Source organism: Schistocerca gregaria, chromosome 7 (assembly GCF_023897955.1).
Source record: "Schistocerca gregaria isolate iqSchGreg1 chromosome 7, iqSchGreg1.2, whole genome shotgun sequence".
Lineage (NCBI taxonomy): Eukaryota > Metazoa > Arthropoda > Insecta > Orthoptera > Acrididae > Schistocerca > Schistocerca gregaria.
In genome coordinates this window covers 470991104-471135282 of record NC_064926.1, presented here as the reverse complement: position 1 = coordinate 471135282, position 144179 = coordinate 470991104, and the positions used below count along the sequence as shown (strand labels likewise).

General features: G+C 40.1%; 3 protein-coding genes across 3 annotated transcripts; 1 reads left to right on the top strand and 2 right to left on the bottom strand.

Annotated features, from left to right (window-relative positions):
- Nucleotides 1-52396: 52396 nt before the first annotated feature.
- LOC126281898 (ribosome production factor 2 homolog) lies at nt 52397-103976 on the top strand. The gene is made up of 6 exons (XM_049981220.1): nt 52397-52509; nt 53211-53343; nt 80609-80768; nt 85492-85771; nt 86034-86178; nt 103663-103976. Exons 1-6 carry the CDS (start codon nt 52487-52489, stop codon nt 103879-103881), a joined length of 960 nt encoding a protein of 319 aa, XP_049837177.1. The 5' UTR covers nt 52397-52486; the 3' UTR covers nt 103882-103976.
- Nucleotides 103977-128482: 24506 nt separating this feature from the next.
- LOC126282436 (uncharacterized) lies at nt 128483-129343 on the bottom strand. Its single transcript, XM_049982094.1, has one exon. It carries the CDS (start codon nt 129341-129343, stop codon nt 128483-128485), a length of 861 nt encoding a protein of 286 aa, XP_049838051.1.
- Nucleotides 129344-129826: 483 nt separating this feature from the next.
- LOC126282435 (uncharacterized) lies at nt 129827-143910 on the bottom strand. The gene is made up of 4 exons (XM_049982093.1): nt 143849-143910; nt 130613-130743; nt 130340-130474; nt 129827-130254 (listed from the first exon to the last, which is right to left on the bottom strand). Exons 1-4 carry the CDS (start codon nt 143908-143910, stop codon nt 129827-129829), a joined length of 756 nt encoding a protein of 251 aa, XP_049838050.1.
- Nucleotides 143911-144179: the final 269 nt, after the last annotated feature.

Here is a 144179-nt window from a genome sequence, read left to right as displayed (position 1 = left end):
GATAGGACATGTTCTAAGGCATCAGAGGATCACAAATCGTAGAGGGAGACCAAGAGTAGCATGGAGAGCTGCATCAAACCAGTCTCATTACTGAAGACCACAACAACAACAACAACATAGTTAGACAGCAAGGGATAGAGAATCTGTGTATGTTTGTAGCTGGGGATATTCAGCCCAGCTTTATTTTGCACAATTCGCTACTAGTTTCAGTCAATGACCATTCTCAATCTTAGCTGTCATAAACACGTGAAAGTTATACCATTATTTGAACAAAAGTTATTTGCTCATTTAAGCCCACCACAGTACGTAAAAAAATTCTCGCAGTAATAACTGTGTACATATTTTTCGTCAAGAAGCAAGTCCACATCGATACTTCGTAACACGCTGACATCGGGCAGGTAAAGTTGGGGTGGCACATTACACTAGACTAAGGAAGGTGTGTCAGAAGAGGTAACAATTATGATACACAGAAGCACTAAGGAGTGATCTAGGTAGGTGACACAAGAAATTAAGAAGTTTTTGCTGTTGCATCATGGGCAATTTTTAGTGGAGAGTTCTCTCACGCTAACATGTAGAGAGTGTTGCACCCAAAGTCCAAGCGAGTGTTTGAGTTGTGGAACATGCTTGATATGAAGAGGTATATGCATTGAGATGTGAACATATTAACGTAGGAGGTCGCTCACTCTTTTAGGGACTTTAGCTGCACCACTCAGAACAGCGTGAGTGTCTAGAACAATTCATCCTTTCCTTGTTTTAGTCTCTTCTGTTATCTGTCATGTGTTAGCTTAGTAAAAGTAGTTTCAAGTTGTTCACTAGTTATAGTAATGCTGAGGCTAAGCTAGTAATTACAGTATGTAATGAAGATTGTAGCCAAATTAAAGGTGTACATAATGTGAGGGAATTACCCAGTGTAATGGGATTATTGTACGATGTAATGGATGAGTATAGGACGATATGAAGCAATTAGTCAAACCAGTACCAAAGAAACATGGTTCTGGGGCTGATCCCTTAAAGGTTAAGAATGTATTCAAAAGAGTGAGTGATGGTGACAGTCTAAAGTTGATGAGAAAAGGAGCCAAGGCTGAAGTATGAGGCGAAGTGAAGATATAATGAGTGCAAAACGAAGTTTTTCAATGTTTAATGAGAAGAAACTGATGAACAGACAGAATCTGGAGCTAGTGCATAGTTTTAATAAACGATAAGAAACAGAAATTGCACAGACTAAGGGATCAGCAGGTATTAGATTAAGTAAATGCATGCAAACCGTTCTGTTTTGGACTGAGAAGCCTTGAGCCTCAGATTAGGGTTATGTTGGTTTAGCTTATCCGCGGTCCTATTTTTTTATTCATTACAAAAACATACTCCGGCATTACCCCTATTTGATTTTGTATTTATAACCCAGTATTTACCTGACCAGTATTCCTGTTCCTCCTGCCACGGAACTTCCCTAATTCCTACCACATCCAACTTTAACCTATCCATTTCCCTTTCTAAATTTTCTAAGGTACCTGTCTGATTAAGGGATCTGACATTCCGCGCTCCGATCCGTAGAACGCCAGTTTTCTTTCTCCTGATGAAGACGTCCTCCTGAGTAGTCCCTGCCCGGAGATCCGAATGGGGGACTATTTTGCCTATGGAATATTTTACCCAAGAGGACGCCATCATCATTTAACCGTACAGTAAAGCTGCATGCCCTCGATAAAAATTACGGCTGTAGTTTCCCCCTGCTTTCAGCCGTTCACAGTACCAGCACAGCAAAGGCCGTTTTGGTTAATGTTACAAGGCCAGATCAGTCAACCAGTCAGACTGTTGCCCCTGCAACTACTAAAAAGGCTGCTGCTCACTTCAGGAACCTCACGTTTGTTTGGCCCTTCCGTTGTGGTTTCACCTACGGTACGGCTATCTGTATCGCTAAAAATCGCTAAGGTACGCAAGCCTTCCCACCAATGGCAAGGTTCATGGTTCATGTCGGGGCGGTGGGGAGGGAGGTATGGGGGCGGCAGAGTTATAGTATAAGAAATTGTACTGACGAGCAAACACTGATAATTTTTCAAATATTTAAACAGCACCAAAACACATATCTCAGTCACTTACTGACGCAAAAGACACTCATTCTGTAACAATGTCGTTACGATCACACTACGAGAATTACAATCACTTTTTATTTGAAACCCGCTGTGGTTTTCACAGTAGAGAAGAAGTTGTAAGTAGGCTGTTTAGGTTTTTTTATTGGTAACGCCGCCGCCACGTAGCGCTCTGTATAAAAATCACTGGCTGTGCCGTGTGCAGTCTGTGGCTGGTTTGCATTGTTGTCTGCCATTGTAGTGTTGGGCAGCGGCAGCTGGATGCTAACAGCGCGTAGCGTTGCGCAGTTGGAGGTGAGCCACCAGCAGTGGTGGACGTGGGGAGAGAGATGGCGGAGTTTTGTAATTTGTAAGACTGGATGTCATGAACTATCATATATATTTTGACTATTAAGGTAAATACATTGTCTGTTCTGTATTAAAATCTTTCATTTGCTAACTATACCTATCAGTAGTTAGTGCCTTCAGTAGTTTGAATCTTTTATTTAGCTGGCAGTAGTGGCGCTCGCTGTATTGCAGTAGCTTGAGTAACGAAGATTTTTGTGAGGTAAGTGATTTGTGAAACGTATAGGTTAATGTTAATCAGGGCCATTCTTTCGTAGGGATTTTTGGAAGTCAGATTGCGTTGCGATGAAAATATTGTGTGTCAGCTTAAGCACAGTCGTGTATAATTGTTCTAAGGGGACGTTTCAAAGTAACATCGTTGTATCCTTTCAGATATATTTCCTATAATGAAGTACAGCATTCCGTAAAATAAGAGGTTAACCGGTCTAATTGTAACATCTGGGAATACAACACGAATTTTACGAAATATCGACAATCCCACTAGTTCGTTAATTAACTCGACGCGCACGATATTTCGGATCATCTGCACTCATTCATTTCTCCCAAACAACGCTGTAGTGTCATCTAGAACCAGTAAGTGCGTAGGCAGAGATTTTAATTGGTTGACCCGGCGCGGAACGGAGCGTCGGCCTACCCGCTGCTTGCCGCTGCCGGCGACGCCGCGGCTTTTGTGGCGGCGGTAGTCCTGCAAGCTGGGGGCGGGGCGGCCGTAATCAGGTTCGTTAGCAGCGTTACTGAATTTATGTTTCCGGCTGCACGAGCAAATTTCGTTCCCACTTCGACAGTCCTCACCTTATCGAGTGTTCACGAAAGTAATTACAGCAAGAGGGGGGGGGGGGGGGAGGGGGACGGGTTGCGGTCAGACCGAAACTGCGACAGTACTCAGCCAAATAAGAATTTTTAAACAAATACGGATGGCTTTGACTAAAAAAGAACTAAAACGACAAACAGATAGTTCATTAATTCATTCGCTCATCGGATTCCATAAATACACTACTGGCCATTAAAATTGCTACACTAAGAAGAAATGCAGATGATAAACGGTTATTCATTGGACAAATATATTATACTAGAACTTACATGTGATTACGTTTTCACTCAATATGGCTGCATAGATCCTGAGAAGTCAGTACCAAGAACAACAACCTCTGGCCGTAATAACGGCCTTGATAAGCCTGGGCATTGAGTCAAACAGAGCTTGGATGGCGCGTACAGGTACAGCCCATGAAGTTTCAACATTATACCACAGTTCATAAAGAGTAGTGACTGGGGTATAGTGACGAGTCAGTTGCTCGGCCACCACTGACCAGACGTTTTCAATTGATGAGAGATCAGGAGAATGTGCTGGCCAGGGCAGCAGTCGAACATTTTCTGTTCCAGAAATGCCCGTACAGAACCTGCAACATGCGGTCGTGCATTATCCTGCTGAAATGTAGGGTTTCGCAGGGATCGAATGAAGGGTAGAGCCACGGGTCATAACACATCTGAAATGTAATGTCCACTGTTCAAAGTGCCGTCAATGCGAACAAGAGGTGACCGAGACGTGTAACCAGTGGCACCCCATACCATCATGGCAGGTGATACGCCAGTATAGCTATGAGGAATACACGCTTCCAATGTGCGTTCACCGCGATGTCGCCAAACACGGATGCGACCATCATGACGCCGTTAATAGAACTTGGATTCATCCGAAAAAATGACGTTTTGCAATTCGTGCCCCCAGGTTCGTCGTTGAGTACACTATCGCAGGCGCTCCTGTCAGTGATGCAGCGTCAATGGTAACCGCAGCCATGGTCTCCGAGCTGATAATCCATGGTGCTGCGAACGTCGTCGAACTGTTCGTGCAGATGGTTGTTGTCTTGCAAGCATCTAGATCTGATGACTTAGGGATCGAGACGTGGCTGCACGATCCGTTACAGCCATGCTGATAAGACGCCTGTCATCTCGACTGCTAGTGATACAAGGCTGTTGGGATCCAGCACGGCGTTCCGTATTACCCTCCTGAACCCGCCGATTGCACATTCTGCTAACAGTCATTGGATCTCGAGCAACGCGAGCAGTAGTGTCGCGATACGAATAAACCGCAATGGCGATAGGCTACAATTCGACATTTAGCAAAGTCGGAAACGTGATGGTACGCATTTCTCCTCCTTACACGAGACATAACAACAACGTTTCACCAGGTAAAGTCGGTCAACTCCTGTGTGCATATGAGAAACCGTTTGGAAACTTTCCTCGCATCAGCAAGTTGTAAGTGTCGCCACCGACGCCAACCTTGTGTGAATGCTCTGAAAAACTAATCATTTACATATCACAGCATGTTCTTCCTGTCGGTTACATTTCGCGTCTGTAGCACGTCATCTTCGTGGTGTAGCAGTTTTAATGGCCAGTAGGGTAACAACATAAAGAGAGCTTGTGGAATTGAAAACAGTTCCTGAACACAATATTTTGTCTTCGTCATTTTATGAACGATTCCTTATGATACCATCATCACACGTGTCTAAGGAAACAAAAAAGACTGAGTGCAGCACCAATAAGAACATTGCAGTTGTGTAGAACAGAACTGCTAAAAGCTTTAACATCGGTACATGAGCTGAGAAAGTAGCTAAAACATAAGATATCTGTCTCGTCAAAGAAGTAAATCACATTAAGGTCGTTTTGCACTACACAGGCAGAGTCGAAAAAACGTTCAACTGGGTTAAAATACGACTTACCCGTGATTTAGGGCACCCTCAACATCTAGTACATGTTTTTGCAACACAAGAGACCTCTATAAGTTAAACATTAAACAACTACTGGTCCTCAGTTGCTGCTTTCAGCTAACACCGCAAACGAAGCGTTTATGTTACTTTACACAGAACACTACAACTACTAAACACTCGTAGAGTCAAAATTCTGCATCTGACTTGAGTGTAATTCACATTCCCGACACGAAACAACTCGATCAATTGTATAAATAATGATTAATAGCCATCCTTTGAACTTAGTTTTGAATATTTAGACTTAACTGCCTGATGACCACCACCCATCTGTTGAAGCCCTTTTCACCACAACGTAGAACTCACTTCTGGGCAGTCTCTGTGGAAATCAGTTGTGTCACTAGTGTGGCTGAAGGCTTTATTTTACAGTCTCAGTTATCACTAATCAAAAGTACCAGTAGACAGTGCATTTATTGGAATTTTAAGTGCAAGAATGCCAAGACCCGGAATATACTCCTGAAAGATGGGTGGTTATCAGTTTTATGTAATATTGTTTCTGCTCGCTTTCTGTAGAATACAGATTAGCTTAGCTGGCTCTGAGCACTATGGGACTTAACATCTGAGGTCATCAGTCCCCTAGAACTCAGAACTACTTAAATCTAACCAACCTAGGTACATCACACACATCCATGCACGAGACAGAATTCGAACCTGCGATCGTAGCGGTCGCACGGTTCCAGACTGAAGCGCCTTCAACCGATTGGCCACAACGGCCGACTGTAGAATACACACTAATATGACCTTTTCTGCAGCACCACAGAACGTTATACCAAAGGACAGTGCTGAATGAAGGTCTGCAAAAGATGCTAGAAAATCCGTCCAAAGAAAAAGTTGTAATATGATTTTAAATGGGAAAAGTATGCAAGTTAAACTTTGTTTGTGCTAGGTACCGGCGGTGCCCGTTCGATAGAGCGGTAACTGGTACTCCGTCAGCTCCAGAGCAGCACTGCTCCATAGTGGTAGCAATTACCAAGAGCCAAAGCGGTAATGTCACTCCTGTAATTGTGGTTATTCGTCCTGTTAATATACACCGATAAACCGAATATGGCGTAGACTAAATTGAGACCACTCTATCAAAAGGGCACGTAAAAGTACACCTTAAAAATATTTTTTTTCTAAAAGGAAACAGTTGCCACTTTGCGTCTCATTAAAGACATGCTCAGCAATATTTGTTTGTGGTAACTGCACCTACAAAAACTAAATTGCAGATATACGTCGGACCGCCAGAGTAAACGCACCTGATGTCTCTCAGGTTGTACACGCCGTCTGCACAGGGTAAATCACGTACAACTTACTCAGCAAAGCCGGCCGCTGTGACCGAGCGGTTGTAGGCGCTTCAGTCCGGAACTGCGCTGCTGCTACAGTTGCAGGTTTGAATACCGCCTCGGGCATGGAAGTGTGTGATGTCCTTAGGTTAGTTAGGTTTAAGTAATTCTAAGTATAGGGGACTGATGAATTCAGATGTTAAGTCCCATACTGCTTAGAGCCATTTTAATCAATTTTTACTCAGCAAATATTGCGGAAATGGAAAGTTCTGTTGACATGCGGTTTTCACAAAACGGATTTCTATGCAGGATTTCATACTATTAGCCAAACTACAGACTCTAATAATACTCATAAATTGTATTCTTTTGCTTTATGCGATTTCAACAAACGTTTTCTCATATTATAGCACTGCACTGTAGCTACCTTCTCTGAAAGTTACGCACCTGTATCTGTAATTGTTTACTGATTTATGATGTCTTTTGTATCTGTTTCATTATGCAAATATTGGTCAGAACATCGTGTCCACCACAATTACACAGCAGAGGAATACAGCTTCAATACCTCATATTTTGTCAGACTTGTGTATTTATTTAATCAATAAATTACTATTCCTCCAGCAACTTTATTCAAATGTTGACTGCAAGTGTTATTAGAAACTGTACTAATTTAAAAACGGTCAGTCGCATGTGTTAGCGCACGCCATAGTTGAAAAGAGAACCGAAAGACACTTCTGTCAAGAAGGCATAAATAATTGCTTAAACGAAATTTGATAACAATTCCTTGTCATTTAACGTGAGAACACTTGTTCAAGAACACTAGATAATTTGTTTACAAACAAACCTTTATTTGCAATTATCGTCAATTGAAACAAAAGAAAAATTCGGAGTAGGTATTAAAATTCATGGAGACGAAGTAAAAACTTTGAGGTTCGCCGATGACATTGTAATTCTGTCAGAGACGGCAAAGGACTTGGAAGAGCAGTTGAACGGAATGGACAGTGTCTTGAAAGGAGGATATAAGATGAACATTAACAAAAGCAAAACGAGGATAATGGAATGTAGTCAAATTAAATCGGTTGATGCTAAGGGAATTAGATTAGGAAATGAGACACTTAAAGTAGTAAAGGAGTTTTGCTATTTAGGAAGTAAAATAACTGATGGTCGAAGTAGAGAGGATATAAAATGTAGACTGGCAATGGCAAGGAAAGCGTTTCTGAAGAAGAAATATAGATTTATGTATCAGGAAGTCGTTTCTGAAAGTATTTGTTTGGAGAGCAACTACACTCAGCAATAACCATCAGGTACCCTTGCAAATGGGGTTTTCTCGTTAGGAATATGAGTCTAATCCCTTTAGAATTGCAACAGTATTTCTAAAACCTTAAAATGTTTGTGATCCACGTCCCAAATCTATTGCATGATATGTAGTCCTCGTGGGAGTTCCGGGCGTGAGTTTTTGCAGCAATTGTGCTGTGGCCTTCTCCACCAGACATCACGGCGCCTAGAGTATCGGCAATCAAACTGACAGCCTGCAGCAGTGGGTTGCCCGCTTCGCAGGCACACCAAAGCACTACACAACCGACAGGCAATATTGATGAACGGCCACAACAACGACAACAACAACACAGCAAAGACAACAGGGGCCACTACCAGCCCACATAAACATCAAACCACATGATGGAAAATAGATCTGAGGTACTCATCCGCCGAAGTGCAATAAAGGCTGGCGCTCGGCCGCACATCGGCAGTTCATCAACCGCCAGCAGACATCATGCACATCCATGCCTGAGGCAGGATTCGAACCTGCGACCGTAGCGGTTAATCCAAGAAACGTCAGTGTTTTTCAAATGATGAGGTCGGGAAACTAGAGGTTTCTCAGACACTGGCGTGAAGCACTGCATATGGTATAATATTTTGGTGTCATATGGTATAATATTTTGGGGTAACTCTGCAAGTCAAACAAAAGTTTTCAGAGTCCAAAAGCGTGTAATACGTATTATTTGTGGAGTAAACTCACAGACATCTTGTAGAAACTTCTTCAAAGAACTGGATATACTAACTACTGCCTCTCAGTATATTTACTCCTTAATGAAATTTGTCCTAAATACCAGGAACAAAAATGATCTGCACAAGGACTTAATAGCACTTACTTTAGCTCATCTTCCATAATTTTCCAGCAAACATAAAAAATTTAGTTACAAATAAAGATCAGTTTAAAAGGAGCCTGAAAGACTTACTAGTGGCCAACTCCTTCTACTCCATTGACGAATTTTTTAATAGAAACAAATGATGTGTTGTATATATTTACACTATTAGTATTGTTATTTCAGCTATAAAAAAAAGGTGACATGTTCCACATCCACGAGGATCTGCTCAACATGGATCTATGGAACGAAAAACTAATCTAATCTAATCCCATACCTAAGCCCGCTAAGGACGAACACCTTCCTTGTAGCTGCCACCCCTTTTCTCTCACCAGCTGTGTTTGCAAGGTGATGGAACTTGTGATTAATGCCTGGCTAGTTTGGTGGCTCGAGTCTCGCAATTTACTAACCACTGCACAGTGTGGATTTAGAGTGCAGCGTTCTACAGTTGACCATCTCGTCATTTTGTCCACCCATGTTATGATTTTCTGCAGAAATCCCATACTGGCCGTGTTTTTCGATTTGGAGACAGCCTAAGACACGGTCAGTCCGAGAGCCATCGTGCACACAAAAGTATTATTGCGAAATTCCGTGCGAAGGTTCTGAAACTGAAGGCGACAGAGCGAGACGAAGTAGCGTCCATAGGAAGCGAATGAAGGCCAAGGTGAACACGGGCCGCCGCACGAATCCAAGGTGGTGGAAGGTTCACACCCACACAGAAAGTTGCAGGTCGCATGAAGTTAAGCTGCCGGAGTAAGAGCCGAAAGCGAACTTCAGGAGTAGCAGAAGCAGTGGGGGCTTTATGCGTCGGCGTCCGCTGACAGCCTAGCGCCTGTGGGGGCCTCGCGAAAAAGTTGTTGAAGCTGTTAAAATTGTAGCTACTTACTTGTCCGTTAATTTCCGTACGAATGTAGTAGTACTTATCCAGGTTCGTCTGACATTATTATGAGAGTTAAGCCACATTACAAGATGCATTTAATGTGTACACCTATGCGGCAGCGCCCTAACCATAAAAATTTGGGTCTGCCGACGCGACTGTTAGGCCAATGACATTACACGATTCGCGCGGGATATAAACTACTGGCCATTAAAATTGCTGCACCAAGAAGAAATGCAGATGATAAACGGGTATTCATTGGACAAATATATTATGCTAGAACTGACATGTGATTTCATTTTCACGCAATTTGGGTGCATAGATCCTAAGAAATCACTACCCACAACAACCACCTCTGGCCGTAATAATGGCCTTGATACGCCTGGGAATTAAGTCAAACAGAGCTTGGATGGCGTGTAGAGGTACAGCTGCCCATGCAGCTTCAACACGATACCACAGTTCATCAAGAGTAGTGACTGGCGTATTGTGACGAGCCAGGTGCTCTGCCGCCATTGACCAGACGTTGCAGTTGGTGAGAGATCTGGAGAATGTGCTGGCCTTGGCAGCAGTCGAACATTTTCTGTATCCAGAAAGGCCCGTACAGGACCTGCAACATGTTTCGTGCATTATGCTGCCGTAATGTAGGGTTTCGCAGGGATCGAATGAAAGGTAGAGCCACATTTGGAATGTAACGTCCACTGTTTAAAGTGGCGTCAATGGGAACAAGAGGTGACAGAGACGTAACCAATGCCACCCCATACCATTACGCCGAGTGATATGCCAGTATGGGGATGACGAATACACACTTCCAATGTACGTTCAGCGCGATGTCGCCAAAACGGATGCGACCATCATGATGCTGTAAACAGAACCTGGATTCATCCGAAAAAAATGACGTTTTGCCATTAGTGCACCCAGGTTCGTCGTTGAGTACTTGATCGCAGGCGCTCCTGTCTGTGATGCAGCGTCAAGGGTAACCGTAGCCATGGTCTCCAAGCTGATAGGGCATGCTGCTGCAAACGTCGTCGAACTGTTCGTGCAGATGGTTGTTGTCCTGCAAACGTCCCCATCTGTTGACTCAGGGATCCAGACGCGACTGCACGATCCGTTACACGGTCAACTGCTGTTTGTGTATGAGAAATTTGTTGGAAACTTTCCTGATGTCAGCACGTTGTAGGTGTCGCCATCGGCGCCAGCCTTGTGTGAATGTTCTGAAAAACTAATCATTTTCATATCACAGCCTCTTCTTCCTGTCGGTTAAATTTCGCCTCTGTAGCACGTCATCTTCGTGGTGTAGCAATTTTAATGGCGTGTATGAGAAAATATGTGGAAGAAGTATATCCAAATATTTACATAACAATCAGAATAAAGCCCACAGTTCTTGCCGTACAGGTTCGTCTGAGAGGAGTTTCTCAAAGTTGAAACTGATTAAGAGATACTTAAGAAGAACGATGTGCCAGGAAAGACTATCTGCCTTGTCAGTACTATCAATTGACGCGGAAATAGCGGCTGGTGTTAGATACGACGTGATCTTAAATGTGTGTTAAATGTAATTTTTGTCATTGCCATAATCCTTGTACATTATAATAATAAAATTTGTGTGTAATTATTATTCGTGTGTAATTCAGCTAATTTAATTTAACATTTTCTTTCTGACTCCAAAGAAAAAGGGGCCTCGCAAAGCTGATTCAGTTTTCGCCTAGCGCCACCACTGTCGAGAAGAGGGATGGGCCCCGTAATAGTGATCAAAGGAATCATCGAAGTAGGCATAGGATGGGTGACCGCGCTTAGTAGACAAACGGCATACATGTCTGCTGACGAGAAAGCCACAGCGCTACGACAGCGTTAAGTTCTGCAGCTTCTGGATATAGGCTCGCAACCGGGCTAATGTAAAAGACGCCAGTGGCCAAACGGATGCCACGATGGGTGATGGCATAGAGATGACGTAAGAGTGACAGACATGCAGATGCATAAACGAAACAACCATAGACTACTTTCGAACGGACAAACGACCGCTACAAACGGAGGAGGGTGATTCGATCTGCTGCCTAGGAACGATTACTGACGACATTTAGGACATTGAGGAACCATGTATAGCGGGCTTTCAGGTGAGACACATGGGAGAACCAAGAAAGTTTCCTATCGAACATGAGGCCCAGGAATTTCGTAGTTTCAACGAATGGAAGAGCAACAGGCCTAAGATTTAAAGATGGGGGAATAAACCAATTGTGCTGCCAGAGATTCATAGAAACGGTTTTGACAGTTAGAAAGAGGAAGCCATTGTCTGTGCTCCATGAATAAAAACGATCGAGACATAGTTGAAGACTCGCTCGAGGAGACAAGTCCGTGGAGATCTGCAATAGATGGCAAAATCATCAACGAAAAAGGAATCTGAGATGCCCAGCAGGAGACAGGCCATTATAGGGCTAATGGCGATAGCAAAGAGGAACATTGAGGCACACAGTTTTCTTGCATAAAGGTATCGACAACATAGAACCCACAGGTACGCTGAAGCTTGTCTTTCAAACATTCCTGAAGGAAACAGGGCAGGCGGCCACGGAATCTCCAGTTGTAGAGAGTACAGAGGATACCAGTCGTCCAGCAGGTGTCTTAGGATGTCTCCAAATCGAAAAACACGGCCAGTATGGGAGTTCTGCAGGAAATCATAACATAGGTGGACAAAATGACGAGATGGTCAACTGTAGAACGCTGCACTCTAAATCCACACTGTGCAGTGGTTAGTAAATTGCGAGACTCGAGCCACCAAACTAGCCAGGCATTAATCACATGTTCCATCACCTTGCAAACACAGCTGGTGAGAGAAAAGGGGCGGCAGCTACAAGGAAGGTGTTCGTCCTTAGTGGGCTTAGGTATGGGTATGCAGTGCTTCACGCCAGTGTCTGAGAAACGTGCCCTCTGCCCAAACGTGGCTGCATGTATTAAGCAGCAAGTGCTTGCCCACGAGAGAAAGGTGCTGCAACATCCGAATGTGAACAGCGCCTGGCCCTGTGGCGTAGGATTGGGATGAAGTGAGAGCATGATCTAGCTCCCTCACAGTAAAGGCTGGTTGGTTGGATTAAAAGAGGGGGAAAGGGACCAAACTATGAGGTCATCAGTACCTTGTTCCAAATAAAACAATGCCATAAGTGTGAGAATAAAACAAACGAGACAGACAACTCAAAATCGAATAGAAGGAAAAATCACAAGAACTATGAAGGACAACAAAAATGTAAATGGACAAAAGAGGGCAAGAAAACCACAGAAACGCACTACGGTGGAGGACACAAGGGGACAAAGGACATGTGCTAAAACTTAGAGAAAATAAGGAAACACACCCTCACGAATAAAACGTGAAACTTAATCAGCCAATGAGGGGTAGGTAGATAAAATTAGCGTCAACGAGTCCGGTAACCCAAGATTCCGTCGCTGGGCAGTCAAAGTGTGACAGTGCACCATAGTGGGACAGTGCTGGGCTACTGTCAACTGGGCTTCGCACCGACACTGAGGCGAGTTTTCATGGCGCAGGAGGTAACCGTGGGTCGCCCAAGCGTGGCCAATGCGGAGCCAGCAGAGGACAATTGATTTCCTGTTAGACACCTGCGTGGAAGACATCCACACATTCGTAGTCTCCTTAATGACACGCAGTTTGTTGTACATACTGTTATGCCATTCCAACTCCCAAAGCCGAAAAATCCTACGGCGTAAGTCAGAACGCAGGTCAGGTTCAGAGACAGTCTCCAGAAGCAGTTTCCGCATAACCTGTTTGGCCAGCTTGTCGGCAAGTTCATTGCCTGGCATGCCGACGTGTCCTGAGGTCCACAAAAACACCTCTGAACGATGGGACTGGTCCTGGACATAGATGGACTCCTGGATGGACACTACCAAAGGATGACAGGGGTAGCCCCTGCTCTAGGAGTCAGTATGCAGACGAAACAATTCCCCAGGGGAGGAAAGGATATACTTAAGTGCATGAGAGATGGCCACCAGCTCTGCAGTGAATACACTGCAACCATTGAGCAAGGAATGCTGTTCAAAATGTCCTTCGTGGACGTAGGTGATACCAACGTGACCATCAGCCATCGAGCCGTCTGTGTAAACCACTTCAGAGCCCTGGAACACGTCAAGAATCGAGAGGAAGCGACAGCAGAGAGTGGCAGGAGTAACTGAGTCCTTAGGGATATGCGAAAGGTCCAGACGAATCTGAGGCCTAGGTGTACACAATGGAGGTGTACGTGACGGACCTGGATGGGAGGTGGTAAAGGGAAGGACTCTAGTTCAGACAGAAGGGATCGCACACGAACTGCCATCGTTAGCTCTGACCTGGGCCGCCGATCCGGGAGATCAACAGCTGCAGGTGGAAAAAGGAGAAAGTAATTCAGATGCTCAGGAGAACTACAAATGTGTGCAAAGTAAATGGCGAACAGTTGTGCAAGTCGGATCTGAGAGGGAAGGACTCCAGCCTCCACCAGGACACCGGTCACTGGACTCGATCTGAAAGGTCCCGTCACTAGGCGAACACCACAGGGTTGCACTGGATCGAGTACACGGAACACTGAGGGTGCCCCAAACCCTGAACCAGCCTCCCATAGTCAAGGCAGGATTGAACAAGGACTTTGTAAAGCTGCAGCAGCGTAGAGCGACCTCCACCCCAGATGGTGTTGCTCAGGCAGTGGACGGCACTGAGGTGCTGCCAGCTCTTCCGCTTAAGCTCACGAAGGTGAGGTAGCCAAGTCAACTGAGCGTCAAAACCAGTCCTAAGAATCGATATGTCTCCATTACAGTGAGTGGAACGTCATTAAGGTAAAGTTCTGGTTCTGGATGAATGGTATGACGCCGATAGAAGTGCATGACACACGACTTAGCGGCCGCAAACTGCAAGCTGTGAGTGAGAGCCCAAGACTGCGCCTTGTAGATGACCTCTGTAGGCACCGCTCAGCAACACCAGTACTGGTGGATCAGTGCGCAATACAGAAGTCATCTGTATACAGAGGCGGTGAAATGGATGGCCTTACAGCTGCTGCTAGACCATTAATGGCTACTAAAAATAGTGATACACTCAATACAGAGCCTTGTGGGACCCCATTCTCCTGATATGGGGGGAGCTATGGGAGTCAGTTTTGATAAAAACACCATCCTCTGCCCAGTTACAGGCATTACTCGCTTGTGGCAAGTTGGGGGATGTTTCTGTTATCATCACACCCTGTAGGAGCTTAAATATGGTCTGGGGTATTATAAAACACAGGGACCTTCTTTTGCAGTCTGACGACGACACGCGCGCCAATTTAGAGCGGCGAGGTGTTCAGTTCGTCCGGCGTGTCCATCGGGGTCCGAGGGATAAGCACGTTGCTACGGGTGCCTTGCAGGGTGATACATTTCCCGAGACAGTCAAGGTGAGGGTCTACCACTGTGAAGTCAAGCCATATATCCCTCCCTCGAAGCAGTGCTTTAAATACTGGAAGTTCAGCCATATATCTTCCCATTGTACTTCCAGCCCCAGCTCTCATTAACTGCAGTAAAATTACGTTGAGAGCGTTACGAGAATGGTAGCAAATTCAGTAAACTTAACTGTTTGGTTGCTGATACACTAGGCGCCGTGATGTCTGGTGGAGAAAGCCACAGCACAACTGCTGCAAAAACTCACGCCCGGAACTCCCACGAGGACTACATATCATGCAATAGATTTGGGACGTGGACCACAAACATTTTAAGGTTTTAGAATTACAGTTGCAATTCTAAAGGGATTAGACTCATATTTCTAACGAGAAAACCCCATTTGCAAGGGTACCTGATGGTTATTGCTGAGTGTAGTTGCTCTTCCAAGCGGCATCCCATATGAGCAAACAAGTTGTGTTTTTATCTTTTATTACTTCTACTTTAGGTACTTGGACTATGCCCTTCTTTGTTCTCTGTTTGCAAAGAATAGCTCGTGGTAGTCTTGGGATCGAGCCACACACGTCTGCTTTCATGCCCCTCAGCTAATTCACAACAAATAATAACGTGTAGCTGTAATCCTGCAGTTAAATAGTCTATGCATTGACTAGAATTAATAAAGTATGCAAAAATAGAAATTAAAAGTTAAATGAATAACTTAATAACAAGGGTTCTATTCTAACTTCTGTATTTGGTGTAGCTGACAGAGAATTGTGTTAAATAATGTTTATTCAAGAAAGAACATCTTGCATAAATGGGAAGTGGTCCTATTAGATCCAGTTAAAATTAAGTCAGAAAATACTCTCATTAACTGCAGTACAATTACGTTGAGAGCGTTACGAGAGTGGTAGCAAATTCAGTAAACTTAACTGTAATCAAAGATACACGAAAACTATGTCCATTTCATAATCACAATTCGTCAAATATTCGCCAGCTCAAAACAGTTCATAGTTCAAGGAGCTGATTTACAAATTATCTAATGCGATGCAAAGAATAGTAAGTCATACATTGTCAGTCCTCAGCTCCGTAATACAAGCGGAAATATCTTATGTTTTAGCTACCTTCTCAGCTCATGTACCTATGTTAACGCTTTTAGCAGTTCTGTTCTATACAACTTCAATGTTCTTATTGGTTGCTGTACTCAGTCTTTTTTGTTTCCTTAGACACGTGTGATGATGGTATCATAAGAAATCGTTCATAAAATTACGAAGATAAAATATTGTGATCAGGAACTGTTTTCAATTTCACAAGCTCTCTTTATGTTGTTACCCTACTGGCCATTAAAACTGCTACACCACGAAGATGACGTGCTACAGACGCGAAATTTAAACGACAGGAAGAAGATGCTGCAATATGCAAATGATTAGCTTTTCAGAGCATTCACACAAGGTTGGCGCCGGTGGCGACACCTACAACCTGCTGACATGAGGAAAGTTTCCAACCGATTTCTCATATGCACACAGGAGTTGACCTACGTTATCTGGTGAAACGTTGTTGTGATGCCTCGTGAAGGAGGAGAAATGCGTACCATCACGTTTCCGACTTTGATAAAGGTAGGATTGTAGCTTATCGCGATTGCGGTTTATCGTATCGCGACGTTGCTGCTCGCGTTGGTCGAGATCGAATGACTGCTAGCAGAATATAAAATAGGTGGGTTTAGGAGAGTAACACGCATTCGCTTGAATACCACTCTTCGATTGTGCTGTTGCGGTACCAATCTAAGCGATAGGTGTTGCAGGTGTCAGCTAGCCAGCCCGCCCGTCGACGTGCAGCGGTCCCCGCCAGCAGCGAGCAGCGAGCAGTCAGCATCCAGCAGCGAGTAGCAAGCAGCCGCGCAGCCAGTAGCCAGCAGTGGTCCCCGGAAGCAGCGGTCCCCGCCAGTGCTGGTTCCCGCCAGCAGCGGTCCCCGCCTGCAGCCCGCGAGCGCCGGTCCCCGCCAGCGCCGGTCCTCGCCAGCCCTGGTCGCAGCCAGCAGCCAGCGGTGGTCCTAGCTGCCTCCAGCAGCAGACGCAGCAGCAGCAGCAGCAGCAGCGGAGGCGTCCCCACCGCCCCGCCAGCCGGGTCGCCCCGACCGCCGGAGACAGCAGAGTGGGGCTTCGGCCCCAGTCTCCTTCGTCCGTCGTCGTTCTTCGTCACCTTCTACTCTGTGTCTCTCGTCGCCCTGCCCGTCTCTTGTTTGTTTTCTTCTCTTGTCCTGTGTTTTTCCTCTCATCATAATGTCAAACCCCACCACCTCTTCTACAGCCACCACCACTGCCATCGTCTACACCTCCCTCTCAGCCGCTGCCACCACTATCACATGCTGTGCCGCCTCACTCCCCCCTCAGTCCATCCCCCCACTGCTCACTCTTCCATCTCCCTCCCTATTTGTCGCCCCATCCCCAGCTCCTCCCTCCCATGCCTCCTCTGATCCCTTCCCTCCCCTCCCTCCCCCTGTTCCTTCCGTTTCTGCAGCCCCCGCTAGGGTGGTTGCCCGGAGAGCTACAACTCACGCTTAACTCTCCCCTTCGCCCTCGTCCTCATCATCTTCCCCGTCGCCTTCTCCGTCACCCTCACCGTCTCCAGCGCCGACTCCAGCACCGGGACCTGTCACTCCCTGCCACATTCCAGCCGTTCCCATCCCCCACACCTACTCCGCCGCTGTCAAGCGCCCCAGTGGCACCCCTGCCTCCTCTACTCCCAAAAAGGCTCTGCCTCGTCCCCCTTCCCCAACTCATGATGCCATGGATGTCTCCCCGCCTGCCCCCCCTCCTTCTCCTCCTCCAGCCCCTCCTACCGCTACCTCCTCTCCCGTCCTGCCCCTCCTTTCTTGAAGCCCGGAACCTCACCCTCTTCCTTCACCAGAATTTTCCTGGTGTCCCCATCTCCCTCCTCACTCCTCGCCGTGATACGGTGCTCATCTCCTTCCCCAGCCCTACCCTCCACACGGACCTCCTTTCCCGCATCCCTGTCACCCGCTTTGGCCCTAATGCCTCCCTCACCCCTGCTCCTTCCCCGTCTCCCTCCCGCCAACCCCAACCACCTCGTCGCCCGCCGACCCTCACCGCCGTGATCACTCGGCTTAGTCCAGCGATCACGGAGGAGGAGGTGTTGGCGGAGCTCAAGGCGCATCCCCATCTGGAGGTGTGTGCGGTTCGCCGCATTCATAACTCCGCCGGCCCCACCCGCCTTATGCGGGTCTTTTCCGAGCACGCCCCCTCCATCGACCATCTCCTGAAGGAGAGTGCCCTTCTCTTTCACCGCCGCTACCCAATTGACCCTTCCCGTTCCCCTCCTCAATCCCTCCACCGCCAGAGATGCTTGCAGTATAATGCGCACCCTACATCTGAGTGCCACGAGACCCCCACCTGCCCGCACTGTAGGCAAGCCCACTTTCTCAGGCAGTGCCCGAATCTCCAGTCCCCCCTCCTGTAATACCTGTAACCTCCCTCACCCCACTTACTCCCAGAAATGTAAAGCCCAACCCCCTCCTAACACTCCTGAGCTCACCGTTCCTGTCCGCCCTTTGGATGCTCCCACCCCTCCCGGCAATTCCCTTCGTCCACCCCCTACTGCTGAGGACACAATCAGATTCCTCACCATCGTCCTTCAGAATGTTCATCCTTTTCAGCGCCCCCACACCCTCCAACAGGTATCCCTCGCCGCCCATTCTGTTTTCCACCTGAAAATGTACATCACCTACTCCAACAACCAGCCCCATTTCACCTTCTCCCGGCGTGACACCCTTGTCTAAATCCCTGTCATGGCGCGACAGCACCATATCCTTTTCAACAACATCTGCTCCCTTCCTGCCAACAAGAAAATCTTCCTGCACACCCTTGCCACCCACCGCATGGACGCCTTCCTCCTCAATGAAACCTTCCTCCAACCCCACCACACCGTCCACACTTCGCCATACCTCCTTCACCGTTCTGATAATCCCCTCGCGATTGCATGTGGCGGAGTTGCCATTGGTCACCACCGCCAGATCCCTGTTCGGCTCCAACCTCTCCTTCCTGACCCCACTGAACACCTGACCCTTAGTCTCTTCTTCCCCGGCCTTACCGTTACCTACGCCACCATCTATGTCCGCCCTAACGCCCCTATCCCCTTCGACTTCCTCTCCCACGTTGACCTTACCTTCTCCTCCTACGTGATCGCCCCCGACCTCAACATCCACAGTCGTTGCGCTGCCCAGTTACAGAGGGGGCATCGGTACCTCTCCTTCCTTCAAGGTGACCTCATCCCCATCCCCCAGCACACCCGTCCTGAATCCAACTCCACTCCTGATGTTGTCCTTTCCTCCACCAACCTCCTTGGCCACATAACGGTGGATGTCCTGGAACCTATTGGTAGCGACCATCTCCCTGTCCTCCTCACCGTTTCAGATGGTCGTCACCCCGGCCCAGATCCTTGTCATGACCCTCCCCCTAAGTACGTCCATGACTATTCCCGTGCCAACTGGAATGCCTACCAGGATACCCTCTCCACCCAGGTCGATAGCCACCCCTTCACCTACCGTCACCCTGACGATGTAACCCATGCCGCCACCTTTCTCCAGCAGACCTTGTCTGAGGCCGTGGAGGCCCACATCCCTACTGTCGCTATCCACCCCTACGGTCCTACCTTACCCCCGCAGGCCGTCCTCCTCGTCCGTGAATCCCGCCATATCTACCGTGCCTTCCTCCGCACGCGTGACCCAGACACACTACGACGCCACCGGCAAATCCAACGACACATTTGTAATTTGCTCGCGGCCAAGAAACGCCGGGACATGCAACAGACATGCACCCATTTAAATGCTACCCTACGTATCAACTCATCCAAGTTCTGGTCCATCTTCCGTCACCTTAGCAGAACTAAACCCTCCCCCTACTACCCTCTTCTCCATGATGATCACTCCTTCCCTGACACCCTTAGTAAGGCCAATCACTTTGCCTCCTACCTGTCTGATGTCTTTTCCATCCCCGATGATCCCCAGTTCCATTACTCCCTCTTCCCGGATGTCCGTGATCGAACTGACACCTCTGTCACTCCCCTCGCGCCTGGTACCAGTACTTGGACAACATTACGCACACGGAACTCAATGCCCCAATCACTACACAGGATCTCATTGCTACACTCTGCACAAAACCCAACACCACTACTGGTCACGATCGTGTCACCTATCGTCACCTTCGTGAAGCTCCTGCCTCTTTCCTCTCCACCTTGGCCAGGCTCTACAATGTAGTCCTGTCCATCGGTTACTACCCCGACCTGTGGAAAACCTCCCATATCCTGATGTTCCTTAAACCTGGCAAACCGCCGTCTGCCGTCTCTTCCTACCATCCCATCAGCCTTACCTCAGTCTTCAGCAAGGTCCTGGAATCTATCCTCACCCGCCGCATCCACCAGCATCTCCGCCAGCACCGCCTCCTTCCGGTTACCCAGTGTGGCTTTCAGCCATCCTTCTCTTCTGACGACCTTCTCCTTCACCTCACTCACCTCCTTTCTGACCAGCTTAATTCCCGTAGCTCTGCTACCTTCCTCCCCCTGGACCTCGAACGAGCTTATGACCGCGTATGGCATTCCGGTCTCCTCTTCAAGCTCCAAACCTTCGCCCTTCCCATTAACTACGTCCGTCTGATCGGCTCCTTTCTCTTCCACCGTCCTTCCTACGTCACCATCCATAACACGGATTCCTACACCTTTCTTCCCTCCGCCAGTATGCCCCAAGGCTCCATCCTCTCCCCCCTTCTCTACCTTTTGTATACGGCGGACATGCCGCCGCCGTCACCCCCCATCCACCTTCTCCAGTTTGCCGATGACACCGCCTTCCTTGCCCTTGCCCCCACCCTGCAGCGCTCCCAAATCCTTCTCCAATCCCATCTTGACCGGTTCACTGCTTGGTGCAACCAGTGTATGCTCAAGGTCAATCCCTCCAAAACCCAGGCGATCATTGTAGGCAAAACCACCCCTTCCTTCCACCTCCTTGATTTCTATCTCACCATCTATGGCCGTCCTATCGCCCTCACTCCCACCCTCAAGTACCTTGGCGTCACCCTCGACCGTCGCATCTCCTGGACCCCCCATCTCTGGACAATCCAAGCCAAGGCACACTCGTGACTTCGTCTCCTCAAGCTCCTTTCGGGCCATACGTGGGGTCTGGACCCCTCTACCATCCTCCACACCTATAAATCCCTCATCCGCCCTATCCTTTGCTATGCCCATCCAGCCTGGATCTCCGCCCCCCCCTACCTTTTATAAATCCCTTCAAATCCTTGAACGCCATGCTCTCCGCCTCGCCTATCGCGTCTCCCCTCCCCCATGCGGATCCTGTACGATCTCATTCCCTTCCCCACCTCCTCCTTTTCCTTGAAAGGTTACGGATCCTGTACACCTCCCGCAATCTCAACCCTCCCCACCCGTTTGTCTCGCCCGTCCTCTACCACCCCCGCCCGCTGCCACGCCTGTATTCCCACGTCCCATCCAGTCTCCATCTCTCCACCCTCCTTACCCTCTCCCAAGGTGGCTTCCGCCAGCTCCCCCTCCCTGATGATATCCTCCTCCCCTCCATTTACCCCTCCTATCAACTTTGATCCTCCCCACCCCCACTTCCTGTGTCGTCTCCTCTTGGCACCCTCCTTCCCTTCTCTTTCCTTTTCCCCCGTCCCCTTCCTCCACCCCTCTCCCCCCGGGCTCCCCCCTGTTTCCCTTCCCCCTATCTCCCCTGCCCATGGCATAGTTTCTACCCTCTCCTTCTCCCTCTCCCTCTGCCACCCCTCCCCCCTCCTCCTCTCTTGGCAGGTCCCCGAACTCGTACACGGTTAGTGAACATTCGCGCGCCAGAGATCGACGCCTTGTGTTTCTGTGTGTGCCGTCGTTTTGTGCTTAAGTGGTTCAGTGTAATTCATTTTGTGCACCTACGTTCACATGTGACAATTTTCGTCTGTGTCTGTGTCCAACTTACACGTCTCCCATATTTTTTTTTCTCACATTGTCATCATTTGTATCTTGTATGTTTCTCTGCGGCCGAAGAGCGGCGTTGTCTGCTCCTGCTGGCCTGCCTGTAAATAGGTTTGAAAATAACAATAAAGAAGGGAAAAAAGAGGGTAACACGGAACTCCGCGCAGGATCCCAACGGCCTCGCATCACTAACAGTCGAGATGACAGGCATCTTATCCGCATGGCTGTCACGGATCGTGCAGCCACGTCTCGATCCCTGAGTCAACAGATGGGGACGTTTGCAAGACAACAACCACGAACAGTTCGACGACGTTTGCAGCAGCATGGACCTTCAGCTCGGAGACCATGGCTGCACTTACCCTTACGCTGCACCACAGACAGGAGCGCCTGTGATACTGTACTCAACGACGAACCTGGGGGCACGAATTGCAAAACGTCATTTTTTCGGATGAATCCAAGTTCTATTAACAGCATCATGATGGTCGCATCCGTGTTTGGCAACATCGCGGTGAACACACATTGGAAGCGTGTATTCCTCATAGCCATAGTGGCGTATCACCTGCCGTGATGGTATGGGGTGCCACTGGTTACACGTCTCGGTCACCTCTTGTTCGCATTGACGGCACTTTGAACAGTGGACGTTACATTTCAGATGTGTTATGACCCGTGGCTCTACCCTTCATTCGATCCCTGTGAAACCCTAAATTTCAGCAGGATTATGCACGACCGCATGTTGCAGGTTCTGTACAGGCATTTCTGGAACAGAAAATGTTCGACTGCTGCCCTGGCCAGCACATTCTCCTGATCTCTCATCAACTGAAAACGTCTGGTCAGTGGTGGCCGAGCAACTGACTCGTCACTATACCCCAGTCACTACTCTTTATGAACTGTGGTATCATGTTGAAACTTCATGGGCTGAACCTGTACGCGTCATCCAAGCTCTGTTTGACTCAATGCCCAGGCTTATCAAGGCCGTTATTACGGTCAGAGGTGGTTATTCTGGGTACTTATTTCTCAGGATCTATGCACCGAAATTGCGTGAAAACATAATCACATGTCAGTTCCAGTATAATATATTTGTCCAATGAATAACCGTTTATCATCTGCATGTCTTCTTAGTGTAGCAATTTTAATGGCCAGTAGTGTATCTATGGAATCCGATGAGCGAATGAATTAATGAACTATCTGTTTGTCGTTTTAGTTCTTTTTTAGTCAAAGCCATCCGTATTTGTTTAAAAATTCTTATTTGGCTGAGTACTGTCGCAGTTTCGGTCTGACCGCAACCCGTCCCCCTCCCCCCCCCCCCCCCCTCTTGCTGTAATTACTTTCGTGAACACTCGATAAGGTGAGGACTGTCGAAGTGGGAACGAAATTTGCTCGTGCAGCCGGAAACATAAATTCAGTAACGCTGCTAACGAACCTGATTACGGCCGCCCCGCCCCCAGCTTGCAGGACTACCGCCGCCACAAAAGCCGCGGCGTCGCCGGCAGCGGCAAGCAGCGGGTAGGCCGACGCTCCGTTCCGCGCCGGGTCAACCAATTAAAATCTCTGCCTACGCACTTACTGGTTCTAGATGACACTACAGCGTTGTTTGGGAGAAATGAATGAGCGCAGATGATCCGAAATATCGTGCGCGTCGAGTTAATTAACGAACTAGTGGGATTGTCGATATTTCGTAAAATTCGTGTTGTATTCCCAGATGTTACAATTAGACTGGTTATCCTCGTATTTTACGGAATGCTGTACTTCATTATAGGAAATACATCTGAAAGGATACAACGATGTTACTTCTTCTCTACTGTGAAAACCACAGCGGGTTTCAAGTTAAAAGTGACTGTAATTCTCGCAGTGTGATCGTAACGACATTGTTACAGAATGAGTGTCTTTTGCGTCAGTAAGTGACTGAGATATGTGCTTTGGTGCTGTTTAAATATTTGAAAAATTATCAGTGTTAGCTTGTCAGTACAATTTCTTATACTAATACTCTGCCGCCCCCCCCCCCCCCCCTCACCACCACCACATGGACCATAGACCTTGCCGTTGGTGGGAAGGCTTGCGTACCTTAGCGATACAGATAGCCGTACCGTATGTGCAACCACAACGGAATGGCTAGACAAGCGTGAGGTTCCTGAAGAGGGGCAACAGCCTTTTTCGTAGTTGCAGGGGCAACAGTCTGGATGGTTGACTGATCTGGCCTTGTAACATTAACCAAAACGGCCTTCCGTGACAGGAGGAACAGGAATACTGATCAGGTAAATACTGGGTTATAAGTACAAAATCAAATAGGGGTAATGCCAGATTAAGTTTTTATAATGAATAAAAAAATAGGAACGCGGATAAGCTACTACGAACAGCATAGTGACGCATTATTGTAGCCAAGATCGACACGAAGCCCACGCCTACCACAATAGTACAAGTTTTTGTGTCAACTAGCTCCGCAGGTGATGAAGAGAATGAAGAAATGGATGATGCGATAGAAGTAATTATCCAGATAGTTAAGGGAGACGAAAATTTAATAGTGATGGGGGACTTCAATTCGATAAGGCAAAGGAAGAGAGGGAAAAGTAGTAGGTGAATATGGAGGGGGGGTAAGGAATGAAAGAGGAAGCCGCCTACTAGAATTTTGCGCAGAGTGTAACTTAATCATAACTAATAATTATGAAAGAAGGCTGAATACGTTGAAGAGACCTGGAGAGACTGGAAGGTTTAGGATAGATTATATAACCGTAAGACAGGGATTTAGGAACCAGGTACTAAATTGTAAGACATTTCCAGGGGCACATGTGGACTCTGGCCACAATCTATTGGTTATGAATTGCAGATTAAAACTGAATAAACTGCAAAAAGGTGTGAATTTAAGGAAATGGAACCTGGATAAACTGAAAGAACCGGAGGTTGTAGAGAGTTTCAGGGAGAGCATTATGGAAATATTGACAAGAACGGGGGAAAGAAATTAGCAGAAGAAGAATGGGTAGCTTTGAGAGATGAAATAGTGAAGGCAGCAGAGGATCAAGTAGATAAAAAGACGAGGGCTAGTGGAAATCCTTGGGTAACAGAAGATGTATTGAATTTAATTGGTGAAAGGCGAAAATATAAAAATGCAGTAAATGAAGCAGGCAAAAAGGAATACAAAAGTCTCAAAAATGAGATCGACAGGAAGTGCAAAATGGCTAAGTAGGGATGAGTAGAGGACAAATGTAAGCATGTAGAGGCATAGGGGTAAGATAGTTAATTACTGCCAACAGGAAAATTAAAGAGACCTTTGGAGAAAAGAGAACCACTTTGTAAGGTGTCAGGCAAATCCAACACCTTCCATGAAAACCCTGACATGATAAGCATATCCAGTAGTATGTGACATAGCTCCGAATAAATTGTGACATTAAATTAACCAAAGTAATACGAGTAACGAGTGAGCAAATGGAATACCACAGACTAACACAAGAATGCCTAACTGCATGTCATACCTTCCACCGTGAGACAGAAGCAGTTCTGAGGGGAGAAACGAGAACAGAAGCCGAGAGCAGAACCGTGTTAAGCTGAAGGCCCTACGATAAGCCATGGACACCCACGTTTCCAGCTAAACGCTAGGTCCACCCCCCAGCCCATGTTAAAAGCTAGAGCCCTCCAGAAGAACAGTATAGATCTTACGATAACACAAAAAGGGCCACACCACCCGCAGGTTTCAGCGTGAGACTTTTTCGCGTCTTTGTTACGTTGCAAACCTTAAAAACATTGCCCCACCACGAAAAGTATAACGTTTCTCATTGGATAGACAGAATTTTTGTAGGCGGAGCTTAAGGTTAACATTGAGACCCTGATTGGTCAGATGAAAACACAGCCAGATAGTTTTTTTTTTAAAGCAACTTCGGTAAATTGTAGTAAGGAGAAGTTAGGAGAGAGTTGCTTTCGAAACGGCGAGGTGAGCGGAGCTGTGCTGACCGCCGCCCCCTGACGAACACCGACAAGGTAATGAACGCATGCGATGCTGCATAACAGCACATAAAGCTTTACTCAGAACTGCAGAAGTCTCATCTGTTACACACCCTTTTTGCGTAATACTAGTGTCGATCGTCAATTAAAGCTCATGGTGTTCACATTTGCCACTTGAAGTAAAAATCTGAAACGCGATGATTCTTCTATTATATAGTTATTCAGAAGTCACATCAGCCACTGTAATTTACTACAAGTTAGATAATTAATTAAAGATAATTGAGGGTCACTGTAGACCATTTTGATAGTTTTCTCTTTTATGAAACTTAAATTAAACCTAGATTATAGATGTGATATGGCATAGGTCATCCTTCGATCCATTGTAGAACTTGGAAACCCATTCAGGGAATATTCGTTCACATTTTGTTGAACGTAGTTGGTTTTTACCATCCTGTATTAAAACATTCCCTTTTATGAATAGTGCAATTTATAAACAGTGTTTTGTGAGTAGAATACAAATTTCAGTGGTAAACTTAACTACTTTCTCGACGTTATTTTACCAGCTAACTAAAAATAGGAAAGCCTTGAACCCCTTCCACTTAATTTAGTTAGTATTCAGATTCTCTTACAGGGAGTGCAGTGGAGCTGACGCTGAAATCATTAAGTATTTGATTATAACATCGCTAGTCTCACTGAACTCTTCTGAACTCTACATGTCATGTGTGGTCTGGCGTCTCCTTACCAGCAACAGGTCCCAGGTTCAAACTAGTCAATTCCCTAAAAAACACACTCAGAGCGTCATTGCGCGAAAGTGGTAGGGAGACATGATATAGAACAAACAGTCACCACACAGAATGTTAGAACTTGTATGAGTATCAAGAGCTCAGATGGAAAACCAATTTAAAGCAAAGAAGGGAAACCAGAAAGGCGCAAGGAGTATACAGGTATAGACGGTCTATGGAATGGCGATGTTCTTGAGGGCAACATTCCATTAGAACCACTGATAGCCTTGGTAGAGCCAGCGCTGACAAAACTCTACCATCTGGTGAGCAAGATGTATGAGACAGTCGATACACTCTGACTTCAAGAAGAATATAATAATTCCAATCCCAAAGAAAGCAGGTGCAGACAGGTGTGAAAATTATCGGTTTAATAAGTCATGGCTGCAAAATACTAACAGGAATTCTTTACAGACGAAAGGCAGCACTGGTAAAAGATGATCTCGGAGAAGATCAGTTCGCATACGCTGGAAATGGAACACGCGGGGTAATGCTGACCCTACCACTTATCTTAGAAGACAGATTAAGGAAAGGCAAACCCATGTTCCTAGCATTTGCAGACTGGGAGAAAGCTTTTGACAATGTTGACTGAAACACTCTCTTTCAAATTAAGAAGGTGACAGGGGCGAAATACAGAGAGCAAAAGGCTGTTTACAATTTGTGCAGAAACCAGATGGCCGTTGTAAGAGTCGAGGGGCATGAAAGGGAAGCAGTGGTTGAGAAGAGAGTATGACAGGATTGTAGCCAATCTCCGATGTTATTCAATCTGCATATTGAGCAAGCTTTGAGGGAAACAGAAGAAAATTTCGGAGTAGGTATTAAACGTCAGGCAGAAAACATAAAAACTATGGGGTTTGCCGATGACATTGTAATTCTGTCAGAGACAGGAAAGGACTTGAAAGAGCAGTTGAACGGTATGGACAGTGTCTTGAAGGGAGGATATAAGATGAACATCAACAAAAGCTAAACGAGGATAATGGAATGTAGTCGAATTAAATCAGGTAAAGCTGAGGAAATTAGTTTAGGAAATAAGACACTTAAAGTAGTAGATGAGTTTTGCTGTTTAGGAGGAAAATAAGTGATGATGGTCAAATTAGAGTGGATATAAAATGTATTTTTGCAATAGCAAGGAAAGCGTTTCTGAAGAAGAGAGATTTGTTAACATAGGGTATAGATTTAAGTGTCAGGAAGTTGTTTCTGAAAGTCTTTGTGTGGAGTGTAGCCATGTGTGGAAGTGAAACATGGATGAGAAATAGTATAGACAGAAAGAGAATAGAAGCTTTCGAAATTTGATGTTACAGAAGAATGCTGAAGATGAGATAGGTAGATCACGTAACTAATGAGGAGGTACTGATAGAATTGGGGAGAACAGGACGTTGTGGCACAACCTGACTAAGATGGTTCAAATGGTTGAAATGACTCTGAGCACTATGCGACTTAACTTCTGAGGTCATCAGTCGCCTAGAACTTAGAACTAATTAAACCTACTAACCTAAGGACATCATACACATCCATGCCCGAGCAAGATTCGAACCTGCGACCGTAGCGGTCGCTCAGCTCCAGACTGTAGCTCCTAGAACCACACGGCCTGACTAAGAGAAAGGATCATTTGGTAGAACACGTTCTGAGGCAACAACCGATCACCAATTTAGTGGAAGGTAATAATCACAGAGGGAGACCAATGAATATACTAAGCAGATTCAGAAGGAAGTAGTTTGCAGTAGTTACTCCGAGAAGAAGAGGCTTGTACAGGGTAGGGTAGCATGGAGAGCTGCATCAAACCTGTCTTTGGACTGAAAACAACAACAACAAGGCTCTGAGCACTATAGGACTTAACAGCTGAGGTCATCAGTCCCCTAGAACCTAGAACTACTTAAACCTAACTAACCTAAGGACATCACACACATCCATGCCCGAGGCAGGATTCGAACCTGCGACCGTAGCGGTCTCGCGGTTCCACACTGACGCGCCTAGAACCGCACGGCCACACCGGCCGGCAACAACAACAACAACTCTGACCCTGTGTTTCGTTTGCTTTCTTTAGTTGATGGACCCGTCAAGAACTATGGAACCTGCCCTACTGTGGGTAGATGAAGAGAACATGGGAGACTGACAAGAATTCAATTGAGCACTGAGGACCTGAGTAGAAACAAAGTCCGTGGAGTAACCTAAATTCCCTCAGAACTCAGGCTATCCTTGGGAGAGCTAACCATAAAAAAAAACCGTTCCGCTTGGCGTGCAAAGTGTGTGGGACAGGAGAAATAACCTCAGAATTCATGAAGAATGTAAAAAGTCTAATTCCAAAGAACGCAGGTTGTGACAGGTGTGAATATTAGCGAACCATCAGTTTAATAAATAATGACTGAAAAATAATAACACGAGTTACTTCCGGGAAGAATGGAAAAAGTGGTAGAAGTCGAAATCGGGGAATTTCAGTTTAGATTCCGGAGGAATGTAACAACAGGAGAGGCAATACTGACCCTACGACTTTTCTTAGAAGATATGTCAAGGAAAGGCAAACCTACTGTACGTTCATTGCCTTTGTAGATTTGAAGAAAGATTTTGACTACGTTGACTGGAATACGCTCTGAAGTTCTGAATGGAGCAGACGTAAAACACAGGGAGCGAAAGGCTATATACAAGTTGTTCAGAAACGAGGCGGCAAGTTATAAGAGTCGAGGCTCATGAAAGGAAATCAATAAGTGAGAAGAGTGTGAGAATGGGTTGTAGCATATCTCAGGTGTCATTTAATATGTTCATTCAACATACAGTGAAGAAAACAGAAGAAAAATTTGGAGTTTGCATTAAAGTACAGGGGGAAGAAATAAAAACTTCGAGGTTTGCCGATGACATTGTAACCCTGTCAGGAACAGCAAAGGACTCGGAAGAGGAGCTGAACGAAATGGTCACTGTCTTGAAAGGAGGATGAATGATGAACATTAACAAAAAAAAAAAGGTGGGGATTAAATCTGGCGATGCTGAGGGAGTTAGATTAGGAAGCCAGACACTAAAAGTAGTGGATTATTTCTACTATTTGAGCATTAAAATAACCAATGATGGCCGAAATAGAGAGGACATAAGATGTAGACTGACAATGGCGAGAAAAACGTTTCTAAAGGAGCGAAATTGTTGTTTGTAACGTCGAATACAGATTACACGTTAGGCCTTCTCTAAAGCTACTTGTCTGGAGTGTGCTATTGTATAAAAGTAAACCGTGGACATTAAATATGTTGCCACAGAAGAAATCCGAAGATTAGTTGGGTATATCAAATAAAAAATGATGAGACACTGATTTGAATTGAGAAAAAATTAAATTTATGGTATAACAAGACTAAACGAAGGCACTTGTTGATAAGACACATTCTGAGGCAAAACGGAATTGTGAGCTTGGTAGTGGGAGGAAAGGAAGGGGTTAAAATTTTAAAGAAATATCAAGGCTTGAATACAGTTAGCAGTTTCAGTTGGATGTAGTCTGTGGCAGTTATTCATAGACAGAGAGATTTACAGGGGATAGATTAGCGTGGGCAGCTGCATCCATCCAGTCTTCTGACTACAGACCACAAGAAGAACTAGTTTCGACCGTGTGTCATCGTATGACAGATTTTTAAATGCTGCATACCACATGTTTATCGCCTTAAAATATATTAACAATCCTCCTGAAGATAAAGGGTATTTCGGCTGTCTTATTTCTTTCACACAAGGTGGAAAATTTTTCTAAGGCTTTCTCTCCCTCGGATGACGAGGATTCAGAGGGAATATCGTTTATTCCAGGGGCGTTGTTTCCTCTTAAGTCTTACAGTGTTCGATCAAATTCTTCTCAAAGTATAATATCTCTCAAATCTCACCTTCATTTACATCATCTGGTGTTCCGAAATACTATCTTCGGTTTCATTTCCTTTCCAAAGTCCTTTTTTTCTCACTACTGACTTGGCATCTGAGTTGTTGATATTCATGGAGTTGTTGCTATTTTCTCCAAAGGTCTCCAACATGCAGCATCTATTTTTCCACTAGTGACGCACGCTTTCACAGCCTGGGATCTTCTAGCCATTCCTGTTTTGATATTTTGTACATTCTGTCAGTTTCATATTTTAGATGTCTGTACGCCGTTTCCCCATCCTTCTTTTGCTGCGTTTTGTCCTTTCGTCAACTAAATTTATATATTTCCTGTGTCATCGAGGGATTTGAACTAGGCCCTGTGTTTTTAACTGTGTGATCCTCTTCTGCATTCGCTGTACAGCTCTCAAATCCACCATTCACCCTCTGCCACGTATTAGTGGACAATAACGTGGGGCGTGTTCACCTTTTGCCATTATGATGATTTGAATTCTGCTGGAAACACTTTCAGTATTGTGTCTGAACGTCTATGGGTAACTGACAGACCATTGTTCAAATCAAATGGTTCAAATGGCTCTGAGCACTATCGGGCTTAACTTCTGAAGTCATCAGTTTCCTAGAACCTAGAACTACTTACACCTAACCAACCTAAGGACATCACATACCTCCAAGCCCGAGGCAGGATTCGAACCTGTGACCATATCGTTCGCGCGGTTCCGGACTATAGCGCCTAGAACCGCTCGGCCACTCCGGCCGGCACAGACCATTGTTCCTGAAGAGCTTAAACCAGAGGAAGTAATGTTACTGGACTCGTTGGTCTGCAGCGAGCGGGCTGTTGTGGCCGAGCAGTTCTAGGCGCTTCAGTCCGGAACAGCGCTGCTGCTGCGGTCGGAGGTTCGCATCCTGCCTCGGGGCCGGCCGAAGTGACCGAGCGGTTCTAGGCGCTACAGTCTGGAACCGCGCGACCGCTACGGTCGCAGGTTTGAATCCTGCCTCGGGCATGAATGTGTGTGATGTCCTTAGGTTAGATAGGTTTAAGGAGTTCTAAGTTCTAGGGGACTGATGACCTCAGAAGTTAAGTCCCATAGTGTTCAGAGCCATTTGAACCATTTGAACCTGCCTCGGGCACGAATGTGTGTGATGTCTTTAGGTTAGTTAGGTTTAAGTAGTTCTAAGTCCAGGGGACTGATGAGCTCAGGTGTTAAGTCCCGTAGTGCGTAGAGCCATTTGAACCACTTTTTTGATCTGCAGCGAGCTCGTACTTCTGTGAGTCCTGCTTGCGGAGGTGACGCGACGAGTGGTTACCTCGTCAATCCACTGTCTTGCTTCATCTCTTCGTGCTAATTTCTTTTAAACGCTGGTTCACCAAGTGCATGTTCCTGTCGACGTCAAATGCCTGCTAGTCTTGTGGCTCTGTGTGAGCTATGGGAACAAGTAGAAGGGGCAAGCTTCCCGCGATTTACCAGGCGGCTGTCCTGAAGGCGAGATTCCTAGTATAACAGAAGCTCGCCTCTCTAGTATCAACACCAACTGGGATGGCGCTGTACAAGGGAGAAGGGCCTGTCGATGCGGGGCTGTCTCAGAAAACGTAGAGGCGGATAATGCTTGCGTTTCGGTCGGGTCACGTTTAGTAAGACCCCGTTTAACACTCGCAATATCAAAGTGTGGGTGGAGTCATGTACTTCACATTACAATTTTTTTAGAAATTATTTATTATTTTAATTATTTCTTGTACCACATTCTGTAATTGGGTTAAATCTTTTCAGCGAAACGTAAAGGAGAAATTTAAGTCTTAGTAGTGAATGTGACTTTTCGCAACAAACGTCTTACATATTCATATGTGCAGCTTTAGGAACATTCTTACAGATCTGTATGATCTTTAAAATATACATTATGAATAAAAGTCAACGACAGTTAGCGAAATTTGAGATTTTTAGCATTTTTTGTAATGGTTATAAAGTACCCTTCCCCACTGTGTACACATTACAGACAATGCATTGAAGTCGCTAAGACTGTGTTAACTGACAGTTTTCTTACTTGTACATAAGTACCAATTTAGAAAGTATGTTGTCAACAAAATTTGACGACAGTTAACGAAATTTGCTTTTTTAAAATTTTTGTTGTGGGCACAAAGTACTCCCATTGCCCCTTTGTATTACAAGTTATCGATAATAGGTTGGTCTTGCTAGGCTTAATCCGAGGTAGACGAAGACTTCATTAAAATAAATCAAAAGAATATCACAGATAAAACGGAAAATACGTATGGAGTGGGTGGTGATTAGCGGCCGATGCCGCGCGTGCTCTTTCACCGCTTTAGCGGCTATATTCCCCCTGTCGCCAATAAATGAAATGAGCGGTTGGCATCATTGGCTGGGAGGCCCCTTACAGAGCAGATCCGGCCGCCTTGGTGTAGGTCTTATTACATTCGACGCCACATTGGGCGAACCGGGCGCCGGATGGGGATGAAGTGATGATGGAGGCATCACAACACCCAGTCCCTGAGCGGAGAAAATCCCCGACCCAGCCGGGAACCGAACCCGGGCCCCTTAGGATGGTAGTCCGTCACACTGACCAGTTTTTTGTTAAACTCATTTTGTTCGTTTTAGTTCGTTGCATCTGCTCTGGACGGACGTCGCAAGACACCCGTATCAATTCGTCGTTGACCCATTAACCCAGTTTCTTTTTTTTTTTTTTTTCTGGGTGCACCTAACCCTCTGACCGAACACGCTGTGCTACCATGCTGGCACCAGTCGGCTATAAGGGCGAAACCCTGCTAGCAGTCATCCAGTGGCTGCTCAGACTGAGTGCGGTGTGTGTGTGTGTGTGTGTGTGTGTGTGTGTGTGTGTGTGTTGTTGTGTGGTCGGTTCGTGTAACCTATTTGTTATTGTTCCTACCATTATTCGTGAATATGAGCTCTAACTCTTCAAAACAGAAGAGGAAATTTGTTGCTATGGAGACGCAAGTCTTAGCACTGAAAAGACTGGATACTGGGGAGACTAAAAGAAGGTATTGTCAGAGTAGGAGCAGGCGAAGTAACAGCAGGTGACTGCCGATGAAACAGAACCAAACTAGAGCAGTGGCATTTTATCAAGGCGTCTTGCTCTTCGACATCAGATTACGAAAAGACTAGTGAAACCCTTTATTTGCCACTTACTCAATAGCGAGCTAAAGGAAGTCCAATAACTGGTCCAGTGAGTCACGAGAAAACAATTTCATTTCAAAAAGAAGGAGAAGAAAGTTTTCAGCTAGTTGTGGCTGGCTGGATAGGTGGAAGAGAAGGTATTGGGCACGCCACCTCGAAATTTTTGACGAAAAGTTATCCGCTTCTGACTAAAACACTAGCAGCTGGAAATGAAGCGTTCACTCTACGTCATACGAAAGTCAAAAGAATGAGTAACAATCCTACCTTGCTGCAATGCCTTTGGAGATCGTAAATTAATTTAGTTAACTGGTAAGTCTGCAAAAACCGAGATCATTCAAAAACGAATGAATGTCAGCATTACAATTTTATACAAAAGTCGAAAATGTGTCTGGATGGATGTCTCAGTTTTTAAGGAGTGATTTTGTGACATATTTGTGCCAGAAAAAAATTTAACAATAAAAATTACCACTCAAGGCAATCCTTACTACAGATAATGCGAGATGTCATCCCTACGCTGCAGAAATTCGTAGTGGAGACAATTATATAATTCGTTTTTCCTTGCAGTACTATAACATTGTCTAGCCTGTGGACCGAGGAAGGCTGGCATGTTTGAAAAAAAATATATCGGCGCACAGTCGTTGCAACCACATCTGAGCTATATAGAAAATAAGCCAAAATCAACAGGATATGGGCTGGACATCATTTAAAGAAAAGCGTTTTTCGTTGCGACGCAATCTTCTAACGAAATTCCAATCACCAGCTTTCTCCTCCGAATGCGAAAATATTTTGTTGACACCGACCTACATAGAGAGGAACGATCACCACGATAAAATAAGGTAAATCAGAGCTCGTACGGAAAGATATAGGCGTTCATTCATACAGCGCGCTATAAGAGATTGGAATAATAGAGAACTGTGAAGGCGTTCCATGAACCTCTGCCAGGCACTTAAATGTGGTTTGCAGAGTATCCCTGTAGATGTAGATATAGCTGTAGACATTGTGCTTCTGTCAAGACTGCGGGACAACTCTGCTAAGTACAGATACACTTCACAAAAACCAAAATTTATTGAATCTTTTCCCAAAACTAAAATATGTACATGACTAATAATGGTACAGTAAGTAATGTAATGCATAGGTGTTTACAATTTTCTACTAGAATATTATTTCTGAAACAAACTATAAGTAATAACTGATGAACTGTAATAAGTATAATAGTAAGTAAGCAACGAGTAACTAAGTAAGACCCGGCCGCGGTGGTCTAGCGGTTCTAGGCGCTCAGTCCGGAGCCGCGCGACTGCTACGGTCCCATAGTGCTCAGAGCCATTTGAGCCATTTTTTTTCTATTCCTGAACTGGTAATTTCGACGGTCACGGAAATCTTTTCTGGAGGGTCTGTAATCTGTATTTTAGAGCTGACGTCTCATATCATGGCTGTTTTTGTCGCGTCTATCATCATATAGTACACGTAATTCCATCTACGTTTTCGGTTACGCTGCTAACGGTAATTTTCCCAGTAATGATTATTATTGTCTCTTTGTGTGTGACCATTATTACCAAGTCATCCTTACAACGTCCTGCCAAAACTATGTGGCGTAATGTGATAGGTAATTTGGTCAAACAAAAACGAACTCTTTCCGACGGCCTGTACGGAATAGTTAAATATCTGTTCATGTCCATCATGTTTTCAAAGTACTGACAGGAGTTGAGAAATTTGTTCATAATTTTCCATCATGATAATGTTATGTTTCACGCGCTATTGAGTTTCCGACCAGTAGGCGAATAAGATAAGTGATAAAAATCACTGTACGGATGACATGCACATGCTATCGATCTCATTCTTGTCGCAGGTCTCCTTCGAAATAACTGGCCATGCTGGTGGCAAACAATAGTCAACTTGCTGTAACCACTCCCTTACGTGAATATCATTGCTAACAACGCAAAAGGTTTTAAATTTCCTTATTGTGAGAAAATGGTTGTAATCAGAACCATCGTTTTTCTGAACGGATGAGTTTTCTCTCATGCCGTAACTCGCATTGCAGTCATTGTGTCCTCAAACGTATGACATTCACGAGAGATGTGATCAGAATTTCCAAAACTAGTGCGTTCATTATGATTTCCAACGTGATAATGATTGAACATGCTGGTATCGCTATAGTGATCGATCCTTTCTTCGATATTGGTAAGCTGTAACTGCATCTTTCTCACACCACGTTTGTTTTACTGATTCATCGTCATCTGACCTTCTTTAAAGCGCTGCAAAGACTGAAATTTTCCGGTCTCAGTGAACAGAACCGAGTGAATGTCGTCTGACATGTTAAATGAATTATTATTCGTTTTCATGACTCTCTCGGATAGCTCTTCGACTCGTTTTGCAACAGTCATCAACTAGTTTTGCGTCTTTGAAACTTCAGAGTTAGTCTGTAACTGTAATGACTCGAATTTCTGTGCAAGTTCCCCTATTTGCTGTTCTTGTTGAGACGTCAGCCGTCCCAATAGTACCAACAGATTGTATGTGGTCAAGTTATTAATACCAGACTTGATTTCTTCGCGTACCTCAGTTTTCAACAGCTCTGACATTGATCGAATTTATGATGTAAACTGTCATTAAGCACATCCCTACATTCTTTGGTCTTGTTATTTATCTATTCATGAAACATTTTGAAGTTCTCTTTCTGTAACTTGAAATTTTGTTCTTGTTTGCTACTAGATTCTTTAAGCACGCCACGAAATTCATCATTAGATTTTTTTAATCTCGCCAAGTTGAGTTAGTATTAGTTGTGTAACATTATTACTGGACGAGGGGAAGACAAAATTACTTTGATCTGTAGAAGTAGAAGCTAAACCTGAATATCTCACAACAAAATCCGATTGTGTCACAGTATTTTGCGGTCCTGAAATGCGTGGAGTTCCTTGCAGTTCATTACGCATGACTGGTAAATGATAGTCTGCATTCTGATTGTTCACAGTATTGTTCGAAATTTCCGTGAGTTCATTATACTAAGAAGAATTTTCTACACCAAGTCTCAAAATTTTCCGAAACTTTGTTTGGATCCACTTCCACGGTCTCGTCGATTCCTGCCTGTGCTCTAGTTTTAATTGTAGTTGTAGCAATATAGAAAACGACACTAAACGTAAAAAAATATCTTAACACAAAACTGTTAACCCCGATGTTACAAAATAAATCCTGAACTAGAAAATTATTGAAATAAAAAGTTTTTATTTGATGCGAAGCAACCCGCAAGCAACCAAAAACGCCATGCTGCAAGTACTGACCAGGTACTGTTGTATAAAATTTTGCAAATGCAGTAGCAAGACGAATCATCTATAACTGGAAATAGTCTAAGAAACTATATCCTGGCAGGCAGGTCGACAAGTGAAAGCTGTTAAGTTTTTAATTAACTTAAATATATCTGTAATTGTTATTTGTTCTGATGAAAGACATATGAAGTTCCATCTGTGACAGTATTCTGATTAAGAACAAAAAGAGAACAGAAATTAATTACTCTTCGAACACATCATAAAAAATCAATTCTCTAATATCTGACTGCAAGTTTTAAAATACTCTAACGCCTCCGATCAACTATTATGCAATGCCTCTGTATGCAACAGACAACTTACCTTGTCTTTCCGCAGCAACTGCCTAATCAGTTATATGCTAAAATAATTCAGAAGGAATACTTATATTCATGCAGAGTGCAATGCATTGTCACAACTACTGATACAATTACTGCCATACTTTTCTATATAAGTTGAATAATCAGGATGAATTTTGTCAACGAGCCTTAAGAGGTGTGAAAATGAAAACAAAAAAACCATAAGAAAAATTTCAATTTACTACATTCAGGTAATATAAGATTTAAACTCTGTAAAACTTCACACAGACATTTGCATTTCTTCGACAGTATCTGGCCACAACAAAGATACGAATATTACTCTCAATGTGTGCACACACAACTGTGACAAAGTCTCTCCTGCCTGCGAGCATGCAACAACTACGTGCAGCAAAAAGGCGAATTATCAAAAATCCTCAGTAATGCAGAGAAGACTAGGGTATTAACTATCACGCTCACGGCAGTCTGCGACCTCTCACGCCGCACGGCTTCTCTCCACCGCAGGCGGCGTCCAACCACTTCAGACTCCCCTCAACGATTGTTCGCTCACTACTAATCGTCACAATGATATCTCAGATTAAAGAATTTGTGTATGCACCATTGCAGAACCAGTGGCCAACTTTCCAAAGAAATATTAACGTCTAACTTTCAAATTCATCAACGGCAGGAGTGGCCGTGCGGTTCTAGGCGCTACAGTCTGGAGCCGAGCGATCGCTGCGGTCGCAGGTTCGAATCTTGCCTCGGGCATGGATGTGTGTGATGTCCTTAGGTTAGTTAGGTTTAATTGGTTTTAAGTTCTAGGCGACTGATGACCTCAGAAGTTAAGTTCCATAGTGCTCAGAGCCATTTTTTTTCCTACTTCATCAGCTGTTACTTAGTTCAAATGGTTCAAATGGCTCTGAGCACTATGGGACTTAACTTCTAAGGTCATCAGTCCCCTAGATCTTAGAACTACTTAAACCTAACTAACCTAAGGACATCACACACATCCATGCCCGAGGCAGGATTCGAACCTGCGACCGTAGTGGCAACGCGATTCCAGACTGAAGTGCCTAGAACCGCACGGCCACACCGGCCGGCCTGGAATAGAGATCGCGGATCGCGTGAACACGAAAACAATTTTAGATGCAATGGCAATGACAGAGTAAATCAAAATTGGCGTGACCGCACAAACTTTGATTTCGAATGTGGTGCTCAGGTTGTAGAAATCAAGGCATTGAACCTACTGGACAGTAACACTACTAACACTTATGTAAGACGAAATAATTATGGTGATAGGTCAAACCAAAACTGGTGTGATCGTATAAGTTCAAATTCTGAGCGTGTTGCAACTGCAGAAATCAGGCCGCCCAACCCATGCAACAACTCCAGACAAAACGAACCGACACACCAATGACTACCAGTCACGCCTGCATACGAACCGTTAGCAGTTGCCGACGGTCTGCATACGAAACATAGTAACTTTGTAAGTTCTGATAACATTAGACACACTCAGTTACAAGAAAATAACGACTGTGAAAATGCTCTTGTACATTCCTTTGTAACTGTCACACTCTCAAGTTTTTTCTCACAAGACAAGAGCTATACGAAATTTTCTTTATGAATTCAACGCTAAGGCACATAAAAAAATGTTTTGTATCACCTTATGTTATTCCGTTGACACAGAGAAAAAGTTAAACAGGAGAAACAATCAATGCTAGGTCATTGAATAATTGAACATTCTTTGATTTCGTACAACAGCCGGTTACACGTTGTTAAAAAGAAGGATGATTCTATTAGACTTGTTCTTAATTCCAGACAGATCATGGGTGTTGTGTGATGTCCTTAGGTTAGTTAGGTTTAAGTAGTTCTAAGTTCTAGTTCTAGTGGACTGATGACCATAGATGTTAGGTCCCATAGTGCTCAGAGCCATTTGAACCATTTTTTCCAGACAGATCAACACTATAATACAACCAGAAACAGATCGATCACAAACACTAGACAAATCATTACAGATATTTCATGGTGTAAACGTAATGTCGTCTCTTGGTTTACGATAAAGTTTTTCGTCAAATCGAATTTGATCCTGAATGTGGGAAATATGCAGCCTTTCTCTGTTTTGGAAACTGCTACCAATACCAATAATTACCATTTGGTCTCAGTGTTTCATCTGCTGCACTTATCCGGGGTCTGAATGCTATCTTACCAAAGCATTTGAAAAACAGGATCACTACCTATGTTGACGACATTTTTGTTGCTGAGAATGAAGACACTGCATCTGTGGAACATGACTCTAGAGACACATCAGTCAAATACAAAAATCACAGACTGTCAGAAGTAGAACAAGCACAGGGACAAATGGATCAGACATTATATATTTTAAAAACATTATCATAAAAAAAGGCATCAGAATATGTGGATTTGTATTGCCCACTTCCATCAAAAAAATTAAAAAGTTTGATAGAGAAGGTAGTATGGAAATCATACATGCAACAGACAATTTTTCTACGAAAAAAAGCAGTGAAAACGCAATATGTAACATTTCACCAAAGTTCAGCTGACACCCAGTATTTACAATATCTGCAATAGCAACAAAACAAAGGACTAAGCAAGAAACAGGTTATGCCTACACTGAAAACCTTAATACAAATGGCATTATTAATGTCTGAAAATAGTGAGTAATTCTTATTTTGTACTTTTAAAATCTTATTTAGTGATAAACTGACCTTTAAGCAGTTAACAAATGTTGTTCCACATAGTTACTGCCTCTATTTTAAATTTTCCTTAAATTATGTTGTAGAATTTTATGGTGCTACAAATACTGGCTTTGCAAACTTTATGCACTATCAGTGACGTCTTTTCAGTCGATATTTAAAAAGGGATGGCAGACTTTTCAAACTTAATACTGCTTTTGAAACACACTGTTATTTGCAGTAATTTTAAAGGTGCACGCGGCCTTAACGTAGTTACTCAAGGCCTCACATATTGCTTTGCCAACTTTCGGCACTATTAGTGCTATCATTGAAGTGGATCTTTTGAAAAGGAACTGTATTTTTTTCCAAACTGTTCCATGTAGCAAGAAATCAAAGCACATTGCCAAATGAACATTAGCAGGCATAACTTCCCTCCAAAATATATCTTTCATGTTTATTTTGGGCTTAGTCATGGGCAAAAGCAGCTCAAAATCAGTTGCTGACCTACAACAAAAGTTATCAAATTCATATGGGGGTTCATCCATCAAGTGGCCTAATAAATAACAAAGTCAAGGTGGTGTAATTTTAATAGTGGTAAGTAACCATTTATAACACTTTTAAAACTTAATGATTTCGAAATATATGAAGTGTAGAGCACCATCTCCTTCTAAGTGTTTTCCCTTTTTTTGCAATGATAAAACATAGTTTTGCATGATCAGAACTGCAAAATTCTCCAGCCACAATCTGTAATCAGACACGTTTACATTGGCTCTATACAAATACCTCTGGATATTGGCCCCAGTATGAGGGCACTGTCTCATAAATATTGCCCAACGCTGGCACCAGCTTTGGCTACAATGTGTTGATGAAGGGTTACAATTCTTCTTCATCCAAGGAGTTATGCAGACTTGAGTATAAAGCCTGCACAGCTCTGGAGGGTGGACTCAGAAATGATGTCAAAATGATGTGTACATATCCAGCAGCACATTTCGAGTAATCTTAACATACTGACATCTCATTGTCCTATGGGTGAATGGTCCCTTGGAAATCGCCGAAACAGTAGCTATATATTCACAAGCTGTGACATTGTCGCAAAAAAAACAGTGACCCATATATGTCATAAGTTTCCTTTAATTTACTTCAATGGCCACAAACTTTTTGTTAACAGGTTACCGGTTTTTGTCTTCAATGACCATCATCAGATCTGCAGCAAAAATGGGAAAAACATAAATAAACATGCAAACTGTATACAACTTAATGGTCATTCGTGCTGACAAGGGGAACACGGCAGTTCTTATATATGAAGATGATTGCATTAAGAAAATAGAAGAATTTTTTTGCAGAAAACGATATTAAAGAAATTCACAAAGACCCATCTGATAAGTTTCAGACTAATTTGCGGCGAAAGATTGACAGCTCCCAGTTTCTTCTTAACGATTACGAAAAGAAATCGCTCAAAATGATGAACGTCAAACTTCCCCAGCTCAGGTCTCAAGTTTAGATCCACAAAGATGGAAATCTGGTTCATCCGATTGTTAACAATATGTCATCACCATGCTATAAATTAAAGAAGTTCCTTAATAATAAACTTAAATCAGTTTACGCATTCCATAATTTTTTGGGGTCAAAAACAGTGCTGAGTTAGCGAATGTAATAAAGGATATACATATACCAAATAATGCGACATTAGCATCCTTGGATGTAAAAAATCTGTACAGTAATGTCCCAATTAAAGAAAATATTGACATTATTAGACGCAATCTCCTCTCACACAACAAGATTAGTACTGCAGAGTGTACAGAACTAACTGAACTCCTAGATTTTGTCTTAGCTTACAATTTTTTTTTACCTTTAATAACAAAAATTTATTGTCAAAAGGACGGGCTTGGGATGGATAATAGCCTAGCTGGCGTTTTAGCAGGCATTTTTATCAATGATTTAGAATGTAAATTTTTTGCCAAGTGTCCCCAACTAAAAGATAAAACGATTTATTACAAATGGTTTGTCGATGACATTTTATTACTGATGGAAGGTACACCAGTGAGGTCAACACATTCGCCCAAGCAATTGGTAGCATGCAGCCCAAAATAACTTTTACCACTGAAATAGAAGAGGATGGCCCCATTAACTACCTTGGTCTCACTATTAAAAAAGTTAATAACAAACATAAGTTTCCGATTTTTTAGGAAACCAACTTCAACAGTCAGTATCATCAATGCCAGTTCATGCCAACCTCCCCGATACAAAAAAGCTTTCTTCACTTCCATGGTTCAACGGCTCCTTCGTCTACCTTTGGACGAAAACGAAATACATAAAGAACTTAGCATTTTAAAGCAGATCATGGTAGCTAACGGCGTTTCTATAAATGACCTCACGTGCCCCTAGAGTAGGCTACAGAAACTTTTAAGAAACAGCAGGCACACACACACACACACACACACACACACACACACACACACACACACACACAAAAGAGAACCAGCAAAGATAGAATATAAACGATTCCTATGAAATTTAATGGCAAAATGTCCCTGCAAATAGAAAAATGTTTACAAAAGTCTGATGTCAGATGTGGCTTTCAGGTTAATAACACCCTAAAACTACGAATAAAACATAAACTGAAAGAGAATATGATAAATTTGATGGCTCTGGAGTATACAGGATTGATTGCAGTAAGTGTGACAAATATTATATCGGTCAAACAGGCCGCTCTTTTAAATTAACGTTTAAAGAACACTCACAGTCATGAAACAAAACGGCTTTGGGACAGCATTTATCTGATACTGGTCATTCCATAGGGAGCATTGAGAGTTGTATGTATATTCTTCAGAGAGTGGAAAAAGGCCGTTCTCTTAGTGTTTTAAAGGAGCTTGAAATTTATAAAGCAAAAAATAGAGATCCAACTAAACTGCTTAACTGGCACAGTGATTTTGTGCCCAATGCCTACTTTGCTTTATTTGACAATGTTCTACTCTAATCACTGCACACCTCTGTTATATATAGTTTGTTGATAAGTTCACCTAATATTGAGTGCATCACATATTTACTTCATCTTCATGTTTTACACATGACTCTAGTATGTTCTCGTTCATTTCATAGAATGCATTAATCAGATAATGTGGATCATCCACTGTTACGGAATGTTATCATTCTTTTCTTCCAACAGAGTACCGCAGGGTACGAGGGGCCCTCTGCCGGTCAGGTTCCTCCAACCACTTTCCGCCTGTGTGGAATTCTGTCGTTAGCGCTAACAGAGGGCGCTGATTATTTTCTTTCATTTGTGGCTCCTTTAGCGATTTGTTTTATGGTTGTTTAATATTACCCGGTGCACTATCAATAGTGTTTAATATTTATGTCATTGACTGCAGCTAGTGGTAGTGCGGTAGCATTCTCGTTTCCCACGCCTGGGTTCCCAGGTTCGATTCCCGGCAGGGTCAGGGATTTTCTCTGCCTCGTGATGACTGGGTGTTGTGTGATGTCCTTAGGTTAGTTAGGGTTAAGTAGTTCTAAGTTCTAGGGGACTGATGCCCATAGATGTTAAGTCCCATAGTGCTCAGAGCCATTTGAACCATTTATCTCATTATCTAGAATACTGACACTACAGCACAGGTCAACCACTGTTTTTAACTCTTCCTCTTTTTAACAATATTACTTTTGTCATGTTCTTCTTTTTATTGCTTTTTATTACACTAATGCCTTTTATACATTATAAGCTTATTGCAGACTTCAGCTATTGTATCCCCCCTTTAATTTCGCTGTTTCAGTTAATTATTGAAAACTAGTGTATGCCAACACTAGCGACACCTGGTGAACTTACAACACAAACATCTTGTGGCTACTGTTTGGCAGCTAGTTTAAAACAGTAGTACTACTGAAAACATGACTCACACATGTGGTGTTATTTACATGTATTTGACGATGCTGGTGTTGATTCTGCATTTAACATTTGACGATGCCACTATGGCTGCAGTACTTTAGGACTTTGTTTTTATGAAACATGTATGCCTCTTCATATTTAAAGTGCACAAATGTAAATTTTGTCACTCCTACTTTTTATTATGGTTTGTGTATTGTTCTTAAACTGTATACAGTTTGCGAATGTATTTATGTTTTTCCCACTTTTGCTACAGGTCTGATGATGGTCGTTAAAGACCGAAAACAATAATCTGTTAACAAAAAGTTTGTGACAATTGACGTAATTAAAGGAAACTTAGTAGCTATATATTTCATTCACAGCCATTTGTTCCAGCTGGGTACGTAAGATAAACTATAAATTCCAGCATAAATATTGTACCAGTCACAAATGGAATAAATAAGGATAAGATTTTATTAAAAAGAAAAGAACAATAAATTTCCATGAAAGTAAACAAGTGTAAATATATATCTATTATAATGATTCAAATTAACAATATATACAAAACATCTGATCTTCCATTGTATATTTTCATGCTATCCATAATTATAAGACTCATGTATCACTGTTATGTAGAGATTTTTCATGATAAATAAAAGTGATTTACCCATAATCACGCTATCTGCCCTCTAATATAAAATATATAGCAAATCATATCAAGTAACTTGTGTGACAGCTTGTGTGTGTATTTCACATTTCATTAACCATATTTTATTGGCATTCTCTTCCTTATATGTACTTTAATATCCCTCAAGTGCTTCACATAAGTCTTTGCACGAGTTAGAAACTATCTAATATGTAGAAGCTACTGAAATGCAAAACATCCACTAATAGAAATATCTCCAATTGCTAATAACTAGAGCGGTAATTCTATTCTTTCTTCAGGTTATGATAGTCATCAGTAATTCGTGTTCTGCTTTTAAATTTCCTCCACCTCGATGTCGATGTGACGTTAAAATCCAGTTTTCTCCTCAGTTGTAATGAGAAGTTTCCAGAACATATTAACTGACATATGTTCGATGCTAATCTAGAACTGCAGTTTACTGTTAAATGCACTACCTCCACAAATTTCGCGTTTATGTACATTTACCAACAATTTAGCAGAAAAAACTGCACTGATAAACGACATTTATAACAAGATCTTTATTGTACTGTAGTGCATCATCAAAACTGCTTATTTTCGTATTATGCAACTGTAAATATGGAAATCTCCAAATATGGTAAGTTAGCTTCGCACAAGGACGAATACAAACGTGCTTGTTGGTCCAGAATCTCTTACAGAAGGCAAAAACAGGGAAAAAAGTTAGCTTACAGCTGGAACAGAACCTGTTTACTTTAGGTTCGTAACTCGATGCCTCTAACCACCTTTCTTCCAGATACTTTAATTAACATTTAACACTTTCACATAATCACATCACATACCATAATATCTCATAAAACGAAACTCATTTTATATACTCTACAGCCAACACACTTGCCACAGTGGTAACACCAGTTCCTGTCAGATCACCAAAGTTAAGCGCTGTCAAACTGGGCCAGCACTTGGATGGGTGACCATCCAGTGTGCTGAGCACTTTTGGCAGGTGGGGTGCACTCAGCCCTTGTGAGGCAAACTGAGGAGCTACTTGATTGACAAGTCGTGGCTCCGGTCTCATAAACTGACATATGGCTGGGAGAGCAGTGTGCTCCTCTCTTTCCCTCCATATCCACATCCAGTTACACCTGTGGGCTGACGATGATACGGCGGCAGGTCGGTACCATTGGGCCTACCAAGGCCTGTTCAGACAGAGTTATATACCCTACAACACATTCACATTTAAGTCTTCGACATTAAGATCTTTAAGAAATTTCCAATTCAGTAAATTCTTAGCTGACATTTGTGCAGATTTCACATTACATTCCTTCAGAGGAGGAATGCTTATTTCTCATAATAATTGATAATTTGTTATAGTTTATGGTGTTCTGTAGTAATATACAACCAGAAAACCTCTTCCTCCTGTCCCTTTTTTGAGAAAATATAAAATATTGTATGTCCCTTTCACCAGTTGATGGCCTTTTCTTCATTTTCGGGTAAGGTTCTTCATTTGGATGTAGAAACTTCTTTGATATTAACAAATTAAGTGGTGTACTTTGGATAATTCATAATTTATTTCTAATGGACAGCCATATGTCGTTTGCATTGCCACAAACAAAATTATGTTCTTCGATGTCAATTAGTTTGCAGGTGGCACACATTGGAGAATCTGCCTGATGAATTGAAGACAGTCTCGACTTTGTTGGGAATTTTCTGTTGACAACATAGTATCGTATTGGCCTCACATTGGTGGTAATAGTTGGTTGTATATATTCTTCCATATTTTTTGCCATTTGAGTCTTTACACTTTTGTTCTACGACATTCTTGCTTTCATTTTGCATCTTATTCTTGTCTTGTACATCTTTTCCACTTTGATCGTATACTTCTAGGGCGTTCTCATTTTTGTATTGACCATGGCAAACACATGTCCTGAGGAACATTATAATTCATCTTAGGGTCTCCTGAAGGCTTTTACAGCCAATGCATCATTAATGATGCTTAATTTTAAGAATTCGTACCAACAGTGACGTGTTTGTGATAAATCTTCAGTGTGCCATTTCCTTGAAACTACATACAGTAAGTTATAATACAAAGAAGAAAAATTCCTGGGGGTATATCTTTTCTGTCATTGCGACTAGAAGAAAATGTGTGTTTTTCTTTCACCAGATATATTTCGCTTTATTGAGGTAAAGCATCAGTGGTTTGTAATTGAAGATATTTATAATTTGATTTGTTTTTAAGTTCGAAAAACAGTTAGTTAACAATATGTTGCCTCTTACTTACGGTGATTTCCGCTTGGTCTCTCGCCAACACCGGGAAATGCCAACTGCCAGCTCATCTTTGGGGTTTGCTTCGTTAGATACATATTTGTAGTCTAAATTTTTAGATGTTCTGCGCTACTATGCATTTCTCACGTTTTAAACAGCACACGGTTTTGCACACCACTGTTTTCTGTTTATGTTTGTACTTCTAAGTATATATTGCGGCTTGTGTTTTGTGGTGTTGCCAACACAACATTGCCACTACTTTGTCTTTGACTTATACTCTTATGTTTTTTTGTATTTTAGTTAATTGTATGTGTGTAATTCTATTTAATTATGTTGCTGTGCATTCATATACTTTGTTAGAGTAGTGAAGAGGTAATAATTTTTTGTGCAGGGGGGAGAAGCTATGATGAGTGGATATAAGTGTAGAGTAGTGAGATGAAGTGTTGGTGCGGGCCAGAGTGGCCGTGCAGTTCTAGGGATTACAGTCTGCAGGCGAGCGACCGCTACGGTCCAGGTTCGAATCCTGCCTCGGGCATGGATGTGTGTGATGTCCTTAGATTAGTTAGGTTTAATTAGTTCTAAGTTCTAGGCGACTGATGACCTCAGAAGTTAAGTTGCATGGTGCTCAGAGCCATTTGATGTGTTGGTTGGAGGAGAAGGTGAGGAGCAAGAGGTGAAATGAAATTGGGAGGGGAGGAGCTTGGATGGAAGAGGGTGAAGGATGGATAAGGCTCTTTTCTTTTTCATGAAATTTCTTCAATTATTTTATATAGTGTCTGCTTTCCATTATTTATTTGGTCGTTAAGCATGTATTTATTTTGTGTTAATGCATTGTATATGAGGAAACTTCCTTGTAAAGGAAATAGGTGTCTGTCTTTATTGATTCTTATGATATTCATATATTTTTCAATATTGGATAGTCTATGGTATTCTTGTTTCAGATTATCTTCAAATGTTGAATTGTTTGTACCATATGTAAATGCTCTGGTGTGTTCCTTATATCTTGTACCAAATGTCATGCTAGTCATTCCAGTGTATTTATAAATGATAGAGCACAGCAATCAGTCATCCTTTTTGCAGTTTTTATTTGGCAAATCCAGATTTCAGTCAGTGCCTAGCAATTATCAATGTGCTATTTTCAAGTTTCAATGCATGTCAGTTTCCTGACACAGGGAACTGACATCCATTGACTTGTTTTTTGAACATGTTACCTATTTTATGATTGAAATTCTTGTGGTAGGTCATTGTATGACATATTTGTACTAGTGCAGGTTGTATGTGTTGGTATGGTTTGGTTACTTTTTTTCATTATTTGCGTCTTTTAATTTTCTGTTTAGTTTATCTACCATTGTTTCTTTATGTTCATTTTTAAAGCTGTTTGTTTTATAATGGCTAGCTCTTTCTCGTAATCAGGAGAGTTTAGGGGGATCCTGTTCAGCCTGTTTAGCACGTATCTGATTGCAGCCTGTTTCTGATTGCAGCCCATTTAAGATTTGTGGGTTTTCTGTATATATCAAACGTGTGTTTGTTATTGTCTTTTCTTATGGTTATGTCCATTAAGCTGAGTGAGTTTTCTTGTTCTTCATCTATTGTGAACTTTATATTTATAAACATAAAAAAGTTGTGTACAAAAATGTGTGCCATGTAAGACATGATAAATGCATAGTTCTGCAGAGCAACTCAAAATTAAACTACAAGTATCAGTATCTAAAACCGAGATCACACACGCATCTAACGTGACGCCACAACTTGTCGCTTTCTGCATGGCATCGTGAGCTACCGTTGACACAGGATGCCACAAATTCCTTGTAGTTGCACATCTTTCAATATGACATCAATTGAAATCATATGGACGCTTATGAATGCATTAGAGCTGTGACAAGAGTTAAATAAAAGGAAGACGAACTCAGATTTTGGATCTGAAAATAAATTTCGCACAGGGATAAATCAGGGGCCACAGACACTGTTATTAAAGTAATAGCACTCTGAGAAGTAAATTCTGTCTGCAATGGCAAACTAACCAACAAGTGGATTGTAAATATCATCTGCAGACACATCGCTCTTCCAAGATTTTAGAATATTCTTGTGTCTGTTGACATAGGCATTTTGAATAACTAATTTTCAGTCTAACAGATGCCACGTCACACTCTGGCGCTATATCCTGTACATAATCCACAATTAATCACAGGGTATAAATGACTCGCTTTTTTGGTTATGTACTTAAGTTTATTTATTTATTCATTCAAAAATCTTTTAAGGTTTTGGGGTATGTCATTGGCTTGCACACACACACCCACACACACACACACACACACACACACACACACACACACACACACACACACACCACACACACACACACACACACACACAGAAATCAAACGTGGGTTGCTTTTCTTGTAGTTCGAAGAGCTGCAAAAGTGTACCTGTCAAACACTGTTTTCATTTTTTTTTCAGAACAAAACTGAAAACAAACTGAAATTGAATGAAATACAGCAGCAATTACTGCAAGATAATTGCGACAGAATACTCTTGTTTCGAAATACTGCCAACACGCAGCAATGGTGGAAGGAAAGTGGCACAACAAAGGAGAACTGAGCTGTACTTTTTGTGGTATGACAAAAGTTGCGCCACTAAAAACTGGGATTTCACATATGCAACTGCATTGTAACTGCAGTATGCCATTAAGCCGGGTTCACACAGGCAACAAAAGTATCGCCACTGCGAATGGCGAACTGCAGTTGCTTTGAAGTTGCATGTGTGAAGTCGTAGTTTTCGGTGGCGCCATTTAAGAAGTGCAACTTTTGTCACGCCACAAAAAGTTGAAATTGGTTCTACTTTGTTACGCCATTTTGCCTTCTCCACAATCGAATAACGTCATTCGATTGCTACCTCACGGCTGGATTCAAACCTTTCCAGTGCAATTTTGGTTCGCAGATAGTGCTTTTGTCTGTGCCTTTGCTATCAATGTGTCGAAAAAGTGGTCAACAGCGACAATTGTGAGATTTTTGAAGGTGTAGCAAGAACGAGAATGCCTTTGGAACCACAAAAGCGAATCATACAAAGACAGAAATTTGAGAGATGCTGCATTAATTGAAATAGTAAACAGTATGTGTGAATATGTACCTGGAATCGATGTAGCTACAACAAAGTTAAAAATTCGAAGCATTCGAAATGCTTACATGAATGAACATAAAAAGGTACTGAAATCACTTAAGAGTTGTGCATCTACAGACGGCATTTATAACCAAGGCTTGCTTGGTTTGAAGCTACAGACCGGTTCTTAAAACATGTAGTCGAGACAAGAGAGACGAGAAACACTTTGCTAAATAATATTTTACATTTATTATGTTTCCAAACCATCTTATCTAGTAATATGTACAGCCATTTAATCAGCTGATACAGGTGACGCCATTTTGCAAACTGAGCAATTACGAAAAATTTGTGGCGTCCTGTGTGAACGGTGGCTCACAGCGCCACTTCAGAATGACTTGACTTGTGGCGATACTTTCGTTGCATGAGTGAACCCGGCTTTAGCAGAGGCGACACTTTTGTTGCCTTTCTGAACCCAGTTAAACGAAGAAAATCACCGAAGATTTGCTAACAGAAGGCGTTTCCCGATGTAGGCGAGAAATCAAGTGGAAATCACCATAAGTAAATAGCAACATATTGTTAACGAACTGCTTTTCGATCTTAAAAACAAATCAAATTATAAATATCTTTCATTACAGACCCCTGATGCTGCTTTACCTCAATAAAGCGAAATGCTTCTAGTGGAAAAAAACACGCATTTTCTTGTAACTGCAACGGCAGGGCGAAAATATCCTCAGGGATTGTAAAGCAGCTACGGACAACATGGCTACACAAATGAAGAATTTAAAGAAAAAAAGCGACGAAACCACATCGAGTGACACGCCGATTTAAAATCACTTCCCACAGCGGCGGACAGTAGGAGGAAGAGTGGGGGGATCCGCGCAGGCTTTAAGATTTGCTTTACTACTTTATAACCATGGAGGTAGAATAAGGGGAGATGGCTCTACAGACTTACGCTGTACGTCGTTTTGAAGCCAGTAGGCGGGGCCTGCCGCCATCTTGGATCCCCCAAAACATTAGCAGAAGAGTGTCTACAATTAGTAGTAGTAGTAGTAGTAGTAGTAGTTTTATTCATCCGTAGATCTCTTTTTACAAGGATATAGGACATGTCAAAGTATTTACAAGCTTAGATCAATTTACAATAAGCTAATTCGTATACACATATATTTACAGACTTCTAGTTAGAGACAATCATTAGATTTTACTCCTGGTATACAATAATTTATTTACAAATAACTCATTAAATAATGTAATGCCATACTATTCACTCATATTTCACTATCAGTCACTGCACACACTATACACACATTGTTTCATAACACTTCACTCACTACATACACACACACACACACACACACACACACACACACACACAGGTGATCCTTGGGCCATTTTCTGTACTGCAAGTTCCCATTTGCTATCCTGAAAAACTGAGTCAGCATCCCTTCATAATGAGTGAGATGTTGAGCTTCTCGTTTGTCATTTCTGTCGTGTGCACACGATATTTGTTTTATATAGTTAATGTTGCACTATTTTAGTGAACAACACAGCATAAGGAACACAACTTCAAACGTTTTTCTGGTCTTAAATGTGTATTCGATGCAGTAATACGACACGAAAATATGACGCTTCTGGTCTCAGTACTGTAATTCCTTTTTGATTGCACACTTCGAATAACCGAGAAGAGAAGTATGTGCTATGAAAAGCGTGCTTTCGTAATCCATTTCTATTCACTTTCATTGTGTTTGTGTCGATAATTGATAAAGCCAGAACTCCCAAACCAATGATTAATAGTTTAGAGGCACCGATTTCTATTCGTTGCATTTTCAAGTCAAATGCAAATTTTAAATGTTCAAGTTTGCAAGATACTTACCTTATTTCCATTGGTGTCCCATAGATGTACGCAGGGATGATACAAACAAGCCAGTTCTCATGTCAACAAAGTGAAAGGTTCGTTAAATTACGAAGGAAAAGAACTGAATTTAAGATTGTCAGGCCCATTCTAGTTTACACGTGTGGTTTGTTTTTAAATTGTACCTACCAAGTGACACTCAGTGCGGCAAATAACAGCAATTTACACGGTAACGCGACAACACAGTGATTAATGTAATGATCTAAATAGCCTGGACTTAGATAGGGAACTTGGCTTTAACAAATATGTAACCCTTGAAGTACTTATAATTTAACCACTGTAACAGGTGTTCCACACATTTTACTGAAGATTTAACTAACTGCACGTAGTTACATTACTTTTGTATTAAGTCATTGCATTTTAAAACATTAGTCCCCATTTCCAGGATATTTCTTGCCAGGACTTTTCAGTTACTTGGGAATAACCAAACAATGAAAACCAAGTGTATTGCTCATTTCCAGAGAGCTCTTCGCGTTGGATTCATCGGAAATCTAACGTCAAATCACAGAAATAAAACCATACTGCAAAACTTTACAGTGCATCAGAATTTCAAGTATATGTAAGAAAATAGCGCTGAAATAAGCCCTCTTACGAATGAAACGTGATTTGTTTAAACTTTAGACTACAATCAGAAGAGTTAGTACACCTGTAAGCAACGCAAGCCGGCATTTCTTTATCATAACACTTCGCGACTACACGAAATCAAACCACCAGAAGTGAATGGTTTGGAGTAGCTAATATGGCGGATCTTCACTTGGGTCGGCTTCAAGTTTGTGACGTCATGACAACTACTCTTATTTTTACCTCCATGTTTATAATACTCGGTGTTCCTCGTACGTGTGATCTCTGGCCTATTGACTTCTTTGCAGTGAAACTTCAGTGATCACTGATTTGTGTTTAGTAAACAGTGTATCCCACGTGGTATTGAAGAAAATGGGTGTAATTCAGCGTATAAAGTGAGTGTAGTAGAAAAACAAGATAACACAGAAATTTAGTCTTGGCTGCTATGCGTGAAAAAATAAGAACCTTTTTGTGATTTGAAAATCTATGATTTTCTGAGTGGGCGGAAGGCGAAAACGAGACAGCGCTTATTGATTTAAAAATACTAGTTTTAGATGAAGTAAATCTTGTTGACTTGTATTTGATCCTTTGTGGTTGAAAATTGTGTTACGTAAAGTTCTAGGCCTAGTCTCCAAATATGTTTTACGTTTACATAATGAAAATTAAAGCAATGGCATAATTGTTTCAAAACTTAAGTTTGAATAGTATTTCTTTATCCATTATTCGTTTGGCAACCAGCAAGGTCTTCAATAGAGATACAAAGTGAAGAACTGTCAATTACAGTTTCCACTTGCATCGAGTCACATTTTTAGCGTACCACAAAGTATTATTGTGTAGGAATGGTTGGTTGAAATTTAGTGGAATTTTAAACCCATTGTGACATGTTAAAGATAATATTATGTGAAATGGACGTGTCATAAAATTCTATTTTATTATTGGTATCAACATTCTAAAGCCTTATCTTTGTTGTACACAGACCCATTACTACAAATGCAGCCTCAGATTGTTCTGGTATTTATGTGTTTGCATGATTAAGAAGTAAAACTGGTATCATTTTTACCGTTTCACACGAATTAATGCATAATAATTATTTTAGGAAAGCAAAGACTCATCGAGGAAAGAAAATTCTTCAGAGTCGAGAATCAAAATTAATAGAAGATCCCAAAGAAACTTTGTTTCTTCAGGGAAGAAAGACAAGTCAGACAGTTCTGACATGTATGAAAGACTTGGTAAGTCATCCTTTCTTTGTATTAAATTTTATTTATTATAGTATCTTGTAAATTATTACTAGTTGTTGTTGCTTTCTAGACTATACATGAGATTATCGTATAGTATATTGTTCTTTTTGTTCTACTTCACAAACATTGGTATTGTAGTGCTTTGTTTAGCCGGCCGCAGTGGTCTCGCGGTTCTAGGCGCACAGTCCGGAAACGTGCGACTGCTACGGTCGCAGGTTCCAATCCTGCCTCGGGCATGGATGTGTGTGATGTCCTTATGTTAGTTAGGTTTAAGTAGTTCTAAGTTCTAGGGGACTAATGACTACAGCAGTTGAGTTCCATAGTGCTCAGAGCCATTTGAACCATTGCTTTGTTTACTGAGAAAACTAAAAAGATAATTTAATGAAATTTTTATTGCACTCTATAATTTAGGAGTAGATCGGGTTACCACTCATAAGCCAAAGAAAGTATAATGCTACATTAAAAGACAGCACTGTCATAGTTTTGTGTTTGAATGCTTGTAAGAGTTTAGTACATAGTGCATCAGCATCATATGGAATATCAGAAGTGCTGTGGCTGTGGACTTGGGTTGGTCTAACATGATAGTATTTCTTATGTGGGTCATTCCACATTAAAGGGACCAATATTAAAAAGTGTCCCCACTCGATCATCTCCAAATCTAATGAAATTTGATGTGAAGGTTCTACATGGTCTTTGATGGTTATATACCAAGTTTCAGACCAGTATCTTCTGTGGTTGAAGTTGTAGGGGATTTTAAAGAGAGGTTACTCGCCTCCACATCATGTACGAAGGTGCAAATGTGCCAACTTTGCTAGGCTTCTTTTAAAAGTTCCAGCAAACATTTGGCCTTTGCTTTAATATACATAGACAGCTTTTTATGCTGAATCACAACATGGCAGAAGTTATGGATTTAGACATACCTAAATTTTGATACAAGTCTCTAAAGTGGCTAAAAAAATTCGTCGCGTTATTCTGAGAGCCATGGTTTGACCAACCCCTGCTACTTTCCGTATGAGCAAATCACGCCAGAACTTCAGATCTCTATTCCTACCTATGATGTTTATATATCAATCAAATTTAATTAGCACTGGATGCTCAGATGAAAAGATGTGCGTCTGCAAAGTTGGCTAAAATTTTCTAATTGCAAATTTTAGGCTATTTTTTTTGGGGGGGGGGGGGAGGGGCAATATCTCAACTGTGTCTTCTTCACCCCCCCCCCCCCCTGTCCTTCACAGCTGGATAGAGTATCATTTAAGCTTTGAAAGCTGTACTGTTTAATTTCTGGTATCTTGCCTATTGATGAGTAAGAATATCTGTCAAAAGTAGGGAAAGTGGATTACTGATAAATACAAAAATTAGGCCTAATACAATTTGAAGCCGTAAATAAAAAATGTGTTATTTTAGTGTCTCAATAGTGTAAGATTTTCATGTGGTTTAGGGAAAGTAATTATGCTAATAAGAAGTGTTTTTACTTGATTTTACAGTGTAGAATATAAATATAATAAACCCTCACAAAGTGCCTTGAAGATAATAAAATCTAGAAGGTCATAATGGAATGTTGTGTTGCTTTAGAAGGATTTACCCCTACAATGCATTTTCACTCTGTTTCCATTGGTATTTTAAAGCAGCGATAGTTTTTTTAAGGCTCTACCCTCACAGCAGTGATATACATTTCTGAATAACCACTTTCAATTGCTGCTTTCATTATTGGAAATTTTCACAGTGCCACTCTTTTGTGCAGTGTAAACTTTGTTGTTGACACTCTACAATCGTAGTGTTGAGTGCTGAGTGTTTCACTAACCAGTAATCATTGTTGTAGCTGAAGGTAGGCACAAAAACAATATGTTTTGATGGCCTAATTTTATATTTTATTTAAAAATGACACTTAATATTCTCTGTAGCCATCACAATTCTATTATGGCAAAAGGGAACTACAATCAGTTAAGGAAATGTCACCAATTGACAGGGATCTTTTTCAATGTAGGTCTGGGTTTGGTGTTACTGAAGATGCCCAAATTTTTTTCATACCAGAATGCCTTGTTGATGACAAAATTTCAGTTCCTACAGAATTTCTGCAACCCATTTGGTAAAGAAAAACATATAAAACTTGTAAACACTGCAGTGTCTCATAAGTTGAAGTTACTAACTAATGAAGCTTTTAAATCTGGTCAGAAAATTTGTACCAAATATAGACATGAAATGTCCAAAAAGAATCATCCCACCAAGATAAGCAAGAATCACCATCCACTGAATACATGGGTGTTGTTGATGCTTGATTTACTGCTAACACTTCGTTATCATCACTTGAAGAATCACTACCAAAGCTTTAGCAGATCAGCAAAAGGGATTCAATGGGATACATAAGTGCAAATGTCTGAAAGGCCAAGGTAGCATTGCAGTTGCTGGTGTGAGCCAGATAGTTACTGCTCAGATACAAATGGAAGAGTGCCATAAATGTTGTAAAGGTGTGGACATCTTAATTGAACAACTTAATCTTAAACTTCAGGCAATAGCAGTAAATTTCAAATTTTGACCCTGGCCCTAAATAGCTGCACTGCTGAAAAATCGCTAAAGAATTTGCAGTTTCAGCTAAGATGTTGAAGGAGGCCAGGAAACTAAAGATGTAACACAGGATTTTGGCACCACCTGCAAACCAAAAAGGGGGAAAAGCTCATTGATGAAATAAAACAAAATGTCCTCACTTTATTTGCTTAAATAAATGTTCATTGCTCATTGTAAGCAATATGGAAATGAACTAAGCTTCTCAAAATTTTGTGAGCTCAGGCCGAAATGGTGTAGTACAGCTGGTGCTTCTGGATCACATTCAGTATGTGTTCATGCAATTCATCAAAATGTCAAATTAATGTTGGCTTCAGCAACATCCATCCAAGACGACTACGAGGATTTGATGAAGAAAACTTTACACAGCTTGGAATTTTTACAATAAATTATGCTCCAACATTGTGAGGAATGTCCAGAAAAAATGCAGCTAGAGGCTTTTCTTGAAGACTATGACCCTGAAGAAACAATGGAATACAAGCAGTGGGTCCATGCTGGCAGACACACATTGGAAACTTACCAGAGAACTTTTGAAGATTTCATGGAGGCATTGATTTTGAAAATTACTGGTTTAAGAAGCCATCACTTTGTGTCAGAATACCAAAGTTTATATCTTAAGCGGCTAAAAAGAAATCTTGCAGAAAATGAATTAATTATATTGATAGATTTTGCTGAGAATTATTCATTTGTTGTTCAGGATACCATGCAAGGATTCCATTGGGACAATAGTCAGGTCACATTTCATGTGTCTGATGTCTATTTCGATGGCAAAGAATGTCAGAATATTAGCATCCATATGGTCAGTGACTGTTCTGTCATAATACCATTGCTTTCCTTTTCTTTGAAATAAAGTTGACAGCCTATTTAAGGACGAAGACTGAAAATAATAAGAACATTTATTACTTTAGTGATGATTCAGCTGCTCAATATAAGAATTTCAAAAATTACATTGATTTATGCCTGCACGAAAAGGATTTTGGCATCACTGCCAAATGGAAGTTTTTTGGAACACGCCACAGTAAATTGCCTTGTGTTGATATTGGAGGAACAGACAAAGGATGTACAGCCTGTACTAGTCTGTAGAGGGTCTTAAATAACCAAATATTGACTCCATGTGATTTATTCAAATTCTGTGATGATAGTAAAGATTTTTTGTGTGTCAAAAGAAAAAATTGAAAAAATCCACCCAGATCAAGAAATGAAGTTTACAATGGGACATACAGTATCTGCAACAAGAGAAAATCAATTAATTTAATCAGCTCTGAGTAAGCAAAGTTTCCAGTGATGCTACAGCATTCGCAGTTAATGCCTTCGAAGCAGATGAAGAAATTCCAGCAGTCTCAATTCCAAGTTTACAACCAGAACAGTATGTTACTTGTATGTATGGCAATTTTTGGTGGGTTGGAAACGTGAGTTTTCACGTGATCAACAAGATGTCCCTATCAGCTTTATGCGCGTGCGCGCGCGCGCCCACACACACACACACACACACACACACACACACACACACACACACACACACGGTCCTGCTCGTTCCTTCCATTGGCCGACTGCTGAAGATACCTGCTGGATTCCTAAGCAACATATCACCACCAGGAAGATAATACAATTATCCACAATCTGTCATTGACAGAATTGTAGAAATTCTTAACCAAAAATGGAACTGACTCTTTTAGTATTTTTGTTCTGCAAATTTTCTTTGTTTTTTACATTACTTGCTTTTATGTCATCTATTAAATTAATGTTTCAAACTGAGTTATACACTCAAAAAAATAATTAATTACGGGACTCAATGTGCAAAATATTTGACTTTTCAATCTTCTCGAAGTGCTAAAATAACTTGCGAAACGTATTCTTACTCGTCAAACTGAAAGATCCAGAAATTAAACAATATTTCTTTGAAAGCTTAAAGCATGCTTTTTCCAGCTGTAGCAAGAAAAAGAGGATTGCAGAAGACTCAGTTGAGATATTGCCCCTCAAAAATACCCTAAAATTTTGGCCAACTTTGCAGATGCATATCTTTTCAACTGGGCATCCAGTGATAGTTAAATTTGATTGATATACAGACATTATTGGTAGGAATAGCTATCTGAAGTTCTGCCATGATTGGCTGATATGAAAAGAAGCAGTGGTCGATCAAACCATGGCTCTCAGAATTGCGTGACAAATTTTTTAGCCACTGTAGAGGCTTGTATGTATATTTAGGTATGGCAAAATCCCTAATTTTCACCATGGTGTGATTCTGCACGAAAAGTTGATGCGGAGGTGAGTAGCCTCTCTTTAAAATCCCCTAAGAATTCAAACACTGAAGATACTGAACTGAAATTTTGGTATGTAGCCACCAAAGTCCATATAGAACATCTGCACCAAATTTCATTAAATTTGGAGACGGCTGAATAGGGACCCCTGGTCCCCTTGACATGGAATGACCCATGTACTAAATACTGTCAATAAAAAGACTCACTCTCTCATACATTGTTTGACCTAGTGGTAATATTTCATTTTATAGTGTGTTTGTTGCTAAGACAATAAGAGGAGGGCTGCCATTATCCTGTTAAGAATTAAAAAGTTTTGGAAAATAAGAAATCATCCCAAAGATATTCCTATGCTACTTGCTTTATACTGTTCAGTTTATTATTTCTGTTTTCTTACTTCTTACTGATTTTTGGGATTTCATAATTTCATTTTTGGAAATATTGCTGCTGATGCATCTCCCCCTTCCCTTCCCCCTCTTTTTTCCCCAACTGATTTGAAGGTTTCCTCTCCTGTGCCATTCTCTTCATCTCAGAGTAGCACTTGGACACAACATTCGAGTCAGCTGAACCTGATGATACTGGAAGTCTGTTTCATCACATGACATTATCATATGGCACAATTGGTCATACATCCACAAACAGGAGTAGAACAGAACACTGACAACATTTTTTAGCAACTGCATTATTTTTTGGAATGTAGGATGTGATGACACACTGATCTGTTGCGTAGTTCAGGGCCTTGGTTAGGTTGAAAGATGACAGTTAGGTTGAGAGTTGGAGTTGGGGAAGCTGTATTGAAAGCTTAGTGTGATCCTAATATTCTCTGTTTTCCTCTAGAACTGTAGGATTATTTCTTGCTGCCAGAACTCATATCAAGTTATACGATCCTTTGTTATAGTAAGTATTTTCCACATATGTCTTTCTTTTGTGATTCTGTTGAGAACCACCACTATCTTTATCTAATAATACCAATTAATTTTCAGCATCCGTCTTTAACACCAGGTCTCAGTTGTTTTGATTCTCTTCTTACCTGGGTTTCCTACCATACATGATTCATTTTCATACAATGTTGTTCTGGATGTACATACATAGAGATAGTCTTTCTTATGTTACGTGTGTGTGTGTGTGTGTGTGTGTGTGTGTGTGTGTGTGTGTGTGTGTGTGTGTTGACTATTTTCGACAGAGGCCTTGTTGTCCAAAAGCTAAATTTCCGACAGTCATTTTGTTGTGCCTTTGTGTGATTGTGTCTCCACTACATGGTGGGTAGCAACTATCCTTTTAATTATATTGTTACATTCCATCTTCGATTTTCCATTGTTAAATTTGTTGCTTATATCCAAACTTTTCTTCCGGTGAACTGTATTGCTGCCCCATCATTGATGCAGCTGGAACTGGAATGGCTGCAGTTGTCTGTTCTTCTGGAATCCAGCGTGTTTCTCTTCCAGCAGGCCAATAAAATGATTGAGCAGCTCCATGAGTATGCATGAAACTAGTCAAGGCATCTTTTTCTTCATATGAAACTTCACAGATATTTTGTATTTCCATCTTAAATACAAGCAACATACCGACCAGGTTGTAGTTCACTAATGGCAACATGCTTAGAAGTAACTTTAGCATTTCGGTCAACATTTGTTATGCAGGGCAATGTATCATCTGGTACTCTGTAGTCACTTTTTCATTAATTGGCCCATAATGGTGATGCTCTCTTATACCAGAAACTGTACATCTGTCCTCAAAATGCTTTTCTTGGTCAGTTTTTGCATCTTCAGTAATTTATTTTTTGCTATAAATAAATTCAATGCCGTGCATATATGCTTTGCAGTATTCAAACAGATCAGTTGGTGTTAAGGTTGGTTTTCGACTGAACGCTGGAGGCTACCTTTTGGCACTAAACGCTTAACTGTGTCCCCAATTCCATCACATAGTGATTTCCCCTGGCTTCTTCCAAACAAAAAAAATCCATTCTACAGTAATGCCAAATCCTTCTGATGATGGAAAAGATGTAGGAAGTTCTTGAACTTTTCATACTGGGCAGCAGGACTGTCACTAAAATAAGGAATATGCTTAATTTCTGTGAAAGCGCACTTCAGGGGTTTGATGAAGTCGGTTAAAAACGCATGCGCTGCAGCTTTATCATGTCAGAGATAATCACTCATTACACAGTAGCTGATGCTTCTTAGTTATTCATTATCATTGTAGTAAAATGAATGTAACATATCTCGGGTATGTTCAAGTGAAATCCTTGAACTACATCTTGGACAACTAAAGAATAATTTTCAGCAAAATCCATTAATGTAATCAATTCTCCTAGTTTGATACCTTCTTTAGTCAATTGCAAATGCTTGCTCTGATGCTTTTCAATGACATGGTGAGTAGAAAGGGCCAAAAGTTTTGTAACTAATTCTCCAGTGAATTCTTCAACTGCTGTTTCTCTGGATTCAAGTGTATCTCTGTCATTGTGAATCCTCTGTTTAAACTGAATAGGATCCTCAAGATCAGTCTATGCTAAAACACTTACCAAATATTCCTTTAGAGCTTCTGTTATTGGACATACTTCTCAGCGATGAAGCATGCAATCCATCGTTCCAAGATTACAGTCTATTTTGCTCAGTAAAACTTTGTAATCATCTTATATTGGACCGTGTGCCAAAATTAGTTTCACACTCTAATGTATTGTGCCGACGTAAACTGAGTGTGAATCAGCTGCACGTACAGTCACACTCCATGTTGGCCTTAATTCACAAAATCGAGTGAGGTGGCGCAGTGGTTAGCACACTGGACTCGCATTCGGAAGGAAGACTGTTCATTCCTGTCTCCCGCCATCCTGATTTAGGTTTTCCGTGATTTCCCTAAATCGCTTCAGGCAAATGCCGGGATGGTTCCTTTGAAAGGGCACGGCCAATTCCCTTCCCCATCCTTTCCTCATCCGAGCTTGAGCTCCGTCTCTAATGACCTCGTTTTCGACGGGACGTTAAACACTAATCTCCTCCTCCTCCTTAATCCACAAAATTTGGAAAATCCAATTTCCTGTACATTTTATTGCAATAACCAACAAATCTTTCTTTTAAGTCGCTCAGAAACAAGTACTTTTATTTTTGAACCTTCTATCCATCTATTTGAACAGTAGTACAGTCCTTTTTATCTGAACAAATCCGGCCAAATCCTTCATCATTAAAATTCTCTGTGACTCTTGCCTTCACAGTCTCAGAAAGCTTTTTTCCACATTTATCTTTGCTCTGTTCAAGTATTTCCTGTTCAGCTTTTAACTTTCTACCCTTTCTTACCATTCTTTCTGGGACGCAAAAGTCCTCCGCAGTATTTTTGATAGACCGTCTTAGGGAACTAAGATCAGAATTTGAATTTTCTCATTATGATTAGATGTACGTAATTTAACTTTCAATTCTTGAATCAGCTGGCTGCACTCTAGCAAGTCAAGTATTGTTTGCTTACACATGGTTGCTCCAGTTCACTGGGATAAATCCTCCAACTGCTGCAATTTTCTTAATAATTACACCTTCAACTTGATACATTTTTCTCTTTGCATAGTCCTTTGTATTCCTTGCACCAATTTGTTGAAATTTTAGTAGTGATATTCCAACAGCTGTTAAGCTTGCTTTCAAATTGTGAGAAACATTAATCTCATCACCGTCATCCAATTGAGATGTAACTTCCATTTGTGAATATTTCATTGTATCAGATTCTTTTATATAGTATAGGCACAGTTTGCAGACTTGTTTAATATCATACATGGTTATCCTTTTTAGCTGGTCAGATGTTTCCAAATTGATTGAGTGCAAACTTTTTCATGCAGTTTGGTTTTTCGTACCAAAAGGGTTGCAGCACGATCTTTGCAAAAATTCAAAACTTTGTGGGACCAAAGCTGCATGATAGAAGCATAGCTGAGCATTTTCAGTTGTATGTGAACCACTGCATCGAGTAAGCAGTTCTTGTTGATCTAATGAAACTTTCAGTCCTTTTAAGGCACTATGTGTCATTAAATGGCATGGGGAATCAGCATTTCTATAACTGCATACATTGACTTGATCTCGTTTCTCCGTTTTAATAACGACTTGATAAGATTGAAACACTAACATCAAATTGTTGAGTCCTAAAGAAAGAAAAGAAAGAAAATTAATGAGTGTACAGTTAGTATTGACAAAAGAATTATGTAGTAGCTTTTAGTACAGTTAAATGTAGCAATGAACTTATCATAAAGCTATTTAAATTTTTATTAATCACCAAATAAACAACACAGTTAATATTGAAACAATGGTCTTGTAATCAATAAAATGTCAATTTTTCACTTTACTCAGAGAGACACCAAAATGGAAATAAGTATTTCTAATAGAATGAAAAGTTCTTTATTGACTGGTGTTAATGAATGTGTCCATTTTGAGACAACAACTTTGAACACAAGTATAATTTGGTACATTCACTTTTTTTAGAAAATTTGCAGGATGGTAGAACAGTAATTAAACACACAAACTAGACCCTAATTTGTGAAATATCGAACAGTCAGACAGACATGCCTTGTTAAAGTGTGAGGCAAATTTGTCACAACAGGATTTGTTGCCCACTTCGAAATGAGATTATGCCAAAAGCATTGCTTTCTGAACTTTACATGCATCATTTGTGTGTGGAGCTCAAAACGTTGATCAACTATGCCCAAAAGCAAGAGACTTAGATTAAGAACAGTGGCATGCTGTTGATTTCTTTGTGACTTTTCCGTCTCCAAAAAAGTGGTCTTCACAAAAATGGCTCTAGTACCTGAATCAAGTTACATGTGAACCTGAATCTTTGCGGAAGTTCATCAGATCCCTCAGGTACACACTATAAATTTCATCAAAATTGAAGATGGTGGAGCTGGGAGCATGTTCTAAACTAGGATACTTGACATGGAATGACCCATTATTATTGTCCCTTTTGTGTTCTTATGTATATTACCCATCCTTACCTGTAGTGCATACTTACTTAACTAAGGAATTCAAATGTATTGCACCACAACTCATTGACATTGCCATGTGGTTTATCTAGACTGTAAAACCATAAGAAAGTTCAGTTTACTTACTTCTTGCCTCCATTGTGAATTGTAATGTCAGAACTTTCTGTTGGTGCCTTTATCTCTCCTGAAGCCAACGGAACATCATCTAACAGACCACTAGTTTCCTCTTCCATTTTTCCGTACATTATACTGATCAGCAACTTGGCTGTATGAGCTATTTTCTGGATCATATGAATGATATTCTTCCAAAAATTTTATTGTCTGTTGCCTCATAGATTCTACACACATAACCTGAATACAGGCTTGTTTATCACTTCTCCCCAGTGTCCTAAGAAATTCTGCAGAAATGTTACTTGTGCCTTCTGCATTGTTTGATTGCAGGTTTTATGAAGGTTTGTCAAACTTTGATTGCAATATTCCAAATCAACACTGAGTTGTTCTTCTATCATACTATCAGGAAGTTACCAGCCTTTGTAAAGGTCCTCAAAGTATCTCTTTCACATTATCATAGAAGTTATTTTACACATTTGATAGCACCACTTACGCTTTAAATTTTCGGGAAGTTATCTAGAGTTTTCTGTGTGTTTCATGTGTCCTAATGATCCTTTGCTTTTCAGTTTTTCCATGCTTCAGCTGAGGCTGTTTTGCATTGTCTTCCTTCACTTCCTGTTGATTTAATGTGTTTGTGACATATTGCTTTATTCCTTTCATTTCTTTGATTTTTTACGTACTCCTTTAGTTGATCAACTGAAGTATTACTTCAAACAATGGAAACTCCAGGTAGGAATATCAACAGTGTAAGAAAAGGTAGCTTGCAACTTATCACAAAGATAGCATACTAAGTTGCAGACAGACATATTTAAAAAAACACTTGGACTTCACACAAGGAGGCACATCTCACACACACAACTGCCAACACCAGCAGCTTGGGCCAGTCTGGCAGAGTTGGTGGTCATGTGCACATGAGGTGTGCTTGCTTAGGCAAGTGAATGGTGCGTGTTTCTCTTTTTCCAGAAAAGGGTGTGGCTGAAAGCTTATGTATAAGTTGTGCCTCTCGGCAACTTAGCGTGTTATCTTTATGGTAAGTAGCGATCTATCTTTCCCTACATTGAAGTATTTCCTCAATTGGACACAGTTTCTTTTTAATTACCTTCCTTGTGTCTATATTTTTCTGTTCAGCTCCTGTTATTTTAAATGGTTTAAGGAGTAAAGGTAAAAACTTGCCAAATAGTAGAGAAGATGTGTTATTGGAAGACACTTGAAACAAGGCTGAAAACTTGACTAGCATTCAAATGAATCCTTGCATGAGCTGGAAGATGTGCATGTGCTCCCCCCCCACGTGCGCGCGCACACACACACACACACACACACACACACACACACACACACACACACACACACTGCTGCTGCTGCTGTTACCCCGATTTCCTTAATATGAACTAAAGTTTGGTGGGGATAGTATGATAGTATATTTCAGGTGCAAAACTATTTAAACAAGTTGTTATTCATTCTCGTTTGTACATTATGCATAATTATTGCTAAGACATGTGAGTTTTACTCCTGTAGATACAATTTAGGATTGGAAGTATTCATGGATAGAATGTTGTCTCATTGCATGAGTTGTTGCTTACTTTTTACAAAAAGCTTTAGAGCATAATGTGCTGATGGTGGTATTCACTTCCTTATGTGGACCTACTGGATATTAAAATTTTAAAATTGTGATTTGATCAGTTTTCCTATGAGTACAATACTTTTTTTACAAGTTATCAGCAGTTACTTTTGTCTGTATGTGTGAACATGTTCTCTCTCTCTCTCTCTCTCTCTCTCTCTCTCTCTCTCTCTCTCTGTCTCCCTCTCCCCACCCCCTCCCACCCTCCTGATTTGAGTTAACTGAACGTACTTTGACCCATGACTTAATGTTGGTGTGGTTTGCAATGCCATATGTGCAGAGAGACAGAGTAGAGCACCAACAATTTTTTTAAAAATATTTCTTCTTAGAATTATGTTGTACTAACATTTTGGTATGAACTGTACGAGCTGAACTATCATCATTTCTAGTTTGCAGGAATGGCCTTGGAATGAGTGTCTTGATGTTTATTTCCTCCATATTCTGAAGTCCTTCAAGCTATGTAGTCATTTTTGCTGCCTGTTCAGTGAATATATATTTCAAATGCTGATATCCAGGTACTTTCAGCTTGGTCAGCTCTACAGTCTTTTTAGAAACTTGGCCTCTAGATACCTGCCTCCGTTCATCCATATCCGTTGCTTTCCCCTGCAGCTCCTCAGCCCATTGCTTTGAGATCCCCTCCTATATCTTCAAGCCACCTTTTCCCGGGTCTTCCTCTTCTCCCGTCAAGCTTTCCTGTACACACCTTCGTAACATTCAAGAGTTTCTGGCATTCTCTTTATACGACCAGATTCGTCTTTGCTAGATTTTCTTTGCATTATTCATCTGTTCTTTGTCATACTGTCAGAGACAGCAAAGCACATGGAAGAGCAGCTGAACGAGATGGACAGTGTCTTGAAAGGAGGACATCAACAATAGCAAAACGAGGGTAATGGAATGTAGTCGAATTAATCAGGTGATGCTGAAGGAATTAGATTAGCAAATGAGACGCTTAAAATAGTAGATGAGTTTTGCTATTTGGGCAGTAAAATAACTGATGATGGTCGAAGTAGAGGGGGCATACAATGTAGACTGCCAATGGCAAGATAAGTGTTAATGAAGAAGAGAAATTTGTTAACATTGAGCATAGATTTAAGTGTCAGGAAGTCATTTCTGAAAGTATTTGTATGGAGTGTAGCCATGTATGGTAGTGAAACATGGACAATAAACAGTGTAGACAAGAAGAGAATAGGAGCTTTCAAAATGTGGTGCTACAGAAGAATGCTGAAGATTAGATGGGTAGATCACATAACTAATAAGGTGATACTGAATAGAATAGGGGAGAAGAATAAATTGTGGCACAGTTTGTCTAGAAAAAGGGATCGATTGGTAGGACACATTCTAAGATATCACCAATTTAGTATTGAAGGAAAGTGTGGAGGATAAAAATTGTTGAGGGAAACCAAGAAATGAATACACTGAGCAGATTCGGAAGGATATGAGAGATAGAGTAGCGTGGGAAGCTGCATCAAACCAATCTCTGGACTGAAGACCACAACAACAAAATTCATCTGTTCAAATAGCGTAGTTCTGTGTTTGTCCTTATTCTCCAGCTTTCTTCCTCTCTCACTGACCCAAATATTTTTCTCAAAATCTTGCATTTTCATCTCAACAACCAGCCTTCTTCCTTTGTAGTCTTTCCGGGCTTCTGATCCTTGCATTAATGTAACCATATTTTTGTTTTTTTAATTTTTTTATTCATACTAACATTTCTCGACTTGAATACATTCCACAAGGAACAATAACACCAGTTTCCACTTGACATCCTTCCTTGAATTTCTACTGCTATCCTATCTGTCTTCTGTGTTATTGAACCTAAATATATAAACTCTTCCACTCTTCGATGTTCTCCCTCGATTATTTTCATTGAAAAGGCATTCCGAAGGCAGAATAATTATCCTTCAAAACTGATGCATTCCTTGCAATTAATGCTGCATCATCACCGTATGTCACCACTTAGACTTGCCCTCTAAATACTTGCCCTGTAGATCTGTTGGCATTTGTCGAATTACATTCTGTAGTGGTAAGTTAAATTGCAGTGTAGAAATCACCTCTCTCTGTCACAGCCGCTCCGTACATAGAACTCTCCTCAACTCTTTTTTTCCTATTTCGACCATGCAGACTGTTGCTTCTGGCACCCCCACTAATTTTAGTGGGATCTCAAAATCATTCATGCTAAGGAAAGTCTTATTTCTGTATAGATTGTCACATACTTTTTTTAAAAAAATGAGTGTTGTTTATTCCTAAAATTTCCATTGCTTTGGAATATTGGATTGTCATAGATAATGGGAAATGTGTTCCGTGCTATTTTAACAACAATGCCAACAGTTTGAGACTAGCAACAAATGACATAAGAATCAGTACAGCATTACTGAGATAGTAATGTACCTTTTACCAGCTACCACCTGTTCTGTATGGAAGTTTCTTGCTGCCGTCATTGGAGCTTTCACTCTTACTATAGCCGCACCCATTCCCTTCACCTTTCATGTCTCTGCTGGAGACAGTGAGACTGATTTCTGATCCAGCATCAACCTCATATCGATAGAGATCTTCTACTTCTTCACCTTCACAGAATTTTTCGATCTTTGCTTGAAGTTTACATGATTACTGGAAATAATATTAATAAAAAACTGTAAATCAGATGTTTCAGAAACCAGTTATTTTAAATGGCTTTAACATTCAGGGTAAACTGGAGATGAACAAATGGTATATCCAAAAGCCGGTTGTTTTAGCAGTAACTGTCATCCCTAGGAGGGTCACACAAGTTGGAAAGGCCTCAATAGAGGAGCTAGACAAATTGTATCTCACATGGGGGGGGGGGGGGGGGGGGGTGGCTCTGTAGGTGAGAAGAGCCAACCATCCCCAGGGGAGTAAATGCCAAGGGAAAATTCTGGTGCTCCGAGTTGGGGCTGGGCATGAGGCTGACAACCTCTTCCCGTAAAGTTGAATTTATCCTAATGGAGGTAGATGTAAAAAAAAAAGCATTTACTGTTTGGAGAACACCTAAAAATATCTAAAAACATAAGTTCCATGAATGAGCCTTAAGCTTTAAACAATCCGTATTATTGTTTTCAAGTCTCAAGCTAGTGGTGTGGACAGTCCAGCTTGAACAAGTTTGATGTTTTTTAACAAATTTCACCGACTTCAAATATGCAACAGAAACCCACAAGTTGCTGTTAACTAATACAAGCTTTAGGGAGAACAGAATGTACTGCTTTCAAATTTTTAGCAAAGAATTGTGTGTGTTGAGTTTACCAATTGATGGCACATTTTTAAATTTATAATTTACTTATTGTGTAATTTGAGGGATTCCATGTTGAGGGTAGATAGTTCTTCCATATTTTTGGATGGTTATATCATGATTTTAAAGTGATTTGTACATTTCTGTGAGATCTGACATCTAAAAAATTTTGTAGCTCTTTTTATATTTTTGTGCTTCCCTTGGTGATGTATGTTACAATGTTCACGTTTTACTGAACTGATTTTGGTACATTATTTGCTGTGCGATTTATTTATTAGTGTACGTGTATTAAGTGGTTACACTGTCACTGATTTCTAAATCTTTCCCTACCATTAGTATTTGATCCTGCCTATTGCAATCCATGATGTCTCCTATTATCTGCAACTAATGTCAGTACTTGGTTTTAAATTTATTATTTTTTATTTATTTCTCCTTGTGGGTGGCTTGTTGTGCATATCACTTACCTGCAGCTCATGAAGATGAATGTGGTGAGAATATATAGTGTTCTACTAATGATGACGATAGAAGAGAGAGGATAAAACTTGACACTATTGGCAAATAGTCACCTCTTCTCGAATAGCACCAGGTTTACTGATGAGCTTAATGACCGAGGTGACAAAGACCACCATCAAACATGTGAATATGCTGTCTCTACTGTTGCGAGGTTTGAAATGTAACACAGGACATTAATCTGGTCAAGTGATCAGAAATTTTACGCTACAACTTCTCCTAGCAAGTGATCAGAAATTTTACACTACAACTTCTCCTAGTTCTGTGCAACTCGAAAGTCACCACGAAACACATATACAGAGTGGCCAGAAACAGTCTGAAAAGCTTGTAAGGGTCTTGCAGGGGAGGCTGTGCTGAGAAGTAATTGTTAAGAAAAAATTCTATATGTTACACTGTTTCCGAGTCATTTAGCATTGAAGTTTGCCAGTCATATCGTTGCATGTGCAAATTCAAGCAGTCTGCCAGAGACAGTGTTGCCAGACTTGTTTTTCGTTCGGTTTCCTCAAGCTGAACAAACATAACTTTTGCTCACCTACCTTAAATTTATCACTTCTGAAAAAGGTACATTGTAACTAGTAATGGGCATTTGTACAAGTGGTAACTCGTGGACCCTATGATGTCTGTGCATTACTTTATTTTAGCCCATGCAAGTACTTGAATTTGCCCACGCATGCAAAGACTTGATTGGCTAACGTCAGTGCTAATTAATTCACAAATTGTGCAACATATTGAATATTTTTGTAACACTTATTTCTCAGAGCTACTTGGCCTACGATACCCTCACAAGGTTTTCAGACTGTTTCTGACCACTTTGTTACGTTTCTCCTTGCAACCACGAAATAACTATGAAGTATGTGCCACAATGATTTAAATGCTGATTCAGAAACTATATTATTTGCTAATGAATCAAGTATACTACTCAAGGGTCTAAACTCAGCCTTAATAGACAGCTGGGTTGATACCCCAACAAGCTGTTCTTACAGTCAGTCTCGTTATTTCTGCGTACTCTTTTGTCTGTGGGTGTTATAATTTTGATAATGAGGGCAGGCATCAGTAATCTTAAAAATAAATTAATAATTAGTAGACAGACAGAGGAAAGATAAATGAGTACTGTTGATGTATTGAACTTTTTTTTAAAACAGAAGCTGTTCACATTGGCACTTCATCACTTAAGCTGCGGTGTAAAAGGTCTGTTTTTGATGTATCATAAAACATTCTTTTGTTGCAAAGAAATGGGAATGTTCGGTTGCGTAACAGTAATTATTACTATTGTATTTGCTTGTTCACTTTCATCGTTTTGTCATTTTGGTGAGTGGAAGTCTGCCCTCAATCACCATATTCATTCTGGCTATTGTTTATCATGTAAGTACTAACAATTTACATTTACTGTGATTCTGAATATAAAGAATGTGATCAATAAAGTTCATCATTACCCATGCCACAACAGCAAGTCTCATACATCCAAAATAACCATGAATACAAACTGAAGCTTTTATACCTATGTCCGTACAAGAGCAGAAGCACAATGTTCAAAAATTTTCAATTGTTAACAGTTACTTTACCCTATTCCTCCATAAATAATTATCAATATCTGTTCAAGGACAGTTTCTTTGCTGACTGGAACAGTTAAAAGAGCTAGGATAATGGCAGCCACTCACCTGTAGCTAATTAATTAATTAATTAATTGTTTTATTGGTCCATTTCACGATTTTTGTACATACTTACAAACTGGTATTGGAGGGATAAATTTTTGTGAGATGATGATATGAAACAACATGAATTTATGTGATAATTACGAATTTATGAGGGTGGTTTGAAAAGGTCTGATGGAGCCATATCAGGTGAATGAGGCAGGTGTGACCACAATTTGTACCTTAGTTCGTGTAATTTTGGCTTGGCGACAGCACATGTGTGCATCACGCATTGTCTTGATGGAAGATGACTTTCTTCCTTGCTAAACCTGGCCTTTTTTCACGTATCTTTTGGTGCAATTTGTCCAGGAGGTCAGCATAGAATTCTCCAGCAATTGTTTGCCCAATGGGGAGATAATCTACCAACATAATCCCCTCCGTATCCCAGAATACTGATGCTGTGGCCTTTCCCACCAAAGGAATTGTCTTTGCTTTCTTTGGTGGAGGAGAATCAGCATGTTTCCACTGCTTTGATTGTTTTGCCTCTGAGGTAAAGTAGTGCACCCAAGTTTCATCTGTGGTCGCAAACCAGCACAAAAAATTTTCCAGAATGAGATTTTCACTTTGCAGCGGAGTGTGCGCTGATACGAAACTTCCTGGCTGATTAAAACTGTGTGCTGGACCGAGACTTGAACTCGGGACCTTTGTCTTTCACAGGCAAGTGCTCTACCAATTGAGCTACCCAAGCACGACTCATGCCCTGTCCACACAGCTTCACTTACGCCAGTACCTCATCTCCTACCTTCCAGACTTTACAGAAGCTCTCTTGCGAAAAAATCTTGTTCGTTTCTCCTAAAACAGGCCAAACATTGTTCCAATATATCCATTCTCATGCATTTTTAATCCACTGTCAAGAGTTGCGCCACCAGTCTAGCAGATTTTTTTTTTTCATTTCTAAATCTTCAGTTAAAATGTGATATACCCTTTCAGATGACGTCTGGAAAGCATGAACAATTTCATGCACTTTCAATTGGTGATCCTCTATGACCATTTTGTGCACTTTTGCAATGATTTCTGGAGTAGTGACACATATTGGCTTTATAAAGTACTTAATCACTGTTTGAAGCTCAATTTTTTTCCATCTTCGCAAATCACTATGCGGGAACAACAACAGAGGCACATCAACGCCACAGCTCTTCCAAGAGCACTGATGCAGCACGTGTTTACAGGCAGCAGGTCACTGAATATAAAGTGAACAACTCATTGCACTAGTGCTGATCTCTCATGGTGATTGCGAGAACTTTTCAACCACCCTCATGTATCTATTACAATATAAATAAGTTATATTAAAAACAAAGATTCCATGACTTATCAAACGGGAAAGCGCTGGTAGATAGGCACAATTAAAAAAACACACAAACAAAATTTCGAGCTTTCGCAACCCACGGTTGCTTCATCCGGAAGGAGGGAAGGAGAGGGAAAGATGAAAGGATGTGGGTTTTAAGGGAGGGGGTAAGGAGTCATTCCAATCCCGTGAGCGGAAAGATTTACCTTAGGGGGAAAAAAAGGACAGGTATACACTCTCGCGCACACACACACATATCCATCCACACATTAACAGACACAAGTAGACATATTTAAAGGCAAAGAGTTCGGCAGAGATGTCAGTCGATGCGGAAGTGCAGAGGCAAAGATGTTGTTGAATGACAGGTGAGGTATGAGTGGCAGCAACTTGAAATTAGCGGAGATTGAGGCCTGGTGGATAACGGGAAGAGATGATATATTGGAGGGAAAGTTCTCATCTCCGGAGTTCGGATAGGTTGGTGTTAGTGGGAAGTATCCAGATAACCCGAACTGTGTAACACTGTGCCAAGATGTGCTGGCCGTGCACCAAGGCATGTTTAGCCATGGGGTGATCCTCGTTACCAACAAACACTGTCTGCCTGTGTCCATTCATGCGAATGGACAATTTGTTGCTGGTCATTCCCACATAGAAAGCGTCACAGTGTAGGCAGGTCAGTTGGTAAATCACGTGGGTGGTTTCACACGTGGCTCTGCCTTTGATCGTGTACACCTTCCGGATTACAGGACTGGAGTAGGTGGTGGTGGGAGGGTGCATGGGACAGGTTTTACACTGGGGGTGGTTACAAGGGTAGGAGCCAGAGGGTAGGGAAGGTGGTTTGGGGATTTCCTAGGGATGAACCAAGAGGTATGAAGGTTAGGTGGACGGCGGAAAGACACTCTTGGTGGAGTGGGCAGTATTTAATGAAGGATGGATCTCATTTCTGGGCAGGATTTGAGGAAGTTGTATCCCTGCTGGAGAGCCACATTCAGAGTCTGATCCAGTCCCGGGAAGTATCCAGTCACAAGTGGGGCACTTTTGGTGTTCTTCTGAGAGAGGTTTTGGGTTTCAGGGGATGGGGAAGTGGCTCTGGTTATTTGCTTCTGTTGTTGGTGTACTGGTTCAGGGATTCAGAACTGGAGCAGATTTGTTTGCCACGAAGGCCTAGGCTGTAGGGAAGGAACCGTTTGATATGGAATGTGTGGCAGCTGTCATAATGCTGCTTGTTGGTGGGTTTGATGTGGATGGATGTGTGAAGCTGGCCATTGGACAGATGGAGGTCAATGTCTAGGAAATGGCATGGGGTTTGGAGTAGGACCAGATGAATCTGATGGAACCAAAGGAGTTGAGGTTGGAGAGGAAATTCTGGAGTTCTTCTTCACTGAGAGTCCAGGCTTGGGTAACCAAGAAGGCTTCTTCTAAGCGACCCATAAATAGGTTGGCATACGAGGGGGCCATCCTGGTGCCCATGGCTGTCCCCTTTAATTGCTGGTATGTCTGGCCTTCAAAAGTGAAGTAGTTGTGGGTCAGGATGAAGCTGGCTAAGGTGATGAGGAAAGAGGTTTTAGGTAGGGTGGCAGGTGATCGGCGTGAAAGGAAGTGCTCCATTGCAGCGGGGCCCTGGACGTGTGGGATATTTGTGTATAGGGAAGTGGCATCAATGGTTACAAGGATGGTTTCTGGCTGTAACAGACTGGGTAAGGATTCCAGGCGTTCGAGAAAGTGGTTGGTGTCTTTGATGAAGGATGGGAGACTGCATGTAATGGGTTGAAGGTGTTGATCTACGTAGGCAGAGATACGTTCTGCGGGGGCTTGGTAACCAGCTACAATGGGGCGGCTGGGATGTTTGGATATAAATAAGTTTATATACATAAAACTGTGAAAAAAGGGTACATTCAGATTACTGTCTTAATGCTCTTCTCAAGAACTTATATCGGTTTTCTAGTTGAAAAGCAAGAGGCTTTTTAACATCATTGTGTTGATAACAGCGTGCAGTTTTTTTTTTTTTAAAGGAAGCAAAATGTACATTACATCATGGCACTTTTCTTATGAATTTACAACAATTACTCTTTTTAATTAAACAAGCAGAGTAATAGTTACAGTTTTTGTGGCATCTTCGTGACTATAGTTTACAGCGTTTGCATTTGTACAATTCATACAAATTTAATGATTAGAAAATATTTGCAAATTATATGACATACACTAACACTGACTATGTTAGTGACTGAAGTAAAGTTTTTTCCCTGCTATTAAGGGCTCATAGTGTCTAAGTTTTGTTTTTGCATATTCACTATGCAGTTCCATTTTCTGTCATGTATTGTGCTTATAAAATAATTGTTTCATTTTCTTGCACTAGTTGCTCTTCAGTGTCCGTTATTTTCTTAAAGAAATACGTTGTTGTTGTTGTTGTTGTTGTTGTCTTCAGTCCTGAGACTGGTTTGATGCAGCTCTCCATGCTACTCTATCCTGTGCAAGCTGCTTCATCTCCCAGTACCTACTGCAACCTACATCCTTCTGAATCTGCTTAGTGTACTCATCTCTCGGTCTCCCTCTACGATTTTTACCCTCCACGCTGCCCTCCAATGCTAAATTTGTGATCCCTTGATGCCTCAAAACATGTCCTACCAACCGATCCCTTCTTCTAGTCAAGTTGTGCCACAAACTTCTCTTCTCCCCAATCCTATTCAATACCTCCTCATTAGTTACGTGATCTATCCACCTTATCTTCAGTATTCTTCTGTAGCACCACATTTCGAAAGCTTCTATTCTCTTCTTGTCCAAACTAGTAATCATCCATGTTTCACTTCCATACATGGCTACACTCCAAACAAATACTTTCAGAAACGACTTCCTGATACATAAATCTATATTCGATGTTAACAAATTTCTCTTCTTCAGAAACGCTTTCCTTGCCATTGCCAGTCTACATTTTATATCCTCTCTACTTCGACCATCATCAGTTATTTTACTTCCTAAATAGCAAAACTCCTTTACTACTTTAAGTGTCTCATATCCTAATCTAATTCCCTCAGCATCACCCGATTTAATTTGACTACATTCCATTATCCTCGTTTTGCTTTTGTTAATGTTCATCTTATATCCTCCTTTCAAGACACTGTCCATTCCGTTCAACTGCTCTTCCAAGTCCTTTGCCGTCTCTGACAGAATTACAATGTCATCGGCGAACCTCAAAGTTTTTACTTCGTCTCCATGAATTTTAATACCTACTCCAAATTTTTCTTTTGTTTCCTTTACTGCTTGCTCAATATACAGATTGAATAACATCAGGGAGAGGCTACAACCCTGTCTCACTCCTTTCCCAACCACTGCTTCCCTTTCATCCCCCTCGACTCTTATTACTGCCATCTGGTTTCTGTACAAATTGCAAATAGCCTTTCGCTCCCTGTATTTTACCCCTGCCACCTTTAGAATTTGAAAAAGAGTATTCCAGTCAACATTGTCAAAAGCTTTCTCTAAGTCTACAAATGCTAGAAACGTAGGTTTGCCTTTTCTTAATCTTTCTTCTAAGATAAGTCGTAAGGTCAGTATTGCCTCACGTGTTCCAACATTTCGACGGAATCCAAACTGATCCTCCCCGAGGTCTGCATCTACCAGTTTTTCCATTCGTCTGTAAAGAATTCGCGTTAGTATTTTGCAGCCGTGGCTTATTAAACTGATAGTTCGGTAATTTTCACATCTGTCAGCACCTGCTTTCTTTGGGATTGTAATTATTATATTCTTCTTGAAGTCTGAGGGTATTTCGCCTGTCTCATACATCTTGCTCACCAGCTGGTAGAGTTTTGTCATGACTGGCTCTCCCAAGGCCGTCAGTAGTTCTAATGGAATGTTGTCTACTCCGGGGGCCTTGTTTCGACTCAGGTCTTTCAGTGCTCTGTCAAACTCTTCACGCAGTATCGTATCTCCCATTTCGTCTTCATCTACATCCTCTTCTATTTCCATAATATTGTCCTCAAGTACATCGCCCTTGTATAAACCTTCTATATACTCCTTCCACCTTTCTGCCTTCCCTTCTTTGCTTAGAACTGGGCTGCCATCTGGGCTCTTGATATTCATACACGTGGTTCTCTTCTCTCCAAAGGTCTCTTTAATTTTCCTGTAGGCAGTATCTATCTTACCCCTAGTGAGATAAGCTTCTACATCCTTACATTTGTCCTCTAGCCATCCCTGTTTAGCCATTTTGCACTTCCTGTCGATCTCATTTTTGAGACGTTTGTATTCCTTTTTGCCTGCTTCATTTACTGCATTTTTATATTTTCTCCTTTCATCAATTAAATTCAATATTTCTTCTGTTACCCAAGGATTTCTAGCAGCCCTCGTCTTTGTACCTACTTTATCCTCTGCTGCCTTCACTACTACATCCCTCAGAGCTACCCATCCTTCTTCTACTGTATTTCTTTCCCCTATTCCTGTCAATTGTTCCCTTATGCTCTCTCTGAAACTCTGTACAACCTCTGGTTCTTTCAGTTTATCCAGGTCCCATCTCCTTAATTTCTCACATTTTTGCAGTTTCTTCAGTTTTAATCTACAAGAAATACGTAACTTCCAAAATATATAAACAAAGTAGTGGAAGAATTTGTAGGTCGTTAAATAGTTGCCTGCATGAGTTCCTAGTAGTTACATTTCCTGTGGTCCTTATAATTCTTTTTTGGACAATAAAGCAACTTCTGCAGTCTGGTGAGTTGCCCAAAAAAATTATGCTGTATCTCAACAGTGATTCCACCTGTGCGTAATATATATTTTTTATCATTTGTTGTGTCATGCAGCCAGCAAGAATTTTCATGCAATAGCGGGTAGTACTTAATTTGTTATTGATGAAGCTTACATGTTTGTCCCACTTAGGGGGGGTCGAGGTGTGGTAAGTGAATGAAAGGGGTGGGAAGGAGTAAAATGATTGTCATGAAAGGCTAGGAAGGTAATGGTAGTCAGAAACAGGTGGCTATCAGCAGCAGTAGCAAAATTAGAGTAAAATTAAATATTAAAGACAAAATGAAGAATGTGGAGTGTATGAGAGAGAGAGAGAGAGAGAGAGAGAGAGAGAGAGAGAGAGAGAGAGAGAGATGAGGAAGCAGAAGGAACGTGGACAGCAGTGAAATTGGGTGAAAAATGACAGGAGATGAAAAGATGAGAGGAGATTTAGGCCACAGAGATTGTAGCTACAGAGATTCTTCTGGAGGAACAGTCCCAAGTGCATAGCTCATAGGAGCCTGTGTCTCAGGGGAAGATTATCATGGAAAAGATACTGTAGCAGCTGTTGAAATCTTTGATGCTTTGGTGTGCACCATTTTTATGACGGAGTGGTAGAGCTCATAGTTATCCACAGTTTTCCAGTGGACATTCATGCATGCAGATACCTGGTTAGTAAATGTAAAATGTTGCAAAGTCATTACAGAACAACTTGTATATGGCTGAGCTCTTCTCATTTGTGTTCCTATTTTGGCATGATATCATAAATGCCTGAAACATTCTATTTCTTTTCTTAGCTTCCAGTTACTGCCCCAGCGTCAGGCACACAGACACCTGCCCATAGGGGCTTTAAACAAGGCGGACTGGGAAGCTTTCACTTCTGCTGTAATCGTTGAATCTCCCCCACACAGGAACATCGATGTGATGGTTGAGCAGGTGACTACAACTATCCTTTCTCCGGCAGAAACCGTGATCCCTCGCTCTGTAGGGTACCTCTGGCGAAAGGCAGTCTGTTAGTGGTCGCCAGAAGTCACTGAAGCAATTTCGGAGCGTCAGTGAGCTTTACAGTGGCATAAGCAGCACCCTTCCCTGGAGCACCTCATAGCCTTTAAACGGCTCTGTGCCCGCGTTCGCCAATTTATCAAACGACAGAAGCAGGAATGTTGGGAGAGATACATCTCGACCATTGGGTTACATACTTCACCTTCCCAATTCTGGGCAAGGATCAAATGAGTTTTCGGGTACCAGACCCCAACAGATGTTCCCAGTGTTAACATAAATGGCATGTTATCTACCGACACAATCATGATTGCTGAGCACTATGCTCGAGCCTCTGCATTGGAGAATTACCCCCCAACCATTCGCACTCTCAGATGGCAGCTGGAAGGGAAAGTTGTCTCGTTCACTACACGCCACAGTGAATCCTATACTGCCCTGTTTACAGAGTGGGAGCTCAACTGTGCCCTTGCACATTGCTCTACTGCTCCTGGGCCAGATCGGATCCACAGTCAGATGATTAAATATCGCTCATCTGACTACAAGTGACATCTCCTTGTCATCGTCAACTGGATCTGGTGTGGTGGCGTCTTTCCATCACAGTAGTGGGAGAGCACCATCAATCCGGTGCTCACACCCAGTAAAAACCCAGTTGATGTGGATAGCTATCAATCTATCAGCCTCACTAATGTTCTTTTGTAAGCTGGGTATTGGAGTCATGTGGCCTACTAGCTCCATGTCAGGGTGGTTTCCGCTAGGGTCACTCTACCACTGATGATCTTGTGTCCCTCGAGTCAGTCATCTGAACAGCTTTTTCCAGACGCCAACACCTGGTTACCATCTTTTTTTTATTTATGAAAAGTGTTAGACACGACCTGGCGACATCATATCCTTGCCACATTGTACAAGTGGGGTCTCTGAGGCCTGCTCCCGATTTTTATCCAGAATTTCCCATCACTTCATACTTTCCTTCTCCAAGTTGGTGCCTCACATAGTTCCATCCATATCCATGAGAATGGTGTCCTGCAGGGCACTGTATTGATTGTATCTCTATTTTTAGTTGCCATTAATGGTCTAGCAGCAGCTGTAGGGCCATCCGTCTCACCCTATCCGTCTCGCCCTATCTGTAAGCAGACAACTTCTGCATTTTGTGCTGCTCCACCAGTACTGGTGTTGCTGAGTGGCACCTACAGGGAGTCATCTACAAGGCACAGTCATGGGCCCTAGCCCATGGCTTCCAGTTTGCAGCTGCAAAGTTGTGTGTTATGTACTTCTGTCGGCATTGTCTGTTCATCTGGAACCAGAACTTTACCTTAATGATGATCCACTCACTGTGTTGGAGACATCGATTGTTAGGACTGGTTTTCGAGGCCAGATTGACTTGGCTACTTTACCTTCGTGAGCTTAAGCGGAAGTGCTGGCAGCACCTCAATGCCCTCTGCTGTCTGAGCAACACCAACTGGGATGCAGATCACTCTACGCTACTGCAGCTCTACAGAGCCCTTGTTCAATTAGCCTTGACTATGGAAGTCTGGTTTATGGTTCGGCAGCACCCTCAGCATTGCGTTTACTCAACCCAGTGCACCACTGTGGCGTTTGCCTAGCGACAGGAGCTTTTAGGAAGTGTCCGGTGACCAGCATCCTGATGGAGGCCGGAGTACCTCCATTGCAGGTTAGGCATGTACAACTGCTGGCCAGTTACGTTGCACATATTTATAGTTCTCCTGCACATCCAAATTAATGTCTCCTCTTCCCACCTATGGCTGTTCACCTCACGCATCGGCAGCCCAGGTCAGGACTTCCAATTACAGTTCGTGTCCGATCCCTTCTTTCCGAACTGGAATCCTTGCCTTTACCACCTGTACTTGAGGTCCATTCACGTACACCTCCATTGAACACACGTAGGCCGCGTGAAAGACCTCCATGCGGGCCTCTCACAGGGACTCTGTGGTTCTCTGTTGGCTCCGCATTGGCCACGCTTGGGTGACACATGGCTACCTCATGCGCCGTGATGACCCACCTCAGTGTTGGTGCGGCTCCCAACTGACAGTGGCCCATATCTTGGTGAGCTGTCCTTTTGCTGCCCTGTGACAGACTCTTCCATTACCAGACTCGTTGCCTTTAATTTTAGCTGACAATGCCTCATCAGCTAATTTAGTTTTACATTTTATACGTGATGGTGGGTTCTATCATTCTGTATAAGTTTCCGCGCATGCTCTTTGTTCCTTTGTGTTCTCCACTCCAATGCTTTTAGGCTGGATGTTTTAATATGTCGCATAGTGGCTGGCTTTTCCTTTTTATTCTCATGGTCAGCCAGATACAGTCATCTGCTCTCTTGTTTTTATCCCTTCTACCTGTTTCTTTTCCTGTTTTGTCCATAGTAGTGTTGGTTGTCCTCCTGTCATTCTTCTGGTTGTTCCATTCTCCTGTTATTCTGCTGTACATCTCCTTTCTTTTCTTCTTTCCTTTGTATGATTATTTTACCAGGAACAAGGGACCGATGACCTCGTATTATGGTCCCTGCCTCCCCCCCCTCCCCCCGTCCTTTAAACCAAACAACCATCTTTTGTTAGGAGCACCATATGAGTCAGGCAGGTTTTGTCCTGATCTGCTCCTCTTTCCACAGTGTTGTTACTCCACAGGAGACTTCTTTTGCATTCTAGCTGCTGCTTGCCCGTTTTCTGTGAAAGCAGAGAATAAAAGCTTGGCTAACAATACCTTGGAGGTTAAGTTTATTTTCTGCACAAAATGTAGTGAGTTCTATGCAGTAGCTGGACTCTTTCTGATACTTTTCCATGACATTTGAAATAAGGTGAACGATAGAATTCAGGCATTCATGTGTTAGATGCTCAGTAGATAGTTTTCATGAATAAATGCATTGGAGATTTCCAAGAGACTCACACCAATTACTCTCACATCCAGGTGCTAAAGGCACAAGGTAAGAACCAAGTTTACTGGTATCTTTTATTTGTTTTTATTTACAGCAGTTGGTTTTCAATTATAAGAAAATTCTTCGTTGCTCAGAAACATAGTGGTGTCCATTGGAAAAGCAACTGAAATTGTGAAATAAAAACCTGGAAAGTCAAATTACTGTATCAGCAAAACTAAGTATCATTTTATGTACAATCTGGTATTCATTATTCATAAAATACTGGTATCTTCTTCGGGGCTGCCAAACACATTTGTCAAACAAACAAGTAAACAGACTTTCATTTAATAATAAAGATAGAATTAATCCCCTAAGAAGATACCAAAATTAACTGCCCACAAAAGTATCATTATTTTAGATTTTCATTTTCTAATTGTTTTTGTTATATGTTTGTTATTTAATTGTTATTTTCTGGTTTCAGTATGCAATGAAAAAACCTCAAGCAGTTATGTTAAGTAAGAAGCACGATATCCTGCCATTTGAAAACATTGTTACTGTTGAAGATTTTGCAAGAAAGTATAACACAAATCTTTTTGTGTTTGGCTCACATAATAAGAAGAGACCTAATAATTTAGTGTTAGGTTTGTATGCGTGCTAATTTGTATCAAATAATAATATTTGGGGAAAGTAAAATGGATCATTGGACTTGTCACTTAGTGTTGTGTTCAGAATTGGTGTGAGCACATATTTGTGCTAATGAAACATAATTAAAAAATGGGCTTAACTCATTTTATCTGTCACTAAAGTACCAAGAGGAAGGAAGAACCTGTGGCAATTCTGCCTCTTACCACAAAAGATACCTATATAAATATGCATACAGGGCTGCCCAGGGAAAGTAAAATTTACAATTTAATTATGAGAAACTGGAATAGGTGGAAGACCGATAATCACACAAACAAACCCCGATATTTAAAAGTATCTTCTTCAGCAGAAGGAAATGACATGGAGAAAATAAATATAAAAGTAAAGGAAGGCCATTCAGTTTTTTCTTTCACATTCAGGTGTTGGACAGAAGGAAAAAGTCACTGACTGTAGCCCTCCTCTGAATGAAGGGTCCCTCTCTTTTTTTTTCGTCCACATATTCTCCTCCTTGGTACAGAGTTAACAGCATCTTCTTTTTTCCTCTTTGATCTGAATTGCTTTTCTTTTCTTAAATGTGACACACACACACACACACACACAGAGAATAAAACCTACTTTAAAAGGTGTTTTATTTCCAGTAACATTCTTCTCATAGAATACAAACAAAAGCTCTGCAGCAATATGTACTTCAGTTTAAAATGAAATTTATGTGACAGTGCTTGTTGTAACAGTGAGTATAAATGAAATTAATCATTATCAATACTACCATTCTAAATGCATTGTACTTCTTTTGTGGCCAATGTAACACAGCAATTCCTCAAGTGGTTATCATCATTTAAGTTCCTTATTGACTCATATTTATTCTAGAACTTTTTTTTTTTTTCAATGAGAATTCACATAATTTAACATATTGTATTCATGATACCTTTGCAAAACAAAACAAAAACACACATAATATCGAGATAGCAAATAATTCTGCCCATAAATATATAATAATTATCAGTAGTCTGGCCTTCTACTTTTAATTCACATCATCATTTGTGATAGTTTGAAAAGAGAATCATAAATCACACTGTTACAGATTAAGACTTTTCTCCAGTTTGGGTGACAAAGGTAAAAGAGTGGCATCTGTTTGGCGCAATTATGTCACTGGCCATTAAAACTCTGGTTTGGAATGTACATAATAAAAAATTTATTCGGCCTGTTACTATATATTTATTTATATTTTGTTTCTGAATCCTGCAAGTGTGAAGAAATTCACATTGTAACAAGTTAAATACGGTTATTGTATTGTGCTTGTTTTATGAGTGATTGACCTTGTTGAGGATTTCTTTTCTACATTCATACTGTTTTACAGTTACTCTTGAAAATCCTGTGGTCGATTGGTAATTTTTTTGTGTTAATTGCAACCTGTTTAATCTGCACTTTCATGAGAATCAAATCAAAGTGAACAATTGATAAGTTGGTAGATTATCATACATAACCATGACTTTGCCATTTTATTGTATTTTATTTATTTGCGTTTTAAGTAGATACCCATAGAGGTGTCTATGAGATGCTGCATGAAAGGCTAAGTATCCACCTTTGCCCATTGCTTCAGTTAATGTAACATTTCATTTAAATTAAAAATAAGTAAAACAACATCTAGATAGTATAGCAGCAAAGAAGCTTTACTGAAAAGTAAAGAAATATTATGTGTCTTCCTAATTATATTATATATGTTACCTTTTTCCAGTATTGTCTTCCTAAGGAATTGTTTTGTCTCTGTGAAGTTCTTAAGAGCTCGTTAATCTGTTTTGACACAAATCTTTTGTGTATTAAGTTTGTCAGTTTGTTCTTCTTATCCAAAGACACGGAACTCATTTTCTTGCTGGTTGTTATCACAGTATGACCAGGTGGCTTATAAATTCCATTTGCAGCAAGAAGAGCAGTCATGGATTGTCCCACTGAAAACAGTCAATGTATATAATAATTTCTAGATGATGACCAGTTTCACAACAAGTTGAAAACTCTTAATCTTCTTTTCTTATATTTTCATGTCATGATAAGTTTTAAAATATCTCTGATTACACCATTTTAGAATTCACAGAAACTTTTTTTATCATCTTTAAGCTATGGAGTTTCATAAAAGACATCTATTCACAAACTGACTAGTCATTATCAGCACAGTTGCATTGTTCTCTGTCTTGATAATGTGCCTGTTGACAACTTAGTGCCTCAGATGTACAGTGAGCTGTTACTTTTTCTCCTTCCATTATTTACATATGAAACACCTAAAAAATGGTAAAGCAACTGGCAGTGACAGCATCCCAGCTGAGATACTAAAATATGGAGGAGAAGCATTGCACAGACGTTTATTTCATCTGATACAGGTAATCCAGAAAACAGAGTACCTAGAAATGGAGATAGGGAAGATCTCAGAAACTATAGAGGAATATCATTAGTCAATATAGGTTATAAAATCATATCTTGTTTATTGCTATGCCACTTAAAACCATATGCAGAAAATATAATTAGGGGTTATCAAAATGGCTTCCATAAAAACAGATCCACCACTGACAACATATTTGCACTCAAATCAATAAATGAAAAAGTTTGGGGATATAAACAAAAAATACATTATCTATTCATCGATTTCATGAAAGTTTGACTCCATCTATAGACAAAGCTTGTGGAATATGATGGCTGAATTTGGTTTCTCAATTAAATTGATAAACCTCTGCAAAGTATGCATTTATGGAAATACAAGCAGGGTTTTACTGTATGGATTAAAGTCTGACCATTTTAAAAATAAAATTGGGTTAAGACAAGGAGATGCCCCCCTTCTCTTCAATATAGCTTTAGAAAAAGTTGTGAGGAAACTCAAACTGCTACCTGCTGGGATCCTCCAAGAAAGCAAAATTAATGTGTTAGCATATGCAGACCACATAGTGCTCAGTGGAAACAGTGCAATAGAGATTAAGCAATGATTTGTGGAGCTTGCAACAGAAGCATAAAGACTTGGCGTGAAAGAAAAGACAAGAAAACAAAATACATGATAGTTCAAAGATGTAGAGATCAGTGGGATAACCAATCACATCTAATAGTTGGTGGACACAAATTCGAGCATGTTGAACAGTTGAACAAAATAAGAGACAGGTGGAAATAAAAGCGAGACTGCAAAATGCCTACCGAGCCTATTACGCAATACAAAACCTCGTAGGGCCCAAACTGCTGACTAGGAAAACTAAAAGAAAGTTATAAAACACAATCATCAGACTAGTTCTAATCTGTGGGGCAGAAGCATGGAGCTAATGAAAACAGAACGCCACCATTTACAAGTATTTGAGAATAAAGTTTATAGAAAAATCTTTTGTCCGTATAATGACAATGAATCACAATGCTGGAAGAGAAGACACAACATAGAAATCCACGAGCTATCGCAATAACCAACGATAGTAAACATAATAAATGCTAGAAGACTGCAGTGGGCTGGACAAATGATGAGAATGAAAGAAGATAAAATTGTGTTAAGAATATTCAGGGAGAAGCCATATGGCAAAAGACCAAGGGGGAGACCCAGGAGTATTTGGCACAATGGAATTGATTGCAATGTGAAAGATTGGGAATAAATAACTGGTAAGAGGCAGCATAAGACAGGAGCATGTGGAGAAATCATGTGAGATTGGCACAGGAGCCTCAGACCCCTTAGAAGCCTACTACTATTACTGTTAATATTCCACCAAGGACTTTCTTTCCATTGCCACATTTATTAATACAATTGATATTCAATATTAATATAAGAACATTAATAACCTCATCATACAGTTGTCATCATTGTCAGGTTGGTAGTGTGTATTTTAGGAACAAATGTCATAAAAATATTCCTTCTGTAAATAAAATTTCCTGTGAAATGGCAGCAGAAAAAAAGATATATAGGCCACAAGATGGAGTAGGGATTGGCAGCCATCATGGCCATAAAGATTTGCATTGTTTATCACTGTTCAGTAATATTAGCATGATGTTGAATATTGTCCTCCAAACAGTGAAAACATCTGATTTGAAGTCTGAATACAAAAGATGAAACCAGAATGAATAATATACAGTCAATTCCACATGAAAAGGCCACACTCTGGGCAATAGCACTGTGGTCAAGACTAGACTCTTATTCAGAAGATACAGAGTTCAAACACTCGCCGTGCCTTACCAATAAAGATTTTCCATTATTTCCCTAAATCACTTACAGTGAATGTAGACATAGTTGTTTAAACAATCCATGACAACTTTACTTTTTCCAAAAGTTCTAATGCTCATCTCTAATGACGATGGTGATATTCCTTCATTCTGTCATCAAGAAGTAAATCGTTTTTTACATGCACAATGAAACAGATATTCTGGGCAAGACAGTGGTAGGTAGGCTTTGGATAAGATCTTAGATATTTTTCTTTTCCATACCACATTTTTACCATCCTGTATTCCTTAAATGATTTTTCCTGTCATGAAATAACTAAAGTCGATATCAAAACAACTGATCACTGGCAACCATATATAATTTATTCCCCAAAAATTTGCTTGACAGGAAAACAAAGATGATTTTTCTATTTTTTGGCCAGGGTGCCTTCTATAAAAACTGGATACAAATCTTACGCTAATTGCAAACATTTCTTTTCTCTTATCTTCTTAAGTGGAACTGTCATGAAGAGCATCAGTTTGGATGTATGTTTCCATATCTGAAATTTTCAGGTCGCATGTATGATCGTCATCTTTTGGACATGGTTGAATTGGGCATTGATTCATTCAAAGGTATCCACGATTTTAAAACTGTGAAACCAATGCTGGGTATCAAACCATGTATCTTATTTGTGGGAGAGCTCTTCGAGCATAATTATGAGTTCAGAAGAATAAAGAATCTGCTGGTTGATCTTTTCCACAGGGAAAATGTAGAAGCAATCCGTTTGCAAGGCCTAGAACATGTTATAATGTTTACAGCTGTTGAAGATAAGCTCTACTTTAGAAGTTATAGGTAGGTATTTGTTAACTTCTAATTTGGATTTGTTTTTACACTTCACATTTTATTTAATGTATAATGCAGCACTTCTTTGTGTGTGTTATAATGTTGATTTATAATGTTTCAAAGTATCTAACTTTATTATTCATGATATATTTATTATGTTCTAATTCCAGAAATATTATTCAAAATTTAAAAAGTAATTGTATTGAGTGTTAGTTCTCTTATCAACATGACAGCCACAGAGCACAGTAAACGAACACAACTTTTGTTGCAGGATATTATTGAAAAAGTCTGGAACAAGAATTCCACGAGTTGAAGTGGAAGAAGTTGGTCCGTCTGTAGATTTCAAATTGAGAAGAGTGAAATTAGCTTCTGATGACCTATTCAAGTTATCTTGCAAAAAGCCAAAGGAACTTAAGGTATTGTGCCAGTTCAAAAGTTAATGTATAATGTATGCATAGATGTATGTCCCTAATTAATAATATAATAACTGAATCTAGGATTTTTACATGCAAAAATGTGCGACATTTCAGTCGTAAAATTCCAATTCTAATGCAAATTTTTGCTAGCGATCTCACTTAAGTCACTTAATTATCAGGCTCCCAAAACAATTCACTCATAATTTTGTATTTTCTTTTTAAATGTTAATTCAATATTCTTGTTCATTACCAAGTCTTCCACATCAAGGTTTTCGGCTATAGTTTCCTCGAACAATGCCCTCAAGTGCATCATTCATGTCTTTCAAAATGTCCACTCTGTTGCTTTTTGAAAACACTGCTCCAGTCGTCTCATGAGTGTCATCAGGATGTAGACGTGTCTGTGTATGGCGTAAAGTTCATACATGTACTGACTGTCTTAGTGGGACCTCTGAATAGAGAACAAGTGAAACTCATGCTTTCATCAATTTGCTTTAGTAAGTAAACAGACAGTGCCATAAATGATGCAAAGTTTTCTGTAGTGGCCTCATAGTGAAATATGGTTATGACTGGTGATTACAGATTAAGTTTCTTACATGTTACTTGCTTTCTCCAGTCTCAAGTCTGTGTTCTGTAACTTAAAATGCCCTACAAATAATTTATGAGTGTAGAATGCCACACACTGAATATGAAAGCATTGAGTCACTGACAGCACACAAAAAGAATGAAAGCTTGATAGCTTCACAGTATGGGTGCATAGGTGTTAAGTTTGTGAGACACTAAATGAGAAATATTCGTAAGTGAACAAATTTGCGTCTTCATTCAGAAAATCTTGAAAACAGCTCTGCCATAATATACAGTTACGTCATACACATTACCATACTTTCTTTACCACTCCCCTCCCATAATCACTAGTTGGGACATGTGGTCGAAAACTGAGTTGTATATTTGTAATAATTTTCATAAAGTTCACAGTTTTTGCTGTTTTGCCAGGCTATTTTTCAGGTGTAAAAAAGGCTAAAGAACTATTAGCTTCAACTGTTAAAGAATTTCATATGTTTTCCCAGTGATCATTTAGGATTTAGGCATCTTGGCTGCAGATACAACAGTAATTAAACAAATCGAACAGCAGTACAAATCACACAAGCTACACGCACCACTGTGTGTGACATTCTGAACACCAAACTGATTCTGCTTATGTAATGGCTGTGAGACAGGCACCCAGCAGGTAATTAGTGCAGTGGTCGTGGCTGTAACTGATGCACTTAAGTAGTGTGCGTTGCTTGGAATTTTCAAAATTATTCCCATAAATAAATGAGATGGTCATAATTTTACTCCATTTGACTTTTGTTTTAGTGATTGATTTATTTGGTTTTATCAATTTTCACTTGTATACCTTACTTTGGTTATTTTTTATTCCTGGTGGTGTGATGGTAGTGTTTTACATTGCAATATTTCATTTCTTTTTTGTTATACATAAAGTGTCAAAACATTTTTGCAGAAACTACCATGTTAGCTTTTACATTTCTTTTAGATGAACATCTGTTGTCTAAACAGACAATTTTATAATGAAAATAAGTCTCTATAAAGATAAGAATATTTCTGAATATTTTCCTCTCATAATGGCAATGAACATGAGTGAGTGAGAAGAGGTGAAGGATGACAAGGAGCTAGCTAATGAGCTTTTGAGTGTCAGACAGTGCATCCGATGATGTTAACAATTGCTGGTAGAGACATATGGGTGTTTCAGATGAGAAAATTATAATATATGCCTGATCTCAACAGTGTGATAAAGTATTGAGAGTTCCTGGAGGCATGGTGCTACTTAAGGTAGAGATATAACAAGCAAGAAAGGTATACAACATGAAAACATCTTGGATGATACATTAACAATTCAGAGAATTATACAAAGATAGTGTAAACAAAGCATTGAAAGTCGGCCATTGAAATATTGCTGATATATGCAGTTCATTATTTGTTGTTGTTGTTGTTGTCGTCATCGTCGTCGTCGTCGTCGTCGTCTTGAGTCCTGAGACTGGTTTGATGTAGCTCTCCATGCTACCCTATCCTGTGCAAGCTTCATCATCTCCCAGTACTTACTGCAACCTACATCCTTCTGAATCTGCATAGTGTATTCATCTCTTGGTCTCCGTCTACGATTTTTACCCTCCACGCTGCCCTCCAGTGCTAAATTCGTGATCCCTTGATGCCTCATAACATGTCCTACTAACCGGTCCCTTCTTTTTCCCAAGTTGTGCCACAAACGCCTCTTCTCCCCAATCCTCTTCAATACCTCCTCATTAGTTATGTGATCTGCCCATCTAATCTTCAGTATTCTTCTGTAGCGCCACATTTTGAAAGCTTTTACTCTCTTCTTGTCCAAACTATCGTCCATGTTTCACTTCCATACATGGCTACACTCCATAAAAATACTTTCAGAAATGACTTCCTAACACTTAAATCTTTAATCTATGTTCATAAATTTCTCTTCTTTAGAAATGTTTTTCTTGCCATTGCCGTCCTACATTGTATATCCTCTACTTTGACCATCATCAGTTATTTTGCTCCCCAAATAGCAAAACTCCTTTACTATGTTAAGTTTCTCATTTCCTAATCTAATTCCCTCAGCATCACCCGACTTAATTCGACTACATTCCATTATCCTCATTTTGCTTTTGTTGTTGTTCATCTTATATCCTCCTTTCAAGACACTGTCCATTCCGTTCAACTGCTCTTCCAAGTCCTTTGCTGTCACTGACAGAATTACAATGTCATCAGCAAACCTCAAAGTTTTTATTTCTTCTACATTAGTGGTGACTAAAAATATTCATTCTTGATCAGATATGGCAGAATTTCAGAATAACTCTTCTGCGTAACACCCCACTTCAGATTCAGTAGGCCAAATCTGTCCAATTGATTTAGTGGTTGGCACTGCAGTCCTAGTAAAACCTCGATCTCTTCTGTCACCTGTATCTATTTTTCTCTGTCCATTGTTTTCCTTCCCCAGTTCCTGACTCCCATTGCTTTGAGGTCCTTTTCCATATCTTCCAGCCACCTTTTCTTGGATCTTGCTCTTCTCCATCTCCCCTCGGGCTTTCGTATAAACACTTTCGAGTTTCTTGCCTTCTCTTTATGTGACAAGCCTGTTGTATTCTTCCTTGCTTGATTTTCACAATATTCACCTGTCCAAATGGTGTCTGTAGTTCTGCGTTTGTCCTTTTCTCAAGCTTTTTTCCTTGCTTACTGCCCTAAATATATGTCTCACAATCTCCTTTCCCATCTCGATAACCAGCCTCCTTCCTTTATGGTTATCATCCAGCCTTGTAATCCATACATTACAGTAGGTCTTAATGCAGTCAAATACATTTTGATTTTCATATTCCTACTAACTTTTCTGGACTTGAATATGTTTTGCGAGGTATGATCGTATCAGTTTTCATGCTAACCTTACTTGAATTTGTAGTGCTGTCGTCTTTTCTTCTGTTGTTATCAAACCTAGATATTTAAACTCCTCCATTCTTTGATATTGTTTCTCATTTATTTTAATGAAACCTCTTCCCTATCCCTAGCAGAATCTTCATGCACTTCCTTTTATCTTTATTCATTTCCAGTCCTAAGTTCTATGCTGCTCCAACTAATGCACCATACCCTGAGGTGTCAGAAGTCAAGAGATACTGCCCAATATCATGTCAGATTCCCTTTTGCCCAGGATAGTCAAGCCATTCAACATGGCATGGACTCAACAAGTCATCTGAAGTCCCCTGCTGTAATATTGAGCCATTCTGCCTCTATGGCTGTCCATAATTGTGAAAGAGTTGCTAGTGCATGATTTTGTGTATGAGCACTGTCCAGATTGTTCTTCAGACCAATGCCAGACAATTGTGGCATTGCCCATTGTCATCCATAAAAATTACATCATTTTTTGGAAACATGAAATCCATGAATAGCTACAAATAGTCTCCAAGTTGCTGAACATAACCATTTTCAGTCAACAATTGGTTCAGTTGGACCAGAGCACCCAGTCCATTCTGTGTAAACACAGCCCACTCTATTGTGGAGACGTGACCAGCTTGCACAGTGCCTTGCTGACAACCTGGGTCCATGGCTTTGTTGGATTTGTGCCACACTTGAACCCTACCATTAGCTCTTACCAACTGAAATCGGGACTCAACTGACCAGGCCACAGTTTTCCAGTTGTCTTGGATACGACTGATGTGGTCATGATCCCAGGACAGGCACTGCAGGCGATATAAAATTATTAGCAAAGACGCTCTTACCAGTCGTCTACTGCCACAGCCCATTAACACCACATTTTGCTGCACTGTCCTAATGAATACATTCATTCTATGTTCCATATAGATTTCTGCAGTTATTTCACACAGTGGTACTTGTCTTTCAATACTGACTACTTTTCACAAGCACCGCTGCTCTCGGTTGTTAAGTGAAAGCCGTCAGTCACTGCTTTGTCAATGGTGAGAGGTAATGCTTGAAATGTGGTATTCTCAGCATACTCATGACACTGTGGATCTCGGAATATGGAATTCCCTAAGGTTTTCTGAAATGGAATGCCCCATGTATCTAGCTCCGAATACCATTCTGCAGTCAGTGTCTGTTAATTCCCTTTGTGTGGGTAATCACATTTGAAACCTTTTCAAATGAATCACTGAGTATAAATAACAGCTCCATCAGTGTGCTGTCCTTTTATACCTTGTGTATGCAATACTACCACCATCTGTATATGTGCACATCATTATCCCGTGTCTTTTGTAATGTCATTGTAATTATCTTCAGAGCTATGACATTCCTTGCAGTTAATGCTACATCATGACCATATGCCACCACCTAGACCAGCCCACAAAATGTTGTTCCCCTGGGTCTGTTGACATTTGCAGAATTATCTTCTCTAGTGCTTGTTATTGTTGTTGTGGTCTTCAGTCCTGAGACTGGTTTGATGCAGCTCTCCATGCTCCTCTATCCTGTGCAAGCAGCTTCATCTCCCAGTACCCACTGCAACCTACATCCTTCTGAAGCTGCGTAGTGTAGTCATCTCTTGGTCTCCCTCTACAATTTTTACCCTCCACGCTGCCCTCCAATACTAAATTGGTGATCCCTTGATGCCTCAGAACATGTCCTACCAACCGATCCCTTCTTCTGGTCAAGTTGTGCCACAAACATCTCTTCTCCCCAATCTTTTTCAATACTTTCTCATTAGTTATGTGATGTACCCATCTAATCTTCAGCATTCTTCTGTAGCACCACCTCTTCCCCGAGGTCGGATTCTACTAGTTTTTCCATTCGTCTGTAAAGAATTCGCGTTAGTATTTTGCAGCTGTGACTTATTAAACTGATAGTTCGGTAATTTTCACATCTGTCAACACCTGCTTTCTTTGGGATTGGAATTATTATGTTCTTCTTGAAGTCTGAGGGTATTTCACCTGTCTCGTACATCTTGCTCACTAGATGGTAGAGTTTGTCAGGACTGGCTCTCCCAAGGCCGTCAGTAGTTCCAATGGAATGTTGTCTACTCCAGGGGCCTTGTTTCGACTCATGTCTTTCAGTGCTCTGTCAAACTCTTCACGCAGTATCGTATCTCCCATTTCATCTCCATCTACATCCTCTTCCATTTCCATAATATTGTACTCAAGTACATCACCCTTGTATAGACCCTCTATATACTCCTTCCACCTTTCTGCTTTCCCTTCGTTCCTTAGAACTGGGTTTCCATCTGAGCTCTTGATGTTCATACAAGTGGTTCTCTTATCTCCAAATGTTTCTTTAATTTTCCTGTAGGCAGTATCTATCTTACCCTAGTGAGATAAGTCTCTACATCCTTACATTTGTCCTCTAGCCATCCCTGCGTAGCCATTTTGCACTTCCTGTCGATCTTATTTTTGAGACGTTTGTATTCCTTTTTGCCTGCTTCATTTATTGCATTTTTATTTTTTCTCCTTTCATCAATTAAATTCAATATTTCTTCTGTTACCCAAGGATTTTTACTGGCCCTCGTCTTTTTACCTACTTGATCCTCTGCTGCCTTCACTACTTCATCCCTCAGAGCTACCCATACTTCTTCTACTGTATTTCCTTCCCCCATTCCTGACAATTGTTCGATTATGATCTCCCTGAAACTCTGTACAACCTCTAGTTCTTTCAGTTTATCCAGGTTCCATCTCCTTAAATTTTCACCTTTTTGCAGTTTCTTCAGTTTTAATCTACAGGTCATAACCAATAGATTGTGGTCAGAGTCCACATCTGCCCCTGGAAATGTCTTACAATTTAAAACCTGGTTTCTAAATCTCTGTCTTACCATTATATAATCTGTCTGAAACCTGTCAGTATCTCCAGGCTTCTTCCATGTATACAGCCTTCTTTTATGATTCCTGAACCAAGTGTTACCTATGATTAAGTTGTGCTCTGTGCAAAATTCTACCAGGCGGCTTCTTCTTTCATTTCTTTGCCCCAGTCCATATTCACCTACTATGTTTCCTTCTCTCCCTTTTCCTACTACCGAATTCCAGTCACCCACAACTATTAAATTTTCGTCTCCCTTCACTATCTGAATAATTTCTTTGATTTGATCATACATTTCATCCATTTCTTCGTCATCTGCAGAGCTAGTTGGCATATAAACTTGTACTACAGTAGTAGGTGTGGGCTTCGTATCTATCTTGGCCACAATAATGTGTTCACTATGCTGTTTGTAGTAGCTTACCTGCATTCCTATTTTCCTATTCATTATTAAACCTACTCCTGCATTACCCCTATTTGATTTTGTGTTTATAACCCTGTAGTCACCTGACCAGAAGTTTTGTTCCTCCTGCCACCGAACTTCAATAATTCCCACTATATCTAACTTTAACCTATCCATTTCCCTTTTTAAATTTTCTAACCTACCTGCCCGATTAAGGGATCTGACATTCCACGCTCCGATCCATAGAACGCCAGTTTTCTTTCTCCTGATAACGACATCCTCCTGAGTAGTCCCCGCCCGGAGATCCGATTGGGGTACTATTTTACCTCCGGAATATTTTACCCAAGAGGATGCCATCATCATTTAATCATACAGTAAAGCTGCATGTCCTCGGGAAAAATTACGGCTGTAGTTTCCCCTTGCTTTCAGCCGTTCGCAGTACCAGCACAGCAAGGCCGTTTTGGTTAATGTTGCAAGGCCAGATCAGTCAATCATCCAGACTGTAGCCCCTGCAACTACTGAAAAGGCTGCTGCCCCTCTTCAGGAACCACACGTTTGTCTGGCCTCTCAGCAGATACCCCTCCGTTGTGGTTGAACCTACGGTACGGCTATCTGTATCGCTGAGGCACGCAAGCCTCCCCACCAACGGCAAGGTCCATGGTTCATGGGGGGAGGCTCTAGTGCTTATTTGAAGAATAACTTAGAGATCACGTCTCCTTGCCACAGCCTCCTCGTTACATGAAACTCTTCTGACAACTCCTTTTTTTTAATTCTGACCTTGCAAACTGCTACTTCCATTGTCATTTCCATCAGCCTCACTAATTTTAGTGGTATTGTAAAAGCCTTCATTTTTGGAGAATCTTATTTATGTGTAGGCTGTCATATGCTTGTTTAAATTCAGTGTACAACTGATGCAGTTGCTTGTGGTATTTATAAAAACACTTATCTCATTAAAACATTATGGTCTATTGTGGATCCATATCTCCTAAAACAAGAGTGGCAATCTCCAAATATCCTTCCTCCCCCTACCCCCACCCACACATTATAGTCTAGCTGATAAACTCGTAGTAAACATCTTGTACATTGTATCCAAGAGAGTAATCTCGCAGTTGTTGTTGCACTCTTACTTCCCACATTCATTATGTAATGGGCAGATTATTCCCTCATTCCAATCCTTAGGCATTTCACCTGTCATCCACATTTCTTTAATTAATTCATTAACACCAGCCTCTATCTTCTTTCCCCCAAATTTTAATAATTCAGTCTCTATGCTCTCTTTGTGCTATTGCTTTATTATTCTTTAAGCTTCAGTCTGGTGGTTTGTCATCCTACTCATCCAAATTTAATTCTACTTCCAGTTCCAAATGTGGTTCCTTCTCTTCCTCACCTTAGGTTTCCTCTCTATTAACTCCACCCATTACCTCCAAGCATTTCCATTGAGCAATTCAGTAACATATTCTTTCCAAAGCCATGCTTTTATGTCGAATTAGTTTTCCATCTTTATCCTTATAAAAGACCTCTCTGTTGGAATCCTCTCTTCAGTTCTCCATATCTTTCATTTAACTTCCATATCTCATTATTGTGTCTCATTTTATCCAACTGCTCTATCATCCCCTTTCATACTGCCTTTTCTTCACCCAATGTAACTTGTCCACTCTTTTACTCTTCCCTCTGTAGTTGTGTGGTGGTAGTCATGCTTTCATAGCAGTATTCATTGTCTCGCTTCATTTCTCTCTTGGCTTACCAATGAGGACTCCTGAGCAATCCATTTAATTATTCATCTGCATTTTACCCTCCCCAGCACTTCCTCCATGACTACACTAATGGCTGTTTCAGTATCTCACATTTATGCTGCACATCCCCTTTCTTCCTGGTGTTCTTTCTTGTCTCAATAACCTCTTCTAATATCTTCTTGTATTCTTCCTGATTTTCTTTAATTTGAAAACTTTCTTTTCACCATCTTTTTCTGTTTCTGGCCAGAGCTCTCATCTGTCTGTCTATGATCCACACTAGGTATGATCTGTGTGTTCATCCACCACTCTACCGCTACTAACTTCCATAAAGTCTGGTGCAGGCAGTTTATCTGCAGTTACATGCTCTGTTTGGCTTCTCATAACTCCATCTGGTGATTCCATCTGCCATGTGCTTTTTGCTCATACAATCAACTTCTTCCAGCTGGTGAAGTGTGTCAGCCTTAGCCCATTACCATTACTGACTTCATGGAGGCTTTCTTTTCCTATTGTGTTTCTGCTGATCGCATACTTTTGCTTGGCCCCTGATCAGAGAATGCTGAGAGCAGAAGCTTGCATTCAGCTCATAGCGCATTGGCTGTTGGGCCGTCTCACCTCTTTCTCCCAGCCAGCTTACAGCTACACCTTATAAAAGAAAGAAATGTCTAATGGGTTAATTCATGACAAAAGGACACAAAATTAAGCATCACCTTAATGTTTGACTAACTGAAAACAGAAACTTGTACTATGAAATATGTATACTTCTGAAAAATGTAAATAATGACTAGGTACAAGAAAAATTTATGAAACTGAGAGTTGTTTCCACTGCAGTTGTCTGTGGTTGAGTCCATCCGTGAGTCATCAGATTCAGTGGTGCTGCCTGGACTCATGTTAATATCAGCATTGTCAACAGCAATTTGCTTAACACCATACACGTCCAATAATCCTCTTGCACCTTTTGGAGGAAGATTCCAAATCTTTGCTGGTGATAGGCTGATAGGCAGTGTCAGCGAGATTTAATAGGTTTCTAGCAGATGTCTCCCTTGTTGTATTTTGTTCTCTGAATTGTATTTTAATTTGGCCCATGCAAACTCAATTATATTCAGATTGCAATTTTACAGTGGCAGACTGAATTTGCGGCCTTTATTTGCACCCAGTTTGTTCATCACATGTAATTTTTCGGAGGGCCAGTTTTGGAGAATTAACGTGTACAGGTCCTCCTTCCGCATGCTGTCATCACATCAGACCCTTTAGTTTGCGGCCACTTGACCAGTGTCATATTTGGTCTGTGGTTTATTGACTGTCTACAATGATATACTGCATTATGGAAAATAGTGACAGACTATGAAGTTAGATTTGCAAGAACCTTCTCCTCATAACGTTTGTCAAAATTCACGGAACTCATTGCATAAGTTAGTCCCCCTGCAAGGATCTGGCCCAGAACTGGAGCTGTGCTTTCTTTAGAAACCGCTTCCTACAATGAGCCTCCTTCAGGCACTTCCCCACACTTGGATACCCACCACCCCTTGACTCTGTCAGCATTTGCCATAGGTTATTTTATTGTCTACCTAGGTCTTGTCAAGATAGAAAATTTATTAGGTTTTTCCAGAATACTGTGTACACAAAGATCCAACCAACGGATACTAATAACTGTAAGTAAAACAAAAAAAATCTATCGCATAATGTGAATGATTCTTGCCACACTCCGAGACTTACGTTTTGTTTATACATCTTGCTACATTACTTCCACACTAGTGCAGACAAACAATAAATATGTACCTTCTGATAATGAATCGCTTGGTGGTTCGAAACTGGTAATGTAATAATAAAAGAATTGAAGAACAAAACAAAAGGCAACTGTTTGCAGTGAGTTCAAGAAATCTTTAGAAAATTTCTGTCCCTGATTCTCTGATATTTCTCATTTCAACAACAAAGCAAGACCACCAGAACACTGTGTCTGGGTGTTCTATTAATAAAAGTCTCTTATTTTGGACCTTCCACTTAAAGCCCATAGACTTCCTTAATTTTGTCAATGAGGTACAAATCCATTTCCAGTTGATTTTATTTCTAAGTACAGGCAGCAATCTGCTTATGGTTAGTACATTCTTCTTACAGGTATAAAATTCTTAGATTGTTTCTCTAATTACCTTTTTATTAAAATCATCGACTGAAGTCAGAATTTCACCACTTTTTCACCAAGAGGAGTAAATGAAAAATAATTCTTAGAAAGTTGGACTGAATTCTGCACAGAATACATCGAAAACAATAGTGTTATGTTGCTAAGGTTAGCAGAGAATGTAAACATTTCAGAGCCGCATCAAGTCAGCTGACTTGCACTGATGATCACAGGGGGAGCCAGGTAAAAGTGCACTGTAAATATGTACTTCTTCTTTCCCTATTTTTGCATTCAGATCTGCAAGGACATTTTCATATGTTGCCTTTGAACTTCGTTGATTTCCTACTTTAGTTTTGAGTGAAATGCATCCTCCTCATATTCCTGAAAAAATTGTGCCTTAAATCTCAATGAACACAAATTATCACTAACTGCTTTGAAATTAATCACATTAGCCTATGTGGACATTCATATAGGTAAGCAATACCATGTTGCTCTGTATCCATTTCATTATGCATCAAAAAATGTTTCCCCAGTTCAGCCATTCCAAGTTCTTCCCATTATATTTCTTCCAGTGGAACCATTTTCACTGTAGACTTGTTCATTTCTTCTCTAGTTTCATGCAATTTGCCAGGTCTTTTAAATGTCCTTTGATTCCAGATGGCTGTCATAATATCCATTTTCCCACTCATTAACGTTTTTCCTTTCTTATCATCATCGTGTAATCTGTATCCTTCTTTCTAAGGTTGATACGTTATATCCACAACAATTAAATTTTATGAGGTAATGTTAGTCATGGAATGTATATCTCAAAGACAGATCACCGGCCATAGGAGGAAGAGCGTTCATTGCAGTTGACAAAAATATTTTCTTTATTGAGGTCGAATTTGAGTGTGTCAGTGAAGTTATCAGGTTGTGTATAACAGATGTAGGTGATACCAGAGTAGTTGTTGGATGTTTTTACTGGCCACCTGATTCTGCTGTGACAGTTCTAGAATCATTCAAGAAAGTCAACAGTCAATAGTGGGTAAATACCCAGATCCTGCGATACTAGTTGGAAGTGAGTATAGACTGGGATGTCTTATGGATTCATTGCAGGGGTTACAGATGGTCAGTCAGGTGAAATACATATGAACATGTTTACTTAAAACTGTTTTGAGCAGCTAGCTCAATAGTCCGCGCACAATAGAAATATCTTAGACGTTCTAGGTGCAAATAGGCTGTACGTTATTGACAGTGTCATTATAGTAACAGGGATTAGCAATCATAATGTCATTATTGCAACTATGATTACGAAAGTTAGTAAATCAATCAAGAAGGCTACGAGTGGGTTCATGCTAGATACAGAAGATAAGCTGTTAACATCTCAGTTGGACAGTGAACTGACATCACTTAGCTCCGGTAAGATGGACGTAGAGAAAATTATGGGCAAAGGTTTAGCAGATTGTAAGTCGTGGTCTGGAGAGTTAGGTTTGGGATCTGTAACAGACTGAGTTGAAGGAAGACATTGCAGCAATTCAGTGACGAGCTGCTAGATTTGTTACCGGTAAGTGGATAAAGGATGGAAAAGATCCACCATGGTTTAAACGAAATTCGTCAGATGCTGAGGAAGCAGAGGCTGTTGCACTCTCGGTTCAGAAGAGAAAGGTCCCGGCGGAGGTTCGAGTCCTCCCTTGGGTGTGTGTGTGTGTGTGTGTGTGTGTGTGTGTGTGTGTGTGTGGATTTTTTTTTTGTTTTTTTCCCCTTAGGATAATTTAGGTTAAGTAGTGTGTAAGCTTAGGGACTGATGACCTTAGCAGTTAAGTCCCATAAGATTTCACACACATTTGAACACTTCAGAAAGAGAAGGCACAAATGACAACAAGCCAAGGTTTTTAAATATTTGTGTGTCTGTGAAAAGATCTGTCCATGAAGCATTCAACTACCAGCTACCACAATCACACCTTTGCAAAAGATCTGGCAAAGAACCTGAAAAAATTGTGGTCCTATGTTAGATCGCTAAGCAGTTCTAAGGCTTCCATTCAGTCCCTTGTTGACCAGTCTGCTGTGGTAGTTGAAATAGTAAAACAAAAGCTGAAGTTTTTAATTTTATGTTCAAGAAATCGTTCTCACAGGAGCGTCATAGAAATATATCGTCATTTGACCATCAGACTGACTCCCTTATGGACAACATAGTAATAAGCATCCATGGTGTAGAGAAACAACTGAAAGGTTTGAAAGCAAATAAATCACCAGGTCTCAATGGAATCCTAATCCAGTTTTACGAAGAGTACTTTATGGCATCAGCCCGTTACCTAGCCTGTATTTATCGTGAATCTCTCACCCAGCACAAAGTCCCAAGTGAATAGAAAAATGTACAGATGACTCTAGTATATAAAAAGAGTAAAAGAACAGACCAATATCCCTAACTTTGGTTTGCTGCAAACTCTTGAATATATTCTCAGTTCGAATATAATAAACTCTGTGAGACTGAGAAGCTTATTTCCACGAATCAGCATGGTTTTAGAAAGCATTTCTCATGTCAAACTTGGCTTGCCCTTTTCTCGTATGATATACAGTGAACTAAGGATGAGAGGCAACGTGCAGGTGCCATATTTCTAGATTTCCAGAGGGTGTTTGAAATGGTGCACCATTGTGGCCTATTAATGAAGATACTAGCATATGGGATAAGTTCATAGATAAGTGAATGGCTTGGAGACTTCTTAAGCAATAGTACACTGTATGTTGTCCTTGACCATGAATGTTCAACAGAGACAATGGTATTGTCGGGAGTGCCCCAAGGAAGTGTGACAGGTTGGGTAGCAATGTGCAGTTTTTGCTGGTGATGCTGTGGTGTGAAGTGATGTGTCAAAGCTGAGTGACTGTAGGGAGATACAAGATGACTTAGACAAAATTAGTGTGATGAATGGCAGCTAGCTCCAAATGTGGAAAAATGTTAGTAATGCAGATGAGTAGGAAGAAAAAAACCTGTAATGTTTGGATACAGTATTTCTAGTGTTCTGCATGACACAGTCAATTTTTTTAAATATCCTGGCATAACATTGCAGAGTGATATGAAATGGAACGAGCATGTCAGAATTGTGGCAGGGAAGGCAAACGGTCAATGTTGGTTTATCAATTGAACTTTAGGAAAGGATATGACATGTAGTACCTTGTGTGATCTGTTCTTAAGTAGTGTTTGAATGTTTGGGATCAATACCAGGCTTCATTGAAGGAAAACATTGCAGAAATCCAGACATGGGCTGCTAGAGTTGTTACTGGTAAGTTCAAACAACTTGTAAGTGTTATGGAAGTGCTTCAAGAACTCAAATGGGAAGCCCTGGAGGGAAGGTGACATTCTTATTGAGAAACACTGTTGAGAAAATTTAGAAAACCAGCATTTGAAGCTGACTGCCAAACAGATCTGCTGCTCCAGCCTACATTGCACATAAGGACCATGAAGACATGATATGAGAAATTAGGGCTCATATGGAGGCATGTAGACAGTCTTTTTCCCTCGCTCTATTTGCGAGTGAAACAGGAAAGGAATATAACTAGTAGTGTAGTGCAGGCTACCCTCCACCACACACCGTACAGTGGCGTGCGGAGTATTTATGCAGGTGTAGGTGTAGATGTAAGCCCCGTGCCCAATACCTGAACCTTTGAGGCCTGGCTTCCCTACGTCTGTGGAGCCCTGCCCACACCCTTCCTTGTCTTGTGCGAGACAAGATTTGTCTAGCTCCACTGTCGAGGCCTGTCTGGTTTGGGTGACTCTGCCATTAGCTTTGCTACTGGCGGCGTAGCCCTCAAGTTCGCTGGAGCATGCATATCCTCTAGCCTAGCACTGGAGGTGCTTTCAGCAAGGCTGGCTGTTGTGGGAGGGCTGTCTCTTGTTATTTTTCAGAAACAAAAATGCTGGGCAAATCTCTGAATATGTCTCTTCCACGAAAAAGTCTTTCAGGTCAAAAGCCGAAAATTCAGCTGTGGGTTTCAAAAATAATGTAAACAAAATTGTTATGAAAAGAGTTAAAGGCAAGGAAGAAGGAAAAACATGCTATGAAAGTGGCAATGAAATCACAGTTCAGAGAGTTAACTTCACTGAAAGATAAATGTTTATAATAGGCCTGGTGGGGATGTGAAATAGCTGTAGATAAAATATTATGAACACTGATTCTTTTAGCATGAGAGTGTGGAGGTGGGAAGAGAGTGAAAATGGTGATCCAGATACAGAATATGCAAACAGAAACTGCAACTGGAGTATAATGGCTAAGGTTGAGATTCTGGAGTATTTGAAAGTGTAAAAGAATATAATTGAGAATATGAACATGTGTGGTCATTAAAAATGATACTAACAACATAAAAAGTACAAGATAAAACAAAGATTTTGCAGAAGTGGTTTGAAAACTCAAAAAGCAATGTGGTGTTACAATCATGGTTTTTGCAGAGTTGCATATTGACTTTAATTTCACACTGTAAGTTTATTGCTGTGTATAGTATACTTACAGGACAACTTTAACCTTTTCATTGCTACTGACTTGCACTCTGCATTCTCTGAGGGCAGCTTTTGTTATTGCTGTGCTTAGAGGCAGCAGTCCTGTCGATATAAAATACTTTTAATCCGATTTTTCAAAAAATTAAATTGATTCTTGCTCATCCGTGCAGTTGTTTTTGCATCTTTAGCATAATGTGATTCCATATTTTCAACGGATCTCCTGTATTCTCTACTGTTTTCCTGAATTACCCTTCTTTTTTCTTTGTAACTTCTTTTTCCTTTAAGTTGTGACTGATCACTTCAGAGTAGTTCCGTTTGACTTCAGAGCCACTACCTTGAAATTCAACTTAGTTTCTCTTGTAATGTTGAACATTGGTATAGCTTATTCAAATGTAACACTCACACCAGTTCTACCACTGATGCAGAAACACAATGAAATTATGCTTCACTATTTAAGTTAGATAGTGTTTATATTGGTATCATTTAACATCCTATCCAGTTTGTTAGATCCTTCTCATTTATTTTTAGCTGTGCACCTTAAGACTATCTCAAAATAATAAGAGTTGCTGAGATTTGTGGGCACTGTGTTAGTTGGTATTGTGAAAATCCAACGTATTTCGAAATAGCACCTTCATGCAGTGATGTTAACCATTATTAGTGGTCTTCTACTACCAGTTATTGTCTTTAGTTGACAAACAGGCATTTGTCAAAATACTGTTACGTTTTAGCAAAAACATCTGTAAGCCATATTTACAATCCATGTGGCTATATAGGTCAGTAATAAACATGTTGAAGTATGTGCATGCCTTTATTAAGCTTGATGTGGCTTCATTTTTCAGCTTTTAATCTGCGTGAGGCACCTGTAGCACTTCAGAAGTGTCTAATTTGCGTCAGACACCCACCGTTCAGTGCTCACTCAGAAATATATGTATGTACATATTCATAAATTACAAAATTGTGACAGAAAGGAAGAGTCTATTTACTACCTGCTGAAATAGAAACAGTAATAGCTGATGTGACAGGCACAGAATTATAAAAATATTGTTGAACTGCGAATTTTGAGAATGTATTAAAATTTGAAATTAGCTAGAGAACAAAGGGAAAAAAAGGTATATGTGTTGATAATAGAAGGAATAGTCACTACATATCATAAATCGGTAGAGAAGCAGGCCACAGTAATTTACCGGGAAATGGCAGTGGAGTAATAGCTAGTTCGTATTCCAGAGCATTCTTAGTAATGAGCAGTCAGTGGAAATTTGAGCCAAAATAAAAATGAAAGGTGTGGGTGCGTAGGGGAGCACAAAACAATCTGAATATAAAACAGAGACAAAGTAAAGCATACTGTTGAGAACTGGGAGTATGGATGAAATGACAAAATAAAAAAGTAAGATGAATGTAGACATAAAGAAAAAGAAAGGAATTCAATTAGAATGTCACTATAAACCATTGTTATTGTGAACGCGTAATAACTGAACAAGCAAATGGCAATAAATGTAAGAGAATATAGAATAGTTTAAGCATACATTGTCCCACCTTCGAATAATTTGAGCATACGTTGTCCCACCTTAAGTTCTGAAACACTGATTCTCTAAGTGATTTGCTCATTCGTCTCTAACTCCCCCATAATTTTGACGATAAATGGTGCTCCACATTGTTCAATATTTTTCAAAGGTTATGTCGGAGCACTTCTATATGAATAACTTTATTCCCTTGTTGGTTTTTGTCATTTTCTCAGCTGACAATATTGTGACAAGAAAGTTGCTACTCACCATCTGTTGAGTCGCAAATAGGCACAACAAAGAAACTTTCACAATTAAAGCTTTCAGCCAGAGGCCTTCATCAACAATACACACACACACACACACACACACACACACACACACACACACACAAACCACACGGCTGTAACAGTGATGTTAACCACTATTAGTGTTCTTCTACTACCAGTTATTGTGTGAAGATGAGATGCAGGAATTCGTCAACATACTGTTAAGTTTTAGCAAAGACATCCGTAAGCACATTGGCAGTGTGGTTTCAGTTGCCTGAGACTGCAGTCATGTGTGCGTGTGGTGTGTGTGTGTGTGTGTGTGTGTGTGTGTGTGTTTGTTGTTGTTGTTGTTGTTGTTGCTGTTGCTGTTGGCCACTGGCCACAAGCTTTAATTGTGAAAGTCTTTTTGTTGTGCCTATCTGCAACTCAGTGTCTCTGTTATATGGTGAGTAGCAAGTTTCCTTCTCGTAATATTGTTACATTCCATCCTGGATTTTCCATTGTTTGATTTTTTCAGCATGAATTTCTTGTGAAAAGCATTGGACAAAAACTGTAAGTAAATTATCATTTTTGTGTGTTTTCCTGGCTTCCTTGTTTTAATGATGGACTCTCATATTTATGCATTCATTTGCAAAACTTGCTGGTGGGTTAGTTTCTTGATGTGGAGTTTGTATGGTTGTAGTACTAACAATAGTTACCAACTTTACCTTTCAGGTAAAGAAAGTTAAAAATATATCAGAGGATGCATTTGGAACTCAACATGGCAGAATACATGTTCCCAAGCAGAATATTAGCAAACTACAGACAAGAAAAATGAAGGGTCTTAAGAAAACATTTGCACAGAAGAAATCTGAGAAACAGTTACATGGAAAGCGACAAAGTGATGAATATAAGTCAAATCAAGATGTAAACAAAAAATTAAAAGTGGAGTGATGTGATAAAATAGTAATAGCATGTATTTTTATAACTTGTACATAATGAGACCTGTCAATATGAAAGATAATAAAATATAATTATTTGTATTTGCACATGCAGTTATATTCATGCTAAAATAATATTTATGGTTTTGTTTTATGGAACAACACCATTTAAAACAATATGTTAGTACAGTAAAGAATAGCTGTAATTTAATCACATGAAGAGATCTACATCACGTCTCATCTCACTATTATAAGGTGGACAGATATATTTAGTAAATGCCATGATATACTAGGAACTTTTGTCAAACAACATATCTGTTGGTAAGTATCGTTCTAGTAATGTTGTTTTTTCCCCTCCAGGCTTTCGACTTATTCAACAAAGAGACATTTGTTGGCATATATAATCAAATAGTGCCATCCAGTTTGTAGGAATGAATAAAGGTGAATACCATGCAGCTATAAAACTTTTTCTGCCAGTTATAAATTGTGATCTATATACAAACTGTGCTTAAGGGAGTTAATAACAGACTGGATTCAATACTATTTATTTGTTGCTCATTATATGAATGTACATTGAAGAGCCAAAGAAAACGGTACACCTGCCTAATATCGTGTAGGGCCCCCATGAGCACGCAGAAGTGCCACAACATGATGTGTCATGTACTCGAGTAATGTCTGAAGTAGTGCCAGAGGGAACTGGCACCATAAATCTGTAAGAGTACGAGGGGGTAGAGATCTCTTCTGGAGTGCATGTTGCAAGGCATCAGAGCTATGCTCAGTAGTGTTCATGTATGGGGAGTTTTTGGCCAGTGGAAGCATATAAAGAAGAGTGCTCGTGGAGCAATTATGGACACATGGGGTGTCGCATTGTTCTGCTGGAATTGTCCAAGTCCGTCGGAATGCACAATGGACAAAAATGGATGCAGGTGATCAGACAGGATGCTTACATACATGTAACCTATTGGACTCGTATCATTCCAACTGCACATGCCCCACACTATTTCAGAGCCTCCACCAGCTTTAACAGTCTCCTGGTAACATGCAGAGTCCATGGATTCATGAGGTTGTCTCTGTACCCGTACACATCCAGCTGTTTGATAAAATTTGAAGTGAGACTTGTCCAACTAGGCAACACGTTTTAAGTCATCAACAGTCCATTGTCTGTGTTGACGGGCCCAGGAGAGGCATAAAGCTTAGTGTCGTGCAGTCATCAAGTGTACACAAATGGTTAACACACTAACACATGTTGATGGCCCAGCATTGAAATCTGCAGCAATTTGCAGAAGGGTTGCATTTCTGTCACATTGAATGATACTCTTGTTGGTCCCATTCTTGTAGGATCCTTTTCCGGCTGCAGCGATGTCAGAGATGTGATGTTTTACTGGATTCCTAATATTCACGGTACACTCACGAAATTGTCATATGGGAGACTCCCCTTTTCATTGCTACGCCAGAGATGCTGTGTCCCATCACTCATGTGCCAACTATAACACCATGTTCAAACTCACTTAAATCATGATAACCTGCCATTGTAACAGCAGTAACCGATCTAACGACCAAACACTTATTATCTTATATAGGCGTTGCTGAGTGCAGCACCTTTTTCTGCCTGTTTACATATCTCTATATTTGAATACGCGTGCAATTTTTCTCAATATTGGTTGTATTTTTTCATGCTGTTGGTTTTGTTTCTTGCCAAATTTGGTGCTTTTCTGGAAAAATTTGTGCTTTTTTGGCCATATATGGTGTTCTTTGCCAGATTCGATGCTTTTGCCAAAATTGTGTAATTTTTTGGCAAAAATGTGTTTTTTTGCCGAATTGGATGTGCTTTTTATCATTTTTGGTGTTTCCAGAATGAGACTTTCACTCTGCAGTGCGCTGATATGAAACTTCCTGGCAGATTAAAACTTTGTGCCGGACCGAGACTCGAACTCGGGACCTTTGCCTTTCGTGGGCAAGTGCTCTACCACCTGAGCTACCCAAGCACGACTCATGCCCCGTCCTCACAACTTTACTTCTGCCAGTACCTCGTCTCCTACCTTCCAAACTTAACAGAAGCTCTCCTGCGAACCCTGCAGAACTAGCACTCCTGAAAGAAGGGATATTGCGGAGACATGGCATAGCCACAGCCTACGGGATGTTTCCAGAATTTGAAGTTTGGAAGATAGGAGACGAAGTACTGGCAGAAGTAAAGCTGTGAGGACGGGGCATGAGTGGTGCTTGGGTAGCTCAGGTGGTAGAGCATTTGCCCGCGAAAGGCAAAGGTCCCGAGTTCGAGTCTCGGTCCGGCACACAGTTTTAATCAGCCAGGATGTTTTAATTTTGGTGTTATTTTTGCCAGTTACAGTGTCATTTTTCTTTCCAATTTAGGTGTTTTTTTTTTAATTTCATTGTCTTTTATTAACTTTGGTAATAAGTTCAATGTCGTGTTTTAGTTACATGGGAAATTAACTGTCATTTTACAATGGCACACGAACATCTGCCTTAAGAAAATGTGAACTGCAAATGCAGTTTCAACATTCAATAACTACTAGTTATGAATATTGGTATGGTGCTGTCCACACATTTATAACCAATTTATATGGGAAAATGACAAATTTTACCATCTTTTGATAAAATAATTGATTTTGCTATATTTTGTAAAAATCATCAAAATTGTGTTATTTTGTTAAAAATTGCCAATTTTGCATTATTTTTTGCATTTTCATTTTGGTGAAATTTTCCTGTCTCTGCCCATACAACAATCAACTTGAGGTAAGTGGTTGCCTTTCCTTACTTTTGTTTAGCACCAGTTTCATGAATATTCACTTGTGATACATATACTACACGCAGCAGCAACTTTTTTGCGTTTGTTTCCACACATCAGAAGAAAACTGCGATGACTTTGCTTTAGTGATTAGTTCTGTCAGAAGATCATGAAAACTTGCCACATTATTTATTAGTGGAAATTACTTTTCCTCGAAGATTAATCACAATATAATATTAATGATAATAATAATAATAATAATAATAGTAGTAGTAGTAGTAGTAGTAGTAGTAGTAGTAGTAGTAGTAAAACTTAAGAATTATCAGATCTTGATGCACAAAGGGTTTTACATGTCCACAAAGTCACAGCTTTAGCAGATTAATCTAGATAGGTTACTGCTATAGTCTCAAAGTGTATTTCCACATTTAAAAAAATCATAATTCACATCCTGCTTGCATACATGTTCATGAAAATAATCCACATGCTCCTTGTGCACTAATGAGGGTTTTGAATCACCAATTTTTGTTTGTTTTTCTCCCTCCCATTCTCTCTCTTGGCTGCTTACAATCATTATTACATAGTCATGAATATTTTTTGCATGAAATTCTTACGTAGCCCTGCACAGCACAAGTGGTGGCATGTAGTAGTTACTAATTCTTTATTTGTTGACACCCCAACTACAATAGTAATAGCAAGAATTGCAAAATTGAAACAAATGGGAAAATATATTAATTAGCTGCTCAATACATCTGAAAAGATTGTGAAGATGCAGTCTGTGTTTTGGAAAAGCACAGATGGTTTCAATGGATTTGTGCACAGAAATTTTTATTCAACAATGTGCAGGAAGCTAAGATGCTTAAGTGTGCCATGACTGTTGAGGTACAGAGTCATGAGTCAAGGAGAGGATGGGTGGCTGGAAGTGACAGACAATAAGCACCATCTAGTAAAGCCCCCAATACGGCCATGGTGTAACTCCTTTCAGCCACCTTGATGGGACAAAGTCCTCCTTACTCATGTTCACATAGGCCACAGCCCTATGACAGGCTGTAACACATGGGTTCTTGCTCCAGCGAGAGGACTCTCCAATGTGTGATGATGCTTGAGGCGTACAGATCAGTGTGTGTCGTATTTTAGTAGACTATGTTTTATTTCCAAACCAGAGGACAGCATTAGATTTGCCAATAGATCTGCTTTCTATTTTAAGTAATGTTCAAACGAATGTGGCGAGAGTTTTAAGGTCCTGTGATATGTCTAACTGGTTTCCATAAATTTTAGGGCAATGTTCTTAATGTGTTGAGAGAGTGATTGGCTCACCCAATTTTTTTGTTAAGTGGTCAGTCAGCCACATTTCTCTATGCCTTTCTTTTAGCTCTTCCATGGTTTTACTTCTATTTTAATCCCATGTATAGCATCTTTTACACTTTCCCCATTGTCTTACGACAAGTGAGATAGTGATTGTGTGCCTCAATGTAAGTTATGTAGGAGTGATTGAATGATTGTCATTTCATATGCTTCCTCCTGTGTGACAATGATTTGTCATTTTCTCCACATTCATTTCATTTAATGTGTGTAGCAGAGCTGATAATCTTAGTGTTGAGGGCCCATAAGCTCCAGACACACACACACACACACACACACACACACACACACAAAGATATAGGAGCAATTCACCAGTAGACACTGACACAGATTAATGGAAGCAGTCATTAATTATGCTGTATCTTGACTCACTTAATCTCATAGGTAAGCATCTGATTCACCAAAGCATAGATCACACATATATGTTTTAAAAAATAATGTAAGGACCAACAAGTTGAAGGATATTTAAGTCATTTAAAGAGTTGGGTGATTGCTTAACATGTTTTGAACAGTCAAAAGAAGCACTATTGTACATGAAGGGCTGACTGAATTGTATCTGATGAGAGGGCACTTATATTTTCTTAAAAAAATTTGAAAAAGTTTTCAGCAAACAAAAATATGCCTCTAGCTCAAAAATTATTAATAGGAAAGACTTATAAAAATATCGAAAAGAATTTTATATGTAATTACTATTAGCTTAGAAATTACATGCTACATACTTCCAAGAGACTGAATGAAGGGCACAGTTGTAAGACACTGCATTAATATTCAGGAGTTGAAATACCTGTCCTGACATCCAAACCACTTAAGTTGAAAATGATTTATTACTTCAGTTACTACTGGTTTCGGGTGATATCATATCTCGCCTTCACATGTGGCTGCCACCAGCCTGCAGCCTGGCGACCAGGGTGTGATGACCATGCACCTCATCATTCTTGTTCACCTGGAGATGGGCTTATAATTGCCTGAAACCAGACATAATTTAACAAATAAATCTTTTACAACTGAAGCAGTTTATTATCTGATTCCATAATGATTTAGATCCAAAACATTGTGTTTCTAATATGAAGCCAATGGCAAAATCACAAATGTAATAAGGCATACCCATGTAAGCATTTTAGCACTTCAATTGAAGATGCTGGTTAACAAGAAAATAAAAAATACCTGTATACATATTTTTAAATGTTTGTGCGCTGACAAATATCTTGAAGTGTTGTTGTTGAACAAGCAGAATTAATAAATTGGTGATAAACAGTATTAAGTAAGAAAAAGATTAAAACTATTTTCCTCCCTGTCAATGGTTTTTAAAATAATATTAATATAATGGAATTCCAGGCCATTAAATTCAGCAAATTGTGCATAGTAATGGAGACAGCGCTTATATTAAAGTGCCAGGTTGCCATAGTCTGGATTCTATGTCAACTTAAGTGTTTTGTCAGTTCAGTGGTTGGAGGAAGGTGCTGCATACCAACCCCAACAAGACAATGCTTAGTAAGTCACTGTGATAGTCAAACCAAACTCTGGATTGACTATAGATTTTGCTACTACTATTACTTTTTTTTACATCAAATATGGTTGTATTTATGGGATGCTGATACAAACTTTCATTGATTATGGAGAATGTTAAATGTATCAATTTGAGGTAAAGGACTCTGTTTCCAGAAGTGACAAAATTGAGAGTTATAAGAGAAAATCATTCTGATACCTCTGGTAATCTAATACATGCATGTAGTGGTTCTGTTGGTAAGATGCAGAATATCTCACTTGTTAACTGTCAGTGGATGTGATTCTGACATAATGGAGCCCCATCTCTCTTTTGATGGGGGCTTTGTGAACATATGGATTAGACATCCCCTGAAAACTGACCAGACAGAGGAGGTTCTGTTTCATGGCCAATACATTCACCTCATCTGCCCCTAACTGATTTCTTCTTATGGGACCATGTAAAAAGTTTGTTGTATTAGATACTGAGACAGAAGACCACTTGGCAAGAATTCTCACCAGAATGAGATTTTAACTCTGCAGCGGAGTGTGCGCTGGTATGAAACTTCCTGGCAGATTAAAACTGTGTGCCGGATCGAGACTTGAACTCGTCTAATGCCCTCTGCTCAGCTTCCTGCAGAATGGCTTCATTAATCCTATCGGAATTGGTTAGCTCATAGGTATTAACATTAATTTTTCTAATTCTATCTACAAAAGCTTCTATTGATTCCCCATTCCTTCGATACAAACTATTCAATTGTTCCCGATACCATCTAGACCCTTTTTTGAATACTTCAAATGTACCCGTGGTCTAGGGGTAGCGTCTTTGATTCATAATTAAAGCGTCTTCGGTCCCGGGTTCGATCCCCACCACTGCCTAAATTTTGATAAATAATCAGCATTGGCGGCCGAAGACTTCCGGTATAAGAAGTCAGCCTCATTCTGCCAACGGCCTTGTCAAAGAGGGCGGAGGAGTGGATAGAGGTTCAGGGCACTCTCTTGTCCTAGGGGTTGGGAAATTGCCCCTAAAGGTGGAAGAATCAGCAATGATCAACAACATGAGGATGCAGAAGGCAATGGAAACCACTGCATTAAAGACACGTAACGTGTATCCACAGGACATGTGGCCTGTAGTTGAAGAAGTGTCATGATGATCTCTCCATTGGCAAAAGATTCCGGAATAGTCCCCCATTTGGATCTCCGGGAGGGGACTGCCAAGGGGGAGGTTACCATGAGAAAAAGATTGAATAATCAACGAAAGGATAATGTTCTACGAGTCGGGGCGTGGAATGTCAGAAGCTTGAACGTGGTAGGGAAACTAGAAAATCTGAAAAGGGAAATGCAAAAGCTCAATCTAGATATAGTAGGGGTCAGTGAAGTGAAGTGGAAGGAAGACAAGGATTTCTGGTCAGATGAGTATCGGGTAATATCAACAGCAGCAGAAAATGGTATAACAGGTGTAGGATTGATTATGAATAGGAAGGTAGGGCAGAGGGTGTGTTACTGTGAACAGTTCAGTGACCGGGTTGTTCTAATCAGAATCGACAGCAGACAAACACCGACAACGATAGTTCAGGTATACATGCCGACGTCGCAAGCTGAAGATGAACAGATAGAGAAAGTGTATGAGGATATTGAAAGGGTAATGCAGTATGTAAAGGGGGACGAAAATCTAATAGTCATGGGCGACTGGAATGCAGTTGTAGGGGAAGGAGTAGAAGAAAAGGTTATTGGAGAATATGGGCTTGGGACAAGGAATGAAAGAGGAGAAAGACTAATTGAGATCTGTAACAAGTTTCAGCTAGTAATAGCGAATACCCTGTTCAAGAATCACAAGAGGAGGAGGTATACTTGGAAAAGGCCGGGAGATACAAGAAGATTTCCATTAGATTACATCATGGTCAGACAGAGATTCCGAAATCAGATACTTGATTGTAAGGCGTACCCAGGAGCAGATATAGACTCAGATCACAATATAGTAGTGATGAAGAGTAGGTTGAAGTTCAAGACATTAGTCAGGAAGAATCAATACGCAAAGAAGTGGGATACGGAAGTTCTAATGAATGACGAGATACGTTTGAAGTTCTCTAACGCTATAGATACAACAATAAGGAATAGCGCAGTAGGCAGCACAGTTGAAGAGGAATGGACATCTCTAAAAAGGGCCATCACAGAAGTTGGGAAGGAAAACATAGGTACAAAAAAGGTAGCTGCGAAGAAACCATGGGTAACAGAAGAAATACTTCAGTTGATTGATGAAAGGAGGAAGTGCAAACATGTTCCGGGAAAATCACGAATACAGAAATACAAGTCGCTGAGGAATGATATAAATAGGAAGTGTAGGGAAGCTAAGACGAAATGGCTGCAGGAAAAATGTGAAGACATTGAAAAAGATATGATTGTCAGAAGGACAGACTCAGCATACAGGAAAGTCAAAACAACCTTTGGTGACATTAAAAGCAACGGTGGTAACATTAAGAGTGCAACGGTAATTCCACTGTTAAATGCAGAGGAGAGAGGAGATAGGTGGAAAGAATACATTGAAAGCCTCTATGAGGGTGAAGATTTGTCTGATGTGATAGAAGAAGAAACGGGTCGATTTAAAAGAGATAGAGGATCCAGTATTAGAATCATAATTTAAAAGAGCTTTGGAGGACTTACGGTCAAATAAGGCAGAAGGGATAGATAACATTCCATCAGAATTTCTAAAATCATTAGGGGAAGTAGCAACAAAATGACTATTCATGTTGGTGTGTAGAATATAGGAGTCTGGCGACATACCATCTGACTTTTGGAAAAGCATCATCCATACAATTCCGAAGACGGCAAGAGCTGACAAGTGCGAGAATTATCGCACAATCAGCTTAACAGCTCATGCATCTAAGCTGCTTACAAGAATAATATACAGAAGAATGGAAAAGAAAATTGAGAATGCGCTAGGTGACGATCAGTTTGGCTTTAGGAAAAGTAAAGGCACGAGAGAGGCAATTCTGACGTTACGGCTAATAATGGAAGCAAGGCTGAAGATAAATCAAGACACGTTCATAGGATTTGTCGACCTGGAAAAAGCGTTCGACAATATAAAATGGTGCAAGTTGTTCAAGATTCTGAAAAAAGTAGGGGTAAGCTATAGGGAGAGACGGGTCATATACAATATGTACAACAACCAAGAGGGAATAATAAGAGTGGACGATCAAGAACGAAGTGCTCGTATTAAGAAGGGTGTAAGACAAGGCTGTAGCCTTTCGCCCCTACTCTTCAATCTGTACATCGAGGAAGCAATGATGGAAATAAAAGAAAGGTTCAGGAGTGGAATTAAAATACAAGGTGAAAGGATATCAATGATACAATTCGCTGATGACATTGCTATCCTGAGTGAAAGTGAAGAAGAATTAAATGATCTGCTGAACGGAATGAACAGTCTAATGAGTACACAGTATGGTTTGAGAGTAAATCGGAGAAAGACGAAGGTAATGAGAAGTATCAGAAATGAGAACAGCGAGAAACTTAACATCAGGATTGATGGTCACGAAGTCAATGAAGTTAAGGAATTCTGCTACCTAGGCAGTAAAATAACCAGTGACGGACGGAGCAAGGAGGACATCAAAAGCAGACTCACTACGGCAAAAAAGGCATTTCTGGCCAAGAGAAGTCTACTAATATCAAATACCGGCCTTAATTTGAGGAAGAAATTTCTGAGGATGTACGTCTGGAGTGCAGCATTGTATAGTAGTGAAACATGGACTGTGGGAAAACCGGAACAGAAGAGAATCGAAACATTTGGATGTGGTGCTATAGTCGAATATTGAAAATTAGGTGGACTGATAAGGTAAGGAATGAGGAGGTTCAACGCAGAATCGGAGAGGAAAGGAATATGTGGAAAACACTGATAAGGAGAAGGGACAGGATACATCTGCTAAGACATGAAGGAATGACTTCCATGGTACTAGAGGGAGCTGTAGAGGGCAAAAACTGTAGAGGAAGACAGAGATTGGAATACATCAAGCAAATAATTGAGGACATAGGTTGCAAGTACTACTTTGAGATGAAGAGGTTAGCACAGGGGAGGAATTCGTGGTGTGCCGCATCAAACCAGTCAGTAGACTGATGACCCAAAAAAAAAAAAAGTCCGAGCATCCCTTAATTCTTCATGCCATGTAACGTAAGCTCTGGCATCCCCAGTTACTTTCAACTTAGCCACATGCAAAAGTGTTTCTGCACCCCAATTTCCCAATTTAGCAGCCGTGCTAAGGTTCTTAAGAAAAAATCATAACATCCTCCCCAGCTTTTCCCGAGAAAGGGGTGACCAAAGACGCAGCATTAGTGTCAAGGATTACTGCAATAACAGGAAATTGTTCTTTGCTCGCTTCTTTAGTCCAAGCAAGCTCTATCTCTAATTCCGACACTCGCTCAATTAGCTGCTGAATAGTCACCTTGGCTGACACATACTGCTCTATCACTAACAGCTATCGAATCGTGACTACAGTAAGCCCAGAAAGAAGAACAGGAAGGAAAGACTGACTATGCTACAGGTTTAGACAAACCACCAAACAAAAAATTGGCACTTACTTGTCATGTTGCAGGAGTTGCTGATCCATTGTTGCCACATATCCTTGTCGATTACCAGCCACCATTTCCTCCAAATCCAGGGAGAAGACCACTACTGTCATCGATTGTAACAGGAGTGTGTGATGTGCTGGTTACCCGACTGACACCACTTGTAATAGGATGACGGGAGCGGGTGATGTGGTCGGAGTTGTAGGGCATGGCTGGGTAGAAAAAGGTGGCTGTTTTTAGCGATCTTCCTCTTTATTGTTGGTTCTCCCAATAAATTTTCCGGTAGCTCCGCCTCAGTGCTCGTGTCGTGGTGGACACAAGCTGATGCACGCCGTCTGGGGAACTTGACGCCGCACTCAGTCAGCAGCTGCACAGGCGGTAGGAGGTTTGCAGCATGAGGCGCGGTCCAGCTCGCAGACGCGGTGGCTCGTGCCGACGCCTTGAGTCGCCGATGTAGCAGCGGGCAGCGCCCCCCGCCGACTAGTCCTCAGAGACAGTGTCACTAGTGACGATGACGTAACAGCGACCGAATGCCCAGTCGGTCGAACCGAATGCCGACGCCCACCTCTGATGCCCTTAAATAGTGCAGTCCGCTGCTGAATCCACCGGTTACGCTGCGGCGTGTTTATTAGAAGGTGCTCGATGAATTGGCTAATGCAACCGCACCACGCGCGTCCTAAGCCTTCGTAATTCTGCTAATGCTGCGTTGTGATGGCTGCTGCGCACGTACACACATACCAACGCTCGTTGAAAAACTGTCACCTGTATAACACGCCGGCCAGCCTTCATCTGCCGTTTGCCGTGAGGCTGGTGCATCGTGCACTGAAACACACTAAATCACAATTTCACATTGTATTTCCTAAAAATAACCCCTTGTCCTCTACAAACCATAAAGGCTAGTCAATAAACATTTCGTGCCCCAGTGCCAGCTGGAGCAAAAGGTAACCAAGAAATGTTAAAACTAAATGAGGTTGCCTGAAATAAATTCAACAATGATACTTTTGTAGCTTATTAAAGAGCCAAAGATTATCTTAAAAATGGTTTGACTACAATAGCTCTTCATTTAAGATTTTCAGTTACGTGGATGTAAGAAAATTAACTCTCGCACATGAAAAATATATACAGGCATCAAAGGTGGTGGGTATTGAAGAAGACATTGATAAAGATAATTTATATGAAGGAATCCATATACTAAGTAAAACTTTGGAACAATTAGAATGTCAGACTTCTATGTCAAACTCATTTTCATGCTAAACGTGTTTAAACAGAGAAGAAAAGCCCAAAATTTAAAAAAAAAGTCATAAAAAGAATAATGGCAGCTCCATGCAGCAATGCTTATGTGGAAATAGTCTTCAGTCACATGAATCATTTATGGTCTGATGTTAGATATGAACTGAGTGTCAATATGGTAAAAGCAGAATTGTGCATTCACTGTCATTCGAATTTTGCAATGTTCAATGACTTCTACCAAAAAATTAAAAGTGACTAAAGTTGGTTGAAAACTGTAACTAACAAGAATAAATGTAATTTCTAGTGTTTACTTACTGTTATAGGGTATTCACTGTCAGCTCCACATATCCTTTCACCAGGCAATGTTCTGTAATTTTGTCAGTTTAATCTGGCAGCTCTGTTAGTATGAAATGTTACATTATAGTGCTTGAATGTCATTAAGTACACTGGTCATGAAGGGTATGACAACAGCATTTACTGTTCTTGCCACGTACTGCAAAGCATTTGGCCTCCCTCCAACAATTATCAAATCAGTTATCGTCTTGTCCAATAGCTTGCAACACCACGATTCCAGGAGTTGGAGAGGTATGGGTCTACAATAGTCATTGCTTCCTGTGATAATTTTTTATCAGGTAATTTACAGACACATTGGCATTGATGTGACTGTGACATACAGAATGGAGTCTTGTCACTGAAGACCACAGAATGTCATTCAGTGTCCCAGTCAACTAATGGTTCTACATTATGCAAGTCATGGTTGCCTTTGGACTGGTGTTAACAAGGAGTGATGCATGGTAATTTGAGATCTAAACCCAGTACACAGTTCCCAATTGTTTGTGGTGACATGCTGCCTCTAACTACAGTCCAGATTGTTTGCTGCTTTGTCTGTCCATTAGTCAGAGCTAGCCAAACAATCCTGTGATCTTTTGTGGTGTAGTTCTTCTAGAAGGATACGAGTCACTCTTTTTGTCACAATGTTGTTTTGATTCCATCCCATCCCCATTCATTCTGCTCTCACCACAGTACAATTGTGTGTGAGCTATCAGTATGATCCTCCAGTATTCTTCATACCAATGATTTTTTGAAAGAAATGTTGGATTTTACCTTAGTCATATTCTCTGGTTATGCTGTATCGTAATCTCTGTGTGAACTGTGCCACTAATTTTACACGCTTCCAGCAACCATCATATACCAATCTACATCTCTAGGAGTGGCTCTTTTTCAGTGTTGAAAATAAGCTCACATAAGAATGAAATTTTAATCAAGATACCCGCAGACATTGAAATTCTGGAGTATCGGTTTAGTAGTGTTTGGAAAAAGTGTTCGGAAAAAGTATTCCGAAAAAGTGTTCATAGTATAACAGGGTCCTTTGCTGTAAGTGTGTAATTTAAATTTGTTTGGCTGTTGCACTATTCAGTAGAAATTATGCCATTTCCTCAGAATGGTAGTGCTTTTAAGTGGTGTGTGGAACATTATGCACATATAGGAGTTGAGGGAAAAAATAGAAACACTACAAGAAATGCATACTGAACATAAAGTGCAAATTCTAGCCAAGCCTGCAGTTTGCACTGTCACATTTGAACATAAGTGGCAGCTAGGAAATGCCCTCAATTTGTTGCAAGTGTCAGCCGCAGTCCGAACACTGTTCTTTGTAGTTGTTGGTGCATTATGTAAAAGCTAAGTGATTTCAAATGTAGGCAAATTGTTGGTACTCTTATGACGGGTGCTCCTGTAATCAAAGGAACCGAAATGTTTGGTGTTTAAAGATGCACCATATTGAAGATTTGTAACACTTTCAGAAAAGCAGAAAAACACTGTCTGCTCCGTCACAACCCAGATGAAAGTGTGTGTTGAGTGATCATCACAGAAAGTCATTGAAGAGGATTGTGAGTAAAAGTAAGGAGACGAGAGCTGCAAGAGTCAGTGCAGAATTGAATGCCACACTCGTGAACGCTATCAGCACCAAAATTACATGAATGGACTTCCATAATCATGCAGCTGCAGGGCGAGCTGGAATTCCCAAACCACTCATCACTGATGCAAATGCCCACAACAGCAAAACATGGTGATGAAGCCACAAAATCCGGGCTATGGAGAAAGTCCTTTGGTTGGATGAGTCATGTTTGACACAGTTTCCAACTTCTTGTTGAGTTTACTTCCCAATAGGAAAAACATTATAAGAGTACAGTAATGATATGGTTAGACATGTTGTAGTATTCCACGGGCTCCATGGTTTCTTCGCAAGGACACAGTACTGCCAAAGAACATGTAACCATTTTGGCTGAACAAGTCCATCCCATAGTATGTTTGTTCCCAAATGCTGATGCTGTGTTCTAAGATGATAGCGCCCCGGTTCACAAAGCTTTCATTGTCCAGAACTAGTGTTATGAGCAAGAGAATGAATTGTCACATCTCACCTGGTCACCATAGACACCAGACTTCATATCACTGCGCCTTTGTGGTCTATTTTGGAGAGGAGGGCGCGTGATCACTATTTACCTCAATCATTGTTACCTGAACTTGCCACTATTTTGCAAGAATAATGGTATAAGATTCACTTCAAAACCATATAGGGCCTGTGTTTGTTGATCTCGAAACGACTGGAAGCTGTTTCAACTGCCATTTGGGGTCAAGGGAAGTGTTCGATTCAAATTTTGATTTTCTAGGTGTTTTTTTGTGGTAGGATTAAGTGTGGTGGTGGTGGTGAAAGTTTTGAGTTTTATAGTGTGGAATCTGTAGTTGCTGTTGACCTATATAGGTCAAGGGAAGTTTGATTCCAATTTTGAATGTCTATGTGTTTTTTTGTGATAGGATTAAATTTTGGTGTTTTTTTTCTGTGGTAGTATTAAGTGAGGTGATGAAAGTTTTGAGATTTATAGTGTAGTATTGGTAGTTGCTGTTGACCTATGCTGGTCAAGGGATGTGTTAGATTCCAATTTTGATTTTCTGGGTGTTTTTTTGTGATAGGATTAACTCTGGTGGTGGTGAAAGTTTTGAGATTTATAGTGTGGTATTGGTAGTTGCTGTTGGCCTATAGAGGTCAAGGGAAGTGTTAATATCCAATTTTGATTTCCTTTGTGTTTTTGTGGTGGGGTGAAAGTTTTGAGATTCATAGTGTGGTATTGGTAGTGGCTGTTGACCTGTATAGGTCAAGGGAATGGTTAGAATCCAGTTTTGATTTTCTACTTTTTTGTGGTAGGATTAAGTATGGTGGTGGTGAAGGTTTGATATTGATAGTGTGGTATTACCAGTTTCTGTTGACCTAAATAGGTCAAGGGAAGTGTTCGATAACGATTTTGAATGTCTAGGTGTTTTTTACTGGTAGGATTAAATTTTGATTTTCTAGGTGTTTTTTGTTTAGGATTAAGTGTCGTGGAAGTGAAGGATTTCAATTTTTTAGTGTGGTATTGGTATTTGTTGCTGACTTACATATGTCAAGAGAAGTGCTCAGTTCCAATTTTGAATATCTAAATGTTTTTATGTAATAGGATTAAATTTAGATTTTCTAGGTGTTCTTTTGTGGTAGGATTTAGTTTGGTGGTGGTGAAATTTTTGAGACTTATAGTGTGGTATTTGCTGTTGCTGTTGTTTTATATAGGTCAAGGAATGTGTTCGAATCCAATTTTGAATTTCTAGGTCTTTTTTGTGGTAGTATTAAATGTGGTGGTGGTTGTGAAAGTTTCGAGATTTGACCTATATAGGTCAATGTAAATGTTCGATTTCAATTTTGATTATCTATGTGATTTTTTGTTGTAGGATTAAGTGTATTGGTGGTGCAAGTTTTGAGATTTATAGTGTGGTATTGGAAGTTGCTGTTGACTATGTAGGTCAAGGGAAGTGTTAGATGCCAATTTTGATTTTCTTTGTGGCAGGATATAGTGTAATGGTGGTGACAGATTTGAGATTAATTGTGTGGTATCGGTAGTTGCTGTTGACCTATAAAGGTCAAGGCATGTGTTCGATTCCGATATTGGTTTTCTAGGTGTTTTTTTGTTGTAGGATTAAGTGTGGTGGTTGTGAAAGTTTTGAGATTTATAGTGTGGTATTGGTAGTTTCTTTTGACCTATATAGGTCAATGTAAGTGTTCAATTTCAATTTTGATTATCTAGGTGGGATTTTTTGATAGGATTAGGTGTGGTGGTGGTGGTGAACGTTTTGAGATATATAGTATGGTATATGTAGTTGCTGTTGACCTATATAAGTCAAGGGAAGTGCAACAAACTAGTCAGAAGGCTTATGACTCTAAAAAAATTACCATTACATTTTAGATACAGTACCTGTATTCAGTTTTCAAGCTTCAATTGCTCCATTTTACAAATACAGCCTTCCATCAAGAAAATTTAGTATCTCATTTCTGATTGGAGGGTTTCTATTGTGCCTAGCCTTCTTGCCTGCTTGTTCCTCTGTTGCAATCACTACTGCTATCATCTGTATTGTATTTACTGTACTACTCACACCATTTGCAGTCAATAGTTGCCTGGTGCTCCCTTTCGATACTCTTCTTCATCAACACATTTAATGACTGAAATTGGTATCTGTGTCTTATCCCTGTATTTGTTTAATTTAACCATCATCTAACTTTGATAAAAACACATTCCAAATTGTCAAAAAATTAAGAAACTTTCTCATTATGAAACTTTACAATGCATTCATCCTGAAAATTCTCTCTGTATGTAGTGACTGAACCATTGGTGATGTTTAGTCCTACATGTTTATCTTTTAAAATGTAAAGTTTATTTTTAAACTTTGATTTTCACAATTAGATTAATCCAAAACACAGTAGCTAATCTGAATACTGGCAGTCTGATAGTGTTAGTTTCAATAATCCTGTAACCATTGCCAAAAATTTACTATTGGAAATCATAGATTGCTAGACTCTAGAAGTTCTAGATGCTCTTGGTTCTATTACTGATCAATAATATAAATTCAGAAATACAATGACATCCAAAGCAGATCATATGCAAAAAGAGCATTACAGAACTCAGAATTATGTTTTATTCCAAATTAGAGTTGGAAGACGATTTATACTGCACCTTACATTTGACTGCGAAAAACATCACCCAAACAACAGTAAAAATACAAATGGCATTTCTATCACTATCCACAGTGGGTAGTTATTTTTTTTTGACAATTTTGGGAATGTAATAATAACTTCATGAGAAACTGTATATGTTACACATTACACTTTTCACAAAAAAGTCTCAGTATTGATAAAAATCAATTAGATGTCTCACAAACTATAATATGAAATGAATACAGTTGCAATTTCTTGATACAGAGAGTAAACTCCCATTCACTAGTTAACTCGTAAAACATAAAATGTACTTGTGCAGTAGCTAACTGGTGCCCAAGTGCATACAATCACTCCTAAGACAAGTTAATTATACTTGTCACATAGTTCAAGATCATACTATGAAATGAACTGAAAAAAACATTATTTAGTCATGTTTCACTGATTTTCTCATAAACTATTCTTTTATTTATGTTACGTATTGTTGTAAATGATGCAGTTGTAGTGTCTACATAATGCTTTGGATACTGGAGGCAGATTTTGTAACTGCTGCCAGAACTAATATTGAATATCACCAGCTTGTTCTTACAGGATTAGAAGTCTGAATGTGACTTGGTGGCAAAATGACAGACTGCAGATGCAGAAGCTTTGGGTACAGTCTCAGTCATTGCTAAGATTTATGTCTTTCACTTATCGCTGCTTCACCTCTGGAAATGAAATTACATCACATGTTATTATAAACTGCAATATTAGCACTACCAATACAATAGAAAAAACAGTATTTATAGTATTAGAACTGTTCTCATTTACAACAGATACACAACTTTGACTTCACTCTGCCCATACCTGACACATTTCATATATTTTTTTTTTTCATTTTATTACTTTCATTGCACTGATTAGGATGTATAAAACATAAAAATGATTCTCTGTTTTCACAATTTTTAGTAATTATCTTCAGACTTTAATGATCAACATAGAGTACAACACTTTATAAAATACATTTAGACTAGTGTATGTTTTCCTCATATCAACTTTGATTAATGAAGGTTTCTAATAATCATAAAATTCTGAGTAAGGACTGTTGATATTGTAAATAATAGAAATGTATATAAATTGTTCATGAACACATAGATGAACTTAATTTTCCGTATGTCCAGAAATAATTGAATATTATAGAAAATAATATTGGAGAAAACTATCCTTTGACTAAAAAAAAACTCAGTATTAGTTGTGAGGACGGGTAGTGAGTCGTGCTTGGGTAGCTCATAATTTGAAAACACTGATGTTCCCAGTAAAGTCTGCTAGCACTTTATAAACATAGGGTCATTCCATGTCAAATCAACCAATTGTACTACATGATTTGAACCATGACCTCTCTGATTTGGATGAATTTTTTTTTTAGGTAATGTACCCATTAACACTAGTTTAAATTTGAGATTTCAAATTTTTCTGATCTTTGGTTTTTGAGTTTCAAGGGTCTAAAAATAAAAATAACCTCTGTTTTTGATCAGTCGATGATTGTTTTAAAATGCTGCAGCTCAAATAGTATACAACCTAGAGAGCTCAAAATTGCACCATTGTTTTCCTCTATAAATTCCCTTCAGTTTGATAGTAATATGACTATGCTACCTAAATCTGAAAATTTTAAGCTACTCCAAAGAAACCTGTTTTGAAATTTCGAAATACATACCCTCGGATTTCTTTATAAAAACTATATGCATTGTCCAGTCTGACTACATGCATGCAAAATTTCAAGATGGGATCTCAATGGGTTCTTGTATAAATTAATATTTTACTACCACAATACACACTAGTGAAGTGAAAAAGCAGACTATTTCTAGGCTATGAATAATAAGGTAGGCCTATGTATCATTTTGTTGGCCTTTTTATGCAACATTGCCCTCTTATTGTTTGTTAATTCATTAAATGACATAGTTTTGTTTTAATTTAATGTTCGTGATTCTTTTAACTATGCATCAGAAGGAATTGAACACATTTTAATTGGTAATATATGTGCTACAAGTTAAAATTTTGAATAAAGTCACTCACCTTCATCCTTAGTTGTAAATGGAAGAGATTATCTTTTTCTTGGTTTTCCAGTGTTATTTGTAATCATTTACAAGAAGTCCTTATATTAGAAATTAGCATATAAGTAATATCACTTGGGAAAAAGATTAACTTGTTGATATCTGCATGGATAGAACTGTATTTCTAATACCAATTGGTATTTACAAAGTTAATACACACGGTATCTATACAAGTTAGTGTTTAGTGAGGGTAGGTGTAACATAATTTACATGTGCTTCTTTTATGATCTTTTAAGATATTTTTCCAAAGCAAGAGAAGACAACTCCATTTCTTTAGCACTTAAAGTGTAGGTTCTTCCCGTAGCTGTTGTTGGATTCACTGTTTGTAAAAGAGTATTTCCTGGAACATCTAATATATCTCTTGGTTGTGGACAGTAAAAAGACTGGGCTGGACCCTTCGGCTGTAAAAAATTTATTCGGTACGTGTCACTTTATTTTTCTTCAATGCATCCTAGCCACCACGAGTCGTCATATGCTACTGTCACAAAACCAGCAGTAATATTTTTCATATGTGACGGTGTTATTTGGTTCAGTGTTGTCACATATTCAAGAGACTCATTCAGACTAAAACGATAAGGCTTGACATTAATTTGACACTCTGTGCAGGGTTTATATGAGTGAAACTTTTGTGTTCCCACAATCGCTTTTGAGTCACTAAACTGAGGAAGTAAGTATTCTTTGGTCAGTTCATAGTCCTCTGCTGTGCAGTATTCAAAGTCAATGTTTTTATGTTTTCCATGGCAAATACATGAAGTGATTTGGGTGTTTAGATTTGTTGGTCATATGGCCTTTGTAAGCTGGCTCTAGCAGCTAGCTGCTTAACAGTTCCGCCAAGACTATCGCATGCGCTCTTGTCATGGGATGTTGCAAAGAACTCCCACTCTGCCTCAACTTCAAAATCAGTTTTATGCAAACACAAATTAAGGAAGTTTTTCTTATTTTTATATTGTGAAGCGCTGCCATCAGAAAAGTAAGTAATCTTTTCAAGTGCAAAAGGCAAGTTTTGGTTTATGATTTCTAAAAGCTTTTTTTCTGGAATACATAGAAAGCGACTGCATTATGTTTCAGGCAATCTGATATGAAGACATACTGCAGATGTTTTACTTTTCCCTCCCATTTATAATATATGATGAAAGGATACACTATAGCTTCGTGTTACATCAAGATGCCATAAGTGGGGTAGTGGCCAAAACTAGAGCCTTGACCCAGTATGCAAATCTCAAGTTTTTTTATAATAAAAAGTGAATGTCATACAAAATTGTAAGATTCTTAAGTTATTATTTTTTTATATATTTTATTCTTGCATTAAAATATCATTTAATGAATTAACAAAACAATAAGAGGGTAATGTCGTGTAAAAAGGCTAACATAATAATTTATGTTTGTTAGAATTACATAGGCCTACCATAGTATTCATAGCCTAGAAATAGTCTGCTTTTCACCTCACTAGTGTGTATTAATATTATTTTATACAGGAACCCATTGAGGTCCCATCTTGAAATTTTGTATGCATGTAGTCAGATAGACTGGACAACACACACAATTTTTATAAAAAAAATCTAAGGGTACGTATTTTGGGTATTTCAAAAAATGTTTTTTTGGAATAGTTTAAAATTTTCAAATTTAGGTAGCATAGTCAAGTTACATATCAAATTGAAGGGAATTTATAGAGGAAAACAATGGTGCAAGTTTGAGCTCTCTAGGTTGTATAGTTTTGAGCTACAGCATTTTAAAACAATCATCGATTGATCAAAAACGGAGTTTTTTTTATTTTTAAACCCTTGAAATTCAAAAACAAAAGGTCAGAAAAATTTGAAATTTCAAATTTAAACTAGTGTTAGTGGGTACATTATCTGAAAAAAAATTCATCTAAATCTGAGATATCAAGGTTCAGACTGTTAGTTGATTTGAGATGGAATGACCCCATGGTTGTTTTTAGTTTTCAAATATATACTAGCAACATTGCCTAAAATTTCGGTTTTCAGTTATAGAATATGAAATTTTTAATAAAATTTTTAATATCTTATGTAATCTAGTACCCTAAATAATGTGTAACACAAGCTTTAGCAGCTAACTCAGTCAAGAGCAAGATTTTACACTCAAACACCTCACATACGTGTAACTGTAAATACTGTAACTAATCATAGTTACTTTTTTTTCAAAGATTCTTATTAAGAAAATCCCTCAGCAACATGAAGGTTGGTTTGAATATCATAAGTGGTTTACCACACATGGGTGGTATGCTGTTGCTTCCTCAACCTTTGAAGTGACATACCGAGCCAGTTATGCAGAGACCTACAGTTTGCCGCACGGGATTAGCCAAGTGATCTAAGGCGCTGCAGTCATGGACTGTGCGGCTGGTACCGGCAGAGGATCGAGTCCTCCCTCGGGCATGGGTGTGTGTGTGTGTGTTTGTCCTTAGGATAATTTAGGTTAAGTAGTGTGTACGCTTAGGGACTGATGACCTTAGCAGTTAAGTCCCATAAGATTTCACACACATTTGAACTTTTTTTTTTTGAACCTACAGTTTAACATACATTGCAAAACACAGTGCCACTTGGATGGCTCACATTAACAAATATTCCAGAGGTGAAGTAGTGATAAGTGATTGATAGAAATCTTAGGAATGTATCCAGGACTTTTGCATCTGTAGTCTGTCATTCTATGACCAAGTCACATTCGACCTCATAAACCTGTCTAGATGCATAACAACACTTACACTTTCTCTGGACAACAATGAATGTGATACAAGATTATCTGGTTAACGACGAAAATTGACTAGTAGACCAGACAATTTATATCACAAGTTCAAATACTTATGATATTAACAATCTGTTAGAGAATCAGCAATCAATTCTTGGTATATTAAAATGTGATTGAAAATGGTCAGATTATATGGATCATCACAATATTAAATTTATTAATTCCGGAAATGAGGTTTCCACTCTGTAGTGGAAACATCCCCCAGGCTGTGGCTAACCCGTGTCTCCACAATATCCTTTCTTCCAGGAGTACTAGTTCTACAAGGTTTGCAGAAGAGCTTCTGTGAAGTTTGGAAGGTATGAGACGAGGTACTGGCGGAATTAAGGGTATACGGAATGAGTTTTTCGATGAAAAAATCGATTTTTGGGTAAATGCATTTTCGAAAAATTTAGACTCTCCCGTTTCATACCATGTATAAAATATTTGGATGACATGAACAGAACTATTTTAAATCATTTTTTTAAATAATTTCGACACACGATGTTCCGCACGTTGTATATAAGACGCGAAATATACCTGATATAGACAGCCTTGCCAGAGATATAATTGAGCACAAGAGAGTTAGCTTTTCTGTTGGCTACACTGCTAGACAGTTGACAATAGATTCTGCACCATTTGTATTGTTTCCTTTGTGAGTACATCCATGTCATTTTTGTGAAAGTTGTCTGTGTAGAAGTCATTGAGTATTCTTTCCTTCAACATGCCAAGACCTAGTCTGAAGGTATTTAGAAAGCGTGTACATTGGCGCAAGAAAGTAAAGTGTACTAAACATTCGTCTGATTCATCTTCATAAGTATCTGATGTCCCAGCAGCGACGAACCTCAACACTGGTAGTGATACATTGAGTGATGATGCTTCCACTACACCGGAAAGTGCTTCAAGAAGAAAACTAGCTGGAATTGAAGAAGAATACAAGAAACTAAATGCTGGGACTACAAAATATGAGGTAATTAACGTCTCTTTATTATCAGACGTTTTGGAGAACAATGTGTGCTGCAAACAATGTGGAAAATGTGGTATTCCATTGAAAACAAACTTACATGTAGGACTTGCTTGTGAATTAGAGTTGATATGCAGTTATTGCAAACACTTACTTTCTTCAATTCCTCACATGTTACTGCAGATACAGGTAAACTATACGATTTAAACATTAGACTGGTTTATGGATTACGGTGTATAGGAAAGGGCAGGGCTGCAGGTGCCATGTTGTGTGGTGTGATGAGCCTCCCACATCCACCTTGAAAATTTAACAAACACCTAATTGCAATAGGCTCTGCTGTAGATGATTTGGCACAGGAAAACAAGAAAGATGCTGTTGAGGAATCAGTTGCTGGAAATAATAATAGCAGAGACTTGTCCATAGCTTTTGATGGAAGCTGGCAGAAGAGAGGCCACACATCTCTGAATGGTGTAGTTAACAGCTACAAGTGTGGACACTGGTAAGGTAGTTGATGTGGCAATACTTTCCAAGCATTGCAGATGCAAGGAGAAAATGAAAACTAAACATGAAGAGGAGTGGATGGCAAATTACTATGAGTCAAGTGGTGGTATGGAAGTTGCTGGTGTAGAAGTATTTATCAATGCTCAGTATAATGGTACTGGAGTGTGTTGGCCATGTTCAGAAAAGGATGGGATCAAGACTTCGACAGCTCAAGGCTAGCATGAAAGGCAAGAAATTGAGTGATGGAAAAACTTTAGATGGGAAAAATAGACTGACAGACGCTACAATAGATCATATTCATAAGTGCTATGGTCTAGCAATAATACAGAATACTGCAGATGCAGAATTAATGAGAATAGCAGTCTGGGCTCTGTTTTTTCATACAGCTTCAAACAATGAGAATCCCCAACACAGGCCATGTCCAAAAGGAGATGATAGTTGGTGCAAGTACAACAGAGGCAAGGTAACTGAGAAACAATACAATCACCTGCCACAATGGATGAAATAAAACCAATATTCCGAGACCTCGCAGATATTAGTCTGCTAAAGAAATGTCTTCATCGCCGGACTCAAAATCCAAATGAGTGTGTGAACCATGTGATATGGAATAGACTACCTAAAACTGTGTTTGTGGGTATAAACACACTTCACTTTGGCGTTTATGATGCTGTTTCATCATTCAATCAGGGCAATATAACAAAGTGCAAAGTTCTGCAGAAGTTGGGGCTCTGTGTAGAACTATGAACTGCTGCAGCTATGCTTTGTTTGGACAAGGAACGGCTCATGTCTTCAGATAATGCCATGAAAGTATATTCAAAGATGGCTAGACAGCATAGCAGACCCATCAAGAGGAAGCTGTTGGACGATTCTGATGATACAAGCTATGGTGCAGGTTTGTACTGAAGTAAAAACTTTGAAGCTAATTTCCCATAACTTTAGTTTTTCTGTGTATAATTTACATTTTCTCAGGGCCTATTTATAGTAGAAAGATGAAATTTTCTGCAGTTGTTCCTTAAGACCTTCTAATATATCTGAATTAAAAGATATGTGGAATTATTTTGTATTAATGGACGTAAATTTTAAAATACTTGTTAAAATGTATAACTTTTTTTAACATTTACAAAAAATTAAATATCTGAAAAACTATACATTATTTTTTCAAAATTAATAATTCAGCATAAAAGCAGAACATATCTCTGCGATCTGTGATAAAATCAAGAGTATCATCTAAATAACAAATGAGAAAATGTTCCTAACTTTTTGCTCAATTTAACATTGTAAGCATAGGGCGTTCCGTATCCCTTAAAGTTGTGAGGACAGGTAGTGAGTGGTGCTTGGGTAGCTCAGTTGGTAGAGCACTTGCCCGTGAAAGGAAAAGGTCCTGATTTCGAGTCTCGGTCCGGCACACAGTTTTAATCTGCCAGGAACTTTCATATCAGTGCATGCCCCACTTCACAGTGAAAATGTCACTCCAGTACAAGACTTACCTATATCTAATTACTGAGAAGGAGCTCTCACACTCTGTTAAATTACGTAAGTGCAATCTTCGTTTGATATGGGCAATTATCCTCATAATATCTTAAAGAAATCTCGAATATTTTCAGTGAAGCTACGAATCTTTACTAACCAATTGCGTATTCAAGGAAAAATTGGGAACATTGGAAGTGGAGCTACTGTTAGGTAAATTGGGGTTAAAATGTTGCATCAGACTGTAGAAAAATGTTTCTGCTACGAGGCATGTTTTTTTAAGTAAGTACCGTTTTGAAATTAAAAACAGACATGCTAAGATAGCTCAATAATTTTATTTTTACATGAAACCCTGTACCTGAATCTACGCACCAACACCATTACAGTCTGATTCTTTCTTGCTTACATTGTGTACTGAGTGCTTAACCCTTTCAGACCCAAATTATTCTCAGCCATGAAACAAAATATCTATTCATTGTAATAGGTAAAAATGGGTATTAGAAACATAATAAATCCAACAAAATCACTGAAAACATTTTTATTTACATTTTGCAGAATGTCCATTGCAATGGACAAAGAGTATCGATGGTTGTTATATCCTGAATTGTGGAGCATTTTGAAACAACTCCTTCCTTTGACAAAACATAGATGAACATTGCATTTCTCACAAAATACATGAGTTTTATTCTTACAACTCGGCATTTTACACCTTGAAGCTTCTGTATTATCATGGTACTCAGGAAAATGTCCAGTAAGATCATTCCGAATCTCTGGTGCCGGACAAATCTCAGTTCTTGCTCTTTTTGCTATTATGTCCTGTAAATCACTTCTGGGTCTGCCACGTTTCACTTTGGTACTAGTGCCCATTTTTACAAGAGCCTCTCCTATTCTCATCTTAAAATGAAGCAAATCCATTGTCTCTTTCTCTCCCAGTGATTCAGTATTTCTTTTGTACTCCAACCAACTGTTCACACACGCTAAATCTACAGCGTGGAACAACATTCTCAATCTCCATTTTCTAGATTTAATAAAAATCCTATACATGCTAATTAACATATCTATTTTGTCAACACCACCCATAGCATGGTTGTAACAATGTACAACTTCAGGCCGTGAGACAGAAACATGTGTCTTTCTTGATTTTTCCCAGTGCTGTACTTCATCTTGACTACCACCTCCTACAAAATTTGATGCCAGAACTACTGGTCTGTTGTCAAACCATTTACACATTATCACTGCTTCATTCATGCTTACCATTTCTTCAGAAAAACCACGCCCTTTCTTTTTCAAATCCTTATCACTGCTGAAGATACATTTGGCATGTGACATCGTCTTGCTGTTCCTGCTGCATATATATTTTTTATTTTTAATATTTTTAGTAAGTTGAATGTTGTAAAGAAATTATCAAAATATAAATAAGCATGTTAATTCTCTCAACAAGTTTTAGAACAATAGATGCCCCTAAACCAAAAGTTTTTACAAAAGTGTTTGAGATTTCTGGAGTATCTCCTTGGTACAACAGAAAATCATAGCACAGACCACTTCTTCCACATAATAAAAACAGTTTTATACCCCAAGGTTTAGACTTTCCCTTACAATACTGCTTTACTCCTAAATGACCTTTGAAAGGAATCATTTGTTCATCAACACATAATTCTTCCTCAATCTGTAGTTCCAAACATCTATGTCTAATACAATCATAAATGGGTCTCACTTTGCCAAATTGTCAACTACATGGAAATTTGATCTCAGTTGGAAAAATCTCTCTCTTGACATACTTTCCACAAAGAGATCTAAATGCAATGCTGAATCTCAATACATTCTAACTCTGGGATATTTCAAGCATCCCATAATTATATGAAGTCCTAGGAAAGCCTTTATTTCCATTACATTTGTCGGTGTGAATGTTTTCCCATGTAGCAATGCATACATGTTGGTTTTTTCAACCATATTTTCTAAGCAAGCATGACAAATGTACTCTGAAAAATATTCAATGGGTGTCATATCACACTCTGATGGCTGCACTGAATACTGGTCTTCACCTACAGGTGTGCTTTGGAGTGTAGGCGATTTTCTTCTCCATCTAATATCACTTTTTTTTTCACTAAATACCCACTCAGATGGAATAATGGAGTCTTTAACATTTGAGTCCTGTGCATATATATGATTTTGGTCATCTTCTTTTGTGCTGCAACTATCGTCCTCCAGTTGTTCCTCTTCGTAGTTTGTGACATCAGCACCTAAAAATGACAATGCATTGTAGCAACAACCAGGTCAAAATATATATAATAGTCAGGTAAGATTGATAGTTTTACTATTACATACCAGGTCTAGTGCATTGTGGAATACATTCTGCATCATCAAGGCCACTTTCATCGTTTTTTGAGAGCTCGAAGTCAGAAACCTCACCTGACAGCAAATCCAGCATTTGGGAAGGATCACTCTCAATATGATAAAATTCTGAAAATCAATACGTCAGATGTAAGCAATCTCATGAACAGTGTTGAAACAAGACGCAAACACAAAGTCTGAAGCAATAACATCAAATACAACTACTGCAGTATTGTACATAAATGCTTGGAATTTTGTCTACTGAACCTTTGGTAATGTAAAATAAATTAGTTTCATCCCCTACATTACAAAAAAAAAAAGGCACAGTTGCATCAGAGAAGTTATTTTCATATAGCAGAGATATATTACAAGCACACAAGTAAAAACAACCATTGAGACTAAATGTCCATTTTAATGGACATCACTTTTGTAACATACACTCTGTGATATACCTTTTGCATTTCTTACTTTTATGTTTTCATTCTCTTTAAAAGCAAAGAGAAAAGATGAGGTGGTAGTAGCCCAGCGTAGAGCCTGTGCCTACCGTCAGGTATTTTTGACTTTCAGATGTTAAAAGACAGAGCAGGTTTTGTTCTTGTACGAGTTGTTGGAAGGAAGGTTTCGCTCAGTGAGTGAACGAGTGAGAACCGCCATTTTTTAGCGAGTAAGTGCAGACCGCCATTGTGTGTATTTTCTATGTGCATCGAACAGAAATATAGTAGTGTTTTATTAACAGAATATTTGTGAGAGTTATTATTATTTCAAGTAGTAATGCAATAAGAAGAACGGAAGCCCACCTGTGTACTTCAGAAAATTTACGAAGATCCGAATAGAACAACACGGCCACAGTCAAGGAGACGGCGATCGGACATAATATTAATAATTGGTACGCATAAAATACTAGGAAGACGATTTATTTATATAAATATAAACTAAAATGATTCCTTTCCCGTTACAGGCAATGCCTAGCTTATTGTGCTTGTCCTTCATGCCAAAGAATTAATCTCTTTAATTCATCCATTTTAAAAAAGCCACACATTCCAACATTTTATTATCATTCATTCCCTATCCTATTATATTATCATTTTATTATATTATAAAGTGGCGACCGTGACGGGACGATACATAGTGGGCAAAACTGTGAGTACTAGTATTGTTAGGAAAATGAATATACATGTATGTTAACAATTTCTTTATGTTCCATGTACGCTGATGATGTGACGGAGACGGTGATGTGATACTGAAAGGAAATAATAAATAAATTAGAAGGAAGAGGACGACAATACCAAGAACGTACAACAAAGCACAGTAGAGGACGTAACAGTTACAAGACAACAATCAGGTAGGACCGCGCAATGCATATAGAAAATGCGTTCCCAGTAAGCATATTAGAAAACCCAAGCACCTATTTCCTAAAATCCAGAACCTAAAGCTTCAGAGATTAACGCTATTGTATTCGACTAGAGACAATGACATTTCTTTATTAGTACTGAAAATATATTGACCGTACAACAACTGAGATTACAATTACATACAGCTGTATATGCATTTTTAGTGTGAGAAGTACCAGGAAAGTGAAATCTAAAGAGAGAAAATACAGATTTTGATAACTGTAGTGCCTTAAGAGTTTCTATAATGGAGAGTCAAAACAATAAGGAAATGTCATTCGAAAATCAAAATGCCAATGTAGTGGATGTGCATTTACAAAACGCAACAATGAGTGGTTTAGAACCGTTAAGCGGTGATTATTTGGATGCTGGGCGCAACATGCCATTGTTGCATTCGACGCCCGTGAATACAGAACATTTCATTACCAGCAATACTTTGATTACAATAGACGAAATTAATGACAACTCAAGGCAGGAGAATATTTTAAATGAACGTAGTACAGACACAGGTGCTGACAGGCGTAGGCCGGAAATGAATAGAGAAGATATGCAAGCATTATTTCGAGCTTTAACAGAAACTATATGAACTAACATGAACACAATTAATTCAAAGATATCGAGTTTAGACATAATACAAGCAGACATGACTAACATGAAAGCAGACATGACCACAGTAAAGTCCGAGATCGTGAAGGTAAATACAAACATGACGCACCTTTCAGGCGAGGTACAAAGTTTGCGCACAGAACTCAATAACACGGATACGAAGTTCACACAGCAGATTTCGCAAATCTCCACGGAGGTGGATAGGAAAATTAATGAACAAGTGCAAATTTCAGTTCATGATATGGGTGAGAAATTAAAAGGCATAATGAGAGAAAATCTTGAGACACTAACACACACATATCGACAGGAGCTATCTGGTATTAGAGAAACCCAAGAGAATTTACAGGCAATGCAAAAGAATACGCAGGTTAACTTAGACAATGTACAATCAGAAGTAGCGAAACTACATTCTTTCTGTGACGACTTGCCAGAAAATGTAGAGAAAATCACAGTGGAGATAGGGTCACTCAAGTTAGAACACAAGAGAATCAACTCAGACATTGTGCAGCTTTACGAAACGGTAAAGAGTAATACAAAGGACGAAAACACAACGTTCGCAGAAAAATGCGTACGTGAACAGCGCACTTATGTGGAAGCGGTAAAGGAAGTAATGGGGGAAAAGGAAGAAGAAATCTTAAAACGCATAGAACAGGATATCAGACAGGTAGAACAAAGTTTAAGGGACGAAATAGTTAGCAAACAAAGTACGGTAATATCATCGCCAGGGGCGGTAAGCGGAGCGCTAAACAGCCATCCGCCAGTGGGAGGAATCAGTGGCGCGGACAACAATGCCCAACCCACGCCGCGCGACCGCATGTCGACGCACGACGCGAGCAACGGGCAAAATTTTTGTGAAACAAATATACCGTCACTGCAGGGAAATGCTGTTCCGCCCTCCTGGACAGCGTTGTTAATGGATGAGAGCTTAATAAAACATCGACAGTTTCCCGTATTCTCAAATGAGAAAAAGCCAGCGCACCCGGTAGTGTTTGTCCGAGCCTTCAGAAATGTACTGCCGAGGACTTGGACAGAAGCTCAAAAGATCAAATATGTAGTAGGACATACCGAAGGTGATGCACTTTTGTGGGCTACGGATATGTCAGAACTTTGCGAGACATATGATCAGTCTGAGAATGCATTTTTAGATAAATACTGGTCTACAGCTATCCAGGAGAGGTTAAGACGAGAGGTATTTAACCCAGTACCATATCATTCAAAATTCGGGGGGCTAAGAAACTATTTTGAAACATATCTAAACAAGACCCGTTACTGGAATAATCTGATCTCTCATGTAGATGTATTGAAAATCTTAAAGAACAAGTTACCTGCAAATGTTAGGGAAAAATTAGTAACTGTTCCCGAATATGACCTTGAGTATTTTCTTTCAGTGCTCGACTCAGCCCCATAGGTACGGCAATGGTTGAGACATTAGGAATCCGAGGGAAAACTTTGACAACAGGCGACAAGGAAATGAAATTACCAGGATCGGAATATGCAACACAGGGATCCGAGAGAGAACAGGCAGCCAGTACAATCAAATCGAAACAACCGGGACACGAACTGGCGATCACGCGAACATACAGTGAACATAGTAGAAATGACGGCAGAGAATGAATCCATTCCTTTACCACCTCCAAGCAATAGTAATCGAGCGTGATTAGAGGAAGAAGGTAATGAACTGTCAATGTGCCACAGTACTAATATGAGCGAACAGGGACGGAAAGGAGGAAGTAGAAACTGAAACAAACCTACACATACAGCACATCCGGAATCTATTTTTAAGGTATGATAAGGACACAGAAATGAAAGAAGACCTGTTTACTGAGGAGAAAGGAACAACACCCAAGGTAAGTGAAATTATTCAAGCAATAATAAAGGTAAAAGTGCGAAACATAGATGTACCCGTTGTTTTGGATACTGGCGCATCGACAAGCCTCATGTCTACTAGCTTGTTCAAAGAGATAGCGAGGGAAGTAAGTGCACCCACGCTACCCGTGGAGAACTGTAAGATCGTAATGGCAATGGGAAGTAAATCTAAGGTTATAAAATTACAGGCCAGCATACCCATTAGCATATGTGGTGTAACTTTGCAGTGTACTTTCTTGTTGATAGACAAACTGATAGTGAACTGTATACTTGGTATGGAGGTGTTCAGAAGGTATGGGGTAAAAATAGATATCGGCAGCAGGGAATGTCAATTTCATGTAGGAGAGCGCACACTGACAGTGGACTTAATAAAAACTACAACGACGAACCAGGGTAGGCAGATACCCGATACTGATGTTAAACTTAGCTACCCTCAAGTCTTAATAGCAAGGGAGACGGAATTTGATGACCCTGGCGGTGAGATCCTAGATGAGCAAACAGTAGATAGTAAAATAAGTAAATCCACTTGTCTTAACAATGAACAGCGAAGTGAACTGGCAAAATTACTCTTCAAATATCATAACATTTTTCGTAAACAACCCAGTGTTATTAGGGGATATGAATATAAAATGGAAGTGTGCCCGCATGAAACCTATTGTAGAACATCACATGGCATTCCTTGGGCAAAGAAAGACGCAGTAAGACAAGAAATAGAGCGTATGATTAGGTGGAAGGTGATTGAAACATCGCACTCGCCTTACTGCAGTCCGATTCTCGCAGTTGGTAAAACCGACGGAACGGTGCGGCTGGTGTTAGACGCGAGAGAAATAAACAAAATCATCGTTCCTATAAGAACAAGGCCAGAGAATCTAGAAGAGCAGTTATTAAAGTTTCTTGGCGTTAAGTATTTAACATCCCTCGATTTGAAAGCTTCGTACTGGCAAATTTTGTTGCATGACGAGAGTAGAAAGTATACAGCTTTCATAAATGCCGGGAGGAGTTACCAATTTAGGGTGCTGCCTTTCGGATTAAACGTGAGCGCTGGTGTATTTATTGAAGCATTAGACAACGTACTTGGACCGGAGTTGCTTAGCCAGGTTACACTCTACGTTGACGATTTATTAATTGCAACTCAAATATGGGATGAACATGTAAGTATTCTGGAAAAGGTTTTTAAAAAATTCGATGAATACAATGTCACAGTTAACTTTAGAAAGTCTGAATTCGGAAAGGACAAAATAAAATTTTTAGGGCATATTATTTCAACAGAAGGGATCTTACCTGACCCCGGTAAATTAGATGCGATACGAAATTTCCCAGCACCCTAGAATAAGAGACAATTAAAAGGTTTTCTAGGAATGGCCTCGTTTTTCAGGAAATTTCTGCCACAACAATTGTTGAACAGTAGCTCGCTGTTAAACCTACTGCGTAAAAATCACAGTTGGCTGTGGACTAAAGAGTGCGAAAGTGATTTTCAACGCATTAAGCAGGCACTAATTAATGCACCTATCCTTAAACACCCGGATATGGGGTTGGACTTTTGTTTAAGCACTGATTCTTGTTATCAGGGGCTTGGCGCGTGTCTGTTTCAAATAATAACAAAAGATGGTAAGGAAGAAATCAATGTAATAAGTTTTGCGAGTAGAACTCTTACAGAATGTGAAAGATCGTATTCTGTAACTGAACTGGAATTGTTGGCAGTTATTTGGTCCTTTCGTAAATTTCAATATTACCTTTGGGGAAAACATACTAAAGTTACTGTGATCATCAAGCTTTGTCCTTTCTTCTGACATGTAAGTTGTTACATAAGAGAATAGCGAGGTGGTGCATGTACCTACAGGAGTTTGATTTTGAGGTTGTGTATATAAAAGGGGAACAGAACGTTTTGGCAGATGCACTATCACGATTACCACAAGGCCTCACCGATTATCACGACTTAGAGGAACAAACATCTGATTTCAAAGTACTTTTAATAAAGGATGGAACTTTTAAACCATATTATATCAAAATGTGCAAAAACATGCAACGTCTGCAGGAAGAAGATCCGAGATGGAGCAAGGTAATAAGATATTTGCAGTCCGGAACACACGAACAGTTAAAGCAGTATTACATTATACATAATAGCGTCCTCTTTCATAGAAGAGATCGGCGAATGGATAAGTGGTGTGTGTGCATACCTCAGGAATATGTGGACAACTTAATTCAACACACGCACTGCATGTGGGGACATTATGGAGTGCTAAAGTGTGCTGCAAAAATTGCAACGTATTGTTATTTCCCTAATATGAGGCGACGTATAGAGCAAGTAATCAGACGATGTGCGGTGTGTCAGAAGGTCAAACATCAAAATAGGACATGTCTTAATGTACTACACCCAATAATACCAAAGCAACCAAGGGACCTTGTATCTATTGACGCCACAGGACCTTATCCCCAAGCCCGTGGCGGGGTTAAATACATCGTAGCCTTGTATGACGTTTTTAGTAAGTATCTCCAGCTGTACGTAGTCAAAACAGTTAGGTCTGGACCAATTATAAGACGGATTCTGGAAGACTACATACCACGTATTGGGAAACCGCAAGCGGTTCTAACTGATAATGCTTCAAATTTTACAGGTGACCAATGGAAATCATTTTTAAAATCACAAAACATACGTCATATTTTAGTATCCAAGTTCCACCCAGAAGCAAGTCCTGTCGAACGGTGCTTCCGTGAATTTAACAGGTTTATCCGGACATATATACCGCAGAACCAAAAGAAATGGATAGAATACGTGGGTCCGTTTCAGCACATAGTAAATCACCTACCACACTCATCAACAGGGTACACACCAGCCGAACTTATGTTTGAAAAGGTGGAACTAGATGAATGGGCAAAACCGATACCTAAATCAGGGCACAAAGACATAGCCTTAGATGACAAAGTACGGCAAGCGCTAATAACACTAATGGGCAAGCTCAGATAAGGAAAGGCATTTACGACAAGAAACTGAAAAACGTAATAGAATTCCAGATTGGACAGGAGGTACTACTAAGAACTCATCCAAAATTATCGAAATTAAAGGCATTGAACAAAAAATGGCGATTGTTATATGTTGGTCCATATATCATTGTTGACAAGCCACATCCTAGGTGCTACTTGACAGGAAATATAAAAATTGGTAAAATAAAAGGCATGTATCCAGATAAAGATTTGAGGAAATTTATTAAATGAAAGTGCAAGTCCAATTCTTTCCTTATTTGTTGGGTTAATAAAACCCAAGTGGGTAGGAGGTTTCTCACTCTATGACGAATAAACCGATTGGCGCTCGGTTCCTCTCCAGCTAGGGGGTACAATATTTATATTTTCGTTACCCTCTCCCTCTTCTACTGTCCTGTTTAGTCAATAAGGAATGTTCAATTTTCTTCCACTATCTAAAATGCAGAGAGGAGAATGCAACCTAGTTGTTAGAGATTTTTTTTGTAATTTTGGTATTGAGCTTTCTTAAGACTTAAATATCTATAGAAACACAAGAAACTTTTTCATATTCCTTAAGAGAACACTAAATATATGGGAAGAAATAAAACAATTGTACACAATAGTGGACAAGTGAAAATCATTAGATTACGTAGTTACAATATATAAAAATAATTAAACAAGAGCGGTGGAAAAGAAAGGAATTCACAGCGCGCGAGCTTTGAGCTAGCGGCACGAGCGATGAAGAGTACTGAGGCGCGCAGCCGCGCTTGAAGCGGAGTGTACTTATAACAATTACATACGAAGCGGCTAACAGCTGATCGTAGGAGTCGAGTAGGCAAAAAGCACGGTTGAGTTCAGTGTCCTCAGCTAGATGCGCAAAGACACACTTCGCATCGCGACGGAAACCATTCTAGAATTTAAGCGAATCGGCATTCACGCTGCGCTGCCAACTGGACAAAACAGAAGCGACACGAAATGAAGTACCTATCAGCTCATTACTCTAACGCAAATCAGTTACACAAACAAAACGAACACAGACATTTATCCCCAAGATGGAGACTATACTCTAAAGAGCACTAATTTTAAGAGTATATCATTAAGTTAAGCATATGTAGTTTTAAGAAAAGGACCGCATCGGTGCAAGTAAAGTATAAGGAGCGTAGAATACGCTAAAATTGTGAACTTAACATAGGCTATTGAATGTACATAGTTAGAAATAAGTATGAGTATTCAAAGGAGAAGAAAATATACACAGATATTCCTATCAGACTATATACAACAGTATTAAGACAAGTTTAAAAGAAAAGTAACAACATGTACACTTAAAAGAACACGATTAGCACTGAACTTTATTGAGAACTAAGCGGCTTACATACAGCACGCAAGTCAGCGACGATGGGAAACGTAGAATGAAATATACACATAGAAAAGTGTGTGTGATGGAGACCTAAACTACAAAATAACATATCGTACGAGATTGAGAGAGAGGAGCAATTGTGCACTTATAAGACTACACTTCTTTATACACAACATTAGAATTAGCGAGCGTGACGTATATGGAGAATACATACCCACAAATTTGCTATTACAGAACTCACTTATGTTAGTTGCTATTAATTACATGGTACCTTATACGAAAAGCATAAGCAGCTGAGTAAAACTGTCAACATGAATCGTACAACTTGCGGGAGATAAGCTAAGTAAATACGAAAACCAACCAATACGCACACAACGTAATTATACGAACTAAAACAAAATAACTGAGGTAAGTACTGTATGTTTAAAAAAGCGATATACAGGAACAAATTAATTTCACTGCTGGATAATACTTGGAAGTAGAGAGAGAGTGAAAAGTTTTAGATTCGATTGGAAGTATTAATTAGTTAATCTACGTTTGTGGTGACATAACACGCATGAATGAATCTAGGAAGAGAATGAAAGTGTATTAGAGTAATATGAGTTTATTTATATTTGTGAGAAGAAATAAATAGGGCGGTGGTTCTAGTGTAAGAACCCTGTAGGTAATACATGAGTATAAATGGCGATTTATGTGGAAGATTTTTTAATGAATAATTACATGGATATACGGCGATGAATATGAAGATTAATTTTGCAGTGGTACCTAGGAAAGGGCCACGAAGGCGACGTAAGAAAGAATAGATTATATAGTTTTAAGTCTTAGAATGAATGGTTGTATGAGTGTGGAAAGCAAATTTATGATGATGTATGTACGGTAAGTAATTATGAAAACGACCATCTTGAAGAAGCAGTGAAGAATAAAGAAGGAACAGTGGAATCCATAGTAACAAAGGTACACGCTACATTTAAAGTACACTACAATACAGTGATCTGCTACACAGGCGTCAGAAAGTAAAACAAATTAGTATAGAAAATATTTCTTTAGCGACTAACTGTTACAGCTTGAGCAGCTGTAAGGTGAATATTAATGAAAATATGATATACGATTCGTATGAGGAACGAGCACAAAATGCAGTGAAACAATATTTTCTACACTGAGTTCTTGACACACGCAGAAGCAAAAACAGTACTTTAACATAAAAAAAAGCACGTTCTTCTTTTGCGGGAATGAATTATGAGTGGAATTACACATGGCAAAAATACAGTAAAAGTATCGGCCACACGTTACAAAGGGTAAACACGTACATGTCGTCGCATCAATAAGGCAGAAATTTGACTTGAAATATGTGTACATGAATGTGTAATACTACGACGATTAACAAGCAGTGATGAAGTCAGGATTGTCAAAGGAAAAAACATCCTACACACTCGCTCACAAACGAGCACTTGTAAATATTGTACGTAGTATGGTGTCTATCAAATGCCAAGGATAGAATAAGTACACTAACGACGCACTACAAGTAGCAATCTTAGAAGTAGCTTGATCTCTGAAGCAGACCTTAGCAAATCTTCTTTTTCCATGTAGTGAGTAGTGCTGGAACGTATTTTCTGTGTGTTTTTGTGAAGGTATAAACGCGCAGGAGGTCGGACCTGCAAGTCAAGAGAAGAAAATGCAAATATTCAGAACAAATGAAAGATTCCTTCTAATTTACTTATTAGTGTGTAAAACGATACCAAACATGGAATACATAAATGAAAACTGAAGGTGAATTGTACATTTAGTTGTCAACTATATTATTGTCAATGTCGAAGTCTATGTAAAATGTATGTATGTACTGCTTTCTGTGTGTATCTGTGAACGTAAAAATGCGCAAGTCGGTCCTGCAAGACAAGAACGAAAAAGGTGCCAACATTCTGAACAAATGCAAGATTCCTTCTAATTTACTTATTGGTGTGTAAGATGCTGTTTAACATGAAGTCCATATACGAAGTGTGAATGTGGACTGTACATTTATTTGCCAACTATATTATTGTCAATGTCGAAGTCTATGTAAAATGTATGTATGTACTGTTTTCTATGTGTAGTTGTGAATGTAAAAACGCGCAGGAGGTCGGTCCTGCAAGAAAGGAACAGGAAACCCAAATATTCAGAATAAATTGAAGATTCCTTCTGATTTACATATTAGTGTGTAAGAGGGTGCATGTCATGGAGTCCATATATGAAATGAGTATGTATTGTAAATTTGTATGTCGACTTTATTATTGTCAACGTTTTTGTCTATGTAAAATGTATGTACTATTGTCAATTTTATGTGAAATTTTATTCTTGTAAAGGAACCATTTATGTATGTATGTGAAGTGCAACGCGACGGACGGGTAAAACACTCGCACGTGTGAAGTAATACAAAAATGTTAAGGCCTAATAATAGTGAAAATAACGGCTGAGCCGTAGTAAGAGTAAACGCTACAATGTGGCGAAGTGAATACAGTGAGTGTGATGCGTGTGCGACGGAAAAATGAGAGGAAATCCATATAACCACGAGTTGTGGTGTGAGGACCGCTGAACTACAATGAACAACGGAAGACAATGCTGAGTTCTGCAGTGCGGCCCTTACCTCACCTTGCTGTGCGAAAACCTCGTCCAGGCCCAAGATGATGTATTGGTGTTCTTCGGGTTGAGCGTTGGAGCTGAATCCGTCGTATCCAGTCTCCGGACTGGAGGGCATATACAACACCGACTTCATGAGCCAGGAGCGACATTACGATGGATGCGTGGGCAGTGCTGCTGCTCACGTGGCGCTCGCGTCACTGCGACTGGCGCGGTAAACAATGAGCAGCTGCTAGCCATAAGCGCAGCGAACAATGAGATAGCGTGTGCTGAAAGGACACCTTCTCAGAACGGCCAATGAACCAAAAGCCAGTGAGAAAAACAATTTTTAAAACATGGTGAGGACAATTTATGAAATGTAAAATTTTTCCCCTGTCCATACAGCTTAACAAGTATAATGAAAAATCACAGACTAAGACGTTAGCACGACATGGACGTACGATTATGTAATATAAATATATGTGAATGTCGTTATGTGATATAAGTGTATGTGAATGTATTTATATGTATGAATTTGTAATGAACAAGGAAATGAACTTCGTAGACTTACTTGTAGTAGCTTAAGGGTATTGAAACTCCATTGACTTGCACCAAATGACTCAACATGAGCCCCAAGGTAAATAAGGCTACTGTATACTGTATCACTAAATAAAGAGACATATTCCCGACAGTATACAGTAGGGGGGCAATTGTGATATACCTTTTGCATTTCTTACATTTATGTTTCATCCTCTTTAAAAGCAAAGAGAAAAGATGAGGTGGTAGTAGCCCAGCGTAGAGCCTGTGCCTACTGTCAGGTATTTTTGACTTTCAGATGTTAAAAGACAGAGCAGTTTTTGTTCTTGTACGAGTTGTTGGAAGGAAGGTTTCGCTCAGTGAGTGAACGAGTGAGAACCGCCATTGTGTGTATTTTCTATGTGCATCGAACAGAAATATAGTAGTGTTTTATTAACAGAATATTTGTGAGAGTTATTATTATTTCAAGTAGTAATGCAATAAGAAGAACGGAAGCCCATCTGTATACTTCGGAAAATTTACGAAGATCCGAATAGAACAACACGGCCACAGTCAAGGAGACGGCGATCGGACATAATATTAATAATTGGTACGCATAAAATACTAGGAAGACGATTTATTTATTTTATTTATAAACTAAAACGATTCCTTTCCCGTTACAGGCAATGCCTAGCTTATTGTGCTTGTCCTTCATGCCAAAGAATTAATCTCTTTAATTCATCCATTTTAAAAAAGCCACACATTCCAACATTTTATTATCATTCATTCCCTATCCTATTATATTATCAATTTATTATATTATAACTCCTGGAAATGGAAAAAAGAACACATTGACACCGGTGTATCAGACCCACCATACTTGCTCCGGACACTGCGAGAGGGCTGTACAAGCAATGATCACACGCACGGCACAGTGGACACACCAGGAACCGCGGTGTTGGCCGTCGAATGGCGCTAGCTGCGCAGCATTTGTGCACCGCCGACGTCAGTGTCAGCCAGTTTGCCGTGGCATACGGAGCTCCATCGCAGTCTTTAACACTGGTAGCATGCCGCGACAGCGTGGACTGAACTGTATGTGCAGTTGACGGACTTTGAGCGAGGGCGTATAGTGGGCATGCGGGAGGCCGGGTGGACGTACCGCCGAATTGCTCAACACGTGGGGCGTGAGGTCTCCACAGTATATCGATGTTGTCGCCAGTGGTCGGCGGAAGGTGCACGTGCCCGTCGACCTGGGACCGGACCGCAGCGACGCACGGATGCACGCCAAGACCGTAGGATCCTACGCAGTGCCGTAGGGGACCGCACCGCCACTTCCCAGCAATTTAGGGACACTGTTGCTCCTGGGGTATCGGCGAGGACCATTCGCAACCGTCTCCATGAAGCTGGGCTACGGTCCCGCACACCGTTAGGTCGTCTTCCGCTCACGCCCCAACATCGTGCAGCCCGCCCCCAGTGGTGTCGCAACAGGCGTGAATGGAGGGACGAATGCAGACGTGTCGTCTTCAGCGATGAGAGTCGCTTCTGCCTTGGTATCAATGATGGTCGTATGCGTGTTTGGCGCCGTGCAGGTGAGCGCCACAATCAGGACTGCATAGGACCGAGGCACACAGGGCCAACACCCGGCATCATGGTGTGGGGAGCGATCTCCTACACTGGCCGTACACCTCTGGTGATCGTCGTGGGGACACTGAATAGTCCACGGTACATCCAAACCGATAGGTGGATATACACTGTACTAGTGCCGACATTGTGCATGCTCTGTTGCCTGTGTCTATGTGCCTGTGGTTCTGTCAGTGTGATCATGTGATGTATCTGACCCCAGGAATGTGTCAATAAAGTTTCCCCTTCCTGGGACAATGAATTCATGGTGTTCTTATTTCAATTTCCGGGAGTGTAGATAATACAGTGATTTTCCGAAGCATATATCTAATTTTTCTGTAGAAAGTATCCAAAACCTTACTAAAACAAATAAAACTTAAAAACAAGGGGAACTCTAACCTTTAAACACGTAAAATTGGTCGAAATATGTGCCCACCTTTTACATGCTTCCTCTGTGCGGCCATATTGTCTCAAACAACGTCCAAAGACTTCGTGACTTCACCACTACATAGCAGGATCGCCCATCAGAGTGAACCACAAGACTTCCATTGCGACGTACAAGCAGTCCTAAAAACATCTGTGCTCTCAGATATGAGATATTACTCTCGACAAGTAGTGTCCATTGAAATGGACAAGGGGTCTGAAAGGGTTAAGATGCCTCCCATAATCGTGAGTCCCGCCGACTGTGAAGTAGGGTTGTTATAAGATTTCTTAGTTCTGAAGGCCAAAAAGCGATCGATATTCATCGTGAGATTTGTGCAGTTTACGGAGAAAGCATTATGCGTGATGGAATGGTAAAAAAGTGGCTGAGAGCATTTAAAGATGGCCGCTCAAATGTGCATGATGAAAACAGAGTGGGCGTCCATCGGTCGTTAATGAAAGTTTGGTGCTGGAAGTTGACAGTAAGGTGAGAGAAAACAGATGCTTTATGATT

What these genes read in the sequence shown, in the direction of transcription:
- LOC126282436 (XM_049982094.1), bottom strand. Translation starts at nt 129,343, where the DNA reads ATGTCACATGCCAAATGTATCTTCAGCAGTGATAAGGATTTGAAAAAG.
- LOC126281898 (XM_049981220.1), top strand. Translation starts at nt 52,487, where the DNA reads ATGGGTGTAATTCAGCGTATAAA. An exon ending in GGTGTAATTCAGCGTATAAA is followed by an intron (nt 52,510 to 53,210) that starts GTGAGTGTAGTA and finishes TAATTATTTTAG; the next exon opens with GAAAGCAAAGACTCATCGAG. An exon ending in ACCTAATAATTTAGTGTTAG is followed by an intron (nt 80,769 to 85,491) that starts GTTTGTATGCGT and finishes TGAAATTTTCAG; the next exon opens with GTCGCATGTATGATCGTCAT.
- LOC126282435 (XM_049982093.1), bottom strand. Translation starts at nt 143,910, where the DNA reads ATGGGAGGCATCTTAACCCTTTCAGACCCCTTGTCCATTTCAATGGAC. An exon ending in TTTATTTTACATTACCAAAG is followed by an intron (nt 130,475 to 130,612) that starts GTTCAGTAGACA and finishes ATTGATTTTCAG; the next exon opens with AATTTTATCATATTGAGAGT. An exon ending in TCCACAATGCACTAGACCTG is followed by an intron (nt 130,255 to 130,339) that starts GTATGTAATAGT and finishes TGTCATTTTTAG; the next exon opens with GTGCTGATGTCACAAACTAC.